This window comes from Cinclus cinclus, chromosome 18 (genome assembly GCF_963662255.1).
Source record: "Cinclus cinclus chromosome 18, bCinCin1.1, whole genome shotgun sequence".
NCBI lineage: Eukaryota > Metazoa > Chordata > Aves > Passeriformes > Cinclidae > Cinclus > Cinclus cinclus.
Window position 1 is genome coordinate 8575764 of NC_085063.1, and position 136710 is coordinate 8712473.

The 136710-nt window shown below is 53.6% G+C and overlaps 10 protein-coding genes across 17 annotated transcripts in view; 4 read left to right on the forward strand and 6 right to left on the reverse strand.

Moving 5' to 3' along the window:
- FKBP1A (FKBP prolyl isomerase 1A) overlaps positions 1 to 2825 on the reverse strand; it is a 9142-nt gene extending 6317 nt beyond the window's left edge. The window contains exons 1-2 of the mRNA XM_062505209.1: positions 2702 to 2825; positions 2548 to 2595 (exon numbers count right to left, since the gene is read on the reverse strand). Coding sequence (XP_062361193.1) covers positions 2548 to 2595; positions 2702 to 2825 — 172 coding nt within the window. The remainder of the gene's footprint in view (positions 1 to 2547; positions 2596 to 2701) is intronic.
- A 14464-nt stretch (positions 2826 to 17289) lies between these two features.
- Positions 17290 to 25010, reverse strand: NSFL1C (NSFL1 cofactor). Of its 3 annotated transcripts, XM_062505204.1 has the most exons (10): positions 24906 to 25010; positions 24118 to 24215; positions 23479 to 23553; positions 22978 to 22983; positions 22219 to 22384; positions 21797 to 21889; positions 21065 to 21174; positions 20507 to 20644; positions 19853 to 20017; positions 17290 to 18959 (listed from the first exon to the last, which is right to left on the reverse strand). In XM_062505204.1, the coding sequence occupies exons 1-10, from the start codon at positions 25005 to 25007 to the stop codon at positions 18797 to 18799; spliced, it is 1116 nt and encodes a 371-aa protein (XP_062361188.1). In that variant the 5' UTR covers positions 25008 to 25010; the 3' UTR covers positions 17290 to 18796. The 3 variants fall into 3 exon arrangements, with proteins under 3 accessions (XP_062361188.1, XP_062361187.1, XP_062361189.1); XM_062505203.1 differs by lacking the exon at positions 22978 to 22983; XM_062505205.1 differs by lacking the exons at positions 21797 to 21889; positions 22978 to 22983.
- A 762-nt stretch (positions 25011 to 25772) lies between these two features.
- LOC134051464 (signal-regulatory protein beta-1-like) lies at positions 25773 to 27824 on the reverse strand. Its single transcript, XM_062505202.1, has 5 exons — positions 27758 to 27824; positions 27088 to 27438; positions 26565 to 26876; positions 26082 to 26429; positions 25773 to 25930 (listed from the first exon to the last, which is right to left on the reverse strand). The coding sequence occupies exons 1-5, from the start codon at positions 27822 to 27824 to the stop codon at positions 25773 to 25775; spliced, it is 1236 nt and encodes a 411-aa protein (XP_062361186.1).
- A 286-nt stretch (positions 27825 to 28110) lies between these two features.
- On the forward strand, positions 28111 to 31179 carry LOC134051287 (uncharacterized). Its single transcript, XM_062504959.1, has 6 exons — positions 28111 to 28163; positions 28550 to 28628; positions 29569 to 29935; positions 30049 to 30250; positions 30643 to 30682; positions 31013 to 31179. The coding sequence occupies exons 1-6, from the start codon at positions 28111 to 28113 to the stop codon at positions 31139 to 31141; spliced, it is 870 nt and encodes a 289-aa protein (XP_062360943.1). The 3' UTR covers positions 31142 to 31179.
- A 13390-nt stretch (positions 31180 to 44569) lies between these two features.
- Positions 44570 to 55143, forward strand: LOC134051462 (tyrosine-protein phosphatase non-receptor type substrate 1-like). Its single transcript, XM_062505200.1, has 8 exons — positions 44570 to 45032; positions 51354 to 51704; positions 51916 to 52227; positions 52390 to 52737; positions 52996 to 53094; positions 53492 to 53513; positions 53905 to 53944; positions 54600 to 55143. The coding sequence occupies exons 1-8, from the start codon at positions 44960 to 44962 to the stop codon at positions 54852 to 54854; spliced, it is 1500 nt and encodes a 499-aa protein (XP_062361184.1). The 5' UTR covers positions 44570 to 44959; the 3' UTR covers positions 54855 to 55143.
- Positions 55144 to 57536: 2393 nt separating this feature from the next.
- PDYN (prodynorphin) lies at positions 57537 to 59169 on the reverse strand. Its single transcript, XM_062505208.1, has 3 exons — positions 59150 to 59169; positions 58347 to 58494; positions 57537 to 58103 (listed from the first exon to the last, which is right to left on the reverse strand). Exons 1-3 carry the CDS (start codon positions 59167 to 59169, stop codon positions 57537 to 57539), a joined length of 735 nt encoding a protein of 244 aa, XP_062361192.1.
- A 6761-nt stretch (positions 59170 to 65930) lies between these two features.
- Positions 65931 to 72826, forward strand: STK35 (serine/threonine kinase 35). Its single transcript, XM_062504960.1, has 3 exons — positions 65931 to 65937; positions 65981 to 66721; positions 72114 to 72826. The coding sequence occupies exons 1-3, from the start codon at positions 65931 to 65933 to the stop codon at positions 72824 to 72826; spliced, it is 1461 nt and encodes a 486-aa protein (XP_062360944.1).
- A 20674-nt stretch (positions 72827 to 93500) lies between these two features.
- Positions 93501 to 94469, forward strand: FNDC11 (fibronectin type III domain containing 11). The gene has a single exon (XM_062504794.1). The coding sequence runs from the start codon at positions 93501 to 93503 to the stop codon at positions 94467 to 94469; it is 969 nt and encodes a 322-aa protein (XP_062360778.1).
- Positions 94470 to 95034: 565 nt separating this feature from the next.
- Positions 95035 to 114912, reverse strand: HELZ2 (helicase with zinc finger 2). The gene is made up of 19 exons (XM_062505375.1): positions 114626 to 114912; positions 114343 to 114526; positions 113854 to 113961; positions 112801 to 113324; positions 111846 to 112478; positions 109960 to 110743; positions 109459 to 109534; positions 104660 to 108170; positions 103754 to 103839; positions 103247 to 103378; positions 102839 to 103006; positions 102480 to 102621; positions 101878 to 101994; positions 101264 to 101456; positions 100335 to 100469; positions 99881 to 100099; positions 99463 to 99619; positions 98790 to 98957; positions 95035 to 98316 (listed from the first exon to the last, which is right to left on the reverse strand). Exons 1-19 carry the CDS (start codon positions 114895 to 114897, stop codon positions 98192 to 98194), a joined length of 7734 nt encoding a protein of 2577 aa, XP_062361359.1. The 5' UTR covers positions 114898 to 114912; the 3' UTR covers positions 95035 to 98191.
- Positions 114913 to 125593: 10681 nt separating this feature from the next.
- The window catches only part of GMEB2 (glucocorticoid modulatory element binding protein 2), a 15854-nt gene continuing 4737 nt past the window's right edge, over positions 125594 to 136710 (reverse strand). For 5 of the 6 annotated variants that reach the window (XM_062504797.1, XM_062504796.1, XM_062504800.1 and 2 more), the window contains 8 exons: positions 133910 to 134007; positions 133087 to 133214; positions 131581 to 131684; positions 130131 to 130288; positions 128869 to 128940; positions 128210 to 128347; positions 127561 to 127683; positions 125594 to 127378 (listed from right to left, as the gene is read on the reverse strand). In XM_062504797.1, the coding sequence (XP_062360781.1) occupies positions 126732 to 127378; positions 127561 to 127683; positions 128210 to 128347; positions 128869 to 128940; positions 130131 to 130288; positions 131581 to 131684; positions 133087 to 133214; positions 133910 to 134007 (1468 nt within the window). In that variant the 3' untranslated portion in view covers positions 125594 to 126731. Of the gene's footprint in view, positions 127379 to 127560; positions 127684 to 128209; positions 128348 to 128868; positions 128941 to 130130; positions 130289 to 131580; positions 131685 to 133086; positions 133215 to 133909; positions 134008 to 136710 lie in introns of those variants that run through there. The other variant, XM_062504801.1, reaches the window with a different exon arrangement.

Here is a 136710-nt window from a genome sequence, read left to right on the forward strand (position 1 = left end):
AGAATGACTGTGGCCACCCCATTTCCCCTCCTGAAGTGCAGTGGGGTGCCCACAGTCTCCCCACACAGATGGTCCCCCTGGCACCAGTACTGCAGGACCCCCAGCTGCAGAGCACCTCCACTCTGCTCCCTGCCCTGACACAGGGCAGCTTAGCTCTGCTGGCCCCCAATCCACATCCTCTCCCCACTGATTCACTCCCACACTCCGTTCCATGCCATACCAGTTGCTGCAAGCAAAGCAAAGTGTGCTGAACACACTGGGCACATCAGGGAACTTTATCCTTGATTTAGTTCCTTTAAGAGCCCTACGTAGCAGATTTCATGTCAAAGGCTCTTTTGGACACCCCAAGGCACAAGCTCTCCACAAAAAGACCCAGGACCTGGAAGGAAGGAGGAGGAACAGGTTCAATTCCACCAGCTCCCCCCATACATTTCCATCTCTGCAACCCCAGCATAAGCAACTGGCCTTTCCACGGAGGAGGCCCAGAGGTTGGCTCTTCTCTCCATCTCTTTCCTCTGCACTGCCCTCCCACACCAGGGCTGTCTATCCATCCTGGGATGCTCTTGGCAGGGCCATGCCCCATGGAGCAGAAGCCTGGGCACACCCAAAAGCAGCACCAGCCATTGGCTGACCAAGCTGGCTCCCCACAGTCCCTCACCCTTGGATCACTATTTTTTTCCCCAAGTGGTTTTTACCCAAACCACTGTGCATCCATAACCCAGCACAGGGAGAGCTTCCTCCTGCATACCACAGGCTGGATCTCCCCAGCACTGGAGCAAAGGGCAGCTGGGGATGGAGCCAACACAGGGCTCTGGAAGGAGTCCTGGAGCTCAGCACCTCCAGCACTGCACTCTGCCACCATCCTTGAGGCTGCTCTGGGAACGGTGAGCATTGCAACCGGGCCAGGAATCAAAGGTTTGTAAGGTTTCCCATGAGCCAAGCTCTGCTCCCGTTTCTGGCAGGGCTGGCTGCAAGAACTGCAGGAACGCAGGGAAATGGCATCAGGGCCTGGAGGTGTTTGATTCCTGCTGCCTGCCGAGGCGGGGGGGGGGGGGGGGGGGGGGGCAGGAGCTGCCTGCAGACGGAACGGGGGTGGGGATAAAGGACAAACGGAGACAATAATAACAAAAAAAATAAAGGAAATTAGAGAACCGCTCCCAGCAGATGACTGCTGCTGGGGAGGGTCCGTTGTGACCAAGTCACCACATAGCACTTTGCCTGAAGCACCGTGATGTGGGGACAGGATGCTGGTGACCCCCAAACAGCTCTGCTGGGGTGGGGGACAGAGCTGAAGAGAGCAGCCAAGCTCCAGCAGCACCGCAGGAGGGGAGAGCCGGCGCAGGGAACCAGAGGGCTGGGAGCCGGGAAGGCTGGCAGGCGGCAGGACTGGCCCACCGGGAGCCACTTGACTGCCTGCCAGCCTCTCTTTGTTCTTCCACCGGCAGAGGAAACGGGGCGGCCGGGCAGACCAAGCTGTTTCCTCTCCCTGCTGACGAGGGAACTGGAAGGATGGGGGAGATGGAGGAGCAGCAGATGGGCTGGATGCCCGCCGAGCCCTCCCGACAGGCCAGGCCTCGTTCCACAGAGAGGGGCACCCCCAGACCCCGAGGGGAGCAAAGGGAGGTGGAAAGCGCTGGGGCGGGAAAGGGAATTGGTTATTAGCAAAAAACAGTCACAAATGAGTCATTAAATCATTTTTACCATGCCAATGAGCCAATGGTGTACAAAAGGCAAGCTAGGGGGACAAGAGCCCCCAGGGTGATTCCCAAAGCGTTTTTTTTGGGGTCCCAAGGTTGGTTTCTTTCTCCCGGCCTTCCTCACAGAAGGCTGCTGGAAGACATGACCCTCCCTGGTTTTGGGGCAGCCCCTCATCAAAGCACTACCCTGGCCACTTAACAGCACCCTAGTTACCCGCACTGGGGTCCCCCCAAAAAACCCCAGGACAGGGGTCTGTGGTGGCCCCACGGGTACCCCGGTGTCACCCCACAAGGGAGAAGGGACTGGGGCAAGACTGGGGATGGGATTGCACTCCTGCAGGGAGCTGTGGCAGGAGGGGCCCCGCACTGAAGAAGCAGACCCCAAAGCTCCCGGGGGGTGACTCGTGGAGCCCGTGAGGACTCCGGGCCCGGACACCCCACAGCCCACGGGTCTCGGCTACCCTGGGACCCCCAGAGCTCTACCCGGGGTGCCCCTGCCTGTGCCCCAGCGTCCCCTCTGGGTCGTTCCCCGGTGCACCCCAAAAAGAATACGCTGGATACGCGTGGGAAAGGCCCCTTCATTGACAACGCTGCGGGGAAAGACGGGGACAACGGGGTCTCCCCACGGCCACAGGGCACCGACAGGACCTCCATGCCCACCCCAGCGCCCCCCGGGAAAGGCCCCCGTGGCGGCCCGGAACCCCCTCTTCCCCACGGCCCATCCGAGCCGCCGCGCCCGGGGTCCCTGCAGGCAGCCGGCGGCGGGAGGGGGTGACAGGCCCCGCTCCCTCGGTGTCCGACGCGGTCCGAGCCTCCCGCCCCTCCGCTCGCGGGGCCGCCCCGCACTCACCCGTGTAGTGCACCACGCAGGTCTGGCCGCGCTTGGGGAACGTCCGCCCTGCGGGGAGACACGCGCCATCACCCCACGGCACCGGGAACGGCACCGGGACCCGCGGGGAGGGCAGGGAGAAGGAATGGGGGAAAGCGGGCTCGCCGCGGCTCACCGTCGCCGGGGGCGATGGTCTCCACATGCACGCCCATGCCGGTGCCGGTGCCGCTCGCACCCGCAGCGCCCGCAGCCCGACGGAGGAGGGGCCGCGTGTGCGCAGCCGCGGCAGTCACCGCCATAGAGCCCGCCCGCCCCGCCGTGGAACCCGCCCCGCCATGGAGCCCGCCCGTCACTTCCATAGATCCCGCTGGACCTTCCATAGATCCCGCCCGGCGGTGCCGCCCTGGCCGCCGCCATCTTCCGCCCCCCCCCCCCACCCCACCCGCCGCCATCTCGGCACGGCGCGGTTGCCGGGGGAACGCGGGCCCGGCCATGAGGGACCCTCCGGGCGCGGGGCCCTGCGGGCTTTGGCTCTTTATCGCCATTTCCAGCCTGAACGGCCGCGGGGTGCGTGGGCCTTTTGAGATCAGCAAGTTCAACCTCTGACCCAACGCCACCATGTCCGCCAGACCAGGGCACTGAGGGCCACTTCCAGTCTTCCCTTAAACACCTCCAGGGACAGTGACTCCACCACCTCCCTGGGCAGCGCATTCCAAAATCTAATCACCCTTCCTGTGAAGGTATTTCACCTAACGTCCAACCTAAAACTCTCCTGGTGCATCTTAAGACCACGTCCTCTCGTCCTGTCCTTTGTTCTGCTGAACTGGACACAGTCAAGGCGGCAGTGCAGGCCTTTGGGAGCCCCAAAGGCCAACAGTGTCCTGGTTTGTGCCCTCCCTAGTGTGACCAGGGTAGTGCCCGTCCCCCGTGGCACCTCAAATCCTGGCATCAGTTCTGGGCCCTTCACTTCAAGAAGGGCTGGAGCATGTCCAGAGAAAGGAGTAGAGCTGGGAAAGGGGCTGGAGCGCCAGGAGAGGCTGAGGGAACGGGGGTGGGGGTGTGCTCAGCCTGGAGAAAAGGAGGCTCGGGGGGGATCTCGTTCTCTACAGCTCCCAGACAGGAGGGTGCAGCAGGTGGGGATCAGGCTCTGCTCCCAGGGAAAAAGGGAACAGGACAAGAAAAAAATGCCAGAGCAGGTTTATATTGGATATTGAGGAAAGATTGTTCAAAAGGGTGATGAGATGCCAGCACAGGCTGCGCAGGCCAGTGGAGTCATCATCCCCGAAAGAATTGAAAAGATATGTGGATGTGGCACTTGGGGACATGGTTTACTGGTGGCCTTGGTCATGCTGGGATTTGATGATCTTAAATGTCTTTTCCAACCATAACAATTATGTGATTAATGCTGCTCCCCACTGTGCAGATGGAAGTCAGTGCTAGCCCTGCATCGCTGGGACAGGCTCAGCAAAAGATATGCAGGTTTGAACAATCCCACACTCAAAAGGACTTTTTTATGGCAACAGCAGCAACTATTTTCTCTTTTGGTCAAAAAAAGACTCACTCCAGGCACAGAATTTTTTGCCTCAAAGCGTCCTATTTCTTTACTTCAAGGAGGTGAACTTGAGCCTCCACAAGGGAACAGAGAAGTTCCAAGGACAGCCAAGAGACTAATAGAAAGCCAGGATTCTCAGCAAGTGCATTAAAGTGGGACATAAGAGGCAGAGACTCTTAAAATAACATGATAGCATGAAGCAAGTTTTACTTGCTTTTGTCCCTTGCTTGTATCTTTTAAATACTGAAATACCAAGGGTGGTTTTTTTCTTGTTTGATGCAATGGCATTATGTTTTACATTAAAGCTCCAACACAACAAAGGTGCCAGTGGTCCCTGACTTTCCACATCAGGAGGGCAGATGTGTGAGGCCCTGGGTCAAGGTGAAAAAAAAACAGGGTAGAAAAGGGGGCATGTTCTTATCCCTAGGTAGTAATGCTGTCTGCTGAGAGCTGGGACTGCTCTCTCTACAAGAACTACCGATAAACAAGGATCTGAAAGGGGAATATGCTGCTGGATGTGAGCCCATGCTAGAGCCCTTGCCTCACTGGTGCAGGCATGCTTGCACACGTTAGGCACAGCAGCTTTCTCTCTAGGTGGGGTGTTTTGGGGTTTTTTGGTTTTTCTTAAAGTCCCTGGTATAACCTGCTCATCTTACCAGCAGCAAGGTCACTGCAACAAGCAGTGTTCCAATAGGGGCAAGATGCTCAGCTGAGTTTGACCAACCCCTCAGGGTCCAGCTGGTCAGACCCAGGACAGGTTCAGGTCACATTCTGGTGCCTAAACTCTTGAAAAAGCACAAAGGCTTGAAACTACTGAATTCTGCCCCAGTCATTCCCTGCCCTCAGGCTCATCCACTGACAGAACTCACAGTCAGAAATGCCAAGAGGGACAAGCGTGACCATTGAGATTTAATACTGTAAAAAATAAAAGGGACATTATTTGAGTTACAGAAACACCACCCCAGGCAGCAGTGGGCTGGCAGACACCAGACACACCAGCAGCTGTGGATTTGCTGGAGGGAAGGACAGATCCATAGAGGGATCTGGGCAGGCTGAATTGATGGTCCAAGGCCAAAGCTATGAGATTCAACAAGGACGAGTGCCAGGTACTGCCCTCAGGTCACAGCAACTACATGCAGTGCTCCAGATTTGGGACAAAATGGCCGTAAATCTGGGAGGAGATCTAGGGGTGCTGGACAGCAGCAGCTGAACTTGAGCTTGTGTGTGCTCAGGAAGCAAGAAGGGCAATGGCACCTGGATGAGCAATAGTGTGGCCAGCAGGACCAGGGCAGTGCCTTTGCTCCTGTGCCGTTCCTAAATCCAGAGGCAGCCAGACTGGAAGTGAGGCAGTGGCAGAGTGCAGTGCATCCTAACACCTGACCAGGCTGAGCCAAGTGATCCCAAGGAAGAGCCTTCACTCTCCAGAAAATAAAACAACAATAAAGAGAAAACAGAGAAAAACATGAGGTTCTTTGTGCGTCAGAGAAATGGTTTTGAATGAGGGCTGCTGTGACCATCCTGACACCACTCTCAAACACCATCACCCCATTGATCGCAGTGTTACACCATGAGACTTAAGGCTTTGCATTAACTCATCACACAACTGGGGAGCAATTTGCTCAAATGCTGCCAGTGTGCACCAGACTGGAGAGCTGCAAGGTCAGCCTACGGTCAGATCCAGCTCCAGCCCTAAAAATAACCAGCCTCCCTCTCTGCCTCTGCACAAGGCTGAGCCCAGCCCAGCACTACAGCCCCAGGATGGCTGATTTTCCCCCTCTCCCCTCACTGCCCCCTCACTGTTGCCAGGAGTGATGTGGGGGTGCCATCAGCTTTTGAAGATGCTGCTGTGGGAGATGTAGCTATGGGCTACAATTTAAAAGTTCAGCCCTTCTTGAAATTCATTTGACACTTCTGCTATAACCTCCCAGCCTGTCAAAACCCAGGACAAACTGCCAACCCCTCCCAGCTGCTGGTGGGAGGCAGTATAGCCCATTCTCTCCTTTTTTTTCCCAGAAGTGACTCAGGTGACACAGGCCAGGCAGGTGGACAGAGCTGACTCCCACCCCCCTGCTGCCAGGTGTTGTTTCTGCTCATGCTTTAACCCACTCCTGGCTTCAACTTCACCTTTGTTCAAAGAAATTCTAAACCTTTCCCCTGTGAAAGGGCAGTGTGAGCACAAAGACTTGCACTATCTCGGCAGTATTTTCCCCAAAAAACTGGTCAAAAATAGTTTCCTTTCAAAAATAACCCCCGTGTTTGCTGTGCTTGTGTTCCCACCAGGCTAAGTGACACCTCCACACCCTGATGTCTCAGTGCTGCTCTGGGGCTGGTGGGGGCCCTTCCTCCCAGCACTTCATTCCACATGAAAGCATGGATCTGCCTTGTCCAGATCTATCAGGACCTGCCAGTCCAACCCCTGGAAGAAGCTCTGGTGAGGTGGCAGGACAGGGGCTGCAGCAGGACCCCCTCCTGATGCCTGCCAGCTGGGAAAGGGAGGGTTTTGGGACACAAACCAGGCATTTGGGACAGAAAACAGGAAGCAACAGGAAGCAATGACTTTCTCCCACAGCAGCACATCCTGACAGCACAGCAAATCCGTGTCTGGATGAGCTTAGCCTTTCCAGCCTGGATTTATTCCCAGCTGCCACACTCTACCTGATGTGGGTTAAAAGGAACCTAAGAACTCATAAAACCTGGTGAGAAGTTGGGCAGGGGTATGACAATGGACAATGGCTTCAAACTGCATCCATCCCTCATACTCCCCAGCTGCAGCTCTCCCAGGCTCTATTCCAGGTCCCTTCCCAGGGACTCCCCAGCTGGCCTGGCCCTGTCCTTGGCAGCACAGGATGGTGTGTAAGACAGTCAGCCCCAGGCACCTTGTTCCTTACAGCTGTACCTGAACAGGTGCTACAGGAATTTCAGGGAGGCAGGGTAGGGATCACACCACGCTGTGGCAGAGCACCCTGGACAGCACAGAGCTTGGAGCAGCCCTGAGGAGGAAGTAGAGCTGGCCAGATGTGATCCTCAGATAAGGTGGTCACACTGCTCCTTGCACAAGTTGAGCTACACAGAACGGCCTCTTCCCCGGCCTCCAAACCACAGCCCAGCTACTGCAAGATCAAGATGTGTGAGAGGAAGCACTAACATTCGAGAGAATGTCTGAGTTTCCAACATCTCTTATTTTCTTCCTTAACTGCTTCAAGTCCTTGCCCTGCAGCAGAACCCTGGGGCAGCAGTGACTCTCTGCATGCAAGATCTGCCCCCAGCTGGAGCCTGGAGAAGAGCTGTGGGCACAGCTGACTCTGTATGTCCCACCACAGTGGCTTCTTGGAGCACAGAATCCCTCAAAAACCTCATCTCCCAGTGGAGTGTCCTAACTGCTTCTTTGTGCTACCACTCAAGGAATTTAAACACAGCAAAGACCCTCCTGAGGTATCTTCACAGATATTCACCATGGGACCAGCTTTTTGCCAGTATTTTCTCCTTGGGCTCTTGTTGACCAAGAAACCAGTAGCAGACTGCACCCCAGTCTCTTCCAGGGAAAATGATCAAAGAGATGTGGAATGGCTCCAGCTAGGGAGGGGAAAGGGAAACAACAGTTTGAAAGGGAAAGAAGTCCTGGGGACAGGCTGTGAGCAGCAGCACGATGCAGCTTGTTCCACCTAGTGTTTCATCTGCATTCCCTGGACACCCCTTCAAGTGCTGAAATGGCCCAGAAACATCTCCACCACCAATATTTACAATCATGTGATTTTGATCCAGTTTGAATGCATTTCCAATGGCTTTCAGCTACCTACTAAAGTCTGCCTTTGCCCCAGACTGCTGAACCCCATTACAGATAACCCCATCACATTGTTCAAGGCCAGGTTGGGTAGGGTTTGTTAAAATCTGGTCTAGTGGAAGGTGTCCCTGCCAGTGGCAGGGGTTGGAATGAGATAAGTATTAAGGTCTATTTCACACCAAATCTTTTCTCTGATCCCACACCCACTCCTTCACCAGCCAGAGCTCCAAGGCAAAAGCTGATCAGTGAGCATCTGTGTCATTTGCTCCTCTTGGGCTTGTCTTGTCAACAGGGTCACATCTCTGGTGTTTTCCCTGATTCTCCTCAAGGCATATTTACAGGAGATGAGACGCTGCTAACGAATAAGACACAGATCTAATTGAGGCACAGTGCTCTGCTGAGCTCTGACATTGTCCTTTCCTGTTCTGGTGAACCACAATCCAACGCTTCAAGTTCTGTAACATTAAAAAGTACAAATTGCATCAGGCTTAAAGTGACTGTAATGGAGGCAGTGAGGAGAGAGACTGCAAAGACCAGAACCCAGGGGATTTCTATAGATCAGCAGGGGAAGCACAAGGAATGTTTCAGCAAGCAGGAAAAGGGCTGATGGCAAAACCTCTCTTTTATTTGGATGTGGTTAACTTCAGTAAACACCACACTGATCCTCAAGTATCTGGCAAGTTCCCAGAGGCAACCTACAGCACTGACTTCCCTCCAGCCCCAAACTGAATTTGCTATCTAGTGTGATACACTTCAGCACAGAACAAGACCAGGAATATCCTGTGGGATACAGGGCAAGGCCACATTGAGAGTGGACAGCTCATCCAGGCTTGGCTGGAGCAGCATGTGGCCTTGGTGACACTCTCCTACAAGCAGACCTGTCCTGAGCTCATTTTGTCAACACAGTGCAGACCAGGGCTGACCTCCCCTCTCAGCACAGGTCACCTTGGATGATGCTCAGGGCTAACAGGTTTGTAAGCACCTCAGGTTCTTGGTCACACCACATTTTGTCTTTCCCAATCCTTGAGCAGCTCCAGTGCAGCAGGTGGGCTCTGTCCTGCACTCAGAAAATCCACAGCACCTTTTGAAAAACACAGAAGGCTCCCTTACCCTGTGGGGCACACAGCCATCTCAGGCACCAGGCCTGGTTCAGAGAGAGCTGTAAAAGGCTGTGAGAGTGAGGAGGGATGAACACTGGGTACAGGGCTGCTGTGCAAGAGGCTGAGCTGAGGGACAGGCTGTAGCATTACATGGACAGCTGGGGAAACAGGAAACTGAGTCAAGGAATGCCTCAAATTCCCACTTCCCTCATCTCTTTTAGAGTGAGGATGCAACCTGCCAGGTCTCTGGCCTGGTTGGGTTGGAGACAGCTTGTCGTGCCACTAACATCAGTCGAGGTAACAGCTACCCTTGAGGGATGACAGACCCTCATTGCAATGGTACTAGGGAGCAGTGTACAAAATCAGGGGCATAGTCCCAAAAAATGAGCACTCCACAAGGCACTGAATGAGTTTCCCTCACGCAGCAATTAGCAATAACTCCTCCACAGCCCCTGCCACGGAAAAAGCACTGACGCTGCTCTGCCCACCAGGCTGGAGGACCCAGCTTCTCCCCACACACCCGGGGAACAGAGTGTTTGCCTTCCCTGTGCCAGCCTGTCCTGCCTCTCAGCTTCTGGTCCCAGTTTACTTTCTGCCTTTTACCACCCCCAGCAAGAGTCAGGTCCCTTGTATTCCAAACTGCAGGCATGCCATCTCAAAAGCCTTGTCCCGTGGGGATGGCTGAGGCATTAAGGCTTGCACCCCAGAGGAGCACTTACTCATACAACATCTTATTTCCACAGCAGTTGTGTTTCTAAAATTACAAAGGCATTTCTCAGGGCTGCACGGTTTTGTGGTAGCTTTTGTTCCCTTGATGCTCTCAGCAGGTAGGACAGCGCTCTGCACGGCTCTGCCCATTTCACTTGAAAGTCAGCAACAACACCACAACGCAGAGCTTTGCTTTAACAATGTGTTCTCGAGCCTGAGTCATAAACACTTCAAACCACCCCCACAGCCTGCGGCTCGAGCCGGGCAGGCTCCGCGTGGGCGAGCGCACCCGCGAGGGTGAGCTGCACGTGTGAAATGCGCCTCTGCATGTGAGGAAGCAGCACCCTGGGACACTGATCTTACCTCTCTGCAGACCACTCTCCTCTCTGGGAGAGCCCCTTGTGTCGACCTGTGCAGCTCAGCATCTTTGTGATGCCCAGAAGCGTGACAGCAGACACGCCTGCACGTGGCAGGGAGGCAGAGCCTTCCTTGGCCGGGGTGAGGAAGACTCTGCCTTGCACAAAAAGTTGTTGCTGCAAATGCACATCTGAGCTGGCTGGGAATTTGACAAGTGAAGCTACAGCATCTGTGAGGCTCCAGGGAGAGCTGATATGGGGGAAATGACCTGCTCTGCAGGAGGAGTGTGGCCAGACCCTGCCCGCTGAGGCAGGAACCCTGTCAGGGTGCACAGGGCAGCGTGTACTCGGGGCAGTAGTTCCCGGACTTTCTGCAGTCAAGTGTAGAATCTACTGCTCTCCGAAGGTCAAGCTGTGTCCAGCATTTGTTTCCCATTCCAGACTGCTGCTACAATGAGATCTCAGGGATGCATAGAAGAAGGCCTTTGCCTGAGCTCCAGAGCACTACAGGAGCATGCTGGAGCCAGCCCAGCACTCCTGCCTCAGCACCAGCAATCACCAGCTGCAAAGAACCAGCATGTGAAACCCAGAGCAGGCAGGCAGAGTGGCAGCAATAGGCAGGGAGAGGGCAGTGGGAACAGGCAGGGCCTTGCTGCAGGTCACTCCACCACAAAAGCCCCTCTCTCCCAAAGAAGACCTGGAACCCAGCTTGGACTCATTCACAGAATTACAGAATGCTTTGGGTTGGAAGAGACCTCATTTTGTTCCAACCCCCTGCCACAGGCAGGGACACCTTCCACTACCCCAGGTTGCTCAGAGCCCCATCCAGCCTGGCCTTGGACCCTTCTGGGGATGGGGCAGCCACAGCTTCTCTGGGTAACCTGTGCCAGAGACTCACCACCCTCAAAGGAAGAATTTTTTCCTAATATCCCTTCTGGCTCTGCCCTGTGTCAGTGTGAAGCCATTAACCCTTGTGATGTCACTCCAGGCACTTGTGCAAAGTCCTAGGACAAGGTCAGTAAGCATGGGAAGCGTGGATATATCCATGTGGATACATGGATATGTTTTTCCTTTGAATTGTAAGATCTGCAATTTCCAGCATCCTTCAGCCTGTGAGCTCCCAAGAGATCTCCGATAGCAGTGCAGACCTCACACAGTGTTTTAACCTGGTGACAAGAAAGGTGCATTTCAGTTCCCTTTCACGGTCCTTTTGTAGCCCCAGAACATCCACCAGTCTCAGCATCATAAACCAAAAATTACTGCTGCATGAAGAGCGGTGGGAGCCCAGTTCCTTGGCGCTGGCTGTGTGGGAGCAGCAGCGTTCCCAAGGCAGCCGTGCTCACAGCTCACAGCCAGCACTGCTGCAAGCGCTGGGCAAAGCAAAGCAAAGGGAGAAATTGGCTTCAGAGGACAGCAGGCACTGGGAAAGGCTGGCAGGGAGGGATGACACCACCACTCTGCCCGTTAATCATCTGTTTGGCACATCTAATCCCATCAGGCGGCTCTTTAAAGGCAGATGCTGCCTCACTCCCTGCGACTGGACTTATCTGCAGCAGCCAAGACAGAAGAACAGAGGCAAAACCCTTTCCATGCTCTCAGTGGAAGCATTAAATTTGTTTTAGTATCTCTGTACCACATCCTGTATCCACGGGTAACTGAGCACCCTTTCTACAAAGTTCATTACAATGTGTCATCTTCAGCTCAGCCTTGCCTTGTCCAGTGGGGGTTAATCTAAACCACCTGAGTTTCACAGGCTGACTCAGAACTTCGTTAATAAGGCACAGTACAAGTGAGTCAGTGGCATCTCTCCTCACTGCTGTTTTACTGACATACCAGATAACAAATATCACTCACACTGGACCACAGCCAGTGCAGTGGGATCCAAATCCCCATCTCCCACCAGCATATCTTGGCATACATCTTTGTAAGAAAGCAAAATGCATCTCTCCCCATTCAGGAGGAAATGGGGAACTCAAAAGGAAATCTCAAATCCTGATTTGTATTTTTTTCCATAGTCCATTTTCTGCCCACTCACCACACAATTACATTTGGACAGACACAAGGTACTTTGGAAATTGTACTCAGCACTTAATCCTCTGGCTTTTTGGCACTCATTTACTCCCCAGGTGCACAGAACTGCATTTGCTATTCACAGGCTACAAAGCAAAGAGCTGACCAGCAGTTACCTCTCCAAGTAGCTGAGTAGCTCTTGCATCCTGGCTAAGTCAGTGTACGATTATCCCCAAACACAGGGAAGCTTTATTCCTGCCCGGCTCAACCCCCCAAAGCCTCTGTCGTGCCCCAGTGCCTCACAGGAGGCAGCGTCACCCACTGGAGCTCGACAGGATGTCACGATTGCTAGAGCAGCATGGGGAGCTCACAGCCCGCCTCTGTGTGTTAGCAGGGCTCAGCTTAGTGCTGGAAAGACAGATTTTGGTGAAAAGCACCAGTCCCAGTGTTAATCACTGCTGTACACTGGGTGACTTGCTGCAAACAGTGAACTCTCCAGTAACACTCTGTGCCAAGGCCTGAAACCTCACCAAGGGGATGGAGTGAAAGGATGATGCTCTTCCATCACTAACTGATCTTTTTCTATCAGTTGCTTAAAAATATGTTTGGAAAGAAATAGGAAATACTCATCAACACAGAAGCTACACCCCGTGTTCTGTTCTGCAACTCAGCAAAAGGCTCAGAGAAACCAAAGCACTGCAGCTTGAGAAACAAGGTCCTGTTGGAATTAATCACAGCAAAGAAACTTCCCCAGAACCCTCTTCTCCACTGCAGAACCATAAGATCCCTGTCCAGTCAGCCCTGGGCCCAGGAATGTGTGATACCAACAGCTTCCACCGAAGCTCCACTGGCTGAATAGAGCTTTCTCAAGGCACTGTGACCAAGAGATGGCTGGTCAGGCAAGGAAGCCCCACTGAAAACAAATAAAGTAAATCACAGTCTAAAGCCAGCAAATGGGGTTTTTATTTTTTTTTTTGGCACAGTAGCAAGTGGAAGCATTTGGATGTGTTCCACCAACCAGTCCTCCAGAGGTTTACCTCTCCTTCACTGCTCTAGGCATGGCCAAAGGCTCTTGGGTTCCCCTTAGCAGCTGCCTTCTCTTGGTGAAGGAGCCAGGACTTAACAGCCACCGAGAAGGATGAGGCAGGAGAGAACCTGTTGCCACTACAGACCCCCATAAGTCATGAAATGTACCTGAGTAAATAAGACCATCTGGAATCTATTCAGGAACTTCCAGGGCTGGGACTGACAAGCTCAGTACAGACAAGACAGAACACTAAATAAGATACGCATTTAGGAATGTTGTAAATAAGTCACAAAATGATAAATTAGTAAATCGAGAGGTGCTTTACACTGGAGCTGTTCAGCTGCCAAAGATGAGGGCCTGTGGCATCATTAGTATTGTACTACTCTCTGTAGATCTGTGTAATTGGGAAACACGGGACTCATTTGGAAAAACTGCTCACAGGTAACTAGAAAGGATTTCACCTCCCATTTCTGTGGAATCCTGCAGGATTCTGGCAGCCCAATCACCTGGCCTGCACCTGCAGTAAGCTGCTCCCTTGGTTGGACAGTGTGTGTTTGTTCAGCTGTCCATCAATGCTGCCCTAGGAACCTACTCAGAACTCTGGAACCCATGGAAGTCCCCAGGTGATCTGCAGTGACACACTCCACCAGCTCCCAGGGCCATTGTGCCAGCCATGTGTGGTCATGCCATATGGTGCAGCACATGCACCGTTTACCTGAGTGAGGAGGAGACTTGCAGCTGAACTCTCAGCAGATATCAAATAACTTCAGGGTTTTTTTCTTCCTGAAGTAAAATGAAACTGCTCAAAGCACACCATAATGTTGGCAGGGCAGTGGTACCTCATTCACAAGGATGTAGGTGAGGAGACCCAGCTCTGCAGGATTCAGTGACTGTGGGCCATGGCTGGTTCTCCTCACACCAGGCAAAGCAGTGATGTGTTTGTGTACCTGTGCCTGCAGGACAGGTACAGAACACCCAGCTCAAAATCTGGTCTCAGTCTCCCAGCATGAGAGGATCTGTCAGGCTTTTCTTTCATGGGATGCAGCTGGGATGCCAGGAAAGCACTCCTGGCAGCAGGCACAGCCAAGAAATGTGGGCTCCAGTTCCCAGCCCTGCCTGGAGTGGCTGTGAGACAGACACCCTGCCTTGGAGGATGCCACATTTACCACACAAGCACCAATGGAAACTCCCAACTTGATAAGAAAAGCAACTTCAGTGCTCAATTACATCTCTCATTTAAGAGCACCAGTCTCCATCTGGTTCCCCAGCAAGGCCATTCAGAAGCAGTAGGGGCTGGCCCTCTCTTGCTTTCAGAACCCAGCAATCCTTCACACAGGTACCTCAAACAGCAAACTCCTGCACAGACAGCAGCTCCTGCCCAAGGATTAACACAGGTGTCACAGCTCCTCCCCTCATGGTGCTGGGCTTTGAAGAACCCCACAGCATCTTGTGTTATGTGACTGTGACATCAATCCCCTGAGCACATTTTCCAGTCTAACTACAGAATCAGAACAAACATCAATTCAAGGTCTTTTTTCTTGGCAACAAAGGATCTGTAAAGCAGTGCTGCTTTCAAAAGAAAACCTCCTGACTGAACTTCCCAGGATAATGTCCCAGGAGCAAACTGGCATCCTTTTAATCACTCCTTTAAGTCAAGGAACAAGGAGCTGAAGACCTATCCAAGAAGCAGGAGGTCACTCTTTTCCTTCTCAAAGGATGCAGGGCTGCCCAGCAATGAGAAGCAAAGCCTAAATTGAATATAACTGATTATAACAAAGAGCAACAAGACAAAAAAAAAAAAAGTCTACATTTCCACTCATCTTCTAGTAGTACTGCTGTGCCCACTGGGTTTTCTCTCTCCATATCTTTTATGCTGCTTCCATTTATCTGCCAGCTGAGCTAGTTGAGTTTGGGTCCACACAAGCCAATCAAAACTTGTTGCTTTGTGCTGTTAATTTTGTTTTACCTGAACAGGCAGCTGAAGGTACAGCTACACCTAGAAATGCATGTTCCTACACCAGGATCACTGAAAAATTGCGTGGCCTTGGGATAGCAGTACCTCCTGAGGTAAGCAGAGCACTGAGAAAGACAAATGTTTAAGAAATGTAAGAAACACAGACCAGGAAACATCCCACAGCAAAAGCAGCATTACAGAGGGGCCGGCAAAGTTCCCAGGAAATGGTGTGAGATGCTATCAGAAAACACAGGAACTAAACCTTAGCAACGACGACGTGTGAAAGGAAAGAAGAGGAAACAAAGAACTGCATACGAAGGAAAAAATCCCAGGAAGTCCTACAGTTACCCAACTGAGAAAAACTGTTAAAAATGCAGCATTTGAAGAAAACAGTTGGATACAGTGAAAGACATCAGCTCCAAATTAAACAGCACAGTCCTGAAACTGAGTTGTAACCAACCCAGAAATTGAAAAGAAGTTTTCATGTGAGATATGGAACACTGCCTTAACACTGGGGTGTGAAAGGCCAGGAACACAGGCATGACCTCCTTGTGGGAGAATAATCAATGAAAGAAAAAGGAAAAAATTTGCAGGGAAACACTTCTCAGGCAAAAAAGGGGAAAAAATTACTTTTTTGTGACCATCAGTTTTAGAAAAGCCCAGTCTTGGTCTATGACTTTGTTAGAACACAGAAATGGAATGACAAAGGGAAGAGATTTCACTAGAGAGCAAGTCAAACTCACTAATAATCAAAAGCTACATGAGTGTCAGAAATAAGGATTTGTCTACTGCAGTGGCACACTATCACATAGAATCATGGAATCAAGAAGTGGTTTGGGTTGGAAGGGATGTTAAAGCTCATCTTGTTCCAACTCCCTTCCACAGGCAGAGACACTTTCCACTACATCAGGTTGCTCCAAGCCCTGTCCAACCTGACCTTGAATTCTTCCAGGAATGTGACTATGCAAGTGACAAGGTGATTCTCTTTACAAAATCACAGGTGTCTTTCCTTGTCTCTTTTTTCCTGTTCTGGTGTATTACCCCTTCTCATTAATTAGCTTATCATTTTTTTTTGCTTTATAGCTTATTTTATTTTATACCGAAGCACTTCAGCTCACAGAAGGGCACTGTTTAATATAGGAGATTGTATGTATGTCACTTCCAGTTGGTTCCACAGGCTCTTTTGTCAGGTTTGGAAGAAGACAGGTCTACCTTGGTCACTGATCCCACCTCAGCACTCCCTTGGGCAGTGGGGCAGAGCTGACCTGCTCACCAGGAGATAAACACTGCTCATTACTTACAAAAACCAAGAAGAGAATCAGAGGCAGGAGGAGCTGGCAGCTGTGTCCCAGAGGTGCTCATGGATACACCGGAGCACAAGGTGCAGCTCCCAGCAGGAGTCAGCAGAGCTTCTCAAAGAAGCCTTCGAGGGACAGCGGCTTTTCTGCAGCACTGCCACCCTCCGGCTCCAGGGAAAATTCCCTCATCCTGGCAAAGTCCCTGTGCCCCTGTGTTTATCCCCTTTCCCTCTCACTGGCAAGGAAAGAACTGGCAGCAAAGCTGGATCTGAAAGTTCCCATCGGTGAGTAGAATCTGCACAGCAAAACCTTGGGATCCGCAGCTTGGAGGAGCTGCTGTCTGCCTGCCAACACTCATTGAATTTGGGGGCACCAACATGGCCAGTCCATCCAAAGACCACGGACACCAGCTGGGCACCACCTCAGTGCTCTGATGCCCCTGGCTAACAAATGCAGAAACAAGAGACAAATAACTTGCACCCCTTTTGTTAGATAAACTTTCTTTCTGAGTCTAGGGGCACATCCTGTCCAGCACTCTGGAAGAAGCTGTCCCAAATCCCCAAAATGGCACATGTAAAGATCAGGATTCAAGAACTTCACAAGGCTGTTGTGACTCTATTTAGCTCTGAGGGAAATTCCCTTTCTTAATTCTCCCTGCACTGGTTCACACAGGTTATTCACTGGTTATAACATACACCAGCAAGTGATGCACAGGCAGGTGAATCCCAAGCTCTCCTGTCACAAAAAATAATCTTTAGAAATGCTGCTGAGAAGTTGAATCTCATTTAGTAGAAGACAGCTCAGCACAGGAAGTCTGCTCACAGAGCAGCCCAAAGAGGAGACACCCTCAATGAACATGATCCAAAATCTGAGACCAGATGGCAGCTGTTATTAGAAAGGGTCGAACGCTTTTTTCCTGTTTGTGGGCTTTTAATGGCAATTTTCACAATAATTTACAAATTGGATGTTATGCGCACTTTATGTCCATTTAGCAATGGAAAATGTGAGTTAATTCAGCTCTCAGTCGAGAAACTGATGTATAAATGCCCTTGCTGAGGGCTGCTCTCTGGTTTGTGTTCTACAGGCAGACAAGCGAGTTCCTCACGCTGAACCTGCCCAACCTGCCGGCCCTCCCCACGCTGCTCCCGAGCTCCCTCTGCTTGCACCAAGGGGAGGACCTGGAAGTTTCCGAGCACTCAGGGAGGTGACTGTGGAGCAGCCGCGGGGCTCAGGTGTGCCTAAGGCAGGATGGGGAGGGAGTGTTCCAGCCCTCGGCAGGGCAGCAGCGCAGCCTTTCTCAAGGACCCCGTTCCCATGGAGCCAGTGGCTGCAGCCCACAACTCAGCACAGCTCTGGGCTCTGCTCGGAAACCCTGAACAAAGACAGAGGCAGCTGAGGAACAGTGCAAAGTGCCGTTGCACAATACTCCATGACAGCTATGCCAATACTACCAGTGCCTCGTGTCTGGGTGTAAGGAATTCACCCACAGGATTCTGTTCAAAAGAGGGAAAGAGATGGAGACCTGAGCCCAAAACACAAACAGAATAGATCAGTGCTGGAGAATTCCAGGAGTGCAGCTATGTTAGTCCTCAGCAGAGGAGAGGAAATACATCAGAGGGTACTACAGCCTTGAGTTTTTCCACCCAAGCTGTTGCAATCATCTCAATAATTCACCTCTCTGGACAGAACTTGCTTTCCAGTAAGACAGTTTGAGTTTGCCTTTTACTTCCAGTCACTTCAAACTGATTCAGCTTTGTGCCTTACTGGAAAGAAGAATCAGCAGCAGCGTTTCTCAGAGAAATGCAGTACAGCAATTGAAACCTGCAGCCAGTCTGGCCTGTCAGAAAAAGCAAAGGCAGAGCAGGTGGAGACTGCAATGAATGCCCCAAGAGTTCTGCTGAGGGAAGGAAAGTCAGGGATTTCTCTCCAGGAAAGCACAGGAAGTGTTAAACCTTGCACCTCTCCCCACACAGAGCACTTTCACAAAGACTTCCCCCATAATGCTTTTACAGGAGTGTAACCATCATCCTGACAGTCAGATCACCCATTCTCAGACAGTTTATATTTAATGTGGGTGAAAAAAAGGGAGTACTTTATAGCAGCCCCTGGAGGGAAGAGAAAGGACTGTGGTGAGCAGTCCACTGACAGAAACTGCTCCCTGGAGCTCCCTTCCCCCTTGCCCTCCTCCCCTCTCAAGAGTGCAGTAACTCAATCCACAAGGTAACTGAACTCTCCTGGGGGAATCTGGGGCACAAGAGGCTGCAGCTCCTTTCCAAACGAATTTGTTTCGTTTATTTATTTTGAAGTCCACTGATCATCATCATCATCACAAAAAACCCCCATGGGAAATGCAACTAAAGAGAAAAAGTCCAACCAAGACCTAAGAACCCAGAGCTAGGAGCAGATGTGGGCCTGCGTGGCACGGCGCCGGCACACGCGCGGGAGGAGACGACCCCGCGGTTGTGTGGCCAGAGCTGGGGTCCTTTATGTCAACCTCTGAACGATGACAGCATTGAGCAGGTTGGCTTCCTTCAGGGTCTGGTTCTCATCAGTCAGCTCTTTATTGGGGAAGGTGGTCATGAGGACGAAACTGGTGGCAGCCATCGCTGGCCGAGCATCTACTATGAAGAGCCGGATGTCACGGATCCTGTCCAAAGGGATCAAACACACAGGGTGATGCTGTTACTGCACAGCCTGGACAAATGACTGCTCTGCCTGAAGTGTGCAGCTCTGCATTTGTATTCCAGCTCTCACCACAGGCCACACCAGGCTATTCTGATTCAACCTGCTCCCATTTAGTGAAATAGCAGCAGCTGCTTTCTGGGCTACAGACTCAGTTCAGTGTTCTCGGTGTTGTCAGGGGTTATCTGAAACCGAAAGCCTCCAAACCCTTCCCGATGAACAATTAACAAACCGACGCTTTCTCAGCTCATCACACAGAGCAGAACCCAGAGGATTTCAGCTCCTGTAAGCAACCACACAGTGACACAGGATCCATTTCCTGAACTCAGCCACAGGCAGAGATTTTTGTAACTTTTTGCCCTGAGCCTGACCTTTATAGAAACTGGAGGAATGAGTATAAAATTATGAGATCAGGAAGGTTAGAAGGACTTAAAGAGATTTCAAATGAAGCAGCTAGCATATCTAAGCTTGTTGAAAGGAACAGAATTGTGGTGCTCCATTCAGCACAGTGAACAGCCTGATAGAAATGTCTAAATTGAGTCAGAGTAACTGAACCAGGTTCCTAATTATCTGCCAGTTTCCAAAGCCTTTGAAGACATTCAGTTTTTTAAAGGTCACATCAAGGAAAGTCCTGCTGATAACACTTATTCTCCCAGGTGTCAGGTCACTGGCTATAATTTATCCCAGTTTGGAAAGCAAATCCTACCCAATGGTTAGCAACTGTCTTAAAACAGCACAACAATATTATTCCCTTTCACTTGTATAGAAGGATGTCCAGAGCTTCTTTTGGCAGGCTATCCAGGATTTTAATGACCTCTTGAAGAGCCATTTATGCCTTGCCTGTCCTTGTGCTCGTACCTGTGACTGTGGTTGAACTTCTGGACCAGGCGGCCGCCATCAGCGAGCCGGATCTGGATGTTGGTGATGGGCTCTGACTCATCGATCATGATGGCAGAACTGGCTTTGGCTTCGTTCTCTGCCTGCTGGGCTGGTGAGCTGGTGCCCATCACCTGGGGTGCAGTGCTGCCAATAAGGAGACACAAGGTGAGCTGTTAGAAACCAAACTCACCTGGCTGCAAGGCACCAGATCAGGCAGCAAGCTCACTGCCTGCCAGGCCCAACTACCAGGGCTCCTCCACAAGCAAGATGGAAGTCAAATTTTTGACTCAGCCAGTCAGCAGGAAGTTTGTCTAAAAGTTAAACTCTACCATCCTCTTTGGTGCCAAGGGTCTTCAGACCCACAAGTTAACAGGGGAAAGTGTGACTTGGAAACACTGCTCCAATGCAACAAACCGTGGAGGTTCCAAACCAGGAATCTAGCTCCTGACAGAGGGAGGCTGGGCCACCTCACAGTATACCTCAGTCAGCCTTGTTTCCTTAGAGGAACACCTCCCATCCCACAGGCACCCAGTGCCTTTCTTTCAGAAGGATGAATCAGAAGGCTCCACCTTGTAAGGCTCGAGTGACTCTCTCACATTACATGTAGTAAAACCATTGTCACCATCTTCTCACCTGCCCAGCTTCTGTCCTTCTCCAGTAAAAGCTCTGAAGACACTTTTAGGTTTCACGTACTCCTCATCACGGTGATCTTCCATGTCCAGGTTCACCTGCCCACCCCGTGCTAACCTGCGCAGCTCAGCTGGGACTTCCCTGCAAAGAGAGTGTTCTAAGGCAGCTGCCTGGAGCAGCAAGGCAGGAATGTGAGGACAAAAGACGAAGATCTCTGGAATTTCAGGAATCACAGAGAGCCTTTGCTTATGTCTGTCAGGGCGGATGCTATCTGACAGACACAAATTAAAGGTTACTTCTCCCTAGCCCTCACCTGCAGTGACACAACGCATCAGAAATTCTCAACACAAATATGAACATGTTTGTTTACTTCAAACTCTCAAGTCCCCATATAAACCAAACCCACTCCCCGTTTACCTGAACCAAATGTTCCACATTAAGAGTAACTAATTTCGTCCAAGAAAGCTCAGGTGAAATATGCCATGGATTCAGAAGCCTGGATTCCACAAACACTCATGTTTCAGCTAACAGCTGTCTCTTTTATCCCCTCTCACTACGTACCCTCTGCGGATATCATCGAGGAACTGGGCATTGGATGGATCCTGGTAGCTCCTCAGCTCCCCACTATCCAGACTAAATCCACTCTTCCAGAGCTTCAGTACAACGTGCACCTGCAGCAGCCCCAAAAGAAAAATCAACCTCACTGAGCATCTTGGTGACAACAAAAACTGAAGCAAAATGAAAAATTCCAATAGGTTTTTCTGAGCTAAAGGAAAAACCCAAAGCACTGGCTTTTATGTAATGGTCAGGTATCAATTCCTAGAAGGTGGCACCATGGTCCCCTTTTGGATATATATGGCTGAAGAGCCAGAAATGTGCTGGGTGAGGAGCCAAAACCAAGGTCCCACCACAGCCATGACCTTGTTTGGTCACAAACCAAGCACAAGGGAATCTTGAATTGATGCTGTAAGCTCCCATCTATGAATATATATAGGATATACATAATAATGGATAAAGACTTGATTTCCTAATGCTCTTTGCACATTATTTTTCCCAATCTGCACTTCTAAGAAAGACTCAGATTCTTAATTAAAAGATCACCAAAAAACTGCTTATCCAAGACTTAATCATCTATTATTTTCTACTTGGGAATCCCACTGGAAGCAGGATTTTCCGTATTTCAGTCCTTGTGAATTTCTATCAAGCTTTGTAACTCTTGGGGCTGGGAAGCTCAGTAGCTGGAGCAGAGATATCCCTGGAGTGACAGCTACAAACCCGAGCAGAGATACTCACATCCTGAGAAGAGTTCTGTCTCCTCTCTCCTGCCACATAAGCCGACTCCTCCTCTGGAGTAGCCCCAAGGCGATACCCTCCCCCTGCAAAAGGCTGAGAGACAGAGGCAGGCACAGGGTTACAGAACCACACAGACCCCAAGAGCTGCTTCCCTGTCCCCACCACCTCTGTGGGTGAACAAGGGCTTCATGGCATCAGCAACATCTCCTGCCCTGTAGGCAGTGCCAGCTTCAGCAAGTTAATAAATGTGGCACAACAGAGCGCCTTTTCTTGCCACTGTGACACACAAAATGGAGCAGCACTAAGAGGGGAGTCCAGACTTAGCTGCTGAGATAATTCCAGGACTCCTCAGTACCAAACAGCTGGCACAGTGGAACCTTTACTGAAACGAGGAACAGAAGGAAGAACTCCTCCCTCCTCACCTTTGGCTTGCTCGTCTCACCACCACTCTTGGCCGTCCGATCGACTGCCACCGCGCCGTGTTCCTTGGCTCCCTTGAACAGATCCTCCACCAGCTCATTGGGACTCTTCTTCCTCGGAGGACCCACGATCTGCTGGCCACTTCTCTCTGAGCCACCGGCATAAAACCTAACAGAAAGCACCAGGCCCCTGGTCAGCTGGATCAGGGCTCACTTGTTCGTGCTTGTGCAGCTCAGTGAAACCCCTTGGATCTACAAACACTGGCTACCATCAGTGTGTCTCCCACTGCAGCCACGTGCAAGCTCCTGTGCTGCAAAGACTTTCTTTTTAGGTCCATTACTGTAAATTACCTGTGGATCAATAGCAATAAAGTGGTAACAATGCTCCAACCTGGGAAGAGAACAGCCCAGAGGGACAAGCCCAGTTTTGAACACTGGTACCAGCTTGACTGCCCAGCTGAGCAGGGCTTCCAGCCAACCTCTGACCTGGCAGAGCAACATCCAGCTGGAATTCTGAGGGAAGGTACATGCTCATGCCACACAAAACACGGATCTCAACTGGAAGCAATGGATGCACAGTCAGTGAAGTGTAATTAAGCACTTCTGGAAGATTGGGTTTATTAGCTTCCAGATGACTTGTAACACACAGAGTGGGCTCCCAGCTGCCTGCAGACCACAGCCCATCGAGGCTGAGGCACCCCTTCAGATACATCAGTTCCATTCCATTTACCTTGCCCATCAACCTTAAGGGTATTTAACTACTTAGAGCTGACATTGTAGCAGACTGTCCTACTAAAACTCTACGTTCCCCCTGGAAAGGGGCCCTACAGTTTTATTTCTGACTCCACACTCCATTACTTTATCCTTAAGTAACACTTAAAACAAAAATAACCCAAAACCCGACCAAAATAAACTCCCAAAACCCCAGGCAGTAAGAAAACCAATCCCTGCATAATTCCCACATTTCCGTTCCCTACAGACACAACTGAGGATCTGGGCAGTTTCCTGTTCTTAACCCAGGGCTTCCACATCCCACTTTAGGCTCTCTCTCAGTGCTGAGAGCTAGTGCTTACACAGCTGAGCATGTGCTTGTGCACAGGCTTTGCACTGACAAGCCTGCCCTGTCAAACCTCAAATGCTTCATTACAGGAACTTCATACGCATGTAAACCTGTTTTTTCAAAGAAGCTGTACACAAGCAGCAAGCCCTCCCAAAAGGAAAGGGATAAACACTCAGCATTTGAGCCTTCAGCTGCAAACTTACCGCTGTCCCTCCTCCTCTTCATCATCCTCCTCCTGTGCATGCACAAGGTCTCTGAATGAGGTTACTCGATGGTCACTGCAAAAATCCAGCAAGGATATCAGCCTCCAGACACATTCCCAGCTGGAACATTCCACACTGCAACAGGCTCCTTCTGCAAGATGGGCTCTGTTCACCAACACCTGACCCAAGAGCACTTTTCCTTCACAACAAAGGCAGCAACTCCTCTTTGGAGCTGGACAGCATTCCCTTGCTTTATAGGGATTTGGTAAAGTAAAATTCACTTTTTTGTTTTGTAAAATGCTTGCCTTGATCAGCTCAGGTGTCCCACAAAATAAGAAAATATTCTTCCAGCAGAGATATGATCTGCTTAAATGAAAGGTCACCACCAGATTGTTTTTAATGTCAAAATATAAATCAAGCTTTTCCTGAGCAATGAGGCAAGTTTTCCTAACTGATCTCTGGCTTAGTTGTGCAATAACACCCTTGCTTGTGATGTACAAACACTCAGGTTTTCACAGTTTCCAGAGAGCCACACAAGGTGAAGCAAACCTAAACACAGAGCTACTTCTCCTGAAAATCAGTGCTTTAGAGTGTGTGTTTTGTCAGCTTTCCAGCATGGAGGTGAAGCTTGCTCCTCACCTGGCTCCAGTGCCTCTGGATATGGAGCTGGGTGTGGGCTGGGGAAGGGTCAGGATGTCCTCATCACCCCCGTCCTCATAGAAACTGGCGAGTGCAATCTGGAAAGGAAAACCACCACAGCTCCTCAGGAAAAACATGCACAAACAACCTAGCTGAAGCATCTGTCACGATGGACCTCCTAAGGCTGCTCCCACTAAAGACACTTTATGCCATTTCCCCTGTTGCAGGTCCTGGCAAAGAGAAGGCCTCAGCAGGTTGTGCTATTTGGCTGTGTCATGGTAGGACACTCACTGCTGCAGGGATGTCACCCTCCCTGTCAGGGAATGTCACGGTCCTTCCTATGCAGCACTTATAGAGGAATTATGCCAAAATTACTGCTCTGAAACATCAGCTTTTGTGCCATCCATGAACAGACTCGGAATTTAACATAGGAAGTCTGAGAAGCAGGGACAGAAGCAGGCCAGAATGGTGGCTGACTCCCACTCTGTTTGCTGACAACCTCACCAGCATTCCAGGAAAACCTACATAACCCCGGCAAACCCCGTACCCACCGTCCCTCACCTCGCGCTACAAAGTGAATGACAGAACCAGGAGGGGCCTCAGTCTCAGCCAGCCCACTGCCCCGTCGCAGGGGCTGAGCCCGGTGACGGACGGGGACGAGGCCTGAGCCTGCGGGACACCGACCTCCTGCCCAGCGCTGCCCCCCGCTAGCGCCACAGCCTCCTGAGCCCCGGCCCCGCCGAACCCCGCACTGGGCCGGGGAGGGCGGAGGGCAGCGGAAAATGTACCTGGAGGTCCCAGCCGGAGGACTCGAGGAAGAACCGCGCTCGCTCCTCCTCGGCGCCGGTCACGGCCACGAACTCCCTCAGCGCCTCCTCCCTGTCCGCCATCTTGCCGCGGTGCAGCGCCCAAACCCCGCCGGGCTCCTCCGCACCGCCCCCGTGTGCACCGCCAAACCCGCCCGGCCGGAAACACATCAGGAGACGCGCGGCGTCCAGCCCGCGCACAGCGGCACCTGCCGGCCAGGAGGTGGCACTGCACCGCGCCCGCCGCCGGAGTTAGCGCAGGACACCGGGTATCGGCACCGGGCACAGGGTACCGAGTATCGGGCACTGAGCATGTGGTATCGAGCACTAGGCACCGGGTATCGGCACCGGGCACAGGGTACAGAATATTGGGTATAGGGCACCGGGTACCAAGCACCTAGAACAGGGTTCCAAGCACCGGGTATGAGGCACTGAGGCCTGGGCACCAAGCTTGGGGTACCAAGCACCAGGAACAGGGCACTGACCACCAGGCACTGGGCGCTGAATATCAGGCACTGAGCATGGGATACCGAGCACCAGGAACTGGGTATTGCGCACCAGGAAGGGGTACCAAGCACCAGGTATTGGGCACCGAGCACGGAGTATCGGGTACCAGGTATCAAGCATGGGGTACCGAGCACCAGGACAGGCAGAAGCAAGCCCCGGTGTGCAGCACCGAGCCCCGGGGATGGGCAGCGCCAATCCCCAGAGCACCCAGGGATGGTGTAAGGCCACAGGCAGGGATGGGACTGGCAGTGTGGAGCAGCCCACGGCAGCCTCTGCATCCTGGTTAGTTTATTTTCAGGTTCATATGTCACTGCTGGCAGTGGCCATGCCCTGAGACCCAGCTCAAGGATCCAGAGACTGAGGTGGAGCAGGATAAGGCAGCATCTCCAGTGCTTTGCTTTTCATGCGCTTGAAGAGGGAGAAGAGGAGCCCACAGAGGAGTGCCTTCTCCAGCAGAATACCAAGCCACAGGAGGAGGAGGCTGGACATAAGGTTCTCACCTGCAATGGGGACAGAGGATGTGAGTGACCAGGGCTTGGGGACAGGCATCCCAGCACTGCAGGGAGCCTTTGCTGGAACTGCAAGTGTCTTCAGGGGGTGATACCACACAACCACCCTGGCAGGCAGCCCAGGCCAGCAGCTCTGACGCACCCTTATTTATTGGGGAACCCTTTCTTGATTCCTCCTGGGCCATGTTGGAGATCCACAGGAAGGCTGAGGAGTTGGTAGAGGCCTGGCCATCGTGCACCACCATGCAGGTGATTGTGGACCCGTTTTTCTCCTCCGTCGCTTGCACATCCACCTGGCTTCTCAGCTGGAACAAGCCACTGCGCAGCTCCGATGGCTGGGAGACGTTAGGCACCTTTATTTCAATCCCATTCTCCAGCCAGGAAATGGACACATTTGCTGGGTAAAACTCCTTCACGAGGCAGGTGAAGGTCACGGTCTTGTTCACCTCAACAGGGCTCGGCTCAGCATGCACTTTGACACCGGGGGGAACTGGGAAGAGAGGCAGAGCTTGGTGTTTGGTGTCCCTGGCTCTGCAGCCCACAGGGTACCCAGTCCCTGTCCTCCTCCCAGAGACCCCAGCCCCACAGGAGCAGGACACCCCAGTGTGAGTCCCCCAGCCCTCACCTTGCAGGACTCTGCTGAGCTGGTAGCTCCCACGCAGTGGGTCCTGCAGCGTGGAGTGCTGCACCTCACAGATGAGCTGTGAGTGGACATAAGCCTTCTGCAGGGTCACCATCACTGTGCTGGACATGTTGTAGGTTTTCCCTCTCCATTCGCTGATCTGGGGCTGCTGAGCCATCAAGGGGACCATGTTCATGAACCATTTCACCTCAATCTCTTTTGGAAAGAACCCTCCAGTTGTGCAGGAGAACGACGCTGACTGTTCTGGCCTCATTCTCTGCTCAGGCCCAGACAAGAACAGGGGGCTGGGTTTGGCTGTGGAGAGAAGCACGGGGTCCATTAGACCAAGCTCTGGTCCCTGCCCAGCCCTGGGTCTGCCAGGGGCAGAGTTTCCTACAAGGGCACAGGGATGGCCCATGGGATCCTCTCCTGGACCAGCCCTGAGCCCCTTCCCCATCCCTGTGCTACCCCAGCAGAGCCCACTGGGCTGGTTCCCATCAGGAGCTGCTCCGGGAGCCCCACTCACCATGGACAGACACCTCGGTGCCATTGCCACGCTGAAAGAACTCATCCTCACCACTGTCGTTCTTGCGAAATTTCACACAGTAGTAGGTGCCCGTGTCCTCAGGCTGAACGTTCCTGATGTGGATGGTGAAGTCTGAGTCGGACCCATCCACTGCTCTCATCACTCTGGGATAGCGATCCTTCTCTCTCTGGTCATAGATGGTCTTGTTCCCACTGCCCCATCCCTTCAGCCACCTCACACCACCTATTATAACCATTCCAGAATGGGTGCAGTTCAGGGTGAGTGTCTCTCCTGCTGCCACCGACAGCTTGTCCTGGGGCTGGTGCATACTGAAGTCCTGGGCACCCACACCTAGTCACATTGACAGGAAGGTTTGGAATTGACAAGGGCCCCAAGGCTGGGGAATAATGAGTCACCATCAGACCCCAGCCCTCAGCCTGGAGCTGGGGACAGAGAGCTATTCCTGTCCCTTGTCCCCTAGCCTGCTGTGGACTGCAGGATGAGCAGAGTCCAGACTCTTGCTGGAATAACTGAAGTTCATCTGGAAACAAAAGCAAGCTGGATGGGAGGCAGCAAGAGGAGATCCCTGGATACCCGTGGGCACAGGGAAGGACTGCCAGGCCAGCAGAATGCGTGGGAAATGTGATGGGGCAGTGCAGGCCCCACTTACCCACGTCTCTGCAGAGCAGGAGCAGCATCAGGCACACGAGAGGCAGTTCCTGCATTACCAGAACCATGGCTATTCCACCTCTTGCTCGCTGATGGCTGGGCTTTGCTCAACTGGATTCGGCTCTGCACTCTGCTGACCCGGGCTCAGCTGACTCAGCTGGACTGAGCTTGGCTTAGCAGGGTGCTGGGCTTGCATGCAGCAAAGAGGAAGGAAAGGGGCCACCACCAGTCCAGTTCCTCCATGCTATCATGTCCCATTTGCTTCTCAATGCCCACATGATCTCCTGTCACATTGCTGGTCCATAGTGGCAATGTCCACCCCACTTTCCCCTCAGATGTGCCCCAGTGAGGGCCATGGGCACAGGCAATGAGAGGGACCCCGGATCCAGCATGCTCCCCCACACATGGCCAGCCTGTGGCTCAGCACCCTGGGATGCCAAGGAGACTCCCAGCCCTTGCCAGCTGGATCGGGGTGTGGGATGCTGTCTCCCATGGGCCGGTGGTGCAGAGCAGTGCCCGGGATACACCGAGTGTCTCACATGCCGAAGCCCCGGTGCTCCTGCCCCTCACTGCACAGGGGAGGATGAAAAGGGGCTCCCTGTTCCGAACCCAGAGCATCCCTTGGGTGCCAGGTGGCCCGGGAGTGATACCCGGCGGGGTCTGGCAGGGTGATACCCACCGAGGGTGATGCCCAGAGGTTCTGCCGGACCCCGCCCGCCCCGGGCAGACACCAAAGCGTTAACCACCCGCTCGCCTCCATTTCCTGTCCCGCTTCCCCTTTTCCTTCCCAAAGTTTCGGCAGAACCCAAGGCCCCGGTAGCAGCTCCGCTCCCGTCCGAGCCGCGAAGCCAGTCCGGTCCAGTCGGAACGGGGTGAGTCAGAAGTGGGACCCCCCCCAGAAGCTCTCGGAGCTCCCCTGCCCCGTCCCCCTGCCACTTCCAGCGAGTGGGCAGCAAAGATAAACACCGGACGGGGCGGACGCTGGTCCTTCCCCGACCACCTTTTGGTGTCAGTCCGTGTCCAGGGGTGCAGAGCATCCCCAGTCCCGGCGATGGGCAGAACCGGGTCGAACCCTGCCGAGCCGCTGCCATCCTTGTCGGGGACTTTGGGCTGGAGAGGTCTGGCGACTGGAGAGGTTTTGTGGGGCAGGAGGGATTTTGTGACAAGGAGGGATCGGGGGCTGTGCTGGGCTACAGGGCTGCACATCCTTGCCTAGGACACTGTCTCCTGGCTGGCTCCTGGCTGTGAACCCAAATTCCTCGCAGAGCCCCAGTGATCCTGGCTGGTGTGGAACAGAGCCAGGGTGTTAATGTTTAACAGCACTCCGGAGTTTTTCCTGCCAGGAGTTTCCCTTGGCTCGCTCTGCACCTCCGTGGCCTCCAGGCAGCTGCAGCACCTCCTGCAAATGGCAGAACAGGATGCAGATTTATCAAACCACAGAATCGCAGAACTATTTGGGTTGCAAAAGCCCTCCTGGATCCTCGTGTCCAACCGTTAACCCAGCACTGCCAAGGCCACCACTAAACCATACCCCTAAGTGGCACATCTGCATGTGTTTTAAATCCCTCCAGGGGTGGTGACTCCACCACTGTGCTGCCCTGGGCATCCTGCTCATTTGTCAGATTTGCCCCTTGTTCATTTAGAACCGGATTTTGGAGGCTTTCCTCCCTCACAGTGCATGCATATTGTCTCTGTCACATCCCAGGATATCTCTCAGCTGCAAACTGGGGGATACTGAGGCATCTCTGCCTGTGAGGAAGCCCTTGCCTCACCCCATTTCTCATCCCTGAACCCTCCTATCTCTGTGCTCAGATGTGTGTGCACACCACCCATGTCACCCAGGACTTCAGTGTGCACCAGCCCCAGGACAGGCTGTCGGTGGCAGTGGGGGAGACCCTCACCCTGAACTGCACTGCGTCTGCAACGGCTGATCCCGGTGGTGTGAGGTGGCTGAAGGGATGGGGCAGTGGGAACAAGACCATCTATGACCAGAGAGAGAAGGATCGCTATCCCAGAGTGATGAGAGCAGTGGATGGGTCCGACTCAGACTTCACCATCCACATCAGGAACGTTCAGCCTGAGGACACGGGTACCTACTACTGTGTGAAGTTTCTCAAGAACGACAGTGGTGAGGATGACTTCTTTCAGCGTGGCAGTGGCACTGCGGTGTCCGTGTATGGTGAGTGGGGCCCAGCAGGACACTGCTCCCAGGGACCCCATCCCCTGTCCACAGCGATGTCCTGCTCTGCCCCACACCCACCACCCTCTCTTGCTCTGCCTCTGTCTCCACAGAGACATCCCTGGTTCCTGGAATGGTGGTTGCAGCGGTAGTGCTCTTCTTTCTCCTCCTCCTTGGCCTCTTTGTTGCTCTTTGCATCTACAGGAGGAAGCACCAAGGTGAGGTGGGCAGTCCGTGCCCGGCCAGGACAGTGGCCATGGGCAGCTTCTCCTCTGTCCCTCTGCAGTGCTGTGCAGGGACCCCTGGCACCACCAGGTTTGTACTCAGCACCTCTCCCTTCTGCACCCTTAATGAGCAAACTGTCTTATCCACCTGCTTTATTTTGGCTTCCTTTCTTGTCTGGAGCTGTAACTTTCCCCAGGAAAGGCTTTGTTTTGCACACTCACAAGTGCACTGTTCTGTTGATTCTCTCTGCATTTCACAGAAGCTTCATGGTAGGGAGCACCAAGTACCAGGGTGGTACCCTGCAGCTCCTCACCATTTGTCTGAGCCCAGCCCAGCTGTGCAGACAACACTTTGTCTCTCTTCTCTGCCTTCAGTGGGAGCATCCTGCTGAAATCCAGGAGGGGAGTTGAGGGCTGTGCTGGGTAGGGAAAGGACCCAGCTTCCTTTAGTTCTGATGGCCATCCTTATCCTTCCCCCTACAGTGAAGTCCTGGATGCAGAGAGCTCCCACCTGCCCAGACAGGTAAGAGTGAGCTGTGAGCATGGGGAAGCACATCCCATGCTGATGCCCTGGTTTACAGGAGCCCTTCAAGACTCTGAGGCCAGGGGGGACATTGGGTGGGCAGCAGCTGTCTGTATCTGGCCCCTGCACACTATGCACCATAGTGCAGGGCCACTTCTGCAGCTGTGGCATCACCAGCCTGGCTTGAATCTGGTTTTTGGGGTTGTCCTGTGCAGAGCCATGAGGTGGTGATCCTTGCAGGTCACTTCCAACTCTGGACATTCTGATTTAGGGCTATTTTGGTGAGGTTTTTCTTACAGCAGCATAACCCATTTGTGTGCATTTTTGCAGCAGAGCAGCAAGGAAGAGAACAACATCCACTATGCTGACCTGCAGCCCCTGCCCCCGGCCCCACTGCGCAGCAGGAACCCGGGCACAGCCCCCACTGAGTATGCCAGCCTCAGGGTGGCTGCCAAGTGATGCGTGGCACCACTGCCTGCACAGCCAGGCCCTGTCAGGGTGGAAGAAGGGACGTTTCTGCAGGGCACAATAAAGAAAGAAGTGGAGCTGTTTGCATGGTGCGCCCTGATCTCAGCTCAGCACACAGTGCTCATCATGCTTATATCTCAGAGGAGCTCTCCCAAGGCCTGAAGCCGTCTCGACCAATGGATGAGACCACGGGGTCAAGCACCTCTGCTTTGTGCAAGCTCTTTGGTGCTGATGACACCAGGAGGACCTCACACAAGTCTGTGTCCACCAGCATGAGCCTCCACTGGCCATTTCCCAGCCCATAGGTCCATAATTTGTGCTATCTTTTCAATTCCCTCAGTAAAGCCAGCAAACAGCCTTCTGTCCAGTCCTGCTGTGATCAGAGCAAGAGTAATAGTGCCACTCTCGCAGGGTCCTGGAAGAATGCATGTCCCACACAGCCCCCCTGTGCTACTGCTGAGCCCTCTGCTCTGCTCCCAACTCCCACCTGCCCCAGGCAGGGAACCTGCCCAGTCCCATGAAATCTGCATCTCCTGGCAAGGCAGAGGAAGCTCTCAGGAACAGCCCCTGGTGCTGCTGCTGCAGGCTGAGGCTCAGCCCTCGTCCAATTTTCCCTGCCCTCCTCAAGGGGCTCATGCTGTTAAGGCCAGGGCAGCTGGTACCAGCTGGCCCTTCTGCCCCTTCCCCTGGTCCATGCATATCTTCAGCTCCAGTCTGTGCACATCTGCTTCATGCACATCTTCTGCTCCTGCACATCTGCTCCACGCACAATTACTGCTCAATGCACATCTGCCCCCTGCACATTCCCTGCTTCGTCCCCACATGTTCAGTGCCCATCTCCATGGGAAGCAGGTCAGTGGAAGGAAGCCAGAGGGCAGAGGTGGCGATGGCAGGAAGCTGCAGATCACGCTCCACACTGGGCACTGCTGCAGCCCCCAGCAGGACCCAGTCACCACACACAGCCCCGATCTCCCCAGCTGTGGCAGCTGAGCTCCCACCACGTGTGGCCCCAGCAGTTCCCTCGGCAGGGGGAATTGAAGCCAAAACAGGCTTTCCAGGGAGAGGAACCTACTGCCAGCCCCACTGCCTGTGACCTTGAAAGCGGATACAGTCACCAGATTTCAGCTTTATCTACTTTTTTTTCTGTGAAATGAGAAAAGAGAAGCGAAACAAGACAGTGTGACCCAGGGGAGTGGGGCTGGTGGGGAGATCCTTGAGGCGACAGAATTGTCACAGTGGGGAGAAAAGCCACTAAGGAAATTCATTTGTACAACTGAATAAGAGTCCTCTGCTCTGAGGATGTGAAGTGGGGACAGTCTGGGGTCAGTCCTTTCTCAGGGACAGCTTGGGGACACACTCAGCACCCTGTAGGCACAGCTGTGGTGATGAGTTTGCTGGGTCAGGGGTCCAGCACCTGGTCTCAGCCTGGGTCCCTCAGTGGGGGGTTGTGGGGTTGGGGTGTTGGGATGAAGTCTCTCCCATTGGGATGAAGTCTCTCCCAGCATCATTTCCCAAGTGGAGCCATGACTGTGCCATGGATCATTTCCCAGCTGAGGCAGTGGCTGCTCTCAGGAGGATTTGGGTTGCCCAGGCACTGAGCAGGGACAACACCAAAACTGGCAGAAATCTCACATCAAGGCTATGAACATGAGTATGTAAAATATGTGGGTGAGACCGAAACCGGGGACAGACCTCGAGGACCAGAGGAAATGAAATTCAAGGGGATTTAGAGCTTTATAAGCATTGGGCTGAATCAGGAGGGGGGAAATCCAGTTTGATAGGAGCATATGCAAAGCAGGGAGTGAGCAGAGCACCGGCAGAATGCTCCGCACCTAGGAAAGGCCCCAGGTCTGCGGCTTACTGCCCAGGGGAGGGATTTGGTGGTTATTAAAGGAAAATCCTTTAAGCTACCAGCCTGGGGTGTGCCGGCAGTGAAAGCACAAACAAGAGCCTGGGCACGGACACAAGGTAGGAGCGTGCTGGGGAGCAGAACCTTGCCCGGGGGGCAGAGCCTCGCTCAGGGGGCAGCACCAGGCAAGGCTGGGCTCATGGATTCACTGCTCATCCGCGCTATTTTCCTGGTGCTGGTTGTCACATCCCACCAAGTGAACTTCTTGGTCAGTGGGTGTGTATGGGAGGTTGGGAGCTGCCATTGCTGAGGGGATGGGGGCACAAGGCAGTGCTGGGGTTGAGGCTGACACTCACCAGGCTCCTGCTGCCACAGCAGGGGACTTCAGTGTGGAACAGAGGTGATGCCTGGATGGCTACTGGCAGAGCGTTGGTGTCCTGGGGGGAGAGGATATGCTGGCTCCAAGCAGGTTTTGGGCTGTGTCCCTGTGCATGGACACTCTGAGGCGGAGCCATGCCAGGTTTACCTCAGCTGCTCCTCATCATGTTGTGTGAGCTTGGTGCCAAAGCCTCTTGCAATGGCAAAGCCAAAGAAGAGGGCTGGGGAGGCTGATCTGGGCTGCACTGTGATGGGTGTCTGGGCAGCCAGGGGATGCTCAGAGGCTTCTCTGGCATTTGATCCACTCCTGCTGCTGGGAAGTGGGAAACATCTCCTGGAGGTGCCAAGGTGGGTGCTATGGTGTGTGTGCCATGCTGTGTGCTATTGTGTGTGCCATGGTGTGTGCTGTGGTGTGTGCTATTGTGTGTGCTGTGGTGTGTGCTATTGTGTGTGCTGTGGTGTGTGCTATGCTGTGTGCCATGGTGTATGCCACAGCATGTGTCACAGTGTGCTGTTCCATGCTGTGCCGGGGAGCCAGAGTGGGAAGCATGTGCTGGGCCAGGAGCCAAGGGGGAGCACCATCTTCCAACAGAAAACACAGAGTATCAGAGAGCAATCAGTCTGGAGAGCGGCTGATGGAAGGTACTGGTCCTGGCAGTGAGGGGAGGGCAGAAGTGATTTAATTAATGCTGAGGAAGAGCGTGGTCTCAGTGCATGTACTGGCTGAAATGGGGGGATGCAGGTGCCTTCTTTGTGTCCTGGGTGACAGGAGAGGGCTGGCTGCACTTGCAGGAAATGGGACAATGCTGAGCAGTGCTGGTGACAGGGCAGGGCAAGGAGAAAGGGGGAGAGCCAGGGATAAATGCATTGTGCCCTGTGCTGGGGTGCTCCATCTCAGTGATAAGAAGCAGAAGCGCTCCACAGCAGCAGTGTCTGTCACAGGAGCAAGTGCCCAGGGCATATCGTGTCTCCAGGAGCAGTCATCACTCCAGCTGGTCTCCTCCAGTGTCTGACAGGGCAGCAGCTCCAGCCAAGGGCCTGGTTTGGGGCTGTCTCTGTCCAAGACACCCTTGTGCCCCTGCTCTGTCCCCATCCCTGCCCCTGGCCCTGCCCTAGCTACCGTGAGACTGTGGTGGCCACAAGTCCATCCACAGGGAGAGACAAGCCAGTCCCTTTGCACATCATCAACCAAATAGCCACAGGGACCCCACAGAGCCCCCACGATGCCACAGGCATCCAGTGATGGTTTGGAGACCCCATGATGCCATAGGGACCCCATGATACCAAGGGAACCAGGCAATGCCATGTGGACATTGTGCCAGCATGCCAGCGGGAAGCAGCAGAAGCCGGAGGAGCAGCTGGGTGTTTTGAGGGGGTTGGAGGGAGTGAGAGGGTCTCAAAGGCACTTTGATTGTCCCCCAAAAATGCCTCATGGATCTTGTTTGTGCCTGCTGGCTGGCCTGGCCTGGGTTCCTGCCAGAAAAGACAACAGGAGGGAGAAGTCCTGGGTTGCTTCTGCACAGTTGGAACCTGCTCCCTCCAATTCCAAATCTGTTAGCTCACCCCTTTGCAGCTCCCTGTTTCTCAGGCTTTTCCTTGGAAAGGAATGAAGCCAGAGTAAAACGGTGACATGCTTTACACTGGTTCTGATTTATTTCACGTCTTACTATTGAATTTTATTCCCTGGTTTCACAGTTGTTGTGGATTTTCACCAAAGGGGATAAACAGGTCTGGGATTTGGGGTTGTCATAGGAACTGTTTTTGCGCCACAGCCTTACTGCCAGCCTTGTCCCCTCCTGACAGAGAGAGTGAGCCAGCACAGCGGGGGTATCTCCACACCCCAGGCACAGCCCCAGTGGCAGCTGGGGTATGGGACAGCCACCCCATGGCAGCAGGACACTCGGGATGCTCAGGGAGGAGGTGGACTCCCAGGCACTGCCCAGCCATGCCCACGAAGCAAACTGGGAGCCCCAGACTGTAAACCAGGGCTTTAAGTTGAGAAGGGCTTAAGGTTCGGAGGATGTGACTTTTCCCTGTGGATTCTCTGGTGTCCAGTAGGAGGTTGTGCTATTGCAGTTATTGCTACTGGGAACCTCTCTGGCCAACTTGGGATAATTTTCATTAAATCCCTGGAGCTGAAGGGGTGTGGAGTGGATGGAGGCCTGCCCTATGACAATTCCTCATCTCTTCAGTCGCAAGGAGAGTGAAAAGTGAAAAGTGTCACACACATCCTTTGTGCCCAACACTGCTTTGGCCTCTGTGGTCCTTCACTGCAGGACACCATGAGGCCAAGATGCTGGCAGTGATTAAAGAGGGGTTTCCAGGGCCATTGGTCAAGCAGGAACATCCAGTGCTTAAGACTCAAATTGTGCTTTAAGTGTTGGACGGAACATTGTTCAAGGACAGCCCCCCTCTGGAGCTGGCATGGGGAAGGCAGATTGAGCTGCAGTGCTGGGTCCTGCCAGTGCCTGAGTGAGGGTCCCAGAGTGGGTGGGAGAGTGGTCCTGCCAGCACTGGAATTCCCGGGGCTCTTCATGCTGGATCAGCTGTTGGTGTCGCTCTGGAGCGGTCCTGGTCCTCCCAAAATCCTCATGTACATTGTACCCAAAGTGAACCATGCACACTCCTGAGGATGCTCCAGGTGGTTTTGCCCAGCGAGAAAAGTTCAGGGGAAGGAAACCCTCTGAGGAGCTCCCTGTCCTGAGGGCAGGATGTTGTGGGGTCCCGGGCGCTCCCTGCTCCTCCCGGCACCGGGCGACCTTAAAGTGTGGCTGTGCTTGGCCGTGGCCCCAGCGCTGGCTGCCCCGAGCCCGGCACAAGTGTCCCTCTGCAGAGAAGTGCAGGGAAAGGGAAAAATATTGAGAGAGGCAGGAGAAGGGGGAAAGCAGGCGCTGCGGGAGAGAGCACAGCACGGCCTGAAAGCTCCCTCTCAGCGGGCTTTTGTTCGCCCTGGACGTGCCCAGCGATGCTGCCAGCCCGAAGGGGCTGTGCTGGCGCCGGTGGCTCCAGGCGATCCCGGAGCTCCGCAGCCTGCCCGGCGCCTCGTTCCAGCGACGTGCCCATGGGCAGGATGCAGCTGCCTCCAGCGGGGACCCCCAACACCCCGCTGGGCTCGGACCCTCGCCGCCGGCCACTGGGGTGGGCACTGCTCGGACCCACAATGCGCTCCCGAAAATAATTCCTTCTGACAGATCCATTTCTTCCACATGGTTCAAGCTTAATTTTATAATGGTATCAGTAGCTATGGCAACGTGTAAAAGAAAAACGGATCCCCGAGCCCGGCAAATTCTCCGTAAACAGCTCCCGTCTCCCGGAGCCCGGCTGGGTGGGCATCACCCCTTGCCCACGGCTACCGCGGCCGCCGCGGTTTGTGTTTGGGCTGGGATTCACGCGATGACTAATTAGCAGCGTTAACTGCTTACGCCTTGGGATGATGATTCCATCCGCTAATCCTTGGGGCTAGGCTGGGCTAATTGGGTGGATATCATTAAGGCTGGCTGTTAGGAGCTGCCCTTATAGGATTGCAGCATAGCGAAGGCTGGAGCACCCCTCTGGGCACCCCAGACCCAGCACGGGGGGCCGGACACGGCTCAGCCCTCGCGGTGTCAGGGGGTCACCAGCCCCATCCACACCTCCAGCCCGCCCCAGAGCCGCTGCTGCTGCTGCTGCTGAACATCCACGCGTGTGCACACGAGGGAATGTGCACAGGAACACAAACAGGGACGCACAGAGGAGATTTCCCGCACGCAGGACCCCCCTCAGCAAACATCAGCCGGTGCTGGCGTCTGCCGCGGCTCAGAGATCTCCGGTCACCGCCGCGAGTGGATAATCCCAGGCAATATTTTCTAAACCTGTTAGACATCACACAGACCCTCTAAATCCCTGATCCCCCTCCAAGGCTCCAGCGGGATGGCAGCACTTTCTGCAGCTCGGATTTGCAGCTCCTTATCAGGGCCAGCTCCTTGGAGCGATGCAGTCACTGGGAGCATGGTGGATTCTGTGGACCCAGAATTAATGCCCCAGATTTTTGTCACCTTTCAACTTAAAAAAAAAAAAAGACCAACACAACCCCCCTGGAGAAGCATTTTTCTCCCTCTAGCCTCCAGCAGCAGGGCCAGAATAACCCCAACCCCACAGAGCTGAGAGGGCTGAGTCAGGCAGTGTGGATGTGTTTGGTCTCAACAGGGCCAAAATAAAGACCCAATAGGTCCAGAACGTGGCTCCTTGGAGCTGCTATGAGGACAACGTGGGGACAGTGACCACAGGGACAGCCTGGCAGGAAGGCTGGGGATGACCCCTAAGGGCTGGTCAGCATCCTCTTCCAAGGGGTTGGTCTGGCTGTTTCAGGTGTGCAGCCCCCCTGTATCCCAGCAGTTGTGCCATTCCCACCGTGAGGCATCAGATCCAGGTCTTTCACAAATGACCCCACAAAGCCCCCACTGCTGGACACACCATCTTCCTTTGCAGTGAAGAGTGACACAGGGTTGTACCAGGTCTCCTACACCTCATGTGCCATGTCTCAGCCCTCCATGGGGCATCACCCTGGTGATGCCCACACGCCAGGTTCCACAGCACAAATCCCACCTCTGAGCCTGGATTTTAGCACTTCACAGCAAGGGCTCTTGCCAAGCAGGAAGCAATGGGCTGAGCTGGCTGAACATGATCAATCCCCCACGTTAGCAGTTTTATTTCCATCCGCAGCTGCCGCAGGACTCTCAGGCAGTGCAGCCTCGATGAGCTCCAGCCGCCGGCCCGGCAGCACAGCGTTATCTGCTGCTGCAGCCTCGGATGCGCTTTCATGATAACGATTTGCAATCAACAAAGAACTTGGAGAGGATGCAGAAAAAAAAAAAAAAAGACAACTGGCATTAGAAACTGAGATGATATCGCTCTTCCATCAGCCGAGCTCCACCACAGTCCTGGTGGTACCACCAAGGGGAGATCAAGGTCTTCTCCAGCATCGCTCCATGGGGCTGGCTGTGTGCTGGGGGATCTGGGTACTGGCACTGCCACCAGATCCCCACGAGGCAGTAGAGTGCAGAACTTCCCCCTCCAGAGGGGGGAGGGAGGCTTTAGTTCAAACAACTTCCATCAATGATTAACACCCAGCTCTGCAATATCCCTGCATGGCTGGAGTCCTCCCCCTGCACCCTGCCCTCCCCCCTGTCCCAGCCACTTCCTCCTCCACAGCACTTCTGCTCCTGGGGTTGGGGAAGGGTCCAAGGGTGGGCACCAAAGCTCCCTGTGGCTCTGGAGCTCATCAGAGCTGGGGTGAGCTCAGTCATGCCACATACAGACAGCACAGATGTCTCCCAGTTTTGCAACCACTGCCACAAAGGGATTTGGGCTACCCTGTGTCCCTGTTGAGCTGCCCTGAGTGGGACCTCTCTTGTGTCCCTGTCCCTGTCAACAGTTAAGGTTGGAACAGCTCCCTAAGATCACCGAGTCCAACCATTCCCACAGCACTGCCAAGCCCACCACTAACCCATGTCCCCGAGTGACACATCCACAGGATTTTTGAACACTTAAAAGGATGGTCACTGCACCACTTCCTCTGCAGCTTAGTCCTGGGGCTGTGCACATACTGCACACCCACAGCAGAGAGCAAACCCTTCTCTGGGTCAAGGGGCAAGATCCTGTCTGCCAGCAAAGGTCAGCACAGCCCTGCCAGCGCTCGGGCACCTCAGCAGGCACAGGCGCCAGCACTGACAGCCCTGTCCTTCCCAGCCAACACCAGGCTGGCTTTTCCCAGCCTGTCAGCAGTTTTACCCTAAAACCCCTCACCTCGGGTCAGCCAGGGCCGTTTCCAGGCCAGGCACAGGATATAAACCACCTTTCCTGCTCTGACACAGCCGTGAGGAATTCCCCCAGAGTGTGAGTGCACTGGGCTGCATTAAGGAAGCCCGGTCAACTCCCCCAGTTTGCAGCATCCCACAGGGCAGCACTGCTGGGTGGGAGCAGCCTGGGAGCACTGCCCAGTCCTGGGATGGCTGACTGTGGATACAGTCCTTGATGTGGCCTGGGGGTTCTCCTTCGGGTTTGGTAGACAGTGGTGGACATTCTGATAGCAGTGGGTGGTCTGACACTGGGCTCTGCTGCCACTGCTGATGCCCAGGGTGACAGTGTGTGAGTGCCATGAGGGCACTCGGAGCACCACTCCATTCCAACAACGCCCAGCGTGGGCAGGCAGAGCTGTATCCCTCCCTCATCCTCCCTGAAAGTCATTTCAGGGGCTTGGAGGGAACCAGCTGATCCTGGCAGTGCTGGGGGTTAATTCAATGGCAGAGGGACACTAAAATTAAGTGGGCTGTGATTTGAAGCCCTGCTCTCTAAGGAGGGAGCAGAAACAGGCAGTGGGTTTGGTCAGTGTGCACAGAGGGGGGTCCTCAGAAAATACCAGGGAGCACATCACCTCCACCCCATTCATCCCCCCCACACCAACTAGGCCCCAGAACCCTAACAAAGACCTGAGAGAGCTGAAATAACACAGCTGTAACTCCTAAATCACCTAATAAAAGCTTGGCTAAAACAATTACAGGTAGTTCCCATGAGTCCCCTCAAAAGGTGAGGAGCAAAGCCCATGCACAGGCTGCTCCCATCCCTCTCTTGGCAATCACAGCCTTAACAAGACCCCTGCAGTTCATCACCCTCTCCAGGGTCTCTCCCATATAACAGGGTGATGTGGTAGATGCCATCACAGGACTATGAGGAGACAGGTAGGATCCATACTCCTGCTTCTTAAATCCATGTTTAGAGGGCTGTGGGTTCCCCTTCCCTGGGTCACAGTCCATGAAAACCATGCCCATATCAACATATTGCTTGTTATAAGTTAACATGAGATAAACTAATTTAAGCTTCCCCTGTACTGCATGTCTCGGATTAAATTGGCAAGGTACCTAATGAAGCTGCAGCTCCATTTGTTGTGCTGGAAGCCCTAAATATCAGCAGTGTAATTGGTGCTCCCTGCTTCAAGAGACATTTGTTTCTCTCCCAGCTGAAAGCCGTCTTTGGGTGCTGGCTGAAGCCTGAGAGGTGGGGGGGGGTGCTGTAGGATGTCCCTACCTTGGTCTTAAGCTGGAGGGGTCTTGAAACTTGTTTTTGAAGCTGGAGGATGGATGGGGGGAACATGCTGCTCTCTGGCTGTATGGAGGCTGCACTGCTTTGCGAGTGCCAGAACAGACCTTGTGTGGGACTGGTGTTCTGATGTGGCCCCACAGGGTATTTTGTTGTCATGAGCTGTGAAAGTAGCACCTCTTGGGAGGCTGGGCTGAGAGGTGTTTGTGCCTGGGACTGGGCCAGGATGGTTCTGAGTTTCCCCAGGGTGGTGAGTCCCTGCAGCTCCACATGCTCGGTGCTGTGTGTTTTGGTTTATCAAGGAGTCTTTGAGGTTGGAAAAGACCTCTAAGATCATTGAGCCATTATTGTGGAGGGCTCCCACAAGCACTGGCTAGTTGCTGGTGTTTGGGCATGGCTATGTGCCCACAGCCCCAAAACAGCACCTCTGGATGTTGAATTTGGGGTGTTCTCCAGGATGATGTCCAAAGTATTGGTGGGGTTTTTTTTCTGTATCCCTAAGTTGGTTTGGGTTTTGAAGGGTGGACTGATCATTTTGGGACAGCTTCTGTGTCCTGGTGTAGTGTGGCCACTCAGGCTATTGGTATTTCTCCCACTGTACTATCCCACTGCTGGAGTGTGGATCATGAGGGATAAAGTCCCAGGCAGGGAAAGACTGCAGTCACCTCCATTGGTGAACTGTGATTCAACAACAGGTCCAGGTTGGCCCTGCAGGGCAGAGACTGGAACTTCTCCCATCTCTATCCCCTGTGAATCCCCTCCAGCCAAGTGAGCCACCGCTGTTCCTGGGGGCCATTGGGGCTGGGAGAGGATTAGACAGGCAGTTGATTAAGGCATGAGAGAACAGTCTGGGCAAAACCAGTGCTGCAAGATTTTCCACTAGGATTGCTCTGGAAAGGCTGTAATTGTTCCCATTGGATGCTGCCAGGCTCTGACAAGAGATGGGGTGCTGTTGCCCTGGCTGGGGGTCCCTGTGTGTGGATGGGTCCACAGCCCCTTCTGGGGAGGGAGCAGATCCTGCAGAGCTGCCCAGTTGGGAACAAGGCAATGCAAGAAGTACATTGAGCCTATGGTCCTGGCTGGGAATAGGGAAGGGGAGCAGACCCCTGCCTGCCCAGCACCCAAACCTATGGGGGTGGCTGAGCCTGGCCCAGCCCTGCCACATGGAGCATGTGCCTTCCCCAAACGAGCGCTAGCAGTGTGATTTGAGTTCCTCTGCCCCTCAAAGCTGTGAAAATCAACTTATTCTTGAAAAGCTCTCCTGAAACACTGGCCTGTCCCCATGCTGGCTGCTGCCCAGCTCCTGGGGCCAGGAAGAGCCAAGCTCTGGAATCCTCCAGGGTCTCTGGAATCCTCCCTGCTGGATGAGGGGCTTTGAGCTGAAGCACGGAGATGCTGCAGAGCGAGTGCAGCCTGGGTGCCCGCTGGCAGCACAGAGAGCCTGGCAGCATTGCCCGCCCTGCCAAACAGCACTGCAGCCTCCTGCTCACCGTGGGTGTTCTGTGCAGAAGGAGGATGATGATGATGGCGGAGTTGCACTCCCAAAATTTTGCGTTGTTCCTCTGTCACTGGCACACAAAGAGCGGAACGCTCCTCTCCCCCTGGTTCCCCGCCAAGCGCAGGACAGGGGCTGCCCTGCCAGGGTGTATCCTCCAAACCTCTTGTGTTGGAGCAGGGCCCCTGTGATGCCAAGTGGAAGGGCCATGGATAGGAGGGGAGGCAGCTGAGGCTGCCCATATGCTTCCTAATGGGGAGCAATAGCAGCTCTTCCCGGGAAGCTCACGCCGTGCCATCTGCTCTGTGCAGTACCTTCTCTTGCAGAGCTTTTTTTAAGCTCTAACTTCCCTTCCCGAGCACTCTGCAGTGGCTGCTGCTTGTGTGCAGGCTGGCTCTGCTCTGTAATCGCCTCAGAACAGGTTGTCTGCACCTTCAACACCGAGCAGAACATCCCAGACAGGCTGAAGCCAAACAGGCCTCCGGGTTCTGTGCTTCCATGTAAAAATAACTAGGAAAGGTGGCTGTGGATGGTTGCAGGGTGTCCCTGGCATTTGCCCTCCTGCTGGGCATCCACTTTCCCTGAAGGCTCCTGCTTCTGGACTTGGGCTGGGTGGGATGCACTGCCTACAATGGTGTAGCTGCAGTGTTTCCACAAACTGCTGCTAATCCCATGGAATATCCAGAGCTGAAAGTGACCCACAAGGATCATCGAGTGCAACCCCTGTCCTGGCATAGGAAACCTCAAGAATACCACCCTGTGCTTGAGAGCATTGTTCAAATGCTTTTTGAGCTCTGGCAGGCTTGGGGCTGTGACTGGTTCCATGAGGAGCCTGTTCCAGTACCCAAACCCCCTCTGGTAGAAGAACCTTTTCTTAATATCCAATCTCAAACTTCCCTTCATGCAGTTCCCTTAGGTCTTATCACTGGTCACCAGAGAGCAGAGCTCACCATCTGCCCCTTTGCTTCCTCTTGTGAGGTGCCTGTGGACTGTAGTGATGTGTCCCTGTGCTCCATCCCTGTGCAAATAAATTATTGCTATGTGCAAAAGGCCAAATCCAAGGGCACCTCTGGATCCCTGCTCCTTGTTGGCCACTCTGGCCAGCTCTGTGAAGGAATGTGATGGCTGTACTGGGTATTCCAGGACCAATGCTGCTGGCCACAGAAGTTTTTCCAGTGGGAGCAGTACTGGTCACAACCCTTGAGTGCAGCCTGCAGCTGCCAGGGGATTGCAGAGGGAGGTGAGTGCAGAAGCCTGGGGAGCTGATCCCGGCTCCCATCAGTGCTAAATTAAGGCTGGATATGCCCCATGGGCGTAGCTGGGGCTGAGGGGGAGGCTGGCGGGGCCGGGGATGCGCAGGCGGGCGCTGTGCGCAGATTGATGGTGCCAAGTCACTTCAGATATCTCGGCTGTGTTTGTGCGAGGCTCTAAATAAAACCGACAGCCCTGGCGGCTGCCTGGGGAGGAGGAGGGAGCCGGCAGCAGGTCCTCCAGTATGGCACCCAGTGCTGTCCTTGGGGACCCAAGTGCAGTGAGGGAGAGTGATCGGTGTGATCTGTGCTGCTGGGGATGCTGCAGGTGATGCTGGGTGGGCTGGGAGCTCATGCTCTGCAGTGTCTACCCCATACCTGGGAGGGCAGAGGCAGCAGTGGGGTGGTGCTGGGAGCTGCCAGTATTGCACCTGGCATCCCAGGTACCTGGTCTGGCTGAAGTGCCCCTGGGCAGTGTGAGAAGCTGTGACAAGTGCAGACAGTGGAGAATGTGTCCTTGTGACTCCCCTGGGAAGGGCTTTTTGTCAGGGAGAAGCAGGGCAGTGCAGGGACATGAATCCCATGGATGCTGACACCCCAACACCCTCCTCCTCTTCCTCAGCCCTGCCTACCATTACAGCTGCCATGTCCTCAGGCTCTTCCTTCTTCCTGCTGCAGGCTCCTGCTGAGGGGACATCACGGGGATGTCCCCATTCTCCCAGCGTGCTATGCAGGGTTTTCCTCTCCCTCCCCATCCACCCTCTGCCTGTTTGTGCTGCACCAGTGTCCCCTCCTGGCCCTGACACCCGTGGGCCCAGCTGACCTGTCCCTGTGGCACCGGGAAAACACCACCCGTGGCCCTCCCACGGGTTCACAGCTCAGCCCTTCGTGGTCCCTTGGCAGGTCCCTGGGCATTTGGGACCCCCAAGGCTGAGTGCTGCTTGTGCCTCTACCACGGGCTGTCCTGGCTCAGCTCCAGGTGGTCCCTGGGTGTTCAGGACCCCGAACACCCCCTGTGTGCTCCTGCGCCCCAGTACCAGCTTAGGGATGCTGGGCTGTGTATTGTGGCCATGCCGAAGCGGTGGCTACACCGGTAGCCTGGGGCGAGTGACAGGATTTCCCATCCCCGCAGCCCTGGGGCCATAGAGCCACCTCCCCCTGTCCGGGCCGACAGGGACCGGGCACCCCGGGGCTCCTGGCGGCCGGTCCCGGGGGTCCCCTCCCAGCCCACCTTAAGGCAGCCGCACACCGGGCTGACCGGAGGACTCTGCCCCGGGGCGGGCGGGGCTGCTTTCGCCCCCGCCACAGGGGGAAGCGGCGATAAACCGGGGCTGCTGGGAACCGGAGGGGGTCTCGAAGCTGGGACCAGCTCCGTCCCTCCCCGGTACCACGGCAACGGAGGCGGCGCGGCGGCGGGGAGGGGGGGAGGCGGCTCCGCGCGGCACCGGGGCACGAGCCCGCCCGGGGCCCCGCCGCGGCGGCCCCGTCAGCGGCCCCGAGCCCGCTCCGGTGCCCACGGGCGGCGGCGGGGCCGCGGGTCCGTGTCGGTGCGTGCGTGTGCGCTGCCCGCCCGCCGCGGGGGGAGAAAGGGGGGAGCCCGGCCTCCTTCCTCATTTTGGGGCTGAGAAGACAGATTTCCTTCGCCAGCTGCAGTTCTGCTCTTTTTTTTTTTTTTTTTTTTAATTTGTCTTATTTATCAAACCCAGCCGCCAAGCCGGGCGCGGGGCCGCGCTGTGAAGCCGCGGGCTCCGCTCCCCGCACCGATGGAGCCGCATCCCCGGGATCCCGGCCGCACCGCCTGGGCACTGCCCTGCCTGCTGCTGCTCGCCCTGCCCGGTAAGCCATGGCTTCTACCCGCTTCCCTGCTCCTTTCCTTGCACTATTTCCCCCTTTCCCTCCCACCCTGCTGCCCCGCTCTGCCGTGTTCTACCCTTTCTCACGCTACTCCTCTCCTCTGCTTTGCCCTGTTTCCCCTCTTTTTTTTTTTTTTTTTTTTTCCATCCTGCTCCTGCCTCCTCTGTCCTATTTTCCACCTTTCCCTCCCACCCAGCTCCTCTCCCTGTTCTGCCGTGTTTCCCCCCCGCTTTATCCCGCCCTGCTCCTCTCCTCTGCCGTGTTCCCCCCTTGTTTCCCTGCCCGGTTTTCCCGATCCTCCTCTCTCCCCGCTCCCGCACACCTCCGGTACCGACATGACGCCGCCTCTCCGCGCACGGTTGCTTTGACCTTTCCTGCGGTGACCTAGAGAGCGGCGGTGGCCGAGGGGCTCCCGTGGGGCCCTTTGCCCGGCGGCTCTTGTCAAACCAAACTTCAAGGCAGGCGGGCAGACATTCCCCTTCCCAGCCAGGCCGGGAATTCGGCAGGGACATGAAGAGGCATGTTGTTCCCACCCATTTGCGAAGCACCCCCTGCCAGCTATGGGTGAGGCAAATCTCAGCAAGCAGCCCCAATTCCCACTTGGAAATGGTAGTGGAGAAGGCATGGAGAAGCTCTGGTGAGGGCTGCCTGTCTTCTCTGACAAGAACTTGTTTTTCTTGCTACCGTCCTGCTTCAGCCCCGTGTGGGCTCTTTCTCTGCTCAACTGTTGGGCACTGAAGCAGTGGAATTGCAACACCTCGGGGCATCCTGTGCCGTGTATCCCTGTGTTGCCTCAGGCTCAGTGTGTCCCAGGCCGGCCAGGGGCTCAGGGCTCCACCAGTCCCTTCTAAATGCTGGGAGACACAGCCAAGGACCAGTTCAAGCGTGCCACTCTTGGCTGCTTCCCTTACCAGCAGTGGGAAGAGAAGTCTCTCATCCCACCAGGAACTGTGGTGACTGCTGCTTTTGCTGCTTTCAAGGATGTTTCCTTTCTAGGGTGTTTCGTTTTGGGTGGTTTCGAAGGAATCTCTCTCCCTGCCAGGGGAGGGACGAGGTTTTTGAGGCAAACCTGCGGCAATAGTGATGCATCTTCAGGAGCATCTTGCTGCTGAGCTTTTTGGTCTGTTCCAACCCCACCCCTTCCAGCCAGATCTCACTACAGAGCCCAACCCGGGTTCCACAGGGGAAACCCATATTCTCCCAACCCCATTGAAATATTTACCATCAAAGCTTTACTTGGGCAAAGAGTTGGATGCAATCTCGGGTAGAAAGCAAATGCTTTCAGCACAACACTCCTTGCTTTGAGTAGCCTGATCACAACTGAGAAGTGTTGGCCCCAAACTGAAAACTCTGGCTGCTGAGAGCCAAGAAGGCTTTGGCGGTGAGTGCGGCTTCCCAGTGAGCCACTGTGATTTCCTGCGTGAGAGAATAGTTCCAGAAAAGCTCCTGAACTTAATGAAATGTGGTCTTGGAGTAGGAACCCCATTTCTTTGAGCCAGCCCTGGGAAAAAAAAAAAACACCCCAGGGTTGCGAAGCGGTTTGCATCCTTGATTTTAGGTGCAAACGTGCACATCCTTTTTTCCATATGGCAAATCCCTCCTGGGCCGTGGCTCAAACTAAGCTGAACTACAGCAGAGTTGGCCCAGGCTCCCACTGCTGGCTGTTCTGACAGCTTCTGCAGAAGTGAAGGGGAAAAGGAAAGGTCCTGGAGGAGACCTTCCAGTGGGGCAAAGGCTGTGAGATGTGGGAAACCAAACAGCAAAGTCCCATTGAGAAACTGTGCCCTGCAGAGCCCTTCCAGGCTGGTCTGTCTCCACAGAGCCTCTTCCAAAGGGGAATTCAGTTTCCTGCTGGGGTTCTGGCTCTTGGGATGAATTTCTGCTGATGCTGGAGGAGGGGAGCTTGGAAATGGTGGCTGCGTGTGAGTCTAGGCTTCCTCTGATGTCATGGATGTGAAACACAGCCTTTAGTACAGCCCTCCCTGAGTGCCCTAGGGTCTGCTCAGGGCTCAGCAGATATCCCCAGGGCTCCCTTTGCCTTCCCTAAACAGCAGATTCCAGGCCTTTTTTAGGCAGCACCTGTTAGTTTCCGCCCCTGGCAGCCCTGCTGCAGGTGAAATTCCAGCAGGATTATTTTGGGGTTCCCTTGCCCATTGGCCTGTTCCTTCAGTGAGTGACTGTGGGGCTTTGGATGCCGGTGACCAGCTGCACATCGTTTCTGGAGCACACAGCCATCCCAGAGCTCCTTACCCAGCTCTTTAAGAGGAAAAAAAATCTATTTTTACCAGGAAGCATCCAAGCAGCCTCTCCTGAATTAAACCCCAGCCTCTTGCAATCTGTTCGATATCAAATACTTCAAAAGGTGGAATATAGAAAAAAAAAAGTGTCACCGACATGGAAAACTTGCACTGCAGTGAGAGCTGGAATTATTTTGCTCCCAAATTAAACTGAATAATGGGAAGGAGGCAGGCTCAGCCAAATCATGCTCCTGCCTCTGCTTTGGGCTGGAAGTGCTCTGGGTCTGCACTGCAAGGGTGCTCCCACCTACGTGGGAACTGTCAGGTGATGCTTTTCAGGGCTTTAAAACCCTTGGCTAATTCTGGAGTGTAGGATAGAGCAGATTACAGGGTCAGAGCACCTAAATTCCACATGATCTTGGGGGCAAGAGGATCGTGTTCCAATTCCAGGTGGTTTGAAATCCAAGTCTAAGAGAAAAAGTATCATGAGGCAGCAGGGGAGAAGCAGGGAAACAGTGAGAAATTGTGATGTCCCATGTGTTTGTGGCCTGAAGCCCCCCAACATCCCATTCCTGGTGCACAGGCACATGGTGAGCTGCTAGGAGGGAGCTTGGCTGGGCTCTTGCTCCTACTGAGCACTTCAAAAGGGGAAGGAGAAGGGGAGGCATGGTCTGTGTGTGAGGAAAAGCTGTGTTCAGGAAGAAAGAGGGAAGAGGCTTTGGTGGAAACTTTGCATTTTCTAACTTGTATGTTCTGGGGTTTTCTGACAACTTCCCCTTTGTGTTTTCCCTTTGGGGTGGGGGAGGCATTGCTGTGAGCTGCTACAGGGGCTTGGGGTCACTCTGAGCAGGAAGGGATCAGGCTGGTCCTGGTGTGAGGTGTTGGATGCAGGTAGGAAGTGCAGAAGTCAGGTCTGACTGGGAGTCCTGCTTGTTGGCCAGGAGGTACAAGCTGGTCTTTGGTGGGGTGTTCCTGTGGTGGATTGTGGCTAGAGGCTGTTGTGTCTAGAGGCCATGTCATAGATGAGAAATCCTTGAACAGAGTGATCTGAGCAGAGCTGGGTAAGGGTCTCTGAGGTAGCAGAGCAGAACATGTGGAAAAATACCCTGAAGCCCCATTTTAATCCCATCTGAGGGACTGCCTGGAGCCTCACGGTGTTTTCTGTGGTGACCAAGAGCTGCCAGTGAAGATGCCGGCAGTGTGAAGCCCTTTTTTCCCTCGATCCTCTGGGAGCAGTAGCAGTCAGGAAAGCAGGAAAGCACCTTGCATCCTTTCCCTGGACAACAGCGTGCTCTGTGCCTGCTGATCCATGGGCGGGGAGGCAGGCACGCTGCTGCCCCAGGGAGGAGGGAATGTGGGCTCGGTGCTGTGGAATGCACACAGACCATCCACGTTTGGCTGCAAATCTGGACCCTGGGAGAGATCCCTGCTGCTTGCAGGGATAAATCCCTGCGGTTCCAGGAAGGCAGGACCCTTGTGCCAAGGTACTGGGGAGCCCTTTCTGTGCACCAGGCATGGCAGCCAGCCACAGGCAGGGCACCCAGCAACGCTTAGCTCAGTGGCCCCGGGCTTCTGAGGATGTTTCTCTGAGACCCATCACTGCAACCAAGAAATGAACTTTGGAGTTGAGCAGTGCTCACCCTGACACTTCTTGGCGTTGGGGTCAGCTCTGGGGCCCCAAAGCAGGCACTTCCCCAGCTCTCTTCCTCGGCATGCCACGTGCCTCATGGGGAGATGGGCAGATGGAGAGAGGGAGGATGAAGAGGAGGTGCTCAGCTCACGCAGGTTGGGCTGTGGGGGGTGCTGCAGGCAGTTCCACCCAGTGCAGGGGACCCTCTAGGAGACATTGGGATAACCACGCCATAGAAGTTGCTTTTACAGAGGACTGCAGAGGGGAGCAGTGAGTAACACACTGATCACAGGGCACAGAGTGTGCGGTGGGGAGTGGCCCTGGCCTCCTGCTCCTGTAGCCACGCATGGGACGTGTCCCTTGTTGTACTAGTGCTGTCCACTAATGAGCTTTGTTTGCCCAATTTGGTGGAACCAGTACTTGGTGTTTTGGTCCCCCTGGGTACGTGGAAGGGCTTGGGGTCTGTGTGGTTGCTGACTGGGGGTTCCAGTCTCTGCCTGTGGCAGCCTGGTCCCTGCCTGTGTCACATCCACGTGCAGTGGTTTCGCGGATGATGTGATGATGCTTCTGTGTTTGTTAACTTCCTCTGTGAATTTCTCAACCATTTCTTGCAAAAGGTCTCTCGGCAGCAGGAGATGGAGAGGTTCAGGAGATGCCACAGGAGCAGATCCAGTGGTGTATGCCCTGTGTCAGTGCTGTGTTCAGGACATGGAGTGCATGAGGCCTCTGCTCCCCACAACTGGGGTGTCACCTGAGGACCATGGGGTTGCTTCACAGGGGCCCAGGGCACCACTGCTCAGGTGCAGGACCAAGGCTCAGAGTGAATGACTCATCTAGACATGACACAGAACAACTCTGTCCCTCTGTGCTTGTTTTGTGGGAAAAACTTGTTCTGGTGTTGAATGCTGTTGCCGTGTTAGCTCTGACATGCCTTCAAAGGGAATCACCAAGGCCTGAAGGTTTTGGCTGAGGATGCTGTGGACTGATGCCCTGAGCAAAATGCCTTTAACTGGGGCTGTGTGGAGGAAACTGCTCCTAGTAATTCTGGCCGTAGAGATTGAGTAATTCCACACACAATGGAACAGTGAGAACATCTGTGGGTACAGCACATACCACTAGGAGTCAGGAGGGATTAACATCTGCCAAAAATCAGCTCTGGTCTCTGTGAGAGCCAGCTGTGGCCAGAGGGGTCAGAGCAGCTTGTCCTACAGCAGGTCCTCCTGGGAGCATCCAGACAGAGATTATCCTGCTGTGTCCCAAGGGAAGCCTTGGCATGAGTTGCTGTCCTGATTTCCCTGGAAGGAGGCTGTAGCCAGATGGAGGTCATTCTCCTCTCCCAAATAACAATCAACAGGACAGGAGGAAATGGCTTCAAGTTGTACAGGGGAGGTTTAGGTTGGATATTGGGGAAAAGTTCTTCACTGAAAAGTAAGAGAGCTGTCCAGGGCAGTGGTGGAGTCACCATCCCTGGAGGGATTTAAAACATGTGTGGATGTGGTACTTGGGGTCATGGATTGGTAAGGGGCTTGGCAGGGCTGGCTTAATGGTTGGACTGAGTGATCTTGGGGCTTTTCCAGCCTAAAAGATTCTGTGATTCCATTATTCTGGTGTGACAGATGTGGGGTGCCAGTCCATGTGCTCCCCATGCTGCTCAGCATTACCTGCTCAAACACAATGATCTGTATGACCATGACACCATTCTGGGTGCTGCAGCCACTTGTTACCAGCAGGTGGATCTAGGTGCTTCCCCCCCTTCTCTCCCCATGTGGCTTAAAATAATATGTTCCTTTAAGCAGTAACCAAGATTGAAATCTTTTGTAAATTTTGTTGGAATAACTATATTGGCATGGGAAGCACTGAGAAAATTAATCCCTGAGTAACCCGTGACTGTGTAGCGGTGGTTGTCTGGAATGTCACTATCTGCACAGGGAGATGCGGCACAGGTGGCTGGATTAGGGACCAGTGGTGTGGATATGCTCCAAAGGCGTTGTCTCCCTGTGGCTGCTGCTGAGCAGGAACAGTGCTTGCTTGGCTGGCATTGGTGGGGGGCATTGGCTGTGCTCTGCTGGGATTCCATGCAGAGAAGTGACAGATTTGGGACATAAATTGCAGTGTCACATTGATGAAGGGAGCTGGCTCTTTGGGGCACCTCATTTTGTGTACTTTGTTCTCCTGGTTGACAAAGCCAGGTGGCTGTGGGAGGCAACCCAGCATGTTGGAGACATGGGCAGCTGGGATGTGCTCCATGATCTATCCATATGGAGCACAGCACAGTCACCAAGCAAAGCTCTGTCCAGCGCTGTGCTGTGGGCAGAGCACTGTGCCAGTGGCCACAACACATCACCTGGAGTGTTCAGCCTGTCCCAGGGCTGGGAGAACAGTCAGGAGTCTGGATGTGTGATGCCAGATGAGACTTGATCTCTTTTTTTTCTCTAGGTGTGGGTGCCCAGGACTTCAGTGTGCACCAGCCCCAGGACAAGCTGTCGGTGGCAGCAGGAGAGACACTCACCCTGAACTGCACCACATCTGGAATGGTTATAATAGGTGGTGTGAGGTGGCTGAAGGGATGGGGCAGTGGGAACAAGACCATCTATGACCAGAGAGAGAAGGATCGCTATCCCAGAGTGATGAGAGCAGTGGATGGGTCCGACTCAGACTTCACCATCCACATCAGGAACGTTCAGCCTGAGGACACGGGCACCTACTACTGTGTGAAATTTCGCAAGAACGACAGTGGTGAGGATGAGTTCTTTCAGCGTGGCAATGGCACCGAGGTGTCTGTCCATGGTGAGTGGGGCTCCCGGAGCAGCTCCTGATGGGAACCAGCCCAGTGGGCTCTGCTGGGGTAGCACAGGGATGGGGAAGGGGCTCAGGGCTGGTCCAGGAGAGGATCCCATGGGCCATCCCTGTGCCCTTGTAGGAAACTCTGCCCCTGGCAGACCCAGGGCTGGGCAGGGACCAGAGCTTGGTCTAATGGACCCCGTGCTTCTCTCCACAGCCAAACCCAGCCCCCTGTTCTTGTCTGGGCCTGAGCAGAGAATGAGGCCAGAACAGTCAGCGTCGTTCTCCTGCACAACTGGAGGGTTCTTTCCAAAAGAGATTGAGGTGAAATGGTTCATGAACATGGTCCCCTTGATGGCTCAGCAGCCCCAGATCAGCGAATGGAGAGGGAAAACCTACAACATGTCCAGCACAGTGATGGTGACCCTGCAGAAGGCTTATGTCCACTCACAGCTCATCTGTGAGGTGCAGCACTCCACGCTGCAGGACCCACTGCGTGGGAGCTACCAGCTCAGCAGAGTCCTGCAAGGTGAGGGCTGGGGGACTCACACTGGGGTGTCCTGCTCCTGTGGGGCTGGGGTCTCTGGGAGGAGGACAGGGACAGGGTGCCCTGGGAGGAGGACAGGGACTGGGTACCCTGTGGGCTGCAGAGCCAGGGACACCAAACACCAAGCTCTGCCTCTCTTCCCAGTTCCCCCCAGTGTCAAAGTGCATGCTGAGCCGAGCCCTGTTGAGGTGAACAAGACCGTGACCTTCACCTGCCTCGTGAAGGAGTTTTACCCAGCAAATGTGTCCATTTCCTGGCTGGAGAATGGGATTGAAATAAAGGTGCCTAACGTCTCCCAGCCATCGGAGCTGCGCAGTGGCTTGTTCCAGCTGAGAAGCCAGGTGGATGTGCAAGCGACGGAGGAGAAAAACGGGTCCACAATCACCTGCATGGTGGTGCACGATGGCCAGGCCTCTACCAACACCTCAGCCTTCCTGTGGATCTCCAACATGGCCCAGGAGGAATCAAGAAAGGGTTCCCCAATAAATAAGGGTGCGTCAGAGCTGCTGGCCTGGGCTGCCTGCCAGGGTGGTTGTGTGGTATCACCCCCTGAGGAAGCTCAAAGCCCCATCAAAATTCGGTAGAAGGACCAAACTCCGTATCAAAGGGCTGGGGAATGTGGCTGTGGCAGACACCGAGCTCTCCTCTTTGGTGTTTCATGCATCACTGGGCCAATCCCGGTTGTGAGGTGGCAGGGACTGGGAAGTACCATGTTCTTGGGCCATGGTGACCTTTTCCTTGATGTTTCAGATGATATGGTCATCTACATTGTGGTGGGTGTGGTCTGCACCATGCTGGCCGTGCTGGTGGCTGCCATTCTGTACCTCATCCGGACGAAACAGATGAAGGGTAAGGGAGCCAAGTGTGTGGGAGTGAGGTAGCTGCTCCCAACCCCATTTTTCTTTCTTTCCCATGGGTTTCACTTTTCCCCATTGGACAGTAACTCCTGGCAGTGCAGCTGTGGTCCTGCCCAGTGGGGTGATGGATAGAGCTGCCCAGGTTGTTTGCAGGCTGCAGGGAAATCTCTGGCTGATCTAAACCCTGCCTTGTACCTCCTGTGGTCCCCCAGGAACAGTCCTGAATGAAATTGATTGAAACTCCAGGGAATTGCAGGCTCTTGCCTCTGGGAAAAGATGTGTCTTTGTCCTTGAAGCAGTCTCTGCATGTGTTCTCTGTGCCCAGGGAAATGGGGCATTTATCTTGTTTCCTGAGTTTTTCTTTTCCTAAACTACTTCTCTTTTGGCAGGTAAAAGCTCGCCATCTGCTAGGTGAGTGCAGATCTCTTCTAGTAGTCACTAGTAACCTGTGGGAACACTGAGCTGAACACCTCCAGCCCAGAGTCCCTTAGCACTGGGACAGAGCTGTATCCCCAAAACTTCTTAAAGAGAAGGCAGGAGCACAGTCTATGCCCATCTCCCCAGCTGGGGATCTGTGCCCATGGGGATTTCTTGCTTGTGGTGGGGCTGAGCAGGCTGATGGGAGCTCATCTCCAGCCAGCAGAGAGGCAGCTAGACCAGCATGAGCCAGTGCTTGGGGTTTGTCTTGCTGGGTGCAGCCCCATGGAACTTGGCTTGCATCTGACCTCCCCAGCTGTTCCATCACCAGGGAAAGGGCACCAGGACACTCCATGCATCTCACTGTTTTTGTCCCTCCTTCCAGGTTACATGAGCCAGAGAAGAGCAGCGAGGCCACGACCCAGGTGGGTCATCCTGGGACTGGGGAAGGGAGAGTGGCCAGGAGCCACTGGAGATGGGATTGAGGGGTGGTGGTTCTCCAGTGAAACAACTCCATGTCTGGAGTGGAGGGTGGTGGTTCTCCAGTGAAACACCTCAGTGTCTCCACTCTGTGGTTGGAGGTGGAAGAGAGGCTGCTCCAGGAAGAGGGTGGACACTTTGCAGAATCTTTTCTGCCTTCACCCTCCTTCCTCCTCCTCCCAGTAAAGTCTGGATTGGTGCTGCCTGGAGAACCAGCTGTGCAATAGCCAGCCAGGCTATTTGTGGAGTTATTTTGCATTTGGTGACGCAGCTACGAGCAAAGTCGTGATCAGCAGCAATCTGTCCATCCCACCCAGGCTCTTCCAGCTCCTGCGTGGGCATCACTGGGCAGTCTGGCCCTGCTGGGATGGAGTGGAGTGGCTTCAGTGGTAGCTCTAGAATTGTGGCAGTGGTTTTGAAGCCAGAGCTGGGTGACAGGGTGGTTCATGATTTGAAGCTGCAGTGTGGCTGCTGGCATTATTCCCCCATACAAGCAGGGTTAAGGTGCCCCGGACTGAGCTGCAGTGGGGTTGACTCCAGAACAGGGCTGTAGGTACAGGGGCGTCTTCCCAGAGGAGCAACTCTTGGTGCCTCACACAGGAATCCGACCCCAACAACCTGACCTACGCGGACCTGAACTTCGACAAGGAGAGGAAGACCATCCGCCGGATGGTGGAGATGAGCCAGCAGTCGGAGTACGCCTGCATCCAGACCAACCGGGCGCCCAACGGCGACGACAACCTCACCTACGCCGACCTGGACATGGTGCACCTCAGCAAGGCACCCAAGCGGCCGGCCCCGCGCCCCGAGGAGGCCAGCTCGGAGTATGCCAGCGTCCAGATCACCAGGAAGTGAGCGAGCAGTGGCTGCTGGGACCCCTGTCCTGCAGGGAGCAGCTCTGCTCCTCCCTAAAACTGTTCTCCTGGAAGCACTGGGAGTGATGTGAAGATGCACTGCGGTACCTGTGTTTTAGGGTGGAAATGGAGCCCGCAGTACTTGTGGGGGTCTTCTGCCATCCAGAGAGACATGAATTTTGGGGGCAGTTTGGTCCTGGGGCTGCCAGCTCCATTCCTTCAGGACCCCCATCGGGGGTTGCTCAACCTCAGTGTGCCGGGTTTGCCCGCAAGCAGATTCAGCCAGCGGAGCAGCAGCTCCTTGGGAAGCTCCAGCTGGGCTGAGGGGACAGGTACAGTGCCTCCACACCAGCTCTCATGGGGATGCCACGGCCTGGCCCGTGGCTCCCCAGGATCAGCAGGGCCACCACACTGCCTTCTGGGGCTCTGCCACCATGCCTGGACACCAAACTCTGGCTTTAAAGGAAGGACCAAAGTGTCCGCCCTCTCTTCCCAAGTGTCCCTTCCGCGGGACCTCTGTCTCGCCCCAAGGCCAAGAGGCTGGAAGGCCACTGAGCCGAGGCCCCCACCTGCCATCCAGGGGAGCTCCAGCTCTGGCTCCCCAGCACCGAGCATCCTCCTCAGCATCATCTTCCTGGGCACAGCCTTGCCCTGCACTGGGACCCACCAGTGCTGCCCCAGGCTTGTACAAAGCGTGCGAGGGCTCCCCCAGCCTGGCTCCCCCTGGGAGCTCCCTGCAGGTACCGTGTAACATGTTTTGACTGTTTGACATGTAACTGTTAATTTTTAGAGCTGAAACCCCCAATGTTTTGTGTTGTACGTGGGTGTTACTGCTGTGTACTTAACACTAGAATAAGATGTGCAAAATTAAGACCAAGGCCTAAGTAAAGAATCCCCCAAACCCTCTGGAGTTTATAAGAGACTTATATGTTCTCCCCGCCCCAGCTCTGTCTTGGGGGCCAGGCAGACTCCCCCTAGCCCACCCGTGGGGACAAATGTCTTCCATGTGCCCCCTACCTGGGCCATTATATGGAGTCTCACACTCTGTTGGCTCCTGCAGCAGTGGAAATTGTGGGGGGCTTGGGGGCACCTGGGGTCCTTGGGGGTGCTTTGGGAGCAACGTGACTGCTTGTACAGACTTATTGTTTGTTTGGGTTTTTTTCTTTTTGCTTGCAAGATATTTTTATAATAAAAGTGAAAAGTCCTGTGCTGCTCCTGCACATCAGCACATCGCTGTTCTCAGGGGGGTCACTTTGTCAGTGGTACTGGGGGCTGTAGGGTGGGGTTGGGATGTCTATGGGTCCTGTAGGGAGGAGGAGAAGAGGGTTCATCCTGGCCAGCCCTGAGTGGAGGGAGGGAAGGCAGGAGATCGAGGCTGGGCTGAGGGCTGTGGTGCTGGTTGCCCTGGGCACCATGAGGGAGGGATGATAGTGCACCCCGTGGTCAAGGACTGACCAGGTGGTTGGCCCTGCTGCATCTTTAGGTGCAGGGAGCTCTGCTGGAGTTGTGCAGGCAGGCTATGTGCTGGCTCCAGCCTGTGCTATGAGTGAGCTGAGTGTTCATGCTCTGCAGTAACCGCCCTACTTTCCCAACCTGCAGGTAGTGCCTGGGCTATGTTTGGGACGTGAGCTGTAACTCACCAGAGCCAGGAACTGCCATGTGGGGCTATACAGACACTCAAAAGGGAAGTTCCTGCCTGGGCTGAGCTTCCTCAGCCCTGAGCTGCTGCTGGTGGGGTTACACATGAACAGAAGAGGGACAGTGTGCTGCCTGCCCTCAGCACAACTGCCCCTTCCCACCTGGGCAGCAGCTGAGATTCCCAAGGGAGTTTCCCCTGCCTGCTGCTGGAGGAGGTACCCCTGTAGCAGGCTGAGCATCCCTGCCCTGTCACCCTCACGATATGACTCCAGAGGTGTGTGGGGTCTCACTTTTTGGCACTCGTGGTACAGGAAGCATGCCACCATGTGCTGCCTGAAGGTCTCACAGCAGGTCCCCTGCCCCAGTTGGGCACCCCAATTTGGGGTGCTTGCTCTGCCCTGTAGAGGAGGCTCAGCACCCAGCATGGCTTCAGCTTTGTTGGCATCTGCCTTTTATTGACTGCAGTTGGGGAGTTGGGTGTTGGGGCAGGGGGCTGACCTGCCTCTAGAGTCATTCTTGGAGGGGGAGCCCAGGGGCACCAGGTGGGTGCTGGGATTAATGGGACACTCTGAGAAGCTTGGGGATGGGAGTGGGGGCTGGGCTGAGAACTGTTCGAGCACCTGGTGATGGTGCTGTGGTTCCACCAGCCACCTCTGCCCATGGCCATGGCAGCCAGCTCCCTGATCCTGCCTTGGCTCATCCTTCCCAGTGCTTGGAGCCCACTGCCCTGTACCTCAGCTGTGATGGTTTCCAGGCCCTGCTGTGCTCTGGCAACCACGGGAGGATGGAGGATACTTGTCCCCAGCAATATGTCCCCGGGAACCCTGGGCTGGGCCACAGCCACACCGCCAACCGCTGGAGGAATGGCACTGTCCCCTCCATGCACAGGACGGGCAGGTGAACCAGAGAGGGATAACTCGGGATGGAACTCATGGTCCCCTGGGGGAATGATGCAAGGGTGACACCAGCCACACCGGGCTGGGCAGGGGACAGGGCTGGGGGTGATGGCACAGTCGGGATGGCAATGTGGGGACCGTGGTTGGCTCTATAGGTCTGACACCTCCCCTGAGTAGGCGCTGGGGTCCTCGTCTGAGCGTGTGATCACCTTGAACTGCCTCCGCAGGAAGCCCCCGTAGCGCTTCTGATTGTCCCACTTGAGCTTGGGCCGGATGCGCCGCATGAAGCCCCCGTAGCGCTTGTGCAGCTGTGCCAGCTCCTGCCCCTCGGCCCCAGCACCCGTGGGCTCCTCGCCCCCATCCCCTGCCGGCCCCGGGTAGTCCTCGGGGGCTGCTCGCTCCCCCGGCTTGCGGCTGAAGCCCCCAAACTTCTTGCTGAGGCCGCCCTTGCTGTGAGCGTTCTCGCGGAGCAGCGACAGCAGCTTCGCCTTGGACATCATCTTCATGAAGCCCCCGTAGCGCTTGGCCAGTGCAAGTGGCAGCTCATCAGGGCCCAGACCCTGCTCCGGCTCTGCCCCATCCTCCTCCGCCTCCTGTGTGGATGGATCTTTCCCTTCGGCCAGGGCCACCAGCGGTGCCAGCAGCGCCAGCGTCTTCCTGCACATCTCCCACTCAGGCCCGGGTGACAAAGAGCCCTGACATTCCCACAGGCAGATCTGCAAGACAGAGTCCCCAGGTGCTCAGGGTGAGCCCCTCCTTTGCTCGCACCCCACCGCAACCCCAGGGGTCTGTGCCCACCATGCTGCTCAGCTCAGTGAGAAGCAAAAGTATGCACAGCCCCAGCACCCTGGGGTGCCCATGACCACCACACCAGGTGCCACCTAGCCCTGCCACCCCGCACCCTTGACACTCCACTGCTGTGGCTCCCTGGCTCACATCCATGTGGAGCCAGCACTCACCAGGGGCTGGACGCTGCTTTCGGCACCGCGGGTCTGGGCTGCACAGAGGGAGCACTGGGTGACACAGTCGGCAGATGCCACCGCAGACAGGGACAGGCAGAGTGTCAGTACCAGTGCCCACCGTGCCATCTCGCCCTGCAGACGCTGCCTGGAGAGAGGAAGACAGCACAGAGCCTGTCACCATCCATTATACCAGCTCTGGAGGAGCCATCACCACTCCACAGGCACTGGGCACCTACCACCTCCATCTGTGAGCCACTCCTGGGGACACACACAGGGACCTGTGCCTGTGCCCATTCCTATATGACTCACCTCCAGATGCTGCTCCCAGCAAGGACACAACAAGATGTGACCCCTTACTCTGGCTGTAGCCTGGTCCTTCACACAAGCCCAGAGCCATAGCCAGTCCCTGGTGGACACCAAGTCATATAGGCAGGACCACTGTTGCATCTCATCTCATCTCATCTCAAGTTCCATCCCATCTATCCTCTCTATCTCTCTTACCATATCATTAGAAAGAAAAGTCCCTTTTTTTCCCCAGCTTTGGGTTTCTCTTTGATTGCCACGTCTGCATGGTGCAGGCGTATGAATCACCAGCTCTTGACCTTGGGGGAAAAAAACACAGCAAATGGAGCTGTGGTGGCAAGTGCATGGGGTGATGCCATGGCCCAGTGTAGACTCACCCCAGGCTGCTGTACCCCACACCAGTGCAGCCTCATCTCCCTTCCCTCCCACCCACCATGTCTGCTGGGCTGGTGCATCAGGAGAAAGGGGAAAAAGAAGGACTTTGGGTTCAAGCCTACCTGTAGACAATGATTGCCATCCTTCAGGTGTTTGAGAGCTGTGATGGGGCCTCTGGCCTCTGTGGGCAAGGACACTTCTCAGCTGGGAGAGGAGCTCTGCAGGTGGCAGTGCTAAACCTGACCCCGGGTGAGGCTGGAGAGGCCACTGACAACCCCGGCTGCAGTGCCACAGGATCACGGTGCCACTGGGACCATGATAGTCCCAGAGTAAGAGCCAACCCCAAAGGGGTGCACTGGCTGCAAGCCCCTGCCTGCCTCCACTGCTGCTTTTATCTAGGGTGGGTAAGGGACAACCCAGAGGGATCTGTTACACATTAATGACGCATATTAGAGACTATTGTGTTCTCCAGCAGTAGCTGCTAATGTACTGTAATTGGTACTGATGAAAAAATGTTAATGCCACAGTATTAATTCATGCTAGATTAAAATTTAATTTGAATTATCTGCACCATCGTGTGTCGAGCTGTCTGCATTCCTTGGCTGCACAGCCACCAGCTCCGTGAATCCTCCCAGTGCCCTGGCAGCCTGGCAGGGAACAGGGTGGCAGCTTCCCAGGATGGCAGTGGCACGGTGGGAACTCAGCCAGCCCTCACCACTGATACACGGGGACAGTCCCTTACTGCATCAGGGCCACTGAGACAGGACTGAGGAGTGAAGACATGCCAGCCACGCAGGTAGGTGCCTGCTGCAGCACTAGGGAGAATGAAGCTCCCAAAAAGAGCTGATGATTGCTTCCCAGGAGCCCCACTGGGAACCTTTTCCCTCCCTTTCCCCACCCGCTGCCCCTCCCTTGCTCCTCTGCTGCTGGTATCCCCGTGGGTGCCACCAGAGCAGAGCACAGGGACAGCACCTGGAATTTTCCCATGCTGGGAACAAGCTGCTGGTTTGTCTGACACTGCACAGTTCAGACTGCTGGCATTCTGGACACAGCGTGTCCCATCCCTGTCACCCTGCTGCAGACGGAGGATTTCATGGCACTTAGGGGAGCTGCAGTTCTCCGAGCACAGCGTGGCCAGGGACACCCTGGGACACCCCACTGCAAACGTCCAGGTGGTGCCACAAGTGTCCTGGCAGTGCTTTCTGCCTGCTCCTGGAGCTGGGATAAGGAGGACTGGCAAAACAGGAGCAGGAAGAGAAAAAAAAAAAACAAAAAAAAACCCAAAGGGCTTTGGACAAAAGAGGAAAGAAGCAGCGGGGAGGAAAAAGTGAAAAGAACACAAAGGGAGGAAGAAGAAAAGCAGAGTTCGGGCTCAATCCTGTGTTACCTGGAGGAGCCTAAGGCTCTAGAGCCATCCCTCCTGCAGAAACACCATGGAATGATCATGGCAGGGTCTGGCAATGCCAGCATTGAGTCCCAGCCTCTGTGTCCACTCTCAGCACATTCTACCTGTGCCAGGTGCCTGCCGGTGTCTCTTTCTCCCCTAACCCATTTCCACTTGAGTCTTCAAAGACCAGGCTTTGCTTTGGAAAACCTCCAAGCTGTATCCATGCACCCCAGGTGACCCAAGGAGGGATGAGGAATCAGGACTGCGTGTGCTGGACAGAAGACACTGACCACACGTTGAACTAACCTGTAATTATACCTAATGAAGGATGTGAACAACTCTCCCAGGCTGAGCAGATCCCTCCTCCCACACAGGTCCAACTCCACAGGTTTGGATCCTGCACATATTTCTGATGGAGAAGAACAATCAACCTTCTAGCAGCTCCTTTCCTCACCTCTAAAAATTTCCTGGAAACACCATCAGGACAAGGCTTCTCAAAAAAAGCTGGTAACTTTTGGAATAGAATGACTCAAAACTCAGCACTGCAGCCACACTGCTGCTTGAGCCAAGAAGGGAGAGAGAACCCCCCCATCCTCTCTGCCCACTCCCTTTGCCCCTCCAAGCCCTGGGTGATTCTGCTGCCAGGATGGCAGGCACGGCATCAGCACGGAAATAAACCCCAGCAGAACTCTGGACAGCTGTTCATCGGGTCTGAAACCACTCAAGGGACGAGAGGGACCTACAGCCATGTGGAAGCTCCCCAAAATAACGCAAGTCCAACCACAAGCCACTCTCAACAGTGTGGCTCAGGGGGTGCTCTTAAACTGTTGCTTTTGGGGGAGCAAGAGCGATTCCCCGATTGTGCCCAGGCAGTGGAAAGGGGATAACAACCCCGGCAGCCCTACCTGCCGCTGCTCCCCGTCCCGCCGAACACCTGCTTCTCCAAGTCAGGACAGGTCGTGGCTGGTGGCTGTCCCTCCACGGGCGTCAGGCTGTGTCAGTCATCGGTGGCGAGGCCACACTGGCAGGTGACCCCCCCACGGTGCTGCCCGGGTTGCCCACCGGACTCGCTGCCGGCTGCCTCTCACCCCGCTTTTATGGCCACGGAGTCTCCTCCTGCGGCGGGGCCCGGCTGTGCGCGGCGGCAGAGCCAATCGGGGCGAGGGAAGCTGTGAATAATCAGCCCCGCAGCATCCCCGCCACCTCCCGAGCAGGCTCGCCCGCACCGCCGAGGCCTCCCCGCAGCCCCGTGCCGCCCCGGGAACCGGGATGCACATCCCACCGCTGCGGCTGCATCACTCGGAGCCTTCCGTCGTGCCCAGCCTCGGTCCTCGGGGCCGAAATGCGTGCCCCAAACAAGGAATGTGGCAAAGGACTGGGATGGGGTCTGTCCGTCTTCCCACACAGAGGGGTTTGGCTGCTGGGGGTATGAATCCTCTGGACACTAAATTCAAATCCTGTCCAAGAAGGGGGAAAGGTGAAGCCCTGACCTCCTCTCACCCTGCTCCCCAGGCTAGGGAGAGGCATGGGAGATGCTGGGGAGATAAGTGAGTCCATCCAAAACTGCTGGTAAGGGAGAGAGGGTCTTCATGCCCCGGGAAAGGGATGTCCCACCCCACCCAGCCTAGCTGTTGTCAGGTGGAAAAGTCTTTGCATAGAAAACCCCCAACCTCTGCAATGACAGGGCTCAGAGCCACGGGGCCCTCCAGCTCCACATCTCCCTGAACCCCCTCCTCATGAGAGCAAACACAGAAATGAGCCAAAGAGGCAGGGGGAGCTGGGTGGGGGAAAAAAGACACCCCCACTTTCCCCATTCAGCCTTAATTCCTGTTCTCACACATTTCCAAGTCTGATTTGGGAATAAAGTAGAACAGAACTGGGCAATGACAGACAATCCCTGAGCCCTTGCACCACTGTCCCTCTGCACCATGTCACAACAGAAGTGTGGGATGGGGTTCCAAGGTGCAGACCCCATAGGACATCCTGCCCCAGTCCCCACACCCCAGTGGGTGCAGACACATCCCCTGTGTGGCGGCAGTGCAGCCAGTCCTCTTGCCTTGAAGATGAAGCTATTTTTATCGGAGCTCAAGAGGGATGTTTCCCAGCAACCTGCTGTTCTCCCAGCTCGAACACCAGCTGCCGGACCTGGTGCCCCCTTGCTCAGCCCTCCCAGCAATGGTGAGGGAAGTGGGGGCCATCGACACGGCTGGGACCCTCTGTTGGGCACCCAGCAGCCACGGCAGCCCATGACTGTGGTCCTCCATCAGGGCTGGTGATCTGGTCCATTGGCATCCCCCTGCTCCTTGAAAAGCAGGCGGGACCCCACAGCTTTTATTTGGAGGTGGATTTTAACTCATCCAGGCTGGGGCTGTGCCAACCCAGAGGGAACAAGGGAGAAGGACATGGTGTGGGGGAATGAGAGCAGAGCCCTGAATCCTTCTCTGGGCCAACGGAGGAACCCATCCCTCCATCCCGGGTGCTGCAGCGAGGGGGGGATAGAGCTCAGGCCCCGCAGGGGCAGAGGGCAGCCACGGCCCCGTCTCGCTGCGTCGGGGTGTGATGGGCCGTGCAGGCACAGAATAAAGCTAAGAGCAAAACGCACTTGCAAACGACCACAACATCCTGGGCGAGGGGCTGTGCACAGCTCTTGGGCAGTTTAACCCTCGCTGCTGGGACTGACAGCTGTACGGGCACCACAGACACGGTAGGGTGGAGCATTTCTACACCAAAGCCATTATTTTTATATGAATATGTATATATATATATATGTACCCAGCGGCCTGGGGTGCAGCCACCTCCCCGCACAGTTTAATTGCACACGAGGGAGATGTGTTAGAGATTAAGTAAATCCCAAGGCCGCAGAGGGAAATGCCGTCTGGAATAAGGTTCCTTCCCTTTGCTCCGGCTGGGAGGTCGAGTTACTCCTGTCCCCAGAGCAAAGTGCCACAGACCTACTGAGCTGAGTAAGAGGGTCCTCCGTGGGTCCAGGGCTAGGAGGGTGACAGGCTCCCCCGGGAGAGGAGCTAGGAGCCATCCCACCCACCAGCAACTCAACTTAATATTCATCTGTCTCTTCCTAATGGGAAAGTGTCTCTGAGTCACACTGACATTTCCCTGGGACAATGGTAATTAAGTACCTGGGTAAGTGAAATGTGCGGTAATAGAAAAGTTAACTTTTCCTAACTACATGAGTGAAAGCCGCGTTCGGCGAGGAGGGGGCCGAGGGTGCCAGGCATCCGCGGAAGCAGGTGGGAGTTAATGTCAGCTCACGTCACACGGCGCTGCCACTCTGCCCCTGAGCCCCCAGCCCCCCCGAAGGATTCTCCCCCCCGACCCGACATGGCTCCCCATCCCGGGATGGGGTAAATCGCCCCTGCAGCTGGTACAAGCTCTGCCAGCCGCCGGGGCTGTCCCGAAGCAGAGGGACCGCGACCCAGAGCTGCCGGCGGGAGCTTCCCCAAGGAAAGCAGTCGCTACGCTGTGGATCTTGGAGCACGGTCAGCTTTATCCCATTAAGGGACAGGGCTTTTCCAGAAACTCCCAAAATGTTTGCACTCCTGCCTGGCCTTGCCGGAGGCAGGAGAGGGAGGTGTTCAGACGCATTTTGTGGGACATGGGGAGAAACGCCGAGTGGACGATGCCCGGGGTTCTGCTCCAAACCTCCCGCGGGAGCTCCGATCGAGCGCACCTGTACCGGAGCGAACCTCCGGCAAAGGGAACACCGGAGCGGGGGGCGGTCAGCGCTGCCCAGGCGAGAACAGGTGACCGCCCTGCGTGGGCAGGAGGCACAAGTGCCACTCGACAACGGTACGAGAAGCGGCGCTCTCGTAAGCACGGCGAGTCACGCCGCTGCCGCCGTCCCCGTCGCTCCAGGCTGCCGAGCGGCACCGGGGGCACGGGGCTGCGGCATCACCCCCGCAGCCCCCCGGGAAGAGAAGTGGCTCAATTTATAAACAAATTGAGGTCAAACCACTTGCAAGAGCTTGCAGAGTCGGCAGAGTCCCGTCCGGGGGTCGCCGTCCCTTTCCCGGGGGGGACCAGCGTGATGCAGCCAGGAGCTGCCAGAAGCTGCGTGATGGCAGCGGCACATGGCACAGCAGTCGGTCAAGAAATCAGGGAATTTTGAGAGTTCCTCCGTAACCGGCTCTGCAGACGCCGTCTTTGACCGGCCGCAGTGCCCGCTGCCAAAGGCACCGCGCGAGGGGCAGGAAAACACGGGAGAGGCGGCTGGAAAAGTACATTTTGCGGGTTGGATCGCCATTCCCTCCCCAAATCCACGGGGAGCGAGACGGTGGCGTGCAAAGCCCCGAGCCCGGGGGGCTGCCAGCCACCAGCAGCGCCAGGAACAGGATGAGACCACCGGGGGAGCTCAGAGTGGATGGATACTCGTGATGCCCGCGGCCCGGGGGGTGAAAAGCAATTTGGGAACGGTGCGTGAGACAGGGAGCTCTGTGGTCCACCCCACCTGCTCGCAGGAGAAATGCTACCAAACCAGTCCCGTCCGGAGCCAAGACTCATCCCCGTGGGGACACGGCCATCCGTGGGGACACACTGCAGCCCCGCGGTCTCCCCCCGGCGCTCGCCGCCCCGGCGTAGAGCGGTCGCCGCGTCCCGCTCTTGGTGCCCAGTGCCCATCCCACCACACGGACACCCGGTGGGTGCCGCACCGCTCCACGCCATCCCGGGGTGCCCCCAAAACCCTTGGTCCCGGCCTGCGGGGCAGCGGGAACCTCTCGGGATCGCAGGCACTTTCCCGAGGAGCTTCCAGTTGGAAACTCCCCAGCAGCGGGGTCGAACCTTCGAGGTGAGCGCGGCGCCCGGGAGGGGCCCCCGAATGCTGCGGAGCTGTGAAACCGGCCCCGAGCCGCGCGCCCGCCCTCCCCGGTGCGGCTGCACAGCGCCGGTTCGCCGAACACCCAGCACCGCGCGGCTACCACTGGTGCAGTAGATCCTGGGGATTTACCGGGTCCCGAGGATTTATTTGGTCCCGCGGCACCACCCCGTCCCTGGGGAATCACCTCCCCGCCGGGTCATCGCCTACAACATGTGCACCGCCCCCCTCCCCGGTGCACCGTGTCCCGGAGCATCACTCCCGTGGCGGCATCACATACAGCCCTCGCCGATGCACCGGACCCCTTGCACCTCACGGCTACCGCCAGTGCACCGCTGTCCCCAACCCACTCCGGGGCATCCCGCCCTCCCAGTGCACCGCCCGTCCCGGGGCAGTGGGAGGGGGCTGGTGGGGGCGGGTCACCCCCCCGCCGTTACATAAGGGGTTACGTCAGGGCGCGCGGCCAGGCTGTTATCCCACCGTCGCCGCCGCTCCCCCACCCCGCCCATTCGCACACCACAGCCGCGCAGTGCCCGGCCCGGAACCCCCGCCGTCGTTCCCCAGGTGAGCCCCGCGGGCCAGGCCCGAGCCCGCACTGCCTCCCCCGGGCCGCACCCGGAGTGAAAGGGGGAAGGGAGGGACGGGCTGGGGTGGGGGGGGACCGGCGGCGGACGCCGGGGCACCCATGACCGGCCTGTTTACACCGGCGCGGCGCATACCACCGTGGCGGGGGAGCCGGAGCGGCCTCCCGCCGTGCTGAGCCCCGGCTGCGCCGAGCCAGTCTGGCGGCGCCGCGAGCCGGTTACCGCGCCCGGGGCGGGAAACCCGGACCTCCGTATCCGAGTACTGGGCCGGCACCGGGAAGAGGCCGAGCCCCGTCGTGGCGGCCGCCGCACCCCCCCGGCGCCGCGGTGGTTCGCCCCGCGCGACCGCGATTGGTCGAGCGCTTAAAGGGGCCGGCAGCGCGCGCTTTTCCGCCCCGCGGCGCGGCGGCTGCATCGGCGCGTGCCCCCTCGCCCGCGCGGCGCTGCCCGGCACGCGGGGCGGGGGGGGCCATGGACGGCGGCCGCCGCGGGACACAAAGGACGGCGCGGCGGCGGCGGGCGACGCGGCGCGGGGCCATGGCGGCGGCGGCGGCGGCGGCGGTGGCGGGGCCGGGCATCGGCGGCGGTGGCGGTGGCCCGCGGTACAGCCTGCTGGCCGAGATCGGCCGCGGCGCCTACGGCGTGGTGTACGAGGCGGTGTCAGGCCGCAGCGGCGCCCGGCTGGCTGTGAAGCGGATCCGCTGCGATGCTCCCGAGAACGTAGAGCTGGCGCTGGCCGAGTTCTGGGCCCTGACGAGCCTCCGGCGGCAGCACCCCAACGTGGTGCGGTTCGAGGAGTGCGTCCTGCAGCGGCACGGCCTGGGGCAGCGCATGAGTCACGGCAACAAGCGCAGCCAGCTCTACCTGCGCCTCGTCGAGACCTCCCTCAAAGGTACCGGCACCCCCAGAGCATCCCCGGCACGGCCCCAGCGCCCTCCCGGGCCACCTCCCGCGCCCAGGGCCTCCAGGGTCCCCGTCCCTGACACCTGTGTCACCCATCCCTAGCCCTGAGCACTTGGATCTGACACCTCCCTTCTGCCATCAGTGACCGCCACACCCAGATCCTCCTGCCCCACCGCCAGGTTACACCTCCAGAGCAGGTGACTGCTGGGATGCCCCATGCAGGAAATCCTGGTTTTGTCTGCTTTTCCATGGACACCCTTCCACAATAACCTTACCTCAGGCACTGCTGCTGCCCTCGCTTGCCCCCCCCCCCCCCCCCCCGCCCCCATCATCCTATTGCTCAAATCACTCCTGTGCACTGTCTGCGCTTAAGAGCACCCAAAGCTCCCCACAGCTCTCGCAATGCCCCTCTTCCTATGTTGACTCACTGCTTTTTCAGTATAACCACTCCTGGGCTCTCCCCACTGTATCCCTGAGCACCCATCATCCCTGCATTCTTGGAGTCCCGTCTGGGGTATCTGCTCTAGACTTCTTCCCATCACCCATCTCTGTCCTGTCCCTGCAGGGCTCCCCCACAGGGTCTCTTTGCTGCCACTCACCCTGAACACACCTGTGATACCCTCATTCTAGACTCTGTCCCTCCATCTCCTCCATTCTCCTTTTCCTGTATGATGCTCCCAGGAAACCATTCCCTAAACTCCACCCCTGTCTTGCAGCAATGTCAGTGTCGTCCCTCCATGTGTCCTGCAGCCCTGTCCCCAGTCCTGAGGGACCCTGTTGTCACCTCCAGGCTCACACCTATCCTTTTGTGCTGGACCCCTGGCAAGTACTAGCTTGTCTTTCCTTACACCCCAAATTATGAGGCTCCATCTACTACCCTGACCTGTGCCACAGCCCACACACATCCTCTGGGGACCTTCACAGCCTGTGCTCCAGTCACACCAAGGGGACATCTTCCCTTCTCTTTCCAGAGTACTGTCCCATCTCTGAGCATCCCAAGTCTGCAGCCTGTTATGGCTCCAGATCTCACAGCTTTAGGACTGTCCCCATGTCCCCTCATTGCTGGCTCTGTGAGAACAGCCCTGGAAGCACTAATACCTGTAGCCTGGGCTGGCACCTCCATTTTCCCCTGAGGTCCCTCAGCAGCATCACGGGACCATCAAGGGTCACCTTCTCCTGCCACAGCTGGTGGCTGTTGCGGTGACATCTCCAAAATGTTCCCTCCCTCCCTCCCTTTGCTCCCTTGGCTGCTTGTCAGACCCAGCTTTGCCAACGTGCTGTGAAGATGTGGAAGAATACTGGAGCCCTGTGCCCTTGATGCCCCTGTGTCCCCCAACCTGCTGTAAGCAGAGCCAGCTCACCCCAATCCTTTCTTCCCCAAATTTGCGTGCCAGGACTCTTGTCAGCTCCTTGGGGTGCTCAGTCTCACTGATCCCCCAGTGTAGGCTGCCCCCAGACCCTGTGCCAGGCACAGAGTTCATACAGAGCTCCCGAGAGCCATCCTCTGATCAGAACTGTGGCTCTGACTGTCCCTGCCTTTCCTGTCCCCTCTGGTGGGTGGACATGTCCAGACCTGCCTGGCTCTCCCCATGTACCCCAGTTCCTGCTCTTCCTTCACACAACCACCCAAGGGTGACTCCCTGAGAAGGGCAGTGTCCAAATTCCTGTACAGCCAGGGCACACAGTTCCCTGGGAGAGGAGCCAACTCTTCCCTTTGGGTGTGTGTCCAGCTCTAGCAGGAATTGGGGGGGGGGGGGGGGGTGGTCCCTGCCACCCTCTGTCATGTTGCACACCCTGAGGAGAGGTGGCTTGCTTGAGGAAAGCTCTTGGGAGGCTGGAAGTGCCCCACATCAGGTGGAGAAAGGGACCCGTAGGTACCCCGTTGCTAGATGGGGGTTGAGCCTCCTGAATTCCCAGCAGTGTGGAGAGCTTTGCCTGCCCTAGTTCTCCTGCAGCCCCTCAGAGGGGAGCAGAGCTGGGCTGTGCATCCCCAGCCTGCACAGGAGTAGTTTGACTCCCAAAACCAAGCTGGAGCACACTCTCCTTTCGTCTGCCTGGCTGCTGTGCCAAGTAGCCTGTGCTTGCTGCCTTCCCGAGCCTTGGGTCTGATAGTTGTGGATAAATATTTTCAAAACAAAAGCTGGAGCTGGATGAACCCTGAAGGTCTCCTGCTCTCCCTCCCTGCCAGCAGCAGAGCTGGAGCTGTGGTGGTGGCTGTGGAGCTGTGCTGCCATTCTGCCGTGCCATTCTGCACGACCGCAGCTGGGCTATTTACGGGCCAGCACAGATGCTGTGCCAACGTGCTGGGGCTCAGGGCATGGTGAGGATTAATCTGAGACTTTCTGAATCAGGAGCACAACTGTGGGGATACCAGGTGGGGTTTGGTCTCAGCTACCATGCAGAGCCTGACCCTTTATCATTTTAACGAGATGTGGAGCAATTAAATTTAAAGGCAGGGTGTGAAAAGGAAGGTGAAAGCTCAATGCTGAGCTGGAGGAAAAGCACACACCTGTGTAATGTGCTCAGAGCCCTGACACTGGAGCACCTCCAGTGCTTGTGCACATTACATGCCCCTCTTGTTCCTAACCTAGAGCAGTGACAGAGCTGCCTTAAGTGAACAGGTATAAGGTGTTGCTTCCTGTTCCTCCCATGTCATCTGTGGGACCATCACCTGCCACCAGCACTCAGCTTCACTCATGGGCTGCCCTGTTGTCACCTACGTGTGGTGCCATCATTCCAACTGCCTGGAATTCTGTGCTGCCAGCTCCCATCTCTCTGGTGCTGCCTCCTTGCACAGAGGGAGTCAGAGGTTACATGTGGTGGTGGGCACTGGGATGCTGCTTCTGCTCCCACTGGATTTTTATTTCCCTTGTGAAGCTAAGCAAATTAGCATGCTGCTAATGAGCTCCCAGGATGGGGTGGGGGAGGTGTGTGTGTGCTGCTGGGAAAGATGGAGTGTGAGTGTGTGCCATCCTGTGTTTGGGCAGGGAGCACATGGGGATGCTGGCTTGGTGATAGAGAACAGGTCCAGCCTGTCACTGGCATCTCCTCAGCTCTTAACTGCTTGTCTTCAGTTTGCTAACATCTCATCTTTAGGGAGTGTCTTGCCAGCTCTTTATGTTTAAAGCTGTTTGTTTTGAAGGCAGGAAGATGATTTAACAACTAAAACACTTTCAGATTATAGAAAGAAAATGAGGAAATATTACTTTTGGCTTAAGCCTCTACTTGCAATGCTCCACCCAAAGTGGAGTGCCTGGTGCTCACAGCTACTGCTGGATCCCTGTCATCTTTGCTGTGCTTGCTGAGGTTCAGGGGCCAAGTTTTAAATCAGAGCCTTCCTTATGCTAAAAACAAACCTTAGCTTGTCAGAGCTAAGAGGTCCTGCTGCTGAGCCAGTGTTTGAGGCACTTCCTGTGGCTCCAGCCAGCAGTGCTGTGTGGATGCTCCCACCTGGTTGTGTGTGAGGGATGTGCTGTGCTCCCTGGCATGATTTCATTCCTGGCAGAGAAGAGATAGACTCCTGCTCCCTGTGTTGGGGCTGTATGGCTGCAGAGGGAAGAAGGAAAGCAGAATCCTGTGTCCTGCTGTGATGTCCCTGGGGCTTAAGAAATCAAAGTGGTGGCTGCTGTGTGAGCTGGGGCTGTCCTGGCTGTGCCAGGTTCTCTGCTCCCAGGACAAGCAGCCTCTCCTTCAGTTTCCATGCTGTCATGCTAAAGATGGGCTTGCACCAGAGAAGCTGCTTTTCCTGGTCAGCATTTTGGTCTCCAGAGCCAAGCTGTTCTGTGCTGCTCCCAGCTGGCCCTTGGGCTTTCATGGTAAGCCTCCTTCCAGCCAGATGAGACCCCCCAAAATGCCCCTATATCCTGTGTAACTCCACCCTGTTCTTTCATCCCCCAGATCTAACCTTCAGACCTAAACTCAGCAAAAGATTGCTGAAGATTGGGAGGTGCAGCCAAGTCCTTCTGTTGTGCAAATTTCCATTTCCATAGCAGTAGCCATGGATACAGACTGTTTGTGCAAATAACCAATATTCCCACCCACACTGACTGCTGACCAGTGCAGCCCAGGGCTGGGTGTCCCTGGTAGTCCTTGGCTTTACCTGATGCTGGAAGTTTTTTGTTTTCCCAGATGCTCTCTAGGGCTTTGCTCAAACAAAACCCAACTTTGTCAAATGGGTGGAGTTATTTAACTGCTTTCAAAAGCACTTGAGTTTGGCTGTGGTACTTTTTAACTGTGGCAGAGGTGAGTGGTATCCTCCAGCTTCTCTTTTATGGTGCTTGATGATAAAAAAAATTAATTTCTAGAGCAAAATGATGCTGTGATGGTGTGTGCAGGCTCTGCCAATCACCAGGGTGCTCTCTGGAGGAGACTTGGGATCTGACCATGGGGTTTGCATTCCTGGCATCAGCTAACAGGGATGGGTCTGTTGCCTGGGGCATCCTGGAATCCCTGGGGAGCACCAGTGGCAGACCTAGCCCCGTTAGCTGATGTGATGCTGCTGTGTTCTTCACAAGTCTAATTGATGTGCAAGAGAGTCCTTCCTTAGGCAGGAGTTTATGGAGTAAAGCCTGAGATGCTCTGAGCTTGAAGAGCTCAGTTTGATGTCTGGTGAAGGAAGAAGCTGTTTGGGGTGTAGTACTGAGTAGTAGGAATACTTATAGTCACAAGTGTGACTATGATTACACTCAGCAAACATTGTTTGCAGCTTGGACCTCCACTTTCCTCTCATTAAAGACTTGTTGCCACTTATTGAAAGCTGGATAAAGTGGCAGAGTTTCTCCAGCACAAATGCAATCCTTAAATGCAAAAACTTGATCTGTGAAGACCCAGTGGGCCATAGGGCTGGGACACTGGTGTGACCACTCTTGGCAAGACTGTGCTGGCACAGTGTTAAGGGCTGTGATTTAGTCCCTGTGTGCAGTTCCAGTAAAGTATATGGAATGAGCCAGCCTTTGCCTCCTGCAGCAGAGCTCTGGTGGGAGAGGAGGCCTTCAAAGAAGTGATTTTTTTTTTTTTCCTGTAGACTCACTTCTAATTGTGCTTTTAGCCTCTGCTGCTTTGGCCATCAGAGCATGGGGAGAATAGCCTGATGGTAGGACTGAAGATCTCTGCCCTTTGCTGGGAGGAGACCCCTGAGCTGGTTCCCAGCAGTGAGTTTGGATAAACATGGTACTGGTGTGTCATACTCAACAGGATCCCAAAGCACTTGAAGCCACAGCAGTGCCAGTATCACTGCTGGTGCCCTGCAGTGCGATAGGTCCCAGTCACATTGCCCAAATTTTTGCTCTCCACATAAACCAGACCTGTTCCTCAGCCATCCTGGGTTATTATAGACTTTGAAATGTGTCTGAAAAACCCACTCTTTTATCCCTTTTGGTCAGGTGAGAGGATCCTGGGCTATGCAGAGGAGCCTTGCTACCTGTGGTTCGTCATGGAGTTCTGCGAAGGGGGAGACCTCAACCAGTATGTGCTGTCCCGAAGGCCCAACCCAGCCACCAACAAGAGCTTCATGCTGCAGCTGACCAGTGCCATTGCCTTCCTGCACAAGAACCACATTGTCCACCGGGACCTGAAGCCAGACAACATCCTGATAACTGAGAAATCTGGCACTCCTGTGCTCAAGGTGGCTGACTTTGGGCTGAGCAAGGTCTGCGCTGGCCTGACTGCTCGGGGCAAGGAGGGTGGGCATGAGAACAAAAATGTGAATGTGAACAAGTACTGGCTGTCCTCAGCCTGTGGCTCTGATTTCTACATGGCACCTGAGGTATGGGAAGGACACTACACTGCCAAGGCTGACATCTTTGCCCTCGGCATCATCATCTGGGCCATGATTGAGAGGATCACTTTCATTGACGCTGAGACCAAGAAGGAACTGCTGGGGACTTACATCAAGCAGGGGACTGAGATTGTGCCCGTTGGGGAAGCGCTGCTAGAAAACCCAAAGATGGAGCTGCACATCCCTCAGAAACGCAGGACTTCCATGTCTGAGGGGATCAAGCAGCTCTTGAAAGACATGTTGGCTGCTAACCCGCAGGATCGACCTGATGCCTTTGAGCTTGAAACAAGAATGGACCAGGTTACATGTGCTGCTTAAATTCAGGGCAGGGCACTGCTGTGCTGTGCAGCTGGGTAAGTGATTCGCACTTCTTGTCTTATTTCTGTTGGCTGTACTGGTCCAATAGTGCACTTTGTAGTGACACAAAGGAGTCTTTTATGTTCTAGAACTATTTCTATAGTGACTCATCAGAGCACTGCTTCTGAGGTTGTTTTCACTTATTATACTGCAAAAATAAAGTAGAGGTGAGAAATAGAATTAGCAGCTGCAGGTCCTGTCACTGCCTGAGGGCCCAGTGGAGCTGGAAGAGCTGGGCAGGAGCCTTGTTCCTCAGAGGTCCTGGCCAGTGGCTGAGACAGGCTGGGGCACAGCAGAGACACCTGCAAGCTCTTGGTATAAGCTTTGGGGACATCTGTCTCTCTCAGGGTCAGGGAAGGATCTGCAGTTCTGCCTCCTCTGCTGTGTGATGAAATTTCCACAGTCTGTGCTGGAGCTCCCTGTGCTGGAGCACCATCCCCCTCCCCTGTGACACTAGGACAGGACACAACACCTTGTGGCCCAGCTGGTTCAGTGAGTAGGCACCAAGTGGCACATCTGTCTTGGCACAAAATTCTGCTTTCACCTACAAGGCACATGGGTCCATCCTGTGGCTCTGTTTCATTTCCCTATTAAAGGCAGGACTTCCCTTTGGTATGAATGCCAGTGGCCCAAACCCAGAAGACACTGCTTTGGTCTCCTGCATCTGTGTTTGTAGATCTGGGTCTACTCAGGAAGGAAGCTCAAAAACAGCTCTGCTCAGACTGAGCTCAGCTCTGTCCAGAGTCCCTTCCCTTCTCCCCCCCCCCTCCCCCTAAACAGTCTCAAGCTCAGAGGTCCTGGTCCTGAGGGTGGTCACACAGAGTCTGGAAGAACCCCCAGGGATGTGGTGTAGCTGGCAGTGTCACTCACCAGTGACACAGAAGGACTGGGAGGTGTTGCCTACATGGCAAAGCTGTCTGTAAACAGGAGCTGTTACTAGGGATTCTCCCAGCCAAACATTTCAATGAAACTGAAGAATTACAGTTTACCAGGGGTGAGGCTGACATCTTTCCAGCCCACATCCTTTCTCAGGCTCCCGCAGAGCTGCCTGCCCATCACTGGTCCCAGGAGATCTTTCACAGCCTGCCTGTGTCAGGTGCTGGCATCACAGCTTGGGCCCCAGCCCTCTCTTCACCCCAAAACCACACCCAGCCAGCTAGACTGGAGCTGGCCATGGATGCAAGAGGGCAAAGAGGGAGGAAATTGTGTCCCTGGCCAGCACTCACCAGCCCTCAGCTGATGCCTGTGCTTGTCCAGCTTTGAGAGCAAGCCCCCCAAGCAGCAGGCACTTGGGAAGGTTGGAGGTATTTTGGCAGTTTTTGCTAAAACCCTTCATTGCTGCCATCTGAGGGTTCCTGAGCTTATGGAAAATGTTGTACCTGACCCCCCCTCTCTCTGTGTGCCCAGGTACACTCTGTGCTGTATGTAGAGAAACAGGGATGGAAATGAAAAGATCCATTGGGTGGGTCTTGTTCTTCTCTGTTGGTTTGTCCAAACCGATCCACAGACCATCCCCTCTTTACTCTTCCATGCACAAAATATATCACACCCATCTCAACTGATTCAAGCACTGCTGCTTAGGGCTGGATACTGGTCCCAGTGCAAGTGTGGGCTGGGGATTAGGGTGGGGGAGTGAATATGTGGAAATGTGAGCCCTTGAGATGGGTGTGTTCCAGCCCAGGGGCAAGAGCAGACACCCTGCCTTGCGCCCTGGGGCGAGGTGTGGGGCTGTGGGAGCAGCTCTGCCGCACGTGGAGGGTCAGGCTGGGCTCTGCCATCTGTGCTGGCTCTGTGCTGACACGATGCTGCTGCGTTATGCAACCAGCCCCTGCCCTCGGGGGAAAATTCATCTTGCGCAGATCTGCGGAATAGTACATGAAGGGATAACAAACACCGAGGGGACAGTCCTACCCCGCGGCTGTTTGCTCAAACCCAGCTGCCTTCTGCAGCCCCCCCACCCCACTCCATCCGTGAGTCTGCACCCATCGCTCCGTCGTGACACAGCTGCAGCAGCCAGAGATGCTCTTACATAACCCAACCTGGCACATGGAGCAGGGTCGCTTGGCCCAAATAGAGCCCAGCACCAGCCATATGTTCCCTGCAAACCCAGAGTATTCCTCTGCCTCACTTGTGGGGCGACCAGAATATTTGGTATGCTTTGGCGTAGTTGTGCATTCAAATCAGCCTTCTTCTGGCTGCTATTAAATGCAAATCTTAAATTGGAAACCTGCTTGAGAAGCTTAAAATGGGATCAGCAGAGCCTGAATTCTGTTCTCAGGTAATTTTAGTTGACCGAGAAACTCACGTAACCTCTTCCAACTTACTTGTGGCACTGATGTGTAGCTTTGCTATGCTGGGTCATGTGGTGTGTTCTTCCCCAGGACAGTTCAAACCTGCTCAGCCTTGGTTCATGTCATAACCTGGAAAACTATAACCCTGCCTGACCCAGGGAATTGGATTTTTTTGCTTATTCTTTGCTGTGCCACTGACCTCTTCAGATTTCACTTAATGTCTCAGCAGCTTTGCCTTTAGTTCTGCCACAGATGTGGTATGCACCTGAGAGCTTAATGCTCTGTTGCCCTTCCACAGTGCAGACAGGAAATGTCAGTTCTCAGACAAGAAAGTGTTTTTGGCTTGGTTTATGCTGGGCACTGGGCTCCCTGAGATGGAGCTTGCTTTTCTCACTGCTGGTGGCCCTGGGGCAATAGCTCCAGCAGAGGTGGGTAGCAATTCCCTGGGAAAAACAAAGGTATTCTCTTTTTGTTTTGAAGATTTATTTCTTCCCTACTTTCTGCAATCGTTTAGATATAGCCAAGTTTATCTACAGCTCTCTAGACTTGTTGGGGAAAACTGCCTTTTGGATAAAGAGGACAAAAGCATTTCTAGCACAATTAGGGTTGTCCTGGGTATCTGCTGATGGGTGCCTTTGACTGTGATAGCCTAGCACTGGGTGCACTGCCCACTGGGGAGTATCTCACCCCTCCTTCGCAGTACTGAAAAGCTGGAATGACTCTCCTTTTTTTCTGCCGTGTGAACATCATCTCTCTTTGCATCCCCTTTATAGCTGCCCTGCAGTCTCTGGGGATGGTGAGGGGCCTCCCGGAGGTGCTGCTCCTGTGGAATCCTCTGATGGGGGTGGGTTAGGTTGCAGAGGAGCAAGGTACCATAGCAGTGTGGCCTTTTGCAGCTCACTGCAGTGACACAGGGGCCTTGAAACACAGAAACACAAAGGGCGAGTACAGCATCACCCACCACTGACAGTTACGTGTTTAAGAAACTTTGTAATTTTGATTCACATAGAACATCAAATTACAATGGTTGTGATCAGTGTAGAGGCAGCTTGTTTTGGTAGATTGTATTCCGTTATATTTTCACTGTGGATAAAACAGTTGGTCTGATTTTGGGTGGATGCTTAAGATGAATGGCAAGATTCTGTGCAGGCTGCAGTGTCTCGGGGATTGTCATGAGCAGGAAGTTGTTCAATTGCTGTGGCCAGTCTGGTTCTCTCTAGCACTCCTCTGTCACTGGGTTTGATTATTCCAGTTTCAGCTGAAAGTGGCTATTTGTATTTGCATTGTTCTGCTCTTTGCGTTTTCAACGTGTACCAGGAGCTGATGCTGAACAAGCTCATCTGCTCACCCTGCATGATAGTGTCTACCCTGGCCAGAGCTCTCTAGTTCTGTGCCCAACCACTCCCAGCACTGCTGATAAACTGCTGCCCTGTGGAATTTCAGAGCTGGAGGATGGACAGGAATCAGGGACACACAGCAGCAGCTCTGAGAGCTGTCAGTGAACAGGGGCTGCTGCATCAAGTTAGATCTTGTCTGTTAGCATCACTCAGCTCAAGTTTTACTCACTGACCAGTTAAAGGACAACAGTTTCATTCCTAAAACAATGTTGGTTTTGGTTTTGGACTGTTTTCAGTGTGGTTTGTGGATCTTGGCATGGACAAAAGCCACAGGACAGTAGAAGCAAGGTCAGTTCCTCTTCTCAGCCATAACAGTGAATACAGCATCACAGGGGCCACCCCATAGAATGGTGGCGTCCTTCTGAGCAGTGTTGATTCTACCTGGCGTGAAATGAAGCCCTGAGGGTGACCTGGACTATGTCATCTCTGGCCATTTGTATTGGTATTTGTGTTTGCTCGCTGTCACCCCCTGCTTTGCCTTCTGGGGGAGGTCGCTGTAGTTGGATTTAAGGATGCACCCGAGGAAAGCGTCACAAGTATAGGTACAGAGCATGAGGGAAGGCTCAGGAGATAAATCAGGCACCCAGCCCCCTTCCCTCGCACTCTGTGTTCCCGCACAGGGGCAGATGACATAGTTAACAGGAAGAGGTGATGGGTTATCTCTCCCTCCTCTGCACTGAGTCCTCTCTGCCATGCAGATCCCACTGCCACCACCCCTCTGTGTGACCCATGCATTGGTGTCATCTTGTGTGCTGGGTGGGGGCTCCATGGGCTGCTGGTTCACATCCTGCTGATGCCGAATGAACATTCGAGCTGATTAAAACTATAAGTGGCATCAGTGGAGGGATTAAAGGCTCTTGAACAAGCCCCTGCAAAAACGTGCGTCAGTAGGGTGAGCTCTCCTGTCTCAGAGCAGTGAGCTCAGGGCTGCTCATGCAAGCGCCTTCCCTGAAAATGTTCCTTCTCCAGGGAGGCACAAACAGAAACTCTGCCCTACTTGCTAACGAAGCTGCATAATAGGAGAAACCTTCCAGAAGAATCCTTGTGTGTTTGCCCTGACCTGATGTCTGTGTGCCTCTCGCCTTCTCAAACAGAAAGGCTTTATTCTGATGGCAGCCTGCAAAAGTGGTATCCCTTGGTTAACCTCTCTGGGAAAGGATTGTGCCCATGACCCTGCCTTCTGCTCTGAGCAGCCTTGTCCTCTAGAAATGTGTTCCTTAGGCAAGGATTTCTTTAATGCGATTTCCTAGGGCTAAGGAATTGGAGTTTGCTGGGCAGTGGCATTTTTTTCTACAGTGGGTCTTTGCCACTGCTCCCTTGGTGTCTCTGCAGAGCCCCTTGCCCATCCCTGGTGGGGTGGGACCTGCCCCTGCTGAATGGGGAAGCTAAATCTACTCCCCACATTTTTTTTTTCCATGTAACTGTCTGAGTTTAGAACTCATGGACCACCCCGACTGCTTCCCAGCACAACCACTGCTCTTGACTCTGCTGGTGCCTCCTTGAGTTTGGGACATCCTAAAGGATATATTTTTAGTACCGAAGTGACATCATGTGTATGTGTGCTGTTCTTCTGCTGTCCACAGGCAGTTTTCTGGGTTGCAGGCAAATTGTGTGGAAAATGCTGGTGGCTTATGCGCAGAGTTGAACATTCCCATGTCCCTGAGGTCAGAGGACAGGAGGGTGCCAGGGCTGTGGATGAATTTGATGCAGCAGTTCTGCTGCTACAGGGTCTGTGGGAGTTGCTGTGTGTTGAGGCTTTGGCCAAAGCAGGGCTTGGTGCAGCAAATAGCTGCCTGTTCTACTCTAAAATCCCTGTCACTGAGTGTCCTGTGGGCTGAGCTGCAAACCTCTCCTGCTCTGCTTCCAGTTGCACCAACCTGGATTTTACTCACCTTTTGCAGAGCCACTTGTGATGCCTGAGCTGCTGCTGACATAGTGAACAAGTGGTGCAGGGCATCTCTGGGGTTGCAGCTTGTTCTGCCTTTCCTGGTGGAGTACAGGGAGCCAGCACTCACAGACACATCACATGGACACTCAAGGCCAGGCTCTGCCATGGAAACACTTGTCCTTGTTCCAGCAGGACAGTCACTGTGGGGAGCTGTGTGGGATGGGGCTGTTGTGGGGAGATGCTCAGCCCCAGCCAGTCCTTCCCAGCTCAACACCTGCCCTGGGGCAGCTGGATGTGCTGTCCTTGGCAGTGTGCCGAGTCCATCTGGGAAAAAACTGACTGTAAACTGAGCCCAGTTCTTGTCTGGATCGATAGCAAAAGTACTGGGCATTAGAGAGATGTGGCATCTTTCTACTAACTGGGATAAGTGGGCAGGTGGCAGGAGTGGTGTCCTACACCCCTTCCATCCAGCAGCCAGTGCCTGGAGTCACAATGTAGTAACTGAGATGAGCCCCTGACAAATCTGACCTCTCTTTCTCCTCTCTTTTTTTTTTTTCTTACAGATTTATTTACCAGGGACCCATAATCTCCATTATTTACGTGCAACAACAAGGAAGTCAAAGATAAGGGAAGATAATGATACAGAAGGTCTACAGGATCTCTGGCAATGTGAAATATTTGAGTGTTACTTTTTTGTGTTGGGAAGGGGTGTTGTGGGGGTGTGGGAAGGGGCTGCAGGGGCCTGTGGAAGATCACAAGCTGGCAGCTGTCACACTCACAGGACTTTGAAACAAGAACCAGAGAGCAGAGCTGCCATTGCCCAGCCCTCCCCTTGTTTCCTGTGCTGCTGTTTGACTCAGTAGATGTTTCTAGGGATGTGGTTTCATGAAGAAGCAGCAGCCTGATGGTGAGGTGTGCTGCCAGGTACCAGCTCTGAGTCCAGCTGGGCACAGTTTTGGGTTCAAGGCTATTGATTTTGCCTAGGGAAAATGGAAGCAAAGTGGTGACTAGGTTTGCATTGGAAGTGCAGTGCTTTAGGAAAAACAAGTCTCTTGGACTACACATTGCAAGTAGCTAAACTTCATAGCCAGTCAGCTCCTGAATAGGTGATGCTGCACAGGCTTGTGGGCAGCTGACATTAGGATAGAGTAGGATAAATAAGCTGGAAAGCCATTTGGCAAAGCAGGTCTTCCCAAGCTGGATTTCATGATCATCTTTGTTACTGTCTTTTTATTCAGAGGCAACTGAGGTGCTGCTGAGTTCATTTTCAGGTTGACATTATTTGAGTACAGGAGAAACAGAAAGCAGTCCACTGCTCTGATCCATTTAATGCCAAACTTCATTCAATAGGAACAATGCTGTGGAGAGAAGGAGGTTTGGCCTTAATGGGTCGTGGGCTGCGTTCTAGCCTCCCACAGGACACTTTCCCCTGCTAGTTAATGATCTCCAGGAAAAAAAAAAAAAAGACAATGCTGCTGTTCAGGGTGGGTTACAGTACAGTACAGCTCAGGTCAGGAGATTGGAACCTCAGGCTGAGCAGTTAACACTCAATTTCCTTGCCTATACTTAAAGCAAAACTCCTATTCTGGGGCTGCCCTGTGTTGATGATCTTTAGACTTTGCTCACTGTAAATACAATGTAAAGCACCACCTCTTCTCTACCCTGCAGCTTCTGAACCACCTAAAATGTTTCTCAGCAGGTAAAGTCACCCAGCAGTGGTTTGGGAAGTGGGCTGGTCTGACCCAGCATCACTCCTGAGCTGCCAGGGTGCTCTGTCTGGAGTTGATTGTGGCCACAGGCAGGAGAAGGTCCCTCTGGCCCCCTCATCCCTGGCTGTGGGATCTGCTCCTTGCCTGCAGCTTTCCTCTGTCATCACTGGAAGATTCCTAACTGGCAGCACCTCTGTCTGTCTCCTCAGTGTACTATGCTGACCTCACAGGAATGAACATAGGAAATTCTCACAGGAAATAGAGGAAATTCAGCTGGGCTCGGGCAGAGCAGGGAAAGGATGAAGGGGCTTCTTTCTTCTCTTCCATCATTTCCAGGACACAAAGCTAAAGCTGTAGCTGCAGGAAGGCCTGGTCCTTCTTAGGAGGACCAGGAGGCTCTAGACTGGCTGTTGGTGACTTGTGAAGGTTTGGACAGCACAAATGCACTGCCAAGCCCTTCTCACACTGTGCTTGTGTTTGTCCCTAGGGATGCTTCTATGGGCTGCAGCTGGGTGGGATTCCTGCAGCTTCCTGTGCTGCATCCCACGGGAAGGGGAGAGTGAACCATTTAGCTCACAAGTGCAGTGTTAGATTGCTGATCGCTGGACTATGCTTCCTCCACCTGGCAGAGCCTTTGTTCCTTACAGCTGTTCCAACTGAACCCTGGCCTGAATGGGTGCAGTAAGGGGCAGGAGGTGATGCTGGAAGGCAGTGAGTGGATTGCCCTGTTCTTCTCAGGACAAGACAGAGTCCAGCATGCCCTTGGAGAGTCAGCCCTCTTGGTCCACTGCTGTTTCAGGCCATCTTCAAACCACATGTCTCCACCTCAGCTTTTGCATTGCAGATGTGTTTTTCAAGCAGCTTGATGTTAGTGAGCTAGACCGTAGTGCCTTACTTAGGATTTAGCAAACACTTCCAAGGAGGAGTCCTAGGGCTGCTAGCCTTTGGCCAATGTGGATGTTTCCCTGATTAGTTTGTCCTTTCAACAGCATTTTTCTCTGATTTTGCTGCTGTTTGTGCTCAGCTCCCCAGACTATACAGGAACCTGCCTTGTGTTTACAGCTCCCCACATCTCTCCTTCAGTTACTTTGGCCCAGACCAGCATTCCTCTAGAACAAGGTGGGAACAAGGAACAGCTCAAACCTGTGTATGCTGTGGGATGGAGAATGTTTAGGCTTCTCTTCCCAGGTGGGTCTGTTGGGCCTCACCAGCCCAGCTCCTGCAGGCCAAACTTCTTCCCCTGCTGTGGATGTTTGGCACTAGGATGCAGCACTGGGAATATCCAAGTTTATTAGCACAGCACCGGGCCCATTTCCCAGCCCAGGGCCATGCTGTCTGTCTCTTCCTCTCTTCCTGGCTGCAGTGAAGCTGAGCATCCAGGTGCTGGGGGTAACTGGTTAGTGTGGGGGGAGCCAAGGTCCCCTTGCAGAACTCTCTGTGTGGCCTCAGCTGGTGCCCACACCAGAGGAGTGATTGTATGAAACTGTTTACTTCTGATTTTGCTGTTTACAAGAGGGATGGGGGGGGGGGGGGGGGAACAAGCCAAGCCTCAGGAGGATTGGGAAACGTGTTATCTGCACCAGCCTGCAGAAAGGCAGACACCACTGGCCTCATGCAGGTGTCATGGGGATCTCCCAGCCAGCTTTGGTCCATGGGGAGGAAGGCAGAGGTGGCTCTAGCCTAGAGGGGTTAGATTAGCTCCCCTATATCCCTTTGCTGCTGTGTTTGAGATTCAGCAGTGCTAGTGACAGATAAAGAGTTACCCCTGTCATCTTCCTTTACTCCTCAGGACCTAGCTCCTTCACATATCACAGGCTCCCAGAGCCTTTCTGGAGCAATAAGATGTAAAACAAGCATTACCATCATTGTGGAAATCCTCTGTGTGTGCAGTGTCTGTCTCCTCTGTATGCAGTACGAGTCTGGGTTTAAGCCTGCCAAGCATCACAGGGCAGCTGCTACAGGGCACAAACTTGGATTTGTTTCCTTGGGCTTTCTGCAGGTCAGGAGAACAGGGAAACACGCTGCTGCTTTCCTTCCTTCCTCCAGGCCTGTGCTGCCCAAAGCCTCACACTACAGCTGCCCAGGGCAAGGGTGCTCCTGGTCCCCCTTTTTGGCAATGCTGGAATGGGATGGGTGAGAGGAACTCAGTGCTGTGCTCTCCACTCTTCACAGCCCCCATCCCATCAGCACTGGGAAAAGCAGAACCCTCCATTTCCTTTGCACTGGGATGCAGCCAATGCTCGTGCCACTGGGAAGAGTTGTGCCAGTGGCTCCTGTGCTCCTCAGCTGGTTACAGGCACTTCAAGCATGTGGGCCCTTCAAGTTCACAAGCATTTCACACTTCAGGGTGTCTGGGGTGGTGGGTGTAACTGGAAGGGACGTGCAGGGAGCTGTTCTCTTCCAGCTGTGATCTGCCAGATCATTTTTCTGCAGCCTGCCCAAATGCTTTTAGCCCTGGGGGTGTGTCTAGGCTGCTGAAGAGTTCACAGGGGCCACATGGAGTGGCTGATGTCCCCAGCCTGGCACCTGTTCCCTCCACAGCAGCTGCCCAGGCCTGCATGGGCATTCAGCTCACTCATGCAGAAGAAAACAGCAGCTTTGCAGAGTGAGCTTCTTTACTACCACACCAGCAGAGTTCTGTGTGAGCCCCAGGACAGGGGTACCCTGCCCCAGCCCTGCTGAGGGCTCTCCCCACAGCTCCTGTGCTGAGCTAGCAAGAGCAGAAGGTTTAAACCCAGACTCCAAACTAAAGATAATATTAGTAAATGAATCTGTGTTTTTTTGGTTTTTTTTTTTTTTTTTTTTTTTTTTGTTTGTTTTTTTTTTTTTGTTTTGCACAGAAGCCGGTAATCTAGGACCTATGTGTGAACAACTTTATATAAATATTTTTTTGTACTTGGTTTACTTGGGTTGTTATGAAACATTCTATTTAAGTTCTTTGAACACTGTGGATCCCCTGATGTGTATGAATGGCAGAGGCTTTGTAAATTAAGGGACGTTTGTGTGAATAAAGGTATTTGATGGGGTTGAAAAGCCACACCCAACTTGAAATGTGAGTTCTGTGTCTTTGTCCTTAGCTGTGCTGGCAGCAGTGGGCTGACCAAGGCCCTAAGCAGCTCTAGCTTCATGCTGGAGGACAGGTCCAGCTAAGCCCCAGCTGGAACTGGGCTAGCTGGCCTGACCTCGGGGCTTAGGTCACTAAACCAAGGCACCCCAGCCAGTGCCAACCAGAACGTGGCTCCCTGGCATGTGGCACTTGTGGCCCTTTATCCTTGCTCTGGATTAGGATTAACCCTGTTCTTGATGCAGACACCAAGCAGGACATTGTGATTAGTGGAACAGGTAAGCTTGGCGTCTGTACAGAAACACCTCCCCATCCTGCCCCTTCCTCTCCATCTAGCCACAAGTTGGCAACCCCATGGTTCAGGAGCCAGAAAGGACAAGCAGCCCCTCACCTAGCTGGCTGTCCTCTCTGAAGGTGCCTGCAAACCCCACAAGGAAAATGCCCAGCGGAACTGCCACTCGAGTAGCCACAGTTTCTCTCATTACACAGATCCTCTGCCCCAAATCCCAGATGACCAAATTGGGAGCCTCCAGTGCTACGACTGCCATCTACCATACGAAAATCATCACGAGGCTGAGTCGCATCCTGCAGCCAGGGGAAGTGTGACACATTTCCTCTGTGTGATGTCCGCAGGTGTCCAGCATCCTGGGGCCACCCCGGGCTGGCGTGGGACACACGATGCGCCGGCACCCGGGGCCGTGCTCCGCCGCTCTCCAGCCCTTGTGTAACAGCCCCGGAGCCTGGCACGACCCGCGGCAGCCGCAGCGCCCGCGCTGGGACGTGCTGGGCAGCCAGCCCTCCGCTCGGCTCCCGCTGCGGCAGCCCCAGCACCGCCGGCCGCGTGGCCGTGGGCTCCCCCCGCACGGCCGTCAGCATTGTGCTCCTTAATCGCTGCCGACAGGCACCTAAAATGGATGTTTTCAGCTCAGTGGGGCCGCAGGGCGGCTGGCTGATCACAGCCGGAGCGATGCCGAGGGAGCAGAGCGGCCCCGCTCACTTGGCTGGCAAGGGGGCCCCAAGCTGTGTTTCTTCCCGCTTCCTGCTGGGTTATCCCGGGCACTGCCTGCACAGCACCCGCTGCGAGGGGCGGCCCGGTGTGCTCAGACATCCCCCCCAGTCCTGCCCAGAGCCTGCAGCAACGAAGGGGCTGCACTGGCTCCAGTCACACTGGCCTCCAGTGTGGGACAAGCCCCGAGACTGTCCCTGTCTTGGTGACAAGTGCAGCTGCAGAGACCTGCTGTGCTACACTGCTGTTCCCCACTAAATGCAGTCACCCCCAAAAGTTCTGTCACAAATGCTGCAGCACCTCCAAGAACACTTCTGCTCTTGTAGCTTCCCCCTGGTTTAAGCTACACTGGTGACAAGGATCATGCTGCCCCCAGGCTCATGGCATCTCACTCTTCTCTGTGCCGGACACAAAACGTGCTCAATAATCCCCATGGCCCCTGACTCCCGGCTCAGCCCTTGCTAATGGGGTGAAACTGAACCCCAGCAGGAGCTTGGGGTTGGAGCCTGGCTCACCTCTCAAGTGTGCTGCAGGTGAGGAGCCAGTAAAAGGGCAGGTGACTGCACAGCAGAGCTGAAAACACCATTAATGAGGAAGTTGATGTCAGTCACCAGGAGAGATGTTTCACTCTGGATTTGCTCTCTGGAGACCTGCTTTCACATGCAAAGAGGTTTGCTGAACTCCACAAAGGTGCTTCAAGTATTTGACAGCTGACAGAGTCCCCCAGGAGCCACCAGCCCTGTGCTCCTTGGAGACTGGGAGTGGGACATGTGCTGGGGTAGAACTGCACGTGGCATAGGCCACGGCCAGGCAGCAGGGCCAGTGTGGAATAGGGAGGGACAGCCCTGGCAGCCACCACAGCTGTGAGGCCAGTCACAGTCCTGAGCTCCAGCAGCAGCCTCATCTGGAGGGATTAAACCTCAGAGTAGAGGTGAGGTGCTGCAGCCATGGCCTTGCTCTCCCTCTCTCTGCTTGCAGACAGAAACATTTTCAAGAGCCCACTCTCCTCAGAGGCTGTGTTTTACAGCTGAAGCAGTAAGTCATTCATCACAAAACGTAAGTCCATATTTCTTTTAAGATCTCTTGAGCTCCTCATGCAGCAGCCACTTCAGCAGCTCTCATTGGGCCAGAGCGACACCAGCTGCTGCTGGAGCTGGTGGGAGGAGAGCAAGGTCCATTGTATTGGCAAAGGACATTCATTTGCCTCATCCCCGCACTGATGAATTGCTTCACTTGCCCATGTCAGGCTCCAGCGCAGCAGAGGATGAACAGCTAAAGCTGCACTAAGCCCACACACTCCATTGAGCTGGGAGATGACTCAGAGGAGGATCTCGGTGCAGGCGGAGGTGACAATGAACACAAGGGACAAAAGCTGAGCGAGCAGGGACTCTGCTCTCCCCACTGACCCACTGTGAGGCAGAAGCCTGGACCCTCCTCACCCTCTGTCCCCCTGTTCGATGGCAGGACAGTCATAAGGGTGCTCGGACAGCCCAGCCCCAGTGCTCTGCCGCACGGCACACAAGGCCATGGATGGCACCAAGCTTTCCTCCCATTGCGCACAATGTCCCAGCAGCTCACCAGCTCAGACAGGAGCAGTGCAGCCCTCAGTGCGTGTGGAATGGCCTTGGCCCCCCTCCCTCCTTCTGCAGAGCCTCAGCAGTCCTGCCCAGGGGACCCAGGAGAAGGAGCAGGGGGAGCAGCATCATCCCAACCACCTCCTGATTCCACCCAAGGCTTCAAAAATGTAATTTTTGTCTGCAATCTGTCTCAAATGCATTGTGCAGTCTGCCCACCCCACGCACACCCCACCTGCCTCTCCCCACAGTAGGGACTGCACGTGGCAGCAGCAGCAGCTTTGCCCAGAGCCACTTTGGGTCAGTCTCAGTTCCGTGAACAAAAGCTGCTTCCCCAGTTTGTTTCCTGACAGAGCTGATGGCCTGTCGCCCCTCTGGGGACCCAGAACTTGCTGGGAGGCAGCAGCAAGGGAAGGAATTAAGAATTATTTCCTCTGCCAGAGATAAGATCTCTAAACAAGCTTCTCAGCCAAGAACTTTAATTTTTTTTTATTTTACAGGTTTTGCAAGGGAATCTTATTCTCCAGAATTGCATCCGCCTCCATCCCCACTTAGAGCTGCCAAAAGCTGCACTTCCCCCGGGACCAGCCTGAAAGCAGCAGAGATGGATGGGATGACACGGGCATGACTTCACCCTTCTGTCCTGCTGCTGGACCCAGGGGCTGTCAGAATTCCCAGAGGAACCCCCTGCTCTGGGCCTGTGCTGCAGCCCCTCCAGCCCCCCTGGATCGACCCTCCAGACCACAGCCATGGGGTACCACAGCCTGTGCCCCAGTGTCAAGGCTGGATGAGGCCCCGGGGAGAGCATCCCTGTGAGCAGCAGCAAAGCTCAACATCACTCCAAGCTCTGATTCTGCTCCCTCCACACAGATCCAGCCCCACAGTCACTCCTGTTTAACCCAGGAAGGGCCTGTGTCTTGTGGTTGTGTGCCTCCACCCCCCACAAAAAAAAGCTTTCTGGGAATCAGTGAGGGCACCAAACCTGTTGTGCAGAGCTCACCTCCCCTTCTCCACAAACCCAAGCAGGTTCTTATCTCTCTGTGAGCCTCAATCCCTCCTAGTGGCACAAACATGTCCCAGTCCTGGCTATTCACACAGACAAATGTTCCTCAAACCACTGTAACATTCAGAAAATAAAAGCCCCTGTTCTTGCTCCTACCCTGGCAGTTTGCAGTCCCCCTTGCTTGTAGGCTATAGTGGGATCAAACGCTTCAGGCTGATTTATCCATGGGAAATGGAAGCACAGACAGATGGGAGGGAGCACAAACCCAGCCGGGTGATAAATCACAGCAGGGCAGCTCTGCCTGCCCTGCTCTGCGGCTGTGCCGGTCACTGCGTTCCCAGAGGGATCAATGCTCGAGCCCTGAGCTGTGTCCATGCCCCATTCCCTGGGGAGAGCAGACATCCAGCTTCCCAGGTGTGCTGCACCCCGGCATTATCCCATCTGTGCTCCCCAGTAGGCACAGCCCCGAGCAGTGACCAGGGAACAAAGCTGCAGGCTCAGCAAGCTTCTCACTTCTTGTCTTTGCTCTCCCGCATCCTAGGAAACGTGACCCCCTTGGGAAGTTTCCTGGAAAAAGGGGAAGCACAATCGCTGCTGGGATGAGCTGCCAGCAAGAGATCTGGGACAGGACAACCTGCCTTGAACTTACACTCAAGGACGCCTGTCTTGCAAAGCTCAGCATAGCACAAGGAGATCCGAATGGGCTTTTGATGAGCTTCCAGCAAGATAAAGGAGCTCCCCTGACCCTGCTCCATCTCCCTGAGCAAGATCATCAATAAACCAGTGCTGTTGCAGCCTGCGGCTCAGACGGGCTCTCAAGTCATGTCCACACGTGTCGGGTGCTTAAATTAATGTCACCGCTGGAGACAGGAGGGGGTGTCCACCCCAGGGGTCCCCTTTGGTGCCAAGACTTGTTTGGGCCGTCCATCCATCAGCAGGGGAGGAAAGAAGAGCCTAGGAGGCAACTGCTTCTGAGGAAATCCGAGGTTCTCAGCCCAGTGTGATCGCAAGGCTCAGACCAGACAAGATTTTTGTCCCAAACCAGCTTCCAAATCCCCAAATTTATTGATTTGCTGTATGCAAACAGCCACTATGAACTCTGGCATGTCCAGGTTTTGGGGCTCCCTCCTCGGGTGCCATTAACGGGTGTAATGAGCTGGAGTTAATTGCTGCCTCGGAGACACAATTAACTCCTTCCTGGTCCAGCTGGGGCTTTTGCATCCCACGAGAGCAATTCCCTCCCTCCCTTCTTCCCCCAGGTTCCTTAAAAAACTTCAATTCCTCTTCCTTCTCAAAGTGAGCCTCTGAATCAGAGTCTGACAAACGCCACGAGTTCACTGATGTGTGGCTGTGATTTAGAGTTAGAATATATTTGGAATGTATAATTTATTTCAAGTATCTGAGGCACCAGTGAAACTGGGAGCAAGCAGTGAGTAAATCAGTCATACTCTTGTGATGATGGGGGCTGCAGCCTTTATGTTACTCTGAAAATCCTGCTTCCACGCAGCCAGGTGAATATCATGAAGGATGGGTACTATCTGGGGTTGCAGGTATAACTCAGGCACCTGGCTGTTGGGAGACTTTAATGGCAGTGCTGCCATTGGGACACAACCTCTCACAGAAAGGTCAGTGCTGCACAGCCCTCTGTCCTGGGACAGGGATTGCCTTGAACCAGGTGCTGCCCAAACCTGGCACCCATCTCCACCTGCCAGGTACCACCTGGAAACAGCAGAAATGGCACAAAGTCCACCCTCCCCCCTGCCTCTGTGGTTGTTGCCTTTACAGCGAATCTCTTTTTCAGAAATACAGAAGATGTGAAATATGAAGACAGAAATTGCCAGCGACTTTTAATTTGGGTTCTGCCAATTTTTCTGTTCCAGATATTGATTTTCCATAAAGATTAATCCCTGCTCCCAGCCTTCTCTGACAGGCATTATCTGGATGTTTTGCTTACCCTGAGTGTGGAAATATATGTTTTATTAAGTATCAGAGCTCACTAATGAGAAGAAGGAAGAAAATCAATTGTGTTCTTATATCTTGATCTCAGACAGGACTAACAAGTTCTTTATTTTGATGCTGTGGACAGGACAGGCAGAGTGACAGAGTGACAGAAGCTGTCAGTTCTGTCACAGAGACAGCTTGGCTGATGAGAGGGGCAAAGGGTTACATGGTGTTGGAGGCTTCAAACACATTTGTATTTGTATTAATTCAAAGAGATTCATAGAATGCTATAAAATCCTACAGTTCAATTGATCCCTGATGCAAAGTGATGGAAAGCACTAAAATTTCAGCTGCAGACTCTAAGCAGAGTTATTCTCCTGTCCCTAAAACCAATTAAGCAGCTTGGCCAGCAGCTCAGGGTAGGGGTAGCCAAAGGGATTCCATTTTTCCATGCTAAAGTTGGGATTCAGGCTAGTATTTATGGCAATAGAAGCACAAGAAAGCTCAGTGCAAGTCTCTGCGCAACTCCAGCCATAAACCCCATTTTAAACATGCACTGGGCTGTGCTCATAGAAACTGCTCAGGTGGAACAAGATGATAAGTAAGGTCCCTTCCAGACCCATCCATCCTGTGATTCTGTGATTCCATTATTCCTCCTTGGGCATCTGGCACAGGGCCCAGCTGAAACAGAAGGCAAGGTAAGCTGGACCTCCACAGGACTCTTCTCATACCCTCAGGCCACCAAGGCTGATTGGAAAGGACAGCTCCATTTCCCAGCACACACAATCCAAACAACAGGACTGAGACCCATGACATGAGCACGAACATTCGTTTCCCACGGAAACTTTGTGTAATTATTAAATACTAATCTTTGCTGGCCTTCCTCCCCAAACATGGCTACCAACCTGCTTTCACTTGTATTTGTTATATCCCTTGTCTGTTTTGAGGATCATACCTGACAGTTGTATAGTTAATCTCTTGGCAGCTGTAAAATGAAAGGGTAAGCTCTGGCTGCCTTGAGAAGATGCATTGATTTCTTAAAATGACACATCACCTCCTCCCTTGATGTTCAAGCAGGAGCTCAGGGCTGGTATTATGGATCCTGCCTGTTATTCAATTAAAAAATCTCAGTGGAGATGCTCCAGCTGAGCACACCAGACAGCGTTGAGGCTAAGCCCTGACCCAAAGATTTAATAGCAAGGAGTATGAAGGCACCTTCAGCCCAGAGGCTTGATCAGTTTGCTGATGAGTTCACCAGTTGTGGTATGGAGCTTGCCACCGTGAACCAGACAAGCCACTCTCTTCTCCACAGTAGCAGCTGACTGGGCAGCCAGGTCCCATAGGAAAACAGAGCAGGAAAACCCCTTCCTTTCCACAAGGAAGTTCACTGCACTTAATGGAGCATTTTATATCTTATTTCAGCACAGCTGTTTTCATAAGGATTATGAGTTTAACAAAACTCTTGACACTGAGTAACAGCTTCAGTCTCACTGTGGAGAATTAAGTGCCTGGCCTCAGATGGACTTTCCAAGATCCTCCCCCAAAAAGCAAATAAGCCCCAATTTGTAGCAATGTCATAAAGCCCAGAGGATTTTATTTGAGATTGAGATATTAGGAAGAAATTCTTCCCTATGAGGGTGGGCAGGCCCTGGCTCAGTGTGTCCAGAGAAGCTGTGGCTGCCCCATCCCTGGAAGTGTCCAAGGCCAGTTTGGACAGGGCTTGGAGCAGCCTGGTTTAGTGGAAGGTGTCCCTGCCCATGGCAGGGCATGGAACAAGATGATCTTCCAGACCAAGCCATTCCATGAACCTATGATTTCATGGATTCCATCATGCTACATTCCACCTTCCCTGGTCCCACCGTCCCATTGTGATGAAGATGCGGGCACCGAGTGCCGTGGTGCTGCCCTGTGTCACGGCTCCGCAGACGCCACAGACACTCTCGCTGCACGGGCAGAGCAGACCCGCCCTGCCCAGGACCCCCGGTGTCACCGAGCCTGAAGCCTCCGAAGGTACGGGTGACCCGGGCGGGGAGAAAGCGCCTGGGAAGGAGACGACTGAGGTTTACTGCCATCGCTGCCACGGCTGGGGCGTGGAACGGGATGAGCCTTAAGGTCTCTCCAACCCAAACGATTCCAGGCGTTGTCCTGGTTCGGCCGCACCTCCCCGGGCCGAGGGGTTGCCGTGGCAACGGCCGCGGCCTGCGGGGCCGGGCCGGGCCGGGGAGGGATCCGGCCGGGCCGGGCCGGGCCGCGCCGGGAGTGCCGTACCTGGACACAGCTCCCAGGGTCTGAGGAGCACCTGGACACAGCTCCCGGGGTGTGAGGAGCACCTGGACACAGCTCCCGGGGTGTGAGGAGCACCTGGACACAGCTCCCGGGGTCTGAGGAGCACCTGGACACAGCTCCCGGGGTGTGAGAACTGCCTGGACACAGCTCCCAGGGTGTGAGGAGCACCTGGACACAGCTCCTGGGATCTGAGGAGCACCTGGACACCGCTCCCGGGGTGTGAGGAGCACCTGGACACAGCTCCCGGGGTGTGAGAACTGCCTGGACACCGCTCCCGGGGTGTGAGGAGCACCTGGACACAGCTCCTGGGATCTGAGGAGCACCTGGACGCCGCTCCCGGGGTGTGAGGAGCACCTGGACACAGCTCCTGGGATCTGAGGAGCACCTGGACACAGCTCCCGGGGTATGAGAACTGCCTGGACACAGCTCCTGGGATCTGCCAAGGTGGGCCAGAGACTGAGGGGACAGCCCTTGGGTGTCCCTGCAGCTTCTCCAAAGCGTGGCCTGGGTGAACACAGAGCCCCCTCCTTGGGTGATGCAGCCCCCCTGGCTCCAAACAGAGCAGCAGTGCAGGGAATACAGCCAGCCCTCCCTGGCAGGAGGAGAAAAAAGGGATGTAAAAACATGGAGAAAAGCAAGGGAAAACAAGCACAATGACAGCTCGGTCTGTGGGCAAACACATTGCTCAGCAGAGCCAAATCCCTCCAAGAATGGGGAATGTCACCTGGCACATGTGCTGGTCCTGCTGCTTCATGCACGATGCTGGGAGCTGGCACTGCTTGGGTTTAGGTCGGGTTTTTTTGTGCAAAGAAAAATGTGAAAAGGAAATACAGCTTGTTTTTCTTTTGGTTGACAGCTCTCTTGGAAGATAAAGTTGCAAATGAGTGACTTACTATAAACTGTGGTGCAGCTCAGGGCCAGACAGCTGAAAGGTTTACAAATGCTTGGAATTCCTATGAGGAAGTGTTATTAGCTCTGTTATGAATTTAGGGAAAATGAGGCCAAGAAAAATGGCTTTGTTAAGTACATCTCAAAATCTAGCTTCCACAGGGCATGTAAGAATTAAGATATCTTGATTAGATCTTAGTTTCAGAATACTGTATTTATTTTGTTTTCAAATCAAGTGCATTCATCTTGTGAAAATCAAATATCAGTCTGGGTTCTCATTACAGTATCACTGACAACAGGGACACAGGCATTTATTTAGCTAATTGCTGTTTGTGGTATATAAGCTGTGTGAGCCACAGGCACTTCAGCTAAAGCACAACAGAGAAACACACCTTCCACCTTGGCACAGATGGCACCGTCAGCCAGGGCCCATCTTTGCCAGTAAATGAAGTACAAAATCATCCCAGAATGGTTTGAGTTGGAAAGGACCTTAAAGCTCATTGCATTCCAACCTCCTGCCATGGGCAGGGACACCTTCCACTAGACCTGGTTGCTCTAAGCCCCATCCAACCTGGCCTTGAACACTTCCAGGGATGGGGCAGCCACAGCTTCTCTGGGCACACTGTGCCAGAGCTTCATCACCCTCACAAGTATGAATTTCTTCCTAATATCCAATCCAACCCTGCCCTCTTGTCAGTTTGAGGCCATTCCCCCTTGTCCTGTCACTCCAGGCCCCTATAAACAGCTAAGATGAAGCCAGCAGAAGTGGTACTGCAAGAACCAGTGCTCAAACACCCCCACAGCAAACTGCCACCTGTTTACAGGTGCTTTACATGTGTGGAATTCTCATGCTGAACATTGCAGAAAAGCAAGTAGACCTCATGATCTGAGATGATGCAAAGTAAACCCAAAGAAGGGGAAAGGAGCACATCACAGAAAACACTGTCAGGTTATGACTGTCAATCCACTGGTGAAGGTAGAAGCAAGGAAAACTCTGTAGTTTCTCTTGGAAGCTGTTATGAGGTGGCACTCAGTGGATTGTGTTGTTCTGCCTGCTTTATTCCAGCTCACATGGGGGCAGAGGGTTAATTTGAATCACCAACATGATTATGTAGCTGTAGGAACTGGCTGAGAAGATGGGCCTCAAACCTCAACAGCCTGACAGATTACAAAGAGAAAAATAGGCATCTCCAGAGAGGCAGAAGAATGGTAAGAAATTGCTTACAGGAGTACAAAGACAGCTAATTAGAATGAAACAAGATAATAAGATAGGGAGAAATTTAGGCAGAGTGTATCAGAGAATAGTTCCTGTCAGTGAATCTATTAAGTAGAGGTAGAACCTCTCAAGGGTGGGTAGAGGGAGACCAGTTGGAACACATATAAGTAGAGGATACAAAACATTAGAAACCAGACACGTATAAAGGAAAATTCCTCTGGAACTACATCTAGTCTGACAGTTCTTTATAAGCTAAGCTTTAATTAAGAGAGAAGAGTCACAGCCATGATTGTACTTTCTCACAGCTGCTTTTCCTTTGGTTCTCAATGTTAGTATTGTTGCTTTCCTACACAGCACCCAAGCTTTGGAACCATGGCTAAAGTTTTGCATGAGACTGAAACTACTTTGGACAGTACCACACCCAGAGAACAACAGGATGACAGTGCCAGTGTGGAGCAGTACCTGAGAAACAAAAACATTATTCTGGATTTCCTGCGCTCTGACCTGAACCCCCACCACCTCCAGTACCACTGGAACAAAGTTCATCTTCTGAAGAAGTGTTACTTTTACTTGAAGTTTGAGCCCAGACACGTGTGTGTGAGAGACCAGAACAATATGATGATTTTTGCTGACATCTTGCAAATAGCAAACCCCTGTCAACTCCAGAAGATCAAGAATGTGGGAAAAAAACAGACTGAAATCCAGCTGGCACTTTTAACTGAGCTGTTGGAACAGCTGGAACGAGGTCGGAAGGAGCTGAGCCATTATGTACAGAACTGTGACATGAAAGCTTTCCTCTCCGGGTGGGACTTGAATATAAAAAGAGTGTTCAAGCTCTCCATGTTTTTCAATAAGCTCATTTCCTTGGAAGAGCCAAGGAAGCTCCATGTCAAGCATAGTTTGGTGTCACAGATTCATCTTGGAGGTGCTCTACACCCTCCCATTACTTTTTCTCTCTATACAAAGAAGCCGCCGATTTTTGATCGGGTAGAGTCGTTTGCATGCCAGACCTGGGCCCAGCTCAAGTGGTTCACTGAAAGCCAAGAGTCACACCTTGAACGATGGCAGCTGGAGATCAAGCTGGTGACAGATGACAGTCAAACAGAACCAGGATACGGTCGGACCCAGGAAGTCATCTCCAACCCATGTGTAATCAACCACCTGCTGCCTGGCAGGTTGTACGAGTTCAAAGTGAAGAGATCTGACACTCACACGCTCGTCTACTCGCAGTGGCACGACTGCATTATGTTGAAGACAAAAACTCACCCTGCTGAGGACACCAAGGAAGTCCCCAGCCGCAGCCTGATGAGGCGATTCACGAGACTGACTCCCTCAGTTTAATGGTTTAATGAAAAAGATGAGTAAGAGTAATTAAAAATAAATTGTTTAAAGTTTGCTTAAAATCAATCTTGTTTTGTTTTCAAGAGCAATTGTACAGGTGCCTTCCCAAAATCTTTCCACGTTAGCAGTAACCCATTTGAAATTTCTTGCAAAAGATAACATCTTTAGGCAGCATTTTGGACTCAACACTTTCGTCCCACTGCCAGAGGCAATAGGTGGGAGCAGCCACAACCAGGAAATCTTGTAGGACAGCTCTGAAGCAGAGCACAGGAGACAGAAGCATCTCTACCATCCAGTGCTTTCCATCCACTGAAGGATGCTCAGTGTCAGCTTCTCCAAATGACGTTTTGGGTTTTTGTTGTCCTTCCTCCAAAATACCTGAATTAAACTCTTAAGCTCTTCAAATCACCCCCCCCAGACTTAGTCCATCACTGGTTTCTCTCACACCCTCTACACCCTGTGCCATATAGGTACCTAAGCATGACTTCACCCCTCTATAGTACATGAAAAGATCACTTTAACAAAAAACCAACCAAGACCCAACAATAAATAACCCCCAAATCTCCCGTCAAACAGGGAAGGGTAATACATCAGTATGTAAAAAAAATATTTTTCTGCCAAAAATCTGCAGTTAATTTTCTTTTTTATCATTTTGTTCAGTCCAAACAGAGCTGTCTCCACACAGATTCTAGTCAAACCATCACATAAACAGACCTTTTTAGTCATAAAATTTATTATTTAAATAAATTCAAATCATTTGTACAATTATGGCTTAAATATCAAAAAAGGAATGTTGAGATTCATTCTTATGAACAGTCAAAGCAGATAAAAATATTTGTATCCAAAAGGTCATTTGAGGTTTGCTGCGAGTCACAGACATACAAAAGATAAAAACCTGCCCCATTTCAAGTTCCTTAATTCAGACTTCATGACACCTGACATTTCATTTCTAAAAACCCCAACAATTTATTGCAGTAAATTGATTGTCCTACACAGATCTGTCCAAACCCTTGAAAACAGTCCAGCCAGCCTGATGCTGGGCTCACTACTGGCTGCCTGCATGGGTTCCCCTTGTTCAATTTGTGCTCAAGCTCTAGCTGGTGCCGAGGAAATTAAGTTAATGCTGTTGGATGAGCTGACATTTGTGTCCTGCAGCCATGTGCTTTTGTCTCTAACTGTGGAGAACACAGAGCCTGTGACCAAACAGATGCCCCGGGCACCATGCTGCCAGGGTGTTTCTACTGGGATTACCAAAAGTTTGGTATTTTATGAATATTGCTCGAACATAAAGTTCTTCCAAAAGTAAATTCAAAACTCTGCATGCAAATGAAACTAGGCTAATTTGAACTTTTTTTCCTCTATTGATTTCTATGATTCTCTCCACGAGCATAAGAACAAGAACATGATACACAGCTGTCACTACAGTCTATAAAAAGTTTAATTGCACTTTCTGCTATCCCTGACTATTGCATAACCAGCTCTCCAGGAACCTGCTGACAGCACCAGCAGCCCAAGGGCCCAGCCTGGCTGTAACTGCTGCTTGGCTGCATTTCCTAATCACCAGTTATAAAATACATCCTCAGAAGAAGAAAAAAATAACGTGTATATTGTCTTGCAACACAGAGGCGACCAAGCAAAACATTTCACTCTACCTCCATGGAGTAGAAATACTTTTTTCCCACTAAGGACAAAGGGAGTTGCTTTGTGAGGACTCTCTCTTGGCCAAACCCCCTCCAAGAGCACTGACTAAGCCACTACATCTGGGGTCAGTCTCCTTCTTTGTGTTACATGTATGAAATAACCAGCACAAAACCCAGGGAAGAAACTCTTCACTTACAGGAGATCATGAAAATGAGACCCACTGGTTCTAAACGAACCAAGGTGGCTTTGTTAAATGAAGCTGGCACCTTGCTAAAGTAGTGATCCCAACAATTCCAGCATTTTTTGCAATTCTCCATAGAATCTCGGAGCTAGATGACTGCATTTCAGTAGTCCACAGAATGATCTGCAGACCATCTTATTTTGGAAGTTCAATAATATTTGCTAATCAGGCTGGTGCAGATCTTTTAAGATCCCACGCAGGATGACTTCAAAGAGGAACAATGAATTTTACACCTTACCAGCTTTTACCAAACATCCTTAGAACCAGCAGGAGATACTTACTATGGATTTTTATCCTTCATGGAACTGCCAGCCATATGCCCACTATTATGCTTCAGCAGGAAAAGAGCAGGCCTGGGTGGTCTTTGGCACACAGCTCAAATCCCCCAGAGGCAGACTGCAGGAAGGTAGTTTAAACTAGGAAGAGAACAACAAAACCTCCCCATAAGTTCTGGAGTCAAGTCTAACACAGAGTCATGAGAAGAAACACAGCGTTAAACAGAGACTTTTCCAGACACAATGCTTTCTTATTGCCATTCTTCCACACAGGAAAGGGCCATGCTGGATTTCAGTTGCAAACAGGAAAAAATTCCTCCTACCATAGCGCTGTGGCATCACAGGGATCCACACCACAAAGAAAACTTGTGTGATTGCATCTCAGCTCCATCCCACATGAACACCTAAGGACAGCCAAGCATGTGGTTTGGGGAGAGCCAAGGCAGGCACTTCATACATTCAGAATTGAAATGAGATAAAAGACACCCTCCCTCAAAACTGTCATGTTTCCAAAAGCAGCTCCATGATTCTCAGAGGGCACCATTCACCACAGTAATCTCTACCAGCCACATGTCACTGGGTGAAAGCAGCCTCTCTGGTGAACCACAGATTCCAGCTCACAGCAGTTTGGCTACAGAAAATATAAAAATACATTATACACATACACTCCTTCACTGCTCTTAAAAACTCGGGCCATAAGGCTGTGAAACAAATTCACAGAGTTAAAAGTTAATAAATTAAAAGCAGCTTTAAAAAAAGTAGGGTAGGAAAGGGAGGGGGAATCAATAGGAGATATCAAATAAAATTCTGAACAGTTTAAAATGGGCTGACAAATCCCAATGTTTCCTGGTAGGAGAGGTCCCCGCTTTTCATTGCCTTTATGCTGGTGAGGACAACCTCCTTTGTACAAAAGAATGCATAAATCTATTTACAAAATCACCTTGGCCCTGCCACTGCAATATTTACACGCTCAGAGAACAACATTTTGGCTAGACAAAGCGTGGTGCATGCATCTCTTGTTGCTTTCCTCCTTCACTTAAAAAAAAAAAAGTAAAAAATGAGAAGTCTTAAAAATCTCCTGTCCTTGGATTTAAAATGAGAGGCAGTACTCAAAAGCTTTGGTCCTCCATGGCAAACAGCAGCTTGCTGCACTGCTCCGCTGCTTGCAGTCATTCCACTCTGATGAATGGACTGAGCATTTGATCCCCAAAGTGCAACCCTGACAGCTGGAGAAAATATGTGGACCCTCCCCTGCAGTGGCAGGTAGGATGAGGGTTCTGCTGAGCAACTTACAGTTACAAAAATAGTATCATCATCAGCAAAGTCACATGCCCATCATCTATCTCCAATGCCTTTTTGGTTTGCTAGAATTGAAAGTTCCTGCCGAAGATTGCACTGATTAAAAACACCTCAGGATGCTGAAGCAGATGCTGAAGCTGAGTTGTCACGGTGTGGGAAGCTCTCAGATCCCCCGCTGCATTTGGCTCCGTAGGTCATTGAATAATGGAAAGATTTGGTCCTTCCCAAGGCACACATAACACAGTTCAGGCAGAGAGGGCCCATCCTCACTTGCACAGGGCTCGGGTCCTCCTGACATGGATCTCCTGGGCTGCAGTGCAGCTGTTTTGGCAGTAGTAATGCTGGATCAGTCTCCTCCACAAAGGGTTGCACTCCAGGAGGTACCGGTTCCCTGTGGGCACAGGGATGGGGACGGCAGGTTAGTGGCTAGAAGAGGCTTGGCTGACAATATTTTTGTTTAGAACCTCTAGCTAAGGGGGCTGGGTCACTTGCAGGGACATATCTGTGAAATCCCAGCTCCCTTTTCCATGCTGTCATACCTGTGAGCAGCTTCCCTACACATCACAGCCTACACCTGCCTGATTAGGAGCAAAATGAGCAGTCAGATTTTTGTTAGGACAGAGCTGTGGCATGAAAGTAACAGAAACAGCATGGTCCAAAACATAGGGTGAGAAAAACTAACTGTACTTGTTGTATTCAATCTGTGAATGAGCCCTGCTTTGCCCAGACTTCCCAGTTTCAAAACCCCAGACAAAAGGGCAGAAGAATAAAGCAAGAGCACTGGTTGTACTAGTTTGGATCACCACCCCTTTATCCGAGAATCCTATTCCTCTGAAGGCTTGTGCATTGTCCAAAGATACCAACCTAAGATGCAGAGTCCTTCCTGAGCTCGTGTGATGCCAACATTGACCTGGTTTGGGTCGGTAATAAACCCAAGGTATTTCTTCTGCCAGCTTTTTGTGGGCTTCCTATCAATCTCAGACCGGGGGCAGGAGCGCACAGTTGATAGGATCACATATTTCCATTCACTTCCTAGAAAGTGGAAGCAAACCAGATTTTCTTAGAAGGAAGCATCTGGCCATTTCTCTACTCCACAGGACACTTATTTCTCTACTGCCACCCTCTGGGTTTCTCCATCTTTGGAGGCCTCTGGACTCCTGGTCATTGCTTTTCAAAGAGAACAAATGTCTTCTGGCAGTTCTCTAACACCCTTCTCAGATGTAGAAGCCCAGAATCACAGAATGGTTTTGTTTGGGAGGGACATTCTGTGTTCCAACTTCCCTGACACGGGCAGGGGACCTTTCACTAGAAATCATCCACTAGAGATCCTCCACCTTCCTGCCTTCAACAGCCTCACCCTGCCCAAGCACTCCAGAAACTTCCAAAGGATTTATTATAATCACAAATCACCCAGGAATCTGGTCTTCCATGGCTGAAATGACCCTGGGGTAGGGTTTGCTCCAAGACTGTATGTGTGAGCAGCTCCTCAGGAAGGCAGGAGGGGACAGACCCAACCCTCCCCATCCTGTCCCCACACCTTGACTCTTCATGATGGTGCAGACGGTCACCCCGCGGATGCCCTCCCTCTGTAGGCTCTTGTTGATCTCGGACACCTGGGCGCTGTAGGGGCTCAGGATGGCGATGCTCTCCGGCCGGATGGTGCCACCTAGTGTCAGCTGCTTGGCTATCCTCACCTGGAGAGACCAGCGTCCTGCTCACCTGGGATCTCACCGAGGGAAGAGACCCCCAGCACCCCTCCCCAGGCCGGCGATGCCACCTGCCTTGGGATCACGCCGCCCTACACCTGCCTCTGCCCAGGGGTGTTCTGCTGTGCTCCAGACCCGGGAAGCACCAGGCAGACACTGTTGGTCTTTGTATCTTTATCATCCCCCCCCCAATTCCAGCACAATATCCTCCCTTCTGCATCCCCAGCAATTCCCCAGGACCCGGCTCACCGCCTGTGCCACTTCCTCCAGGTTAGCTTTGGAGTTCTCGTTTCCTTCCTCAGTAGAAATCATGAGGGAGTGCTCCTTCCCTTCCACGTGCCCGAAGATGATGGGGCAGCAGTTGTTGTCTCTGTGGTGGAGCACGCTGAGTTTCCAAACAAGCTGAGGACACGTTTTCAGCCGGTTTTCATAGAACTCCTGGGATGGGAACTCACAAATGCTCTTGTGCTGCCAGAGAAAAGGGGGGAAACTGAGGTGAACAAAACCCAAGAAACTTCTCAGCCTGCAGCATCTTTCTGGTCAGGCTTCACCCACAATGCCATTCTGCTGGAGCTGGCACTGGCATATTCCTAGATATAATCCTGTGTCTAGGAAGGGGAAGCACTAATGGAGACTATCTGATGCTTAAGGCAAGCCTGGGTTTTCTGTGATGGAGAGAAGACAGTCCACAGGAGGGCCTCACCATGCGGTACTGTGTGTCCAGCATCCACGCCTGTCCCTGGTAGCGCTCAAAGAGAGATGTCTCCATGCCAAGGGTCTTGCAGACATCATTGTTAACCACTGGCCGCAGCTGTTTGTGATCCCCCAGCAAAACCACCTGGAAGGAAGAGCAGACACCTCAGCTGTGAGGTGGTGGCACTGCAAAGGCCATCAGCTCTTTGAAAGGTTGTTTGTACATAGACATTCGGTGCTACTTATTTATGTTACGCTTATAGCAACCTTAGCCAAAGACCACACATTGGACATGACATAAAGATCCTGTCCTTGATAATGTTTCCATCTGATGGGAGGAAAACAAAGAACCAGAGAATTCTAGAATCACAGAATGGTTTGGGTTAGAAGGGATGTTGAAGCTCACCTCATTCCAACCCCATGCCATTGACAGTGACACATTCCACTACACCAGCTTGCCCCAAGTCCCAGCCAACCTGGCCTTGAACATTTCCAAGGATGGGACAGCCACAGTTTCTCTGGGCAACCTGTGCCAGGGCCTCACCAACCTCACAGGAAAGAATTTCTTCCTAATATCCAATCTAGCTCTGCCCTCTCTCAGTGTGAAGCCATTCCTCCTTGTCCTGTCACTCCATGCCCTTGTCCAAAGTCCCTCTCCATTGCTCTTGGAACTCCTTTAGGCACTGTAAGGGGTTCTAAGGTCTCTCTGGACCCTTCTCTTCTCCAGGCTGAACAGCCCCAACTGTGTCTATTCTTCTTGTCATGTTAATACTTTGTACCTGGGCCAGAATATTTTTCAGTGGCAGCAGTACACACCCCATAAAGAAGGACAAACCTTAAAATCCTAACAGGTCTTGTAAGAGCAGCATGGTAAAGGACAGAAAATGTTCGAGAGCCCTGAGCAGCTGTCCCAGACACACATCTTTGGCAGGCACATACCTTCTCAGCATGGTGATGGCAGACCAAGGGAATGAGGGTTTCGGGCTCTGTGGACATGGCACACTCATCGATGATTATCTGCCTGACATTGAGGTGCTCCAGGGAGCTGGCAGATGAGACAGAGCAGGTGCACAGGATGACATCGTGACACGCCAGCTGATACGAGCGACCTTGTGTCAACCAAACTTTGTACCTAGTGTTGATGCAGAAAACACCAGGTTATGCATAAGGGAAACACCTCCAGATTCCTCATGTGGGAGCCAGGCAGAGGCTGTGCTTTCCCAAATGATTATGGCTTCACCTCCCTCCCCAGGATAAGCTGGCGTTCCCAGAAAAGGTCATTGGATGGACACTTTAAGAAATGTACTTTGTCCTGAACTCAACAGGGCAGGGGGTGCAGGTGAAGGACTCAAGGGTCACACAGGTAGAACAGGAACTTTGTTCCAGATGAACAGCATCAGTGCAGAAATGATTCTGAGGCTCTGTGCTGTACCTGTAACCTCGAGCTCATCACTTTTTATCATTATTCTGAACACACAGTTTATTAATCTGTGCTCCTGAGTTGGCACACAGCCAAAGTCAGCCATCTCTCTCCAGGGTCTCTTCCTACTCACTCCTTTGTTTCTTCTTCTGTGATCTCCTCTCCGTTCCTCACCCGAGCGTCAAAGTTACAGATATTCTGCCAGAAGGGGCTGGGTGCCCGCCGGATGCGATGATGCAGGATTATTTCACTGAATAAAGAGTCAATATATAAATATTTTCCCTCCACACTGAGACCTGAGAGATTTCTTCTACAGTGAAGCAGCACCACACCACCTGCCTGTGTGGTGAAACCTCATTAACTAAAAAACTCACAGACAAACTTTCCCATCTTTGAAGACCAAATAAAACAACCTCGACGACACAAAATACAACGGCTTCCCTTTAGCAGCTGCAAGCAGGAATGAAGTCAGAGACATTCAGGGTTGTTCCAAAAGAAGACGAAAACATCTAGGGACTTTTCAACAACCTGGATTTCCTGACTAGGAATTTCATGCTACATTAGAGTGCATACATTCACTTGAAAAAATTAATTACAAATTAATTAGAAAGCAGGTTAATAGTGCTGCTCTGCAGTGGTGGAATGAAACTATTAACTGTGGTTTGTTCAGCATTACTGATGCAGAAGCCACATGTCCCCAGCACCCTAGGAGCCTGTATGGCCATGACATCCTACCTGAGTTCACGTTTTGGCTTTGCATCCCGTAGGGATTTGCGGGAGATGTTCCTGTTGCTCCCTGGGTACGGGAATTCCATTGCCTCAATGGCCTCCCCATAAACCCTCAGTGGTCTCAGGTTCTTCATCTTCAGCAGCATCTCTGGAGAAGGAAGGCAGGTCTGCTCAGACAGCACCAGGCACTGGTGATGCTCAGGCCTGTCTCCCCCTGCCCCTCACTCATCATCCCATCTCCACAGGTCCTTGCCCTGCAGTGCAGGGTCTTCTGTAAGGACCAGCCCCACTTTCTGCCCCTCCACACCATGGTCCTCTCTCCCACCAGAACAAGCCACTTCAGGGGCTTAAAAGATAATAGTTACCAGCAACAACATCAACAGACTTGTTGGATGGGCCACAGTACAAGATGCACTTTCTCCTCTTGTCCTTTTCTTCTTCCAAGCATGGTGTTCTGTCCTTCTCAACACTCTCCTCATTCAGTTTATGGAACCAGTAGACGATGTGTGTTCCAACAACAGTCTTGCCTGTGCCTAGCAAAAGAAAGGAGTATTCTGAGAACATTTTGTCTACAACACTCATGCTCTGGATCAGCATCCAGCTGATCAGCCATGAAATAAAATCAAGACTAGAGGGTACTGCCTTGCACAGCTGTGGGTGATGCCAACCCACGTTCCCTTCTCCTGGCTCACCAAGGGTCCTATGGAAAGCAGCAGATGAGCTCTCATCTGACATTTATACCACAGCAGGTGTGTTCTGCTGTCCCCCCTTACCTGGTGGGCCTTGGATGAGCATGAAGGATTTCTTTAGAGCATCCAGAACAGCCTGGTTCTGACTCTTGTTAAGTTTCCAGTTGCTGCCAGGGATATCAAAGGATTTTTGCTGCAGGAATCTGGATTTTGTCACTGTTACAGCAAAGAGCCAAGAAAACAAATTTAATGAAGGTTACCGAGGGCAGCATGGAAGTGATTCAGCAAAAGGGTGCAGCAGGTACCTAGTGATGGTGGTCCATTACAAGACCACCTAGAAATAATCCTTGTCCCATGCCAAGATACTCTGCCCATGAACCATCTTTGAGTCCTGGGGATGACAATCTCAGCCATGCCAGCCACCAGCAGGGCATCCCAAATTACATAGCAGCTCCTCTCATCTCCTTGTCAGGGGAGCCTCCTGGTGTGGTAGCATCACCCCTATGGCAAGGGCCCACAGAAACTGCCAGGGAACCTGCCTGGCCAGAAGCAAGTAGCCACAAGGTTAAAAAGGTTCATATTTGCACTTACATTTTTGAGGAGGTTCGTGGCCAAGGGCGATGCTTTTAGCAAGGTCAGAGGCATACTTGAGCTTCCAAAGTGCCTTTTCTTTCCGTCTGACAGACAAGGAAAAACAGGAATGGATGGAATGTAGCATAAACCAGCAAAAGTTGTAATACAGTTTTGCACAACTGCCTTACTTATTCTTTCTCTCTGCTTTGTTGTTGCATTAGCTCCTTCCATAAAGAACCACAAATAACTTAAACTTATTCTGCTCCTCTCTATCTGGGACCATTTCTCAACTGACTGAAGAGCTGAGCCTGCAAAGATGTTGAGAGCAAGGAACGTAACTCATGTCCCAACTCTGTTTTGCTATGGTCCACCCCATTTTACTGGATTACTTTCCAATATTTCCTAAAATTCATTATGAAAAAGAAAGCACATTCTGCCCTGAGAATGCTAGAGCATTGAGGTGCATAGCAGCCTGTGCTGTGTACAAGGGAGGACAAACTGGACATCAGCTCTGATTTAAAAAGATCAGAACTTCCTTTGCAGCAACAACAAAGGGAAATGATTTGAAAATCAGGGAGCTCTTCCACTAAGGAAACCCCATTACAGGGCTTCACTTGGCCTTTTACAACACAAGATGCAGCAACACAGTAACATAAGAAGCAGGTGATCAGGGAAATTTCAGCACCTTCCTCTGTCTCCCCATTCTCAAGGACAACCAGAAGAGCACAGGACCTCTGTAGAAGGGACCTGAGGAGTACTGCCAGACCCCCAAAGACCCACAGCCCAATACAGTCCAGTCAGAGTAAGGGTAACGGCAGGTTTTTCAGGGGATCAGCCACAGAAGTGAGGAAACCCCATGGGGGTGCAGCAGAGGGGTCCTGTGGGAAGCCAGGTAAATCAGAGCACACTGCTGAGCCCACTTACATGTCTGGCAGCATCTTTGGAATGAGCTCCACTGTGAACCTGGCAGAATCCTGTGAGATCTCCACAGGGATGGTCTCCATAGACATATAGTGGATGTAAAAATTCAAAGTCTGCTGACCAGACCTGTCCGACTTCTCATCATCGCTGAACTCCTCCGTGACCCCATGAGCCACCCAGGTGTAGGTATCAGGATCAACCACAAGTTTGTTCTCTGATTTTCTATTGTCAAGCAAAGACAGGTTCTGGAGGCCATGACTAAGGCATTCCTCATCATTCTGGAGGCTCTTGGGTAGCTTCAGCCCACCTAAACGAATGCACAGGTAACAGTGCAAGAAGTCCACTTCAATGGAGCAGTCCTCCAACCACTTCTTGTTCAGCATAAAGCTCCCTTGCAGCTGTCCTTTGCTTGTCCTTTGCTTTGCCCACTTTATTCTAATATCATGGAAGACAATCGAGTCGTTCTCGGCCACGGCACACGACGCAGACTCCATGGCGCTCATGGGTGCCCACACCTTGTTGTACTCCGTGGTGTTCTTGTACTCGTCCTTGGACTGCAGCGTGGTGTAGGCTGAGAAGCAGTCAATTGGCTTCTCCATGTGCTGCAGGCAGACCTCAAACCCCGGTGTCACACACCACAGCTGCACGAAGGGCACCAGGAAGCCACGGCTGACGTCGGTGGTGAGCTGGAACCACAGCACGTCACCGGCGCTCAGCTCCAGGGACAGCTCCATGTAGTGGGAGCAGGAGCTCTTCCGCACCCAGCCGATGTGCCGGCGGTACAGCTCCTTGCTCTGCTGCAGAAGGGACGCGGCCTTGTCAAACTCCTCGTTCCTGATGGCCGTGAGCACGTCTTGCCACGTCTGGGTGCGAAAGAGGGTGACACCCTTGTCACAGAGGGCTCCTTCCCGCAGGATATGCTCCTTTGTCTCTGCACAGTACACCCTCCTCTTCCAGGTCAGCCTGATACTGTTCCGCTGCTGGATGAACACAGGCTGCTCTACCAACTGAAGGGACCTGTAGCTAATTCTCTGTGGATCTGGAAGACTCTCCTTGTTCAGGGGAAACAAGGCTTTAAAAAACCTGCTCATCTCTTCGATATCCACTACAAAGGCAATCTTCTGCAAGACTTGGTCCTTCAGCTGGCTGGCCATCTGCAGAGAGTGGGCTCTCTTCTCGTACGCCAAAGCCTGGCTATTCTTCCTGTTGAAGTCGTGACAGAGAAACTCAATGTCGTCCACAGAATAGATGAGGGGCTTCTTGCGGAGCACAGAATGAAGGTGCCTCTGGACCACAACATCCACGTACCGGCGGATGGGAGAGGAGGCCCAGGTGTAGGAGTCAACATGCAGGGAGTAATGGCCTGCCTTCGACTGGACAGTGGAGTTGGAGCGACAGAAGTAGGAGCGGCTGAGCAGTCTCCTGAACTCCAGCACCACTGGGGCCAGCTTTGGGTGGATGTCATCAGTGACAACGAGGTCGAGCATCTTCTGGAAGTCATGGGTATTAGCAGCTGACTGCAGGTGCTCCCAGATGGGGTCCAGAAGACTGAACTCCACATTTTTAGGGGAGTCTTGACCAGGAGGCATTTCTCCCAGGTGATGCAAGAGATGAATGGACAAAGGAATGATGTGGCTGTACTTGTTTTTCATCTGTGACAGCTGTGCAAGACTTGGCTCACACTGACACCGGAGAGGAGTGACATTTCTGGTCATCTCCTGGTTGGTGAGGAACTCAGCCACAAAACTATTGAACATGATCATTAACTCCTCTATCATCTGATGGGACCCCCTGTTACCTGGGGAACTTTCCTCATCCAGCCGGTCATAGAAACAATCCTCCTGTAGCCGAAACTTCCGATGGATCCTGGAGAAGTGATAGGCCACAGCTATGCAATCCTCCAGGGTATCAAAATGAAGGGCCTCTGCTGCTCCCCTGTAGCAGTTCTTAATGCAGAGCTCTGCCTCTTCGTAGGACAGCTGCCTGTCTGAGCGGATCACGGAGATGGTGAAGATTCCCTTTAACATCTGATCAGTCTCCTTCTCTATGGTGACAAACAAGGAGATCACGCGTCGATCTTTCTGCGGCAGGAGGCTGCAGACATCTTGGCTGATTTTGGGTGGGAACATGCACAGAGGCTCCTGTTTGGGAGCATAGTAGGTGACACCCCGCTTCTTTGCTTCCAGGTCCAAGGCACTGCCTTTGGGAATTATGCCAGCCACATCTGCAATGTGGATCCCAATCTCATAGTGACGCCCAAGATCCCTAATGCTGATAGCATCGTCCAAATCCCTGGCACCTTCGGGGTCAATAGTGAAGGTCATGTAATTCCGACAGTCCTTCAGAGTTTCCTTGGTGGGATTTATGCTGCTGTTGGAGGTGTATTTGGCTGACTCTCTGATGACAGCAGCTGGGTATTTGTTCTCCAAACCATACTCCAAGGCGAGGATCTTTAAGCCTTCTTCCAAAGTCAGTGCTGCCTGCAGGATCTCTGTTACTATCCCCAAAGGGTAATAAAACCCTTCCCGCCAGGAGATGACCTGGACACAGAAGAACTGGCACCTCCTTGTCTCCTGGTTGATCTTCTCACACCTGACCACTCTGTACTTCCCATTGATAAGCCTGCGGATGGGAACGACATTGGGCTTCTCTTTCAGCCCTGGGACGAAAATTTTGGTGACAGTAGGATCGATGGGTATCATCACACGGGGATCAAACTCATCCATCATGCAGATGAAGATCCGTTCTCTCTCGGCGCGCTTCAGGATGCCCACCACTCTCCCCTGTGGGCGGTGGCTGCTGCTGTCACCTGTGTTGTTCTGCAGGATTTCCACCAGCACCTCATCCCCAGTGAAGGCTGTCCCACAGTTAACTCTGCCTTTGATCTGGATGTTCATGGCAGGGGAGTCATTGAGGGTGAAGGCAGAAGCTCTGTCAAACGCCTCTTTGATCAGCTCACACCTCTTGTACATTTGCGGGTGCATATGCAGGTACTGCTGCATCGTCTGAGAAGAGAAGCTGAAATACTCCCGCTTGTCTTCCCACTGGTTTGAAGCCTCAGACTTCACATTCATCAGCCCTTCATCAGACACTGTCACCATCATGTTCTTGCTCTCATCCAAGAGCTCCTGGAGGATGGGATCATCAGGATTCATGCCCTCACCATCAGAGCTCAAGGAGTCTGTGTCGCTGTCCTCCTCACCCTCCTCCAGGCTCCTGCTCCAGCTCTCCTTGTCATATGCAGCCTGTTTGATCTGAGCCATTGTCAGGTTCTCTGGGAAGATGCTCCCCTTATCGATGCACTGCTGGATGAACCGTTTCCACACCTTGCTGCAGTGGCCATGGGAGCACAAAGCCACAGCATCCCCCACCACAACCACCAGTGACTGAGCCCGGGTCATGATGGTGTTGAGCACTCTGGCCTCGTTGAAGAACTCGAGGTGGTGGGAGGCTGAGACACGCAGGCTCTCGCTGGTGTGCACCGTGCTGATGATTATGACCCGAAACTCACGCCCTGCACCAGAGGGGACAAGGGAAAAGTCACTCATAGGAGCCCAATGGGGAAGACCCTGCCTGGCTGCCACCTGTCTACACTGTGTCACATGGCCATGGACTGATGTAACCCGCTTGGCTGCAACATGGGGGTCACCCAATGTGAGTAAATCAGCTCTTGGGGATTGTGAAATCCTCTGTGCATGAACCAGGATGGACATCACAAGACACCACCACCCCACACCAGGGAGGGAATAGCAGCTTGGAGATGGGATAAAGGCAGAGCACTGGAGCAGTGCAGCCATGGGCACCCATGGAGTAGCCCAGCGTGCCCGGTGCCACCAGCAGCCCCTCCTGGCAAACATGGTAGAGTTTGCTGTGAATCTCAAGTTCCCTGAGGAACTGAGGGTCTTGCAGGAACAAGAGCAGTGATCATTTGCAAGGATCCCTCTCCCCTCAGGAAGAGCTCTGCTGATCACACAAGGAATAACAAACAAGAGGCATCCTAGTGATGTCAGAGGTGGGAAGAGGCTGCAAAGAAAGGGTGTGGATATCACAAACACCCCCTGGGGTCAGTTATTCTCACCACAGGAGCCCCAGCTGCAGTGAAAAAAAAAGATAATGAAAACACCGATGAGTCACACATTAAGTCCTTGAGGACAAAACCAGCCTTATCCCTCTCTTGTCATCCAGAGCTCCTCCTCTAGTGAGCTGTTCCGTGATTGGAACCCACCCTGGTTTCAATTCTCTTCTGTCACTGCCTCCCTCACTGGTTACTTAGGGCTTCACATGATTCACACATACTCAAGTCTCTGGGATGGCACTTATAGGGTTTTTACCCTCCTACAAAGCAACGTCCATATATTTGAAATGAGTTGACAGTTGGGCGCAGATTTAATTCAGTGTGAAATCTTATTCACTCAGGAAAAGACAAAATCAAAGATCTACCAACCAAAAGGGGATGGAAATCAGCCAAAGGCATCCCAGGCACTCCCTCCTAATGGGTGTTACATGGACTGTGGTGGTGGCAGAGACACCAAGAGGGCAGGGGAGCTCTGCCTGACAGCAGCTCCCAGAAAGGTATTTTTCCACAAAAATAGGCAGTAATTTCCATTTTAACAAGGAGGAAAATATAAAGATGTTGGAAACTCCTCTGCTAACACCCCAGTGTCTTTCCCCCCTGTCACAGTGGCTGTAGTGGCTATGGACCCTCCTGTCCACCAGCATGACTGCAAAAGCTGCGTAAGACTCACACACAGAAGACCCCAAAATGCAGCCAGGCTTGAGGGACTGTTGCACAAGACACAAACCTGGCAAATTTTCGTAGTTTTCCACCACCACCTCTTGTAGCTGCTTTTTCCTCAGCTCTTGTCTTGTTGCAGAAACCTGGTAAGAAAGAGGCACAACTGAACTCAGCTCAGAAATGTCACTCACCAAACACCAGGTTCTTCATCCTGCCCAGCTGCAGGTTCCCCAAATTACTTGAAAGCAGCCACATATCTGGGCTGACTTCAGCCAGAGCTCCCACTGCCCTGTCATTAACCTGCCTAGAAGATGCTGATAGAAATGTTTAACTAAGCCATCCCACCATCTCTGCTCCAACCACCCAGGACATGCTACCTAAATGGAGAGTGCCTCAAAAAAACACTGAACATAAGATTTCCTATTTTTAGGGAAAAAAAAACCCCTGCATTTCCTATTTTTACTAGCATAAAAAATAACAAATAGATTAAAAGGTCATTCTTAGGGAGTGTTTAGTCACAGTGCAGGCATAGCCCCCCTCAGGTGGAATGCAGGATTCCCCTACGCACTTGTGTCCCATGGGAGACCACACAGATCTTCTTCAGATCCCGGACACCCCACTCATCTGGCCACCTCTGATAGATCTCCTTCACTTTCTCAATCACTTGTATTATCTCAGAGACATTTTGCCAAGAAATCATGGAGATATCTCTTTCAGCCACACCAGACACATGGCAGAACACGAGGGGATAAATTTCGGGATGGGGTGGGATATTCCCACTGGCTTGGATAGCATTGCCATTGCCGATGTAGAAGTGCTTGGAGATGAACTCAATAATGCCTGCAGTGGAACGATAATTCTCATTGAAGATGATCCTGCTCTTCATGGCCACCTCATGCCTCTCCGTCTGATAGAACTGAAAGAGCCGGTTCAAGAGGGTGTGATCAGCAGATTGTCCACTCCCAACACAGAACAGCTTTGGGGTTATCTGCATGTGGTCCCCAGCCAGGACAATGCGGGTCTCAAAAGTGGCGTAGGAGAGCGGAACCAAAGCTTCGCACTCCAGCATCTGAGCAGCCTCATCGATCATGATGTGGGTGAAGTAGCCTGGGGGAACCTTCAAGTTCTTGGATAGCATGGAGGTGGTGATAATGATGTGGTGCTTGTCAATCTCAGCCTGCGTGGGGTGGCGGAAGGAGCGCTGGTCTGGTGAGAGGCAGCAGTACATCTGGGTGATGGGATCCGTCAGGTTGATGGGCCGGTCCGTGGAGATGATCCGCAGGGGAACAGCCCACGGGTGCCCCATGGTCACATAGTTGTGAAAATACTCCCGGATGTAAATGTCAGCAGCGCTGGAGGGGAACAAAAGGGAAAAGCATCAAGGAATTGTCCTAAATTCTGTGATGCAAAGTTCTCTCTCATCATTCTGCAATGCACATCCAGTTTCTCTCCTGGCTCGAGTGACACCACACTTGTCACAGCAGACATTCACAACTGCACAAAGGAACCAGCGCCTACACAGCCACCAATTCCCAGCCTCTTTCAATAGTATGATTTAAAATAGGAATTGGTATTTGAGGCTACGACATCTCTTGACACTCTTGTGGAAAAATGTGATGTGCCCAACAAAACCTGTGGCCTTGATACTGTCCAGGGCCAAATGACAAGGAGCTCTTCTCGGACAGCAAAACATGCCCATCCCCGGGTGAGACAAGACCTACAGGAGAAGCTTCCGTGCAAGCAAACAGTCTGGAACAGGCTAAGATTAGCAGTCACCATCTATTATGCATTAAAAACTGAGGCAGTAACAGCCTGCAGGGTCGGATGTGGACACTCTTTTCAGTGTAACTGCTCTAATTTTAACAGTCTTGGCCTGGTTTCTCTGAAGGCAGATCCAATGGCATTTAGACCAAATCTGCATTTTCTCTTCCCCAAGCTCTCCCTGGAAAAGTCAATAGATTGGCATGTACACAGAGCCAAACAGTCTTCAAGGGCAACTAGAGCACAATATTATCCCAACTTGGTCAGGCAGCAGCTATCTACTTCTTACAGTAGACAGTAAAGGCTGGAGAAAACTCTCTCTCCAGCCACATTCCCATTTTATGTAAGTTAAGTGTTCAAGGCCAGGATGGACAGGGCTTGGAGCAACCTGATCTAGGGGAAGAGTTTGGAACAAGACAAGCTGTAATATCCTTTCCAAGCCAAACCATTCAGGGATTCTATGAGTCTGTGTTGCCCCTTCCACAAAGACTTCAACCCATGCCAGGCTTCCTCCTAGCAGGAACTAGAGCAGTTTAAGAGAAAATCAATAAAAATTAATTTATTTAAACAAGCAATTGAAATGTACACTGAGAAAAGGGCAGCTCGGCTCTGGCTCATACACCCTGGCTCCCCTTCACCCCTTCAGCGAGCACAGCACCAGCCCACAGTTCTTGTTGCCTCTTCCCTGCTAACCTGTTAGTGTGAGTGCAGATCAGCACCCGTGCATTGGGCTGCTTGAGGATCTCCAAGGTGGCCATGGCCAAGGTGAATGTCTTCCCTGTGCCAAAAGGCCCATAGATGAGCAGAGGTGGGACCTGCCGGCAGGAGGTCGGCTGGCCCGTGATGAAGGAGATGGCTTGTTTCTGCTTGTTATTCCCTCTCTGTGGGGACCCAAGAGAGTAGGGGATGGAGCAACTGACAACATCTGGCAGGACCAGCTTCTCATCCAACAGGCTGTCCACAGCCTGGTGCCACTGCCGGAACAGCATCTGGTCTATTTGGAACTGGATTTCCACCTTGTGGGAGGTGTTTGCCTTGAAGTTCAGCTCTGAGCAGCATCTTCTTGGTATCTGTAGCCAGATGGTCTTCTCGGTGGTGGCTTTATGCTCCACGAAAACTTCATAAACCCGATTGTCCACAGGTGGGTCAAGTGCCAGGAAGGCAGTGGGCACAGACCTGCTCAGCAGGTACCCCTCGTCGGTGTCTGGTGAGAGGTTGTAAGGGGTAGGCACTTCAGCAAACAGCTCCCCAGAGACAGCAAACTTCGCCCCCATGGAGAGGCTCTGCAGCATGGGCGTCAGCGAGATGAGCACACGCAGGTTGAGTCTGAAAGGAGGAAACACCCAAATGAAGAGCAGATAAAGGATCTGTCAGTTCCTGAGCCCTCCCCCATGGAGAGGGGATTGCCACCTACACCCAGAGAGGGCCTGCCAGCCCCACAAGCACATACAGACAGAAACCATGCTCTAGTTAATCCACAGGATGAAACCCAGCAAGCCATCCTTGTTGACAGGTTTCCGGTTTTCTGGGAAGGCACCACAAGACCCAACCAAGAATGGACAGAAGACCCAGGAGAAGCATGGCCCCAAGGGGTTAGCAACAGGCTTGTGGTCCCCAGTGAAGGGGAACCCCAAAAGGGTTCACTTACTTGGAAATCAGAGCCTGCTCAGCTTCTTCCTCATGGAAGAGGAAGCTGTGCATCCTCTCCCGATAGTTGAGCCGGGTGATGGGAACATCTGCACTGCTCTCACTTTGGTAATCCAGTGCCAGAGCAGGAGGTTTGTACTTTGCCAGCAGAATCACATCGTCACCGGTCCTTGGCATGCTGGGGATGATGATCCGGTTACCCCGATCCCACCGCACGAAGTTGACGGGGCGGCTGCTCTCCCTGGTGCTGGGGACGTGCTGGGGGGCATCCCGCCGGCCCACCTTCACCTTGATCTTCTGCATGAGGACGGGGCGCTTGCCGAAGTCAAAGACCACCCACTGCTCGAAGATGCCCAGGATGCAGCACTCCATGCTGACCTCCACCAGCATGGTACGGGGCGAGTAGGACACGGCGGCCACGTGCTCCCCGCAAATGTACTGCAGGCCCCGGGAAAGCCCGTTCCCGGAGAAGTAGAAGTTGACTCCAGGCTCCCGCTTCAGCAGGGCCACATGCTGCAGATGCATCTGCCATTGAGGAGAAGACAGGGACACGGTGAGGACAGCCCATGGGAAGAGCCCAGCAGCTGGTGAGCTGCTCCAGCAGCATTTCCTAGAAAAAGCTGCTAGAAGAACCAAACTCTATGTCAGTCCCACCACAACCTTTTCCTCATGCAATCCTGCAGCCATTACTCTGAGGTCTCAGAGAACCTCAGGTTTCAGTTTAATATCAACCGGTGTGCAGTAAATGCAAAATCTACTTCGGAGAAGACAGTCTTTTTCCCCAAACATCCACAAAATCCTGGTCAGGAAAGCAGCTGAATTATTATTTGTGATGATACAGGGAAAATGTTGAGAGTGGCCAGGTCTGCCCCATGACCACTGCACAAGACAGGAGACACAGTGGCGGCACCCCCTGCACATGGCCCCAGTGCAGGCACCACCTGAGCATCTCCTGAATACCCAACACTTGTCCTCATTTAAACATGCCCAAATCCCCATTTTTCTGCCCCTTGCAGAAATAACAACTAAAAACCGTGCAAAGAACTGAGCTTACCTGAGAGTGGACCTTGAACCGCCATTGGTACTTCTTCTTCCTGTCCTCCAGCTGCACATGCAGAGGCTGCTCACACACAACTTGGACACCCTCAACGTGCTCAGCCATCTGTGGGGAGTCATGAGAGGAGAGGGACTGAAGGCAGCATCCCAGGGACACACCTCAGATCCCTCCAGAGTGCCATCTTCATCTTTGCCTTTATACTACATCCTCCCAAGAGGGATCAAGAGTACATCCTCATATTCCATCCTCACCCACAGCTGTCCCCCACGCAGCAGCCTTGGGAAGCATGAGGACCCAGCATAGCCTGGGTACCCCAGCAGGCTCTCAGGATGCCATGTCTCCAAAGACATGAAGGAAGGAGGATGCCACATTCCTTTTTGCATCCCCATTAGGAAGGTGAGAAGTAGGCTCCATTCCCAAGCTCTCACACCAGAGGATTCTTGTGAAGTGCTGGACCAAAGGGCTCCCACCCTGTGCCCCACTCACAATTAACACCTCGTTGGAGCAAATCCGATACTCAGCAAGGAGCCGGTCCTGGTAGGACAAAAGCCCCTCCTTCAGGGCTTGCTTCTTTTTCTTCACTGAAACCTTCACGCGCTGGATCCACTCCTGCAGCTCCTCTTTGGAATGAGCCTTGGTGCAGCTGTTCCCCATTTCACACACCTCCGCTCTGTAGGGAGAGAGGTGTTCCAGGTGCCACCCATGCCCGGTGGCATGGGGATCCTCAGCTCCCTGCTGCCCCTGCCCTCTTCCCCGTTGGACGTCTTACCTGCTGCACAGTGAGAACTTGGTCAGCCCAAGCGGCGGAGCACGGTGGACCCACTGCATGGAGCTGTCAGCCGAGAGCATCTGCACGTGCTCGATGGAGGAGCAGTGGTTCTCAAAGCTCTCCTGCGAGCTGCAGGTCACCAGGCAGATGTGGCAGTAGAACTGCATGGGCGCGGGCGCCGCCGGCGTGCCTTTGGTTCTGCCAGTGCCCACAGATGGCAGCAGTTCGGAGCGCAGCAATCCATGCTCCCTCTCGGCCTCCCAGACGGCCATCTCCACATCACTGTGGGCAAACTGGCAGCGCTGCGGGCCGTGCCTGCAGGGCTGGCCCCGGGACACGAACCGGCAGTAGGTGAGGGTGTCGATAAACTCGGGGCAGGGCCGGATGGCCGTGTACTGCTGCTTCTTCTGGCTGTCCAGCACCGCGTGCACCAGGAGCGGGTCCCAGCTGTGGTGGGTCTCACAGAGCCACCCGCAGCCACCCACTGTGATGCGCTGGGGGCTGCTGAAAAAACAACGCTTGCAGATCTCCTGGAAGTAGCCCCCGAACTCGCTGGTGATCTCGGTGGCAGCACCGGCAGTCAGGTGGGCGGTGGCAGCAGGGTGGGCCCCCAGCTGCGCCTGCAGCACCGCCGCCTTCAGCCAGCGCCGCTCCAGATGGTGCTCCCTCTCAAAGTTCCAGACCATGGCTTCCTCCACGCTCCAGGCGAAGGTGCACTGGTTCTTGTGCCTGTTGCAGCCCATCCCCATCACGTAGTACCTGCAGACAGCGTAGCGTGCCGGGTTGGGGAAGCCAGGCCGCCGGGACACCTTCCTCCATGCTGTGCTCTTGCGGCTGCGGCAGCGTGCCAGCAGGATCTCGTACATGCACTTGTGCTCCACCTTCTGAGGGTGGTAGGTGATCTCGTTCTCCTTCACACTGCACTTGGAGCAGACCAGGAGCAGCTCCAGCTGCTGCTGGAGGCTGCCCAGTGGCACCTTCGGGCCGTTGGCCGTCGGCATCTTCGGCAGCAGCTTGAGCGTAGCAAAATTAATGGTGGGAAGATCTTAGAAGGTGATGCCGTGGGGAGGAGGTGCCATGGGGTGAGCGCCTTGTCCTAGCTCAGTGCATACCTGCCGGCCATCGATGCAAGATCATGAAGCCTGACAAAAGAACAAGAAACAAGTAACTTAGCAGGAAATATCAGAAAATCCCTGGCTGGGCACACACAGAGGAACAGCCAGGAACCTCACCCAGGCAACCTTGGCGTCAGCACCCTCTCCCCCAGCTTTGTTCCCCCACCAGCTTGGGTCCAAGGGGAGTGTTTTGCAGAGGAATCAGTTCCCAGCGGGGCTCAGCCTGGTCCCCGATGTCCCCATAGAATATCAGCATTTACCATCCAAAGTGGCAAAGCACTGACTGCTCCAGAAGGCCCAGCACAGTCCCCACAGCAGCCAGTGATCTGCCCCGAACCATGGACACATGACCCAACTTCCTCTTCCTGCTGCCAGCACCTGCCCCACCTTGGGTGCCTCCTGCCAACTTTCTCTTTCTTTATCCTGTTTTCTTCCCTGAGTTGGCCAGGCAGCCCCGGCCGAGGGGGAGGAACCTAGCTCCAGCCCCTCAGCCCATCTGCCCCATAGCACAAAAGACTATTTGGAATTAATTAATGAAGTAACCACCCTCTTTGCTCCTGGGACACAGCACCCAAGGCCGGGAGATGGGCATGCTGGAACAGGGGCCTGCCGGCATCTCTCCAGCTGACAGCTCCGTAAACATCCGGCTGGGAGAGCTCGGCCCTGGTGGTGAGGAAGGCAACTCACGGCTCACTGCCCTCTCCAGCCACCAGCTCCAGCATTTGCCATCCGTTTCCTGGGTAACCAGAGGCCAGGAGCATGCCTCGGAATGATGCTGCAGGGTTTGGTGGCTGGGCTGCATGGTCAGGGCAAAGGGAACATGCTGGGGCACATCTGTGGGCAGGGTGTGCTGCCAAGAAAAGCCACCAGCCTCGCGCCGAGCACCCAACTCAGGCTCCAGGCCAGCAGCCACCAGAAACTGGTTTTCTGGCAATGCCAGGGAAGGGCAGGATTTACAGCTGAGGTCCAGTGGACAATGGAGCTGGAAGGCAAGCCTTCCATTGCTTCTGCACTTTTAATTAAGAATATTTTCCTCTCTTCTGGGATAAACAGGATGCTGGGCAACGTGGGCAGGGAGAGCTGAGGCTGCTGCTCCAGCTGGAGCTCTAGACAACAAACACTGAGCTGGAAGTGGCTGGAGCATCACCCACATTCTCAGCATATCCTTAGAGTTCCTCACCTCCCATCCTAGTGTCACAGCAGTGTCACTGCTGCTGAGCCATGAGGGAGTCATCTAATCCTACTTCTCTGTGCATCAGGTCAGACACGTGCTCAGAGCATAAACACCCGCTCCGTTTATCACTCAAGGCCTGGCAGCAAGCCTGGCTCTGGGCAGAGCTGCAGGTTTCCGTTTTGGGAAGCTGTGGGATTCCGTGGCAGACTCCCACACCAGCGCTGGCTTGACTGGGGTCACTGTGCCACACCACTGTGCCATGCCATGAGCTCTGCATCCAGAGCTAAATCACCAGACTCAGCTCTGCATCTTCACTTCCAAACCTTTACTTGAATACTCAGTGCAGGCTGGCAGTGAAAGAAAAGCAGTGACCCCAAGCTGGCTGGGGCCAGCAGAGAGCAGGGTATTCCTATCCTCTGGCTGTAACAAGGTCATGGTTAATGGAATAAAACTTCCTGTAGTCCAGGGGTCAGGAGCTCTTTGTTCTGATTCTACCACAAAAAAAAAAAAAAAAAAAAAAAAAAGCCACAGCTGAGGTTCTGGTGCTGCCTGGTTGCTGACTGATACAGATAAAATGTTTTGCACCAAAAGGAAATAATTTGGGAAAATTTGAAAATAAGCACCTATAAAGAGAGGAGGGGGCATAGAACAATCTGTCTCATGTCCAAGGGCATCAAGGGATGCTCCTCTGATTCCCAGCAAGACGACAAAAGCAGCACGATGCTGGTGGGGGCTGCAGACCCCCTGGAGCTGCTCCTCTCAAACTGCTCCAGGCTATGAGTACCAGAAAAACCCCCGAACACCGGGAACCAGGCAGTCTGGGGAGACACAGTCCGCTGGGCTGTACCTTGTGGAGGTCAAAATCCCTCCTGTTTGAGCTTGGGGAGACTGCTGGAAGGGAGCATTCCCATTCATTCGGCTTTCCCCGGGAGATCAGGGATGGACTGGAGCTAAGCGGGATTCAGGGCACAGGGAGTGTCCCTGGCGACCGCAGGTTCAGCTCGCCCCGGGACTTTGGCACAGGGCAGGGGGGACACAGAGGGCGGCGGTGGCAGCGCGGGGCCAGGCTGTTCCCAAATCTGCACAGCGGGAACGCCCGGAGCGGGACACAGGTCACGCTCAGCCAACGAGAGCCTTTCAGCTCCTTTGAAGCTGGCGAGGGCAGCACGGTCCCAGTGGGACTGACATCTGCGGTTTCGGGAACACTTTGGTATCCCTCCCGATAGCCGTCCCACCTTCCTTCCTCTGCAAGTCCCCGCCTCCGGCCGAGCCCTCCTGGGACAGGCACTGGAGCTCAGGATTTGTGCGGCATTCTGTGCAACACTGTAAACTCCAGCTTATCTCAGTTATACACGCGGCAGAGGAAGAAACCCGATCGCTGGCACTCTGCTCCGTGCAGAGGGAGCCGAACTTCCCGGTCCCGGCACCTCCACAACCGCAGAGCTCAAGGGATGAGAGACGCGGTCCTGCAGCACCGCCGGCACCGACCCACCCGCTTACACGCTGAAGAACTGCCCATAAAGACCTAGCAGGACAGCCAGGGTGCCACTGGAATTCATGCCTAGGCAGGGCATCTCAGCTGAAAAAAGCTAAGAGGGAATATTCCACCTTTAAAGGGGTCAATTCCCCTACTGTTTATTTTTTTAAGAAGGCGTTTGATTTTGAGCAAACTGCCAGAACATGCTCTGGGTCTGGAGGTGGGAGGGAAGAGGAAGTGCAAACCCCGCTTAAAGTCTCTGTACAGCATTAGTGCTGAGCCAAATTAAAGTTTTTTTTTCTCTCTACAGCATTTATACTAGAAAGGAGGAAAAAAAAAAAAAGCTATGGCAACTTCTGCAATCCAAGCTTGGGTGGAGGGAAAACGCAAGCACGAGGAAGCTACAGGAGGTGTGCCCCAAGACAGCTGTCCCATTGGGAATAAAACTGATGTCAACAGGGCAAAATCCAAATGGAAGGTAAGACTGGATGGGGAGCAGTATTTACCAGCAAGCCACAGACTATGATTTACAAGCTGAATCTTGCATATTTCAAGAAAAAAAAACCAACAACACCTTTTCTACATTACCCTGAAAAACTCAGCCTGGCATTTAAAGCCACTCAAATCCTGCTGATGGGTGACAAGTCACCATGACAGACAAAGGCTGGTTTATTGTAACCTCAGCCCCATCTGGGCGAGTTCTACCTCTCTCCCAGGCACCAACACAGCCCCATGCACCCTCTGCTCAGCTCTGGTCCAGCCTTGCCACAAACCAAACCCAAACAGAGCACACTGTGGCCTCGCTGATGGCATTTCCTCTGTGCTCAGGAAGATGCTTTGGGTCAGGGCCGGGCCACGCTGTGTCCAAGCATCGTCCCTGGCAGGCGCCTTGCAGGGCAGCACTGCAGCCACAGATAATCACATTTCCCTGGAAATGGCGAGGGGAAGCACGGCTGTGGTAGAGAAATGCTCATCGTGTCCCTGCGTCCTGATTCTCCGCACCCATCCTATCCCACCAGGAGGAATGCAGCCTTTCTCTGAGCTCTTGACTTAGTTAATTATTGACACAATATTAAGCAACGCGCTCCGCTGGAGTAAGCCAAGTGGCCCTCGATCAGAGCAAGTGACGTGAATCAGTGTTGGGAGAGGGATGGGGACAGGGGACCATGTGCCTCGGGGGGCTGCAGCCCCACACCCCGGTTACTGGACCTAGCGAAGCACTGGCCCTTGGAAGTTTTTCTACAGCTACAGGCAGCACTCAGAGCAACAGTGCAAGACCTTCCCAGCATCTCCAGCACCCCACCGGCGATCAATGCAGCCGGACTGGCCGGGAGGGTTTGGAAACGGTGGAAGAGGAGCTGCTTGGCAGATGCTGGCCAGTGCCACCCCACCACCCGCAGCCGTCCTGGCTGTACCGAAACCGCAGCCCTCTGGAATCTCCCTCCAGTGCAAAAAACAGCCTCCAAAGTTCTTGGCGCCCCTCTTTCCCAGCCTTTTCCAACCACACAGCTCTCTCCACATCCCACCCAAGAGCCGGCTCTACCAGCCTGGCTGCTGCAGTGACAGTCGCGACACCACTGCCCGTGTGTGTGTGCAGGCACAGACCCTCTAGTTTGTGCAAAGCCCAGAGACACGTGGACCCCCAGATGCTGCATTTGCTTTTATCCAACTGTAAGAAGTCCACCGGGAGCTCCCAGATGCCATTCCCGAAGTTCAGAGGCGGCAGCAGGGTTAGAATATCGCCTTCGGGGATCGTTCACCGAAGGCAGCACTGGGCACCCCCAGGGCTCTCCCCACTCTCCAAACAGGGCTTTGCACCTCAAAACCTGCACCCTGGCTATGACCCTCCTCTCCCGAAAGCATCCCAGCCCAGGCAGAGACGCCGCAAGCCGGGGCGGGGGCTGAGCGGGATGCGCACGCCGCACGCCCTGCAGCATCCCGCACGCCCTGCAGCACCCCAGGGCTCGCTGCGGGGCTACCGGGGGCACCCTCGGTCCTGCAGCCCCCCAGGGCGCTCCACTGACCGCCCATCCCCGGAGCTCCGCCACCCCCGGAACGCCCCTCGCCGCTCTCACCGCCGCCGCCGCCGGGGTGGGGGGACCCGCGGGGACCCGGGGACTCGCCGCCGGCGGCAGTTTCGCTTCTCGGGCCTCCCTGCATTCAAACCGGGGCCGGACTTCGCGGAAATTGCATCACAGCGGCCCCGCCTCGCCCCGCCCGCCGGCACCGGCGGGGAGCTACAGCCGGCACGGGAATCGGCACCGGGACCGCCACCAGCAGGGAGGAGCCGGCACCGGAGAAGAGGGACAGGCAGCGAACAGGGCGGGACCGGCACCAGGGGGGAAGGGGCACCAATGGGAGCGAGCACCGGCGTCCAGGGCAGCAGGAACCGGTACCGGCACCGGAGGGACAGCACCACCCGCGTGGCACAGCGAACAGCATGGACGCTCCCGGGGGTACCGGCCTCACATCCCGGTCCCGTCCCACCTCCGCATCCCGGCGCATCGCGAGCCGAGTCTGTCCCGGTCCTGTCTCCCCCAAGTGCAGAGGGGCCGCTCCCGGGGGCGCCGCTCACCTGCAGCAGGTCTGGATTCCCCGCGCTCAGATTCGGTCCAGAGCCCGGAGCGGCGGCACCGGAGTTTTAAGTGAATATTGAGTGGCAGACCCGGTACTCAGCCCGGCCCCCCCCGGCATCCTCCTTTTTAACGGGGCTGGGAGGGGCGGGAATGGGGGGCAGAGCGCTGCCCTCCTTTCTGTTCATCACTTTCGTTTTCTGTTCTGTTCCCCGCCTGGCGCGATGCACCCGCTGCAGAGCTCAGCCTCGAGCCAAAAACAAACTCAAACCCCAAATCCACCCCCGGCAGCAGCCGAGGCTCATTTGCATCGTGTTTCGTGGGGCAGCACCGACAGCCGAGGGGCAAGAGCCCGCACTCCAGTTTGTGGGCACGTGTTACCGCACCAGCACCATCAGCTGATGCTCAGCCCCCGACGAGTGGGGCATCCTCAGCACCTGGGCTGTGGAGCCCCTTCTCAGTCCCTTAGCACCTCATCAAAGCCATCACACAGCAGCTCAGCACCTCGTCCCAGCACAATGCAGTGTCCTACCTCTGTGCAGTTTGGTGATGGGGCAAATTTGCGGGTATTACACACGAAACCAACAAACCCTGCAACATGATTTGACCCCAAAACACACACACCCAAGCAAAATCCCAGGAATCTCTTCTAACAGGCCCAGCCCCAGGAACTCACAACAGCAGTCGCATCTCACCAGCCTGGACACAAGGCTTCAGAAAGCCCTGACCTGTAAAGCTGTACCCACTGTGGTCAAGCCCCAGCATTCCGACTTAATGGAATTATCTTCATGCCAGAAGCCAGCTGCAAAGCCCGGAAACAGCTAGGGGAAAACTAACACACCTCCAGCTACAAGTGGCTCTAAAAAATCGCAGGCACCAGAGGCAAAGTGTCCCTGCTGACAGGGACGCTGTTCAATCCTTCCATCGATGGATGGGAACGTCGTGCTTGGTGGTGCCACCTCAACACAAAGCCAGCCTTAGCAACAAAAGAAAAGTTCTTCCTCAAAGCAAATGGGAGGAGGAAACACAGAGCCGCCCTGTGGGACACGCCGGCACTGGAGCAGGGAGGAAGGAGGGGCAGAGACGGGTTTCTGGCATGTTTGTCAACACGGTGGAAGGAGGAAGAGAAACGATGTTTTTGACCTTCCTGCTTTGCACAGTCAGAGCTGCTGGGATGCCTCAGAGGGAACTCTCACCTGGCTCCTATCCAGCAGCACCCTGAGGAGCCAAGAAAAGGGTTTTCCCACCAAGGAGAGGAATGGGGCAGCCCAGGCCTATCGATGCTGAATGGACCCCACCGGAGCAGAAGGCGCTGGATGGATCCCAGCAGAACACTGGGTGGCTGTGGAAAACAGGTATTCCTGGGCAGCAAAGCCACTGGGTCTGTGCAACAACACCCTGGTACGCTGGCCACCTGCACCTGGCCATGGCTACCAGGCTCTGCTGCACTCTGTGCTCTGTCAGTGAGGAGCAGTGGGTGGCTCAGCCTCACAGCAGGATCTGACCCCATGAAGCCCCAGTGCTCAGTGTTCCCATCCAGGAAAGGACTTCCCAGCTTTGTCCTTGCAGCTGCCATGGGAACTGCTATGGTTTGTGCAGCACCAGGGCCCCATCCCTGTCTGGGAAGGAGCGACCAAGCAAAGCTGGTCGCTGGATACCACTCTGGTATCAGAGTGGTCCATAGTGACAGAGTCCATCCCTATTTGTTACTGCCTGGGGCAGAAATCTTCCTCCTGCAACCCTGACTCTAAACCACATCAAATGTTTCTGTGACAGAATCAGACAGCAGTGAAAAACAAACAAAATGCCTGACACCACTCCCCTGAGGTGACCGAGCCAGCACGGGGAGTGCCGAGTTCACCCAGGTGAAACCGTCTTGGCACTGAGGGCTTCACTCTGGTTTTACAGGTGGGATATCTGGAGGTTTCATTGATTTTACAGGTGGAATGTTTTCCCTCCAGCACTAGAAGCAAACAACTTCCACTGTGTTTTATAAACCTTCCGGCCCTGCCCAACGCACAAGGAGCAGCGGGGCAGCCCAGGGAGCAGCCGGCTCTGCCGTCCCTCCATCACTGGCGCCAGAGCGCAGGAAGCCACTGCTGGAGCAGGGAGGAGGCAAAGCTGCGTCACCACATCCACAGTATAAGGGCGGGGGAGAGTCGAAAACCAGGATCTGCCGATTTTAGACAAACAAACACCGAGCCGAAAGCCCGGAGTTTCGGTTTCCATTCCTGCAGCGGCACGGCCGACAGTCACGGCGCGGTTACCCCAGGAAACCATCGCTGCTGCTCCCCGCCCCGGCGCCAGACGCGCTGCCCTTTGTGTGCTGCACACTCCCCGCTTGTTCGAGGAAGTTGCTGGGAGCTGGGAGAGCTTCCCCGCGAGGATGCTGGAGCATCTCTGTCCCCGTAACAGCCCTAACCTGCCCAGAGAGACGCAGAGAGTGAGAAATTGGTGATTTCTCACAGCCCCCACTCCCTGGCATCCCACGGGCAGCTGCCAGGCAGGACCGTGGCAAGGCTCTGTTTGCAGTGCTGCCGGGAATTGGGAGTCTCTGCTCTTCCCAAATACTGGAGTCTGCTCCCGTGGAATACCTGGAGGAGAAAAGGCAAGTGGCTGACTCTCCATCACCACATAATACAGAGAAAAACAGGGACTTGGCATGGGTTGGCTGCAGACCTTACGTAATTTTGTCTCTGGGTGCAAGTCCTCTACACCCGGCTGTGAGCAGAGCAGCCCTGGGCTCCCCATGGGAGGAAAGGAGAGCAGATCTCAGCCTGAGCACTCATGGGATCCCAGAAATGCAGTGCTGGCAGCACCAGGCTGGTAGAATGGGTGCTGAGAGCCCCAGCCCTGCCCAGGGACCCTGGGCTCACAGAGGAGGTTGACCTGCTGGGATCCACAGCCACGTCCCAGTTGTGGGCTGCATGACACCCACTGCAGCCTTGGAAGCCCACAGTAATGGGTGCAGGCCCCGGGGGAGGGCCTGGGGGCTCCCCCTTGCAGAGCCCCAGGTCTCTGTGCCCTGGGAAGGGAGAGCGGATCCAGAGAAGGGACGTGGATCACAGGTGCTCTCCATGAGCAATGCTCTACTACTCCTGCTGAAACCAGGGCTGCAAGACCAGGATCTACTGCCACACTCACACAGGACTTCCCCCCAGCCAGGGAATGTTACTCGGTCTCCCACAGTCGCATCCAGCCAAGGCCACTCATCCAGACATCGATAATCTCTGCATACATCTCGCTGCAGACGACTTCCCTTCTTTGCTTTTCCTTCTCAGCCCTCATCCTACCATGAGCTGCTGACTCTGCAAGCCCCCAGACGCCCTTGGCTGGGAGGGGAAGCACCGCTGGAGCAGCACAGCCACCTCAGCAGTGGACCACATCACCGGGGCATCGCTGAACGTCCCATGGAGGTCTCTAGCGAGGAAGACAGGGCTGCCCCATCGGCACGTCCCTGGGTGGCTGCCCCGAGAGCTGCTGCAAAGGGAGGGAAGAATTGCACCAGCCCAAATCTGCCGGCAGAGCTTTTATTGCTTGGGGAGCTGTTTACATCCCAAGGAAGAACTGCTTTGCAGGGTAAAGTACACCCACGCTGGGAATGCTTTGCCGGTGAGGTGATCTATGGTCTCCAGGGCAGGTAAAGGTGCACGGAGCCAGAGAAGAGCTGCCGTCTCCTGCTTGTTCTGTTCTGCTCTGCCCCAGCCCTTGCTGCCCCACTGCTGCACCACACCAACACACAGCTGACACAAATCCTGACCCACCCCACACTCTGATATTACCTCTCAGATGCCTTTAAAGAGGAGCCAGGAGATTGCCCCAGCTGTCCCTTTTCCACCTGAACATTCCCTCTCCCACAGCCCCTGGATAACCCAGATGAGTTTAGCCAAAGCAGAGATGGCGGGAGCAGTATGCTCAGCCCACAGGTCTCTAGGGCTGGGGAAAGGCACCACAACTTTCCAGCCCTGACACTGCTGGGGAAAAGTGTCTCTAGGTGGCAGAAGGACATTCACTCACCATTGCAGCACAGGAAGGGAGGGGAATTCAGGCTGGAAACACACCTCAGGTGTGGATCAGCACTGCTGCTCACGCTGGAGAGGCAAAAGGCAGCTCAGGGTGATCACAACCCTTTTTATGTCCTCGGTCTGACATGCTACTGCTGTCCCAAGTACAGAGATATGACGGTGATATCTTAGCAGCAGCCAGCTGGGAGGGAAAAACCTCTGATAAGGCAGGACTCCTCCTCATCAACTGTGGCCTCAGCTGAGTCTCAGCCAAAACGAAACAAAATCTAATACTTCACAAGAATAGATCACTTTTCTTCCTGATTACGTGTCAGAACTCTTCTAAACACAGGTTGGGCACCAGTGATTATCAGCACTGGGTGCAGCTAGGCTGTGCCAGTCGTGCCATGGACAACCAGACTTTGGAGCCGCATTTAAGGCTCCTTGCACACCCACAGCCAGAGGGAACACAGAGGACATGGACATTTGTATTTAATAAAGTGTGTTACTCTCCTACCTTAGCCCCATTTCACAATCCCAGCTGTCATACCTGGACATAGAATACACAATAAACCAGTAACATTCTTTCAAAAAAATATTTATTACTCAATAAAGTGACCTGTCATTGCTGCTGTTGCCCGATAAATTTGGAGAAACCCCAACACTCCAAGCACCCAACTCCTTCCAGCCGGGCATAGCGTGACACACACAGGCCCTGGGATGGGACCTGGTGAGAGTCGCAGTGAGTGGGGTGGCTGAAGGAGAACCGGGGGGCCGAGCACCCTGTTACAGAACAGCTGCTTGAACCCAGCAGGGAGGGAATGGCAGCATCTAGCTCCCACAGGATGCTGGGGGCTGGGGACAGCAGGGTCCCCCCTTGTGAGGGAGTGTGAGCTCCTTGGAGCACAGCTGTGGGGCTCAGCTCTGCACGCTCTGCAGTACGGCTCTGCCATGCAGAACGAGTTCCCCAACCAGGGCTTTGCTTAAAAATCGCCGTTGGCTTAAAAAAAAAAATCCCAAGAATGGATTTTTTCTTTTTTTTTTTTTGAGAAAACTAGAAAAAGACCCTAAATCCTCAGAAGTCACAAGTTCTTCTCAGCCCTCTGGGTTCCTCCCTTCCTGCTCCTTCCCCAGCAGACATGCACAACCCACCATGCCCACTGTTGCAACAGCTCCCACTTGTTTCTGCCACCCAAAGCCAGTGTCAGACACAAAACCCAACCTCCCAGGGCCTGTGCCCATGCTGCCAGAGCTCTTCCTGGTGTCAGTGATTGTACAGTTCCACAGAATTCCTGCTCTTGGCATCCCTCTCCACTTCTGCAGCCCCTAGGGATGGGGAGCAGCCAGCTCCCTGCACACCAGACCCCTCGGCAGCTTCCTTTTACTATTGCCTTCTCCCTGCTCCTGTCCACTCCTCCCAATGGACACTGCTCCAGCTGTGCCTGCCAATGAGGCTGGACTGATGACCCAGAGCAGGGAAACTATTCCAAGAGAATAGGGGAGGAAAGCTCTATAAAAAAATAAGCTATCTTTTAATTCCCTCCTCCAAACAAGGCAGAGTATTTCTGCCTTTCTCTTCTCCAGGCATCCTTCCTCCCCCCTCCTTCCCTCTGACCTGAACCTCCTTGCTCCCAACACAAGCTGCTCTGAGTCTTGTTAGCCCGTGCCCCTCATGACACCGCTCCTCGTCCAACAGCGCAGCCAGAAGAGGCAGTTCCCCCCAGAGTGGCACGGCCAGCGTCCCTCCAGGCAAGTCCCCCCTCTCACTTCTGCTCCGCCTCATCAGCCACTGCAGTCACCTCGATGGCAGCGGCAGCGTGCTCATCCCCGGCAGCCTCGGTGGTACCAGACGGGACAGTCACGACCGTGCTCCCACTGGGAGCTATTTGTGTCACATTCTGGATGGTCGTGCCAAGTCCTGGAAGCGTCAGGAGCTGGAAGGGGCTCACCACCTTTACCACCGTGCTGCCGTCCTGGACCGCAGCCGTGCTCAGCACCGTCAGGTTGGAAGCGTCCGGGTGGATTTCCACCGTGCTGGGGAAGGTGGAGCCCGCAGAGGCCAGCACCGTGTACCCCCCCAGCAGAGGGGAGGCCGGGGAGCTTGCAGCGGGGGGCTGGGCTGGGCTCTTCCCCAGCACCGAAGGAGGGAGGGCCGAGACCACTTTGCCGAGAGGGAGATTGGCAATCTGGGACACTGGCACGCCGGGGGTGACAGCGAGCTGCGCTGGCTGGGACAGGACTTGGGAGGTGATGGCAGCTGGTCCGGAGGTGGCCCTGGTCAGCCTGGGGCGTTTCAGAGGTGTGGGAACGGAGACAGGTGTGAGGGTCATCAGGACGTTGTTGAGATGCTGCGATTTGTGCTTCAGCTCCTTCGCTCGCTTGCGGTGCTCGTCACACTGCTGCTCCAGAGCTGGAAAGAGAAGAGGTTTGGCTCAGCCTGGATCCTGGACAAGCTTCCCAGAGGTTTGTGGCAATGCCTGGTGTGGCTGGTTTAACAAACATCAGCTACAACACAACCCCCATTTTTCTCAACCCAAAAGAAAAGGCGCTGGCAGCGATGCCCAGTGCCACACTGGTGTGTCCAGGGCATACCTGCCAAATCCCGTGTGTACTGCTCCCTCGAGCGATCCATCTGGCACTTGTGGCTGGCCAGGACCTTCTTCACCAGATCCAGCATCCCAAAGTTTTGGACTATGTTGTTGAGTAAAACAGCATCTTAAAAACAAGACGCAATCTTTGAGGAAGCAAAATTCCCTGAGCAAGCTATTTGTGATTTGGCAAAAGACACACGACAACAAACATGTCCAGCTGAGACAGCCAAAATCTGTGGGAGGGTAACACAAGGGGAAGACGAGAAGGCAGAAGCCATGAGAAAGGGCAAGAGGTCACTGGCATGCAAACAGTCCTCCCTGCCTAGCAGGAGTGATAAGAACTCTGCTGGCACAGTAGCTGCTTGCTGCATCATTATTCCAATGGCCTCAATTCCACCTCAATTCCCAAGCCAAGCATTTGTCCAGACCCAGAGCCAGCAAAGAGGAAGCCCCAAGCACAGGGAACTGGAGAACTGAGGTCACCTGAATTATGCCCAAGTGCAGCCTCACCAATCAGCCAAAAATGAGATTTTTTTTTTTTTTTATGATGAGCTATGTCCCTATCATGCCATCCAGATATCCCTAAGGATAAAAAAAAATCCACAAGCCCCTCTCTGAAGATGACTGACCACCCATGTCCAGGTCCTTACCCCCAAGCTGCAGTGGGGGATCCTGTGCTCGCTGCTGCAAGCCCTTCATGGTCTCCACCAGCTCCTGGTGGAACTCATGGATCACTTCTTCCAGGAGACCACTGTCCTTCAGACCTTGCCAAAAAGCAAAGGTGTCATCTGGGGAAAGAAGCAAGGGAGAACCTCAAAATCCTCATCAGGGCTTAATGGTAATCTAATATGGGTTCCCTGTGGACACCCCTGCAGGGGTGCAGTCCTGCTATGCTGGGAGAGACCCCTGGGGTCACGGGGCTAGAGCAAAGCCCACCCAGAGCACAGACCCAAAGGAGGATATGCTCTCCCCACCCCTGTCCCAAACCAACAGGACACTTCGCTACAGCCAGTAGCACCAAGGAGAATGATTTTTATGACCCCTCTGATAAGAATTTTTTTCTCCCTAGAGCTACATTTGGCCCTGGCTTAGACACGTTGGTGCTTGAAAACAACTTCATCCCAAGGCTGTGCAGCCAGCCCGCACACTGGTGGGATGTGACACAGTGCTATTCTATGAGCAGCAAAGGAATAATCCCAGTGGAGGTTCATGCAAAGCTGGTAAAAGGGTCCTTCCTGCTCCTTATCCTGCTGCTTCCCTCTTTCCCCACACCTCCACCCAGCGAGCCCTGTGGGATCCCAAGCCATACCTCCAATGCTGGTGCTCCAATCACTGGCATCCTCACATGTTTCTATGGTTATTGTAGCCGGGGATCCGTTCACTGCAACCAATAGCGAAAAAGAAGAGGAAAAAAAAATTCCCAGGTCCTGATCTTTCCCTGTATTTTCACAGGTTGTTTCCAAGGGAAGCACTCCCTTGCTGCATTTCTGTGACTTCTTCATATTGTACAGGATCACATCTGTTTGAATGCAGATCTCAATGCTGAAGAGAGACGCCCAAGTGGCTGCTGTACCAGCTGTACTTATTTTCCTACATTAGAATGCAATCCCCAGGGACTGCTCCTGCAACCTTTGCAGCACAGGAACACATGCTTCAGAGAAGCATTTCTCTCCCATTCCCCCCTGCAAACACACCAGCACTGCTCAGGGCAAAAGTCAAACAGATTTAAAGTCTGATTCTTTTGGCAGCCCTTTTTACCCAGCCACTGTTTGTCTGGGGAATTTCTAAAGCCTCCAAGGGAAGAGCAGCTCCCCACTGCACAGGGATGCAGAGGGGATCCTTCCTTCCCTCCAGCTCTGCCAAATCTCAGCAGTTTCATTACCATAGAGCCAAGGAACAGGCGTCATTCAAGCCGTGTGCAGGAGCAGGATGGATAGGAATCTGGCCAGAGCCCCACAGAGCTGTGCAGAGCCTTTGGAATGCTCAGCTGCAGCCATTAAATCCAGTCCCTCTGCTCTTTTACTCGGCAGCTTTCAGGGCTCTGGTTATTTCAGCACAGCCCAGCAGCTGGCAAACATCTCCCCTTGGTGAGCTCATGTTTAACAGGAGTGGGCTGGGCTGTGCATCAGCATCAACTTCTCCACCACAATACTAGGATGTGGTGGATGGGTGCTCTGCAGAGCCACCCAAGGGGCTTATCCTGTCCCAGAGGCACCACCAGGAGCTTGGCATGTGGGGGACTTCGATGGCTGCTCTTAATGCTCAGGGGCAAAAGGAGTTGAGTATAGAAGTATTTTAAAATAAGAACACTTTCCAATGAAACAGTTGCCTGTAATTATAGGTCAAATTAATAAAACCAGAGAATGGTTTGGGTTGGAAGGGACCTCAAAGCTTATCTCATTCCAACCCCCTGCCATGGGGCAGGGACACCTTCCACTAGACCAGATTGTTCCAAGTGCTGTCCAAGCTGGCATTGGACCCTTCCAGAGACGGGGCAGCCTTGGTTACGTGGCATTTGTGTGCTTTGATGTGTCAAAGCCCCTGCTGAGGGTGAGGAATGGCTGCACATACCATCAGCAGAGGCAGGAGTCAGAGGGATGTACTCTGTTGATGTCTGGCTGGTCAGGGACACCCTGGCTCCAGTCAGGTCAATTTTGGTGCTCCGGCACGTGTTGGAACAGACTTTTGTGTGCTGGTAGAAATCCAGCTCTCCTGAGTCCATAATCTTCCTGGAAGACAGGGAGCAAGCACAAGGACAGGCACATCAGCAACAGCTAAGAGAGCTCTGAGATGAAGCTCCAGGCACCCTTCACCCCAAACTCCTGAGTTCCAAAACACCAGGAGAGCAGGCAGAGCCTACAGGAGCCCTTCCTGGGACTGATTAACTCATTTATTGAGGAAGAAAGGAAAAGAGAGAGCCCCTATTTGGTCCCACCAGCACATGCCCTCTGAAGCTACAGTTTCCAGCCAAAGGGTCAGCTGGAGTCTCAGTTCAGGGTGAGACCACAGGAAGATTCTTTCTTGCCTTTTTGACTCTACAGCTCAAAAGGAAACAGGACACAACCCTATTTATAAACTTAAATCAGGTTTCTCATCTCATTCAAAGGGAGTGGCAAGACTGGACATGGGATGTTCCAATCCAAGAATGTTATCTCCAAAATATTCCCAGACCTTGCTGGCCAACAACCACCTAAGTTTCCCAAGATCTGCTCCCATGGGCTGCTGGGTTTGCCTTCAGACATTCCCCTGAAGTTTTTTTCCCCCCTCTCAGAGCCCTGACTTGACAAAGCCTAAACCTATTATGCAAAATTTATGTGGAGCAAAAGCTGCTTAAAAGGAATACGAGAGATGCCTACACTGAAGCAGAAGAATACAGGGAAAGGCAATGTCACCCTGTGAAAAGAGCACAAAAACAGTGACAGTTCCTGGGGAAAAGAGGTGATTCTGTTTTATCCTGCCCAAAGGCAGAGAAAGACTTTAATTAAATCACACTCTCAGGATGGTGTTCAGGAGGACCATAGAGGAATTGAATTACTGTAGTTAATACTAGAGAAGAGAAATGCTTTCAATAAAGAAGCTTTTCTTTTTCTTTCTTTCTTTTTTTATTTTTTTTTGCCAGGACTTATTTAGAAGTGACATCAAGCAGGAGTGCTGCAACCAGAGCACTGGTGATGACCAACCATGATTTTATTTGGTGGGTCACACTGAGAATCCACAGACAGCATGGCCCAACCACCAAAAGCCATTAAAATTTCCAATGTCCCTACACCAGCTGGAAACTCAATGTAGTTCAAACCCTGAAAAGACTAGAGAAATATTTCTTGCCCCAAATTATTCCCTAGGCACAAGGACAGAAGAAAGCCATTGGGCAGACCACATCTGGGATCAGGCTGTCATTAAGACAAACATTTAGCGGTTCATTTTCTCCCTCTGCAGCAAAACTGCCATTCCAAAGGCTCTGTCCCACCCCACCACAATCCCCCAGGAAGAAGTGTCCAGAGACACCAAGGAAGGGACTAACCGGAGCATGATCCCGTTCATCCGGATCGCCCGCTTCCAATCCTTCAAGGTCGACTTGCCTGCCAGGTGGACAAACTCCTTGGGGCTGATTAGGTGATCGTGAAACTGCAAAAGCCAGGGGTGCAACATCAGTGCCACAAGCCATAAACAAGCCAAGGCTGCCCTGTGAGCAGGGTTCAGCTGGAGCCTGGCAGTGTCTCCCAGTGCTGGGAAGTGGCTGCAGCCTCCACGTGCCACTGAACACCACCAAAACAGATGGCTGCCAGGCACTCTCCACCACAGAGCATGCTGCCCAAGTCAGAAAGATTAAAGCCAAACATTGCTGCCGTGGATGGGTAGTTAACAGCTGTTCCAAGCCAAGGGTTCAGGAGTATGTGAGTTTGCCCAGCTCAGGCAGGACAGCTGGGAAAATACCCATAAGGTTGTGCAAAGTATCATTAACAGCAGGGAGCTGCTCACACTCCCAGTAACAATGGAGTCAGTGTGAAAGCTGGGCTGCATTGCTAACATTTGGGTCCAGGGGCATGTTATGCCCCATAGGAGAGAAGGAAGAAGCCCATTTGGTCTTTGACCTCCTGCTCCTGAGCCCAACCATTGGTATCAGGGAACCTCTGGCCTCTCTGGCAGCGCACACCCACTGCTACTGCAAACCAGCTTCAGGGAGCTGGCACAGACCGTGCCAACTTGTCCCTTTCTTTTATTGCCCTACACACCCAGCCGTGCCTGAACTCACATGCTGACCTAACAGCAACCTGCACGATGAGAGAATTATAGAATCAATAAGGGTGATCAAGATCCTCGAGTCCAACCATGACCCAGGCAGTCCTCTTAAGAGCTGCCTTACAGCCCATCTCAAAGGATTTCCCAAATCCAAGCCTCCTCTTTTCCATGGCTATGTTGACCAACATAGAGCAACTCACTGTTACTGCATGAGAAACTGCATCACTGAATAAGAACAAGGGCTTCAGTGCACAGAGGACAGATTTTAGGGGGCAGCAGCATCTATCCTCTGCTTCACAGATAGAGAAGACCATCTCTGCTGGGAAGGACTATCCTTTGGGAACCCAAAGAGACTCTCCCTCAGCAGGGTATTGTTTAGTCTGTGTACAAATGCCAGCAATGACTCACTCGTGGCATGTTCCTGAATTCATTCAAATTTTAACCATGAGTTACCCAGGACACAGCAGAAACTCTTCAGTAGGTCCCCAATCAATACATTCTTCAAACTATCAACTTTCCAACTGAGCAGAGGCTGCAAGGGCCCACATTTCTCAAATTTTCAGTAACACATTAAACTGAGACACCACCTCTCCAGCCAGAACTACACAATTTAATCAGGACAAATATCAGGTATCCAGCACAAGAAAAATGTCATCCTTTCCTACCATGACATGGTTTTGATGCAAAGCAGCTGATCAAAGCTCATCACAACCAGGACAAGCCAGGTGACCTCACAGTGTGAGCAAGGGGAAAAGCACAAGCCCAGTGCTGGGCTCTCTGTTCTCACCTGCACACACTTAACATTGATCCCAGGGCACACAAACTTCCTCCAGATGAGGTTGGCTTTGCTGTCCCCACAGGTGATGGGGTACACAATCTCTGCCTCCAAACTGTCCTCATCTTCAGCCATCTTCACTTCTCACAGGGATCAGAGGAAGGGACAGATCAAAGAGAAACATGAGCCACAGTTCCTGATTCATGTGCCTGAGCAACTCGTGCAATGACAATTTTGAAACTCAGAAATAAAAAGAAAAAAAAGTACATGATGCATGGTGGGGTGTGCAGCCACCACTCACTTGCACTTCGCTATGAAAGCATCCAAAACCCCAAATTACTCAAGCAAAACAGTCCAGGCAAATTCATGCCAATCCAGCTGCAGTTGAGCACAGGGAATATGAGAAGTCATTCATTCTTGAAAAAAAAAGAATGATGTTATCTGGGTGGAGTCACCTTTGGTTTTAAAGTAAAACTGGTTTTAAATCAACTCCAGCCCAGCTGATCAGCCTTTACTCCCTAAATTCACTTTTAAAACCGCAAAACTCTCAGCCCCGTGGCAAGCTGGAATGGCAAGAGCCAGGGATAGTCAGACACAGGGACTCATCCTGGACCAGGAGAGGGCAGCAGCAGCCCAGCTAGCCACTGCCAGCTCCCTGCTGGTCACTGAGCCCCCTGGCTGCTGGGAGAGCATCCCCAAGGCCCACAAGAGAACACCCCGGAGCCCCAGCAGTTCTGCACAACATTCGGTGTGTCCCAATCGGCACCAGTGCAGGGCTGTGGCACACTCGGGTGGTGGAGCTGCCACCAAGGAGCTATGGAAAGAGCTGACCTACCTAGAACCGCTTCCTTCAGGTCTGTGGAGGCTGTGAAGGCTGCAGCAGCTGCAGCAGCTGCATTTTCAGTCTCCAGAGTGTCTTCGTTGATGTCACCGCTGGGAAGAGAGGCAGAGACATTCTTAAGCCATGTGGCTGTGCCACCCCCACACCCGATGCCCTATGGAGACACTGCCTCAGAAGTCCCTCGGATCACATTCTCCCACAAGAGCTAAGAGTCAGCTCTGGGTCTGGGAGGTTCAGCTCCATTTTTTCATGTGGAGATGAAGAACCCCACAGCAGGCAAGCCCCTGTCAGCAGCCTGGCCAGCTCTCTCTTGTCTCTCCTTTAATCCCAGCCTTGTGGATCTGCCTCTAGCCCAGGCCGTGCTGGAGAGCGGGCATGGAGAAATGCTGCCAGCACAGCCCATTGCTCAGAAGTCACTGCCAGCCTTTGGAAGCTTTGCCTGAGATTTCCCCAGGAAAAACACGTGTGAAACATGCTGCTGCTGTCTGGGCAACGGACTGGCTGAAACCCCTGGTATGCAGGATGCTCCAGGGAACAGAACCTCAGTGACACTATAAAAGAGTTGGACAAACCCCAAGAGAAGATCCATGAGCAGAGATAACAACATGAGCTATAGACACTTGCAATACAATCTCTGAGTCTCTTAAAACTTGATATATCCCTTATATTCATAAACAGCTGGTTATCCAACTGCTTCCATTGCCCCCACACAGAGATCTCCATCTTCTCTGGGTGCTTTGCCCATGGAGTCACACAGCAGGTCCTGCACAGCACCACTCCTTCACTGTTCTCCCATCCCAGATGCCCACACTGGCTGGGATGTGGGACATGTGCCTCACCCCCTTGGCTTTGGAGGCAAGGTCCCAAAAGGAAGGGAGCCCACATTGGTGCCCTTATGGATCCCACCTGTACATCACAGCCAGTGCTCAGCAGGTACCATCACTAACAGGTTTTCATAGAAACACTGAATGCTTTGGGATGAAAGAGCCCTTAAAACTCAACTTGTTCCAAGCCACTCCCATGGGCAGGGACACCTTCCATTAACCTAGGCTGCTCCAAGCCCAGTCCAACCTGGCCTTGAACAAGTCCAGGGATGGGGCAGCCACAGCTTCTCTGGACAGCCTGTGCCAGGGCCTCATCACCCTCACAGGGAACAATTTCTTCCCATTATCTAATCTAAGTCTACCCTCCTTTTAAGATTTATGTTTGGTGGTGTTACTGAAGCTGACTAATTGCTGCAGAAAGCTTGACCTGCAGGGACAGGGGGAGGAATACAATTAGCTTTTCACATACTTTGGCATATAAACTCCCTAGGAAGACTCCACAAAGAAGATAAACCTGAAACCTCCCTCAGTTTGGTGCCATTGATGAAAGTAACATGCAGTCCTAGTGACTCGCTGGCAACCACATTTCTCACCCGAAATGCCAAGGGGACAAGGAAATTCAAGAGCAACTGGTTTTTCCATTCTGGGCTCCCAACACACAGCTCCAGGGTGGAACTGCAGCTTCAAAGCATCCCTCCCCTCAGCAGCTGTAGGGCAGATACCTGTGGGGAGCAGCACAGAGATAAGGAATGGTGTGGGTGGCAGCTCAGCCTCACCAGGCTCAGAGATGCTGTTCCAGAGAAAGGGGAGACAGCCCTTGCTGTGACAGAAAGAAGATGGACACAACTCTGCTTCTGAAGCTCACAGCAACTACCAGCCCAGAGCCCTGGCAGAGCATGGGGAGGATTACATGAAAGAACTCGAAAAGGTAAACTGTGAGCTAAGGTATTTGCACACAGGTGATTATTACACAAGTAGCAGTCTGACAGAAGAACAAAAGATTTCTAACCTGGGATTTTTCATCAGTCTGCTGCTGGGTTCTTGCACTTCTCCAGGTGAAAGGCCAGCGGTGGCACTTCAGCAGGGTGCCAGAGGAAGCAGCCTCCTCTGGCATGCAAAGCCCAGCACCCAACAGCTCTGACCTGCCTCCAGATCAAGAACCTCCACCAACTTACCCAGAAGAAACCCCCCAGCAGAAAAGCCAGCACCTTTCAGAGCTTCCTCCAGGACTCCACCGCATTTGCACTGCTCCAAAAAATGACCGAAAGGCACAACTGGATGGGAAGGAATAACCCGGCCCACGCCTTAAACCTCCAGAGGAAAACAACCAAACCAACTCCCAGCTTGTATGAAAAATTCAGGCAACTGAAGTCTGCATCTGCAGTGGGGGAAAGAAAACCACAAAAAAGGCGAGTGTCTCCACACAGTTTCTCCCATCCCATTCCAGGGAAACAGACTGAGGCAGATGCAAGAGAAAACACAAACACCTTCCAAGTCCCAGCAGTGCAGCCCCCAGCTGGTCCTGCCCTTTGCCAGTTGCCATGACGAAGGCAAGAGAGGATGGCTCTCATCTTCCTCCCCATGAGGATCCATAAACCAGATGGGAGGAAGAAAAGAAAGCATGTGCAAATAACTCAACGGGCTGGCATCTCCTTTCTTTTCTGCTCATGCCTTGCCTGGAAACTTGAGAGTGAAAAGTCTCCCCCAGAATCCTGTGCTGATCAGAAATACAAGCACCTCATCAGAGCTCCAAGCACAGATCCCCTCCTCTCGCAGACCAAAGAGAAAAGCTTCTTGCTCATTACTATTTTCCCATTTCCCTCAGCGTTTTCCTTAAGAACACATGAGCTAATTAAGCTCTTAACAATTGGTTGTACAGAGGGCTTTTTTAACAGCAAACCCATACCCAGATGAGAACTAAAGAAAAAAGGCACCAACCCCCAAGCTGAGTTTGGTTTAAGTGTCAGAAAA

Excerpts from the sequence above, each read along its gene's own strand:
- NSFL1C (XM_062505204.1), bottom strand. The coding sequence starts at position 25,007 with ATGGCGGACAGGGAGGAGGCGCTGAGGGAGTTCGTGGCCGTGACCGGC. Across the intron at positions 24,216-24,905 it reads CCTCCGGCTGGGACCTCCAG|ATTGCACTCGCCAGTTTCTA; the intron begins GTACATTTTCCG and ends TTTCCTTTCCAG. Across the intron at positions 20,645-21,064 it reads CTCGATGATATCCGCAGAGG|GGAAGTCCCAGCTGAGCTGC; the intron begins GTACGTAGTGAG and ends CTCTCTTTGCAG.
- LOC134051464 (XM_062505202.1), bottom strand. The coding sequence starts at position 27,824 with ATGGTTCTGGTAATGCAGGAACTGCCTCTCGTGTGCCTGATGCTGCTC. Across the intron at positions 26,877-27,087 it reads CACCGAGGTGTCTGTCCATG|CCAAACCCAGCCCCCTGTTC; the intron begins GTGAGTGGGGCT and ends TTCTCTCCACAG. Across the intron at positions 25,931-26,081 it reads GGGTTCCCCAATAAATAAGG|GTGAGAACCTTATGTCCAGC; the intron begins GTGCGTCAGAGC and ends TCCCCATTGCAG.
- LOC134051287 (XM_062504959.1), top strand. The coding sequence starts at position 28,111 with ATGGGCACAGGCAATGAGAGGGACCCCGGATCCAGCATGCTCCCCCAC. Across the intron at positions 28,164-28,549 it reads AGCATGCTCCCCCACACATG|TTTCGGCAGAACCCAAGGCC; the intron begins GCCAGCCTGTGG and ends TCCTTCCCAAAG. Across the intron at positions 29,936-30,048 it reads CACTGCGGTGTCCGTGTATG|AGACATCCCTGGTTCCTGGA; the intron begins GTGAGTGGGGCC and ends CTGTCTCCACAG.
- LOC134051462 (XM_062505200.1), top strand. The coding sequence starts at position 44,960 with ATGGAGCCGCATCCCCGGGATCCCGGCCGCACCGCCTGGGCACTGCCC. Across the intron at positions 52,228-52,389 it reads GCTCAGCAGAGTCCTGCAAG|TTCCCCCCAGTGTCAAAGTG; the intron begins GTGAGGGCTGGG and ends CTCTCTTCCCAG. Across the intron at positions 52,738-52,995 it reads GGGTTCCCCAATAAATAAGG|ATGATATGGTCATCTACATT; the intron begins GTGCGTCAGAGC and ends TTGATGTTTCAG.
- PDYN (XM_062505208.1), bottom strand. The coding sequence starts at position 59,169 with ATGGCAATCATTGTCTACAG. Across the intron at positions 58,495-59,149 it reads ATGGCAATCATTGTCTACAG|GCAGCGTCTGCAGGGCGAGA; the intron begins GTAGGCTTGAAC and ends TCCTCTCTCCAG. Across the intron at positions 58,104-58,346 it reads AAAGCAGCGTCCAGCCCCTG|ATCTGCCTGTGGGAATGTCA; the intron begins GTGAGTGCTGGC and ends TCTGTCTTGCAG.
- STK35 (XM_062504960.1), top strand. Across the intron at positions 66,722-72,113 it reads CGTCGAGACCTCCCTCAAAG|GTGAGAGGATCCTGGGCTAT; the intron begins GTACCGGCACCC and ends CCTTTTGGTCAG.
- FNDC11 (XM_062504794.1), top strand. The coding sequence starts at position 93,501 with ATGGCTAAAGTTTTGCATGAGACTGAAACTACTTTGGACAGTACCACA.
- HELZ2 (XM_062505375.1), bottom strand. The coding sequence starts at position 114,897 with ATGGCCGTCTGGGAGGCCGAGAGGGAGCATGGATTGCTGCGCTCCGAA. Across the intron at positions 114,527-114,625 it reads AAGTTCTCACTGTGCAGCAG|AGCGGAGGTGTGTGAAATGG; the intron begins GTAAGACGTCCA and ends CTCTCCCTACAG. Across the intron at positions 102,622-102,838 it reads GTCTGTTGATGTTGTTGCTG|AGATGCTGCTGAAGATGAAG; the intron begins GTAACTATTATC and ends TTCCTTCTCCAG.